The sequence below is a fragment of the Argiope bruennichi genome, chromosome 2 (assembly GCF_947563725.1).
Source record: "Argiope bruennichi chromosome 2, qqArgBrue1.1, whole genome shotgun sequence".
Classification (NCBI taxonomy): domain Eukaryota; kingdom Metazoa; phylum Arthropoda; class Arachnida; order Araneae; family Araneidae; genus Argiope; species Argiope bruennichi.
The window spans coordinates 71,326,768-71,448,663 of record NC_079152.1 but is presented as its reverse complement, the minus strand read 5'-3'; the positions used below and the strand labels follow the sequence as shown (position 1 = coordinate 71,448,663).

General features: G+C 28.8%; 1 protein-coding gene across 1 annotated transcript; it reads left to right on the top strand.

Annotated features, from left to right (window-relative positions):
• The first annotated feature begins 1,767 nt into the window (after positions 1–1,767).
• Positions 1,768–65,910, top strand: LOC129962216 (serine/arginine repetitive matrix protein 5-like). Its single transcript, XM_056075957.1, has 24 exons — positions 1,768–1,913; positions 3,520–3,651; positions 5,242–5,312; positions 6,590–6,703; positions 6,806–6,878; positions 10,703–10,776; positions 10,920–11,033; positions 11,994–12,374; positions 31,424–31,457; positions 32,326–32,457; positions 35,071–35,141; positions 37,139–37,252; positions 37,344–37,413; positions 43,361–43,434; positions 43,766–43,879; positions 45,632–46,022; positions 49,937–49,990; positions 52,269–52,400; positions 52,884–52,954; positions 57,855–57,968; positions 58,061–58,130; positions 62,323–62,396; positions 64,892–65,005; positions 65,433–65,910. Exons 2-24 carry the CDS (start codon positions 3,529–3,531, stop codon positions 65,827–65,829), a joined length of 2,976 nt encoding a protein of 991 aa, XP_055931932.1. The 5' UTR covers positions 1,768–1,913; positions 3,520–3,528; the 3' UTR covers positions 65,830–65,910.
• The last annotated feature ends 55,986 nt before the right edge of the window (positions 65,911–121,896 follow it).

Below are 121,896 nucleotides of genomic sequence, written 5' to 3'. Positions count from 1 at the left end.
TTTTCGTTATCTTGTTGGATTTGTTCGTCTGTTCTTTCTGCTCTTCTATTTCGCATGTTTGACGCATTATTCGTTCGACGGCTCAAATGTGCCCCCTTGCGTCTTGTTGACATAGTTCATAGCGATACACACACAAACAGACAAAATTTTTGTGCTTACTGATTAAAAACGGTACACCGATATTTGTTATTTTAATATTTTACCAACCTTTTTACAATCATAAAACACGTATATATATCTTATAAATTAAAATAAGTCGTACAAAATTTTGCACGCACTGCATTGTGATACAAAACAAATGCAGAAATGACGCGACGCTTCTCGTAAATGACTGAATTAAAATAAATCAAACAAAATTTTGCATGCACTGCGTTGTGACACAAAACAAATGCAGAAATGACGCGACGCTTCTCGTGAATGACTGAATGCATGTGTGGATGAAAGTTCGATGAGGCGGACGTAGAGCCATCTGCCATACAACACATAAATCATTTCATTCTGTTTGAAATACCAACGACGGGTTAATTATTTGGATACAGTTCATACAAAAATACTAAAATCGCGATTAAAAATAGGAGGGGGGGGGGTAGGAGGGTGAAAATTTGGGATTATAGGTATTTTTTTGATGCCAAATAAATAAAAAATACAAAAAAATTTTTGTCTAAAAATAGAAATAAAAATTTTGGATATGGACACCCTAATTACCTAGTGTGATGAATAGCATATAAGCCAGTAACAGCGCTTCTATCCGAACAACTGTTTTGGTATAATCGGTTAGTTACTGGACTGCTAACCACAAGGTCCCAGGTTCTATCCTTCGTCCATCACCTACCGCTTCATTGGTGACCTCGGACAATGAACCTTCAACCTTCATACAGCTGTTGTGGCGTCATCTACCCACAACCAAAGCCGTCAGACTCACTTGACGCAGCAATCAAAGTCGTGAGACTCACGTGACGCAGCAACCCAAACCCGACAGATTCACTTGGCGCATCAGCACCCACACACGCTCGCCATAACGCTTGGCGCTATTCAAACTGGGTACAGGCCCATTAAGACAACAGCTACTAATAATAACTCAATACATCACCACTCAACAACCATATCGTTCGTCTCACCTTCGACTCACTGGAGGGAGAGTAATGTGGTGAATAGTATATAAGCCAGTAACAGCGCTTCTACCCGAAGAGCTGTTTCGGTATAATCGATTAGTTACTGGACTGCTAACCACAAGGTCCCAGGTTCTATCGCTAAACTAGCGTTATGAAATATACTTTACGACCTATTCTCATACCTACTAAATTTTGGTCTCGAGAAAAAAATTTTTAGAATTCGATTGATTTTGAGATGGTCAAAAACCATAGTTTTCCTAAATGTTGGTGTTCTAAATATTCTTACATGGTAACTTGAAATTTGCGATAGCAGATATCAGTTTTTTAAAAATATGATCATTGACGTCTGTTTAATTTTTAAAATTTAATTTTGTATAAAATCTGCAATATTGCTTTGATTTATTAATTTTAAAACATAATTTTTTTTGCAATGAATTTAAATATAATAATAAAAATTTTATTTTACAAATACAAATACACTCTCGTTCTTCTAAATTGTCTTTCAGACCTTGTAAAATGTCTGGAAATAGTATTTCAAAAATATCTTTATTAAATTAATTATTATTTTTTCTTACTTAAAAAAAAATTGTGAAACTGCAACCTTAGTGCTTCAGAATTGTATCAAAGCATGACGTCATATTGAATTTTCGTTTTGTTGTTTCTTTTTCCGTTGAGTCCGTTAAAGCGCTTTGTGGCCCCGTAGAAATATACTGCAGAGTTTCCGTTGAATCGATTGTGTTTCGGTTTAGTTTACTTGCTGCTCTCGTGAAAAAGTGTGAACAGAAGAGTTTTACTAATAAGGTAATGTGAATATCATAAATTTTTGATACTGGTTTTAGTTTATGCATTTGTTTTTATTTCTGATTGTAAATTTCATTGTAAATCGTTCACTCTCTTAAGAAGGAAAATCGCTAATATATTAGTGATCCATTTATTGATTGGTTTGCTTTTTTGGCTTCGATATTTTAGTTATTCGTATGTCATTAAAAGCGGTGTGAATTGTGTTTGCAATTGTTCTGTTAAATCTGTAAGTGATAATTTTTTGGCCAAATATAAGTAATATTATGAAATACTAAGTTGCACCAGATCGGTTAATATAAACTAAAATGATCGACAAATGCCATATATTTTGAAATTATATTATTATGTGAAAATTTTATGCATAGCTGAATGGAATGTTCGTTAAATAAATTAGAATTTTAATTGTTAATAAATAATCTGCTATAATGTTTCTTATCAATGCAAGTTACATTTATTTTATATTAATAATTTTCAACTTCATACTTTTAACACTTCGTGAATATCCAGACTTCAGCTACCTTTAAGTCATATTTGTATAACTGAAGCGATGTTGATTTCACTTGCCGCTTTAATTGTACCAATTTGGATTAATGAAAAAATTATTAAAACATGTTTCGAAAAGATGCAGCGATTTTTTTTTTTTTAATTTATATTGTCCATACTACTTCCATAAAGTTACTTCTTCGAATCTTTCATCTGTAAGTTTCTTAAAGGAAATTGAACCATCTAATTTGGTAATTAGTTTTTATAAAAATGAGCTAAGCTGGCTTTTTGCAGAAAAAAAAATTCTGCAAGGATCGTGCTGTTTGAATAATTATTCTCCATATGGTGCAGAGATTTATACTATTGGAATATCAATTTTCTTTGCATGATGTTTGAATCTAATAATGGGAAAAACCATTCTTATAAACTAAATATATATATATATATGCATATTATTAGCTTTTACTGTATGTGTTTATTGTATAGTCAGGAAATATATTTTGGGAAACAAGGGAGATTCTTATAAATCTTGAACCTGAATTTAATTTCGGGTACCAACGTATGTTCTTCAATTTATAAATGTGTTCTGTAGAGTTTATTTTTGATGCAATTTCCTGACGTCTGAGAAATTTTAAACTTAATTTTACCGTTTAACAATTAAAAACTGGTATTTTATTCATTATCATTGATTTTGAGAAGATTCTTATTTACTAAAATATGACAAATATAGAAAAGCATAACTTTTATGAATTTGTGACAAATTTTTTTTAACCATATGCTGTTTATTGTACTCCATTTAAAGCATTGTAAGCAGATTAAGAAATGGCTCATTTTATCTATTAATAAATGCAATGTAAGTTGAAAGATTATAAAACTCACGACATAGGTTGAAAACATTTTCTTTAATTTTCACTACTTATTGACCTTAATTATGAATAATAATTTTTTAGGTTTGTGTGAAATTTTGTCCAACTGTATATTTTTGAAACTGCAAATTTAGAATCGGATATTTAAATTTAAAAAAAAAATCTCCCACATAACATTTTGAGAGTTGATTAATAAATATTAACTTGCAATATGATAATTGAACTATTTTAACTAAAACTAAAAATCTGCTTTACAGATTTCAGGCATGAGTACACGAATTTATATTGGAAGATTAAGTTATGATGTTAGAGAAAGAGATTTAGAAAAATTTTTTAAAGGTTATGGAAGGATAAGAGAAATTTTGATAAAGAATGGATTTGGTTTTGTGGTAAGTGATTGTTGCACAATTTTGCACATGCTTTTTGAAAATCATTCAGTTTTTATTAATTATCAAATTTACTATACTTCATAATTAAAAGAGCATTGGAACTTGCATTTGATTTAAATTTTATTTTCTCTGTAATATTATATAAAATAACTAATTTCTTAGTTCTGATTTTGTATAATCCCTTTTTCTATGACCTTTTGGGTTTTTTTTTTTATTATTATTAATTTATTGCTTTTATTAGTATTTGTTTTGGTTGTTTTTTGATGAAATCTGGAAATATTTAGTTACTGATTTTTTTAAAAATTATAGTTTAGTCAAAAATTATAAGTTAACAAAAAGCATTTGTGCAGTTATATAGTGAGTAATTATAATATGGAAATTTCTTTTAATAAATAGAATAGATAAAATGAGGCATTTTTTCTCCCTTGTTAATAAATTTCTTAATTGATAAATTTTGAAAATCCTGTGAATTTGATTCTATTTTTTATTCACTTTTGTATAAGATAAATGTGCATCAAATATGTAATGAATTTATTAAAATAGTATTTGTAAATATCCTTAATTGAAAATAAATGAGGAAACGTTTGAAAGCAGCACATTTAGAATTTAACACTGTTGGAAGATATTAAGGCAGAATTGATCTCTGATTTTCTTTCTTGCTGCTATTCCATTCGACAAAAGCTTATACATTCATAGCACAAGTTAATTTGTCTTAGATGCTATAAATGGAATAGTGCCAATATTCTAACTTGTCTGTGTTAACAGAATATTACCTATCTTTATCAATAAAGCTATGTTATGTAAATACTTGATCAGGAATACTTCGTGGGGTTTTTGCCAGTCTCTTGTTGAGACTAACAAAACATTTTAACATGCATAAGAATTTTTCTCTGTGTGTGGTCTTACAAATTACACATTTTATATTCGGTGAAATTACATATATTTTATAATCGTGGGTTTTAAGGTTTAACATAACTATATTTTATAACAGAATGTGGTCAGCAAACAAATTTTTCTTTGACAATAGCTTACAAATGCGATAACTAGTTAATAGTATCTGTAAGACTTAAGTTGAGTTTTAATGTTTGGTGAAATTTTACTAGAATAGTAAAAATATATCATACTCTTAAATTTTTCTAATAAATCAGAAATAGGGATGAAAAGCTTCTGAATAGTTAAAATGATAGTATTCTAAGAACAAAGTTGATTCCATCTATGAAAAATTAACTTCATATTAATTTTGGAAGAATGTTGAAATTTAATGAAAGAATTTGAACATGCACATCATCATTTCTTTTCTTTTAAAATTTGAATTTCATTTTTCAAGATGGATATTTTTGTGTGCATTTCAATTCTGTGTCTCAAAACAAATTTTCCGATTTATGAACTGGCAAAGACAAAATTATATTGCTTAAATTGTGTAGATTCTTTTTATTATTTCTCTTGTGAAGCTTCTTGGTATTTTTTTCATATTCAGGGCAGTATGTTTGATTCATTATTTGTTTCTAGTAATTTGATCATTCTTTTTACTAAGTTATAATTATGTAATTTTTGGGTTCTTGTAAATTTATTAATTTATTTTTTAAATAGGAATTTGATGATTACCGTGATGCTGATGATGCTGTCTATGCTTTAAACGGAAGAGAACTTTTAGGTGAAAGGCAAGTAATACTAATATAATACTTGAATAACAATGCATTTTTCTCTGGATTATTCATTTCAGCCATAATCAAACACTTATAATCTATTTTATGTTGTTATTTGTGTTCAATATATATATGAATTGGAGGGCTTGATACTGGCATGTAGATGTAAAATATTCCAACTTCATTATTTCTTAAAATTTAAACTTTTATATATATGTGAAAAGCTAATTCTTTAATAAATTCACATATTTTACTGTATTATTAAAATTTTGTCTGCTATTAATTGAACCATATATGCTCAAAACCATTAGGACTTCTATGTTATGCTTCATTTAGCAAATATTATATTAAATGAGGTTAAGAAGTGAAGTATGATTTTTAAATTAAGATAAGAGAAACAACATTTTATTTGATTTTTTTAACTTAATGCAAACTTTTTAAAACTATGAAATTTTGATACATTATTCTGATTATTCAAACTTTTGAAGGAAGGAAAAACTATGTGCACATAAAAATAAAATCCCCAACTAGTATATGTTGTAAAATTCCATACCTACTAGATTTTCTTCAAATTTTGTTCTGAAATATTACAAAATACAAGGAAAGTTTTAATGATGGTTTTGTGGTAATCAGTAATTTTTTTATTAATTAAAAATTATTTATGAATATGATAAAGATTATTCAGTGTTCCTATTCCTGTAGAAAGAGAACATTAGTAATGCTTAATAATATTCTTTCTCATATTTAATAATATTTCTATAAATTCGATATATTCCTTACTGATTGCCACATTTAGTGTTAAATTAAAATCTGTTATTCTCTGTAATTTATTAAATCTCAGATTAATTCCAAAACTAATATTTGTTAATAAGAAAATAAGCATAAAAGTATTTTCTTTGTGGATATATCAACTAATGTTTAGTAAAACTTTTATGAGATTTAGTGTTAAATGTGCCATGATGAGTTATTTGTCTTTTTGCTAAGTAATTCCAAAGTGTGGTGAGCTTAAATTTCTGTGTAATTAGTGAAGGTATTGGCTGCCCAGAATACCAGTATATTTATTGTCAGATTATTGAGAATATCAAGCACTAGGGGAGGTGGCTTTTTTCCTCCTTTTTCACTTTGAAAAAATACTGTCTTTTGAATTAGCTGTAGTAACAGTTAAAACTGAATTATTCATAAAGATACTAAATTAAATGATTAAATTTTGTATATAACATCGTGTGTGTATATAACTTTAATTTCGTTAAAAATTATTTTTCGTAATTTAAAATTTTTAAATTATTTTCTAGAGTAACTATTGAGCACGCTAGAGGATCCCCTAGAGGTAACGATATGTATCGAGACAGAAATAGAGGATATCGAGCGCCAATGCGCCGAGGACGTCAAGGTGGTGGCCGAGACAAGTAAATATTAATTTTTTTAAAGATCTTTATTATTCTTTTGTAGCATTGCATTTCAGTTATCTATTGGTGGATTTTTCTTTTGAATATTTTTCCCATTTACTGAAGGTACGGACCACCCACAAGAACCGAATACAGGCTCATTGTTGAAAATTTAAGTAGCCGAGTTAGCTGGCAGGTAAATCTTTTCTCTTGTACATTTATATATATATATTAAATGTTAACTTACCATTTTTCCTCCACATTAGGAAAAATTTCTTGTTTTGGCCTTTTTACCCCTTTTACATTATTGTGAAACGGATTCCCACTTATCTTAAGTGAAATTTAAAAATTGAGTTTGAAAGAAATAAATTTTTTTAAGTACTTTTATACTTATGTATCATTTGTGGCTTGTTTACTGTTCTTGATTTATTAGAAATTGCTTTAAATCTTTATTGTATCATTTTTCTTAAAATTAAGTCTTAAATTTGCTATAGAATACGACTTCTGATTCATTCGCTTTTAAAATGTCAATTTTTCACCACCTCTTACAATTGAGAATAAAATGAGGTAAAACTGATACATTTGGTTCATCTCATCTGATTGTTTGGTTGCTGTAATGAATTTTAAATTTCCATGGTTATAAATTTTTGGAAAACAAATAATGTTGAAAATTCTCTTATCAAATCATCAACTGAAAGATTTATTTTATAGAGCAGCTAATTTAATCCACCATTTATTAAATTCCCTGCAATTGTAATAAAATTTATATGTAGTATTTTAATTGAAAATATTTTTACCATTAAAAATAATTTCGGCGTATTGAAATATTATAATTTATTTGAAAGGATCTTGGGAAGTATAGGGCTGTACTCTATTATCAGGATCTTAAATCTGTCTATAGTTAGAATACCTGTTACTGAAACTCACTTGTAAAAATGATTAATTTTTCTTATGAAGATGGTTTGATTTCTTATTAAATTGTAGAAATATAATTTGTTAAAATGTGGGCAGTGAGTACCATCTTGAAGTATCAATATATGAAAGAGGACTTGGGATATTTGGTATGAAAGGGAAAAACTCTTTATTTCGATGGCAATGTGTCATAATTGAGACTTGTTATCCTTCATATATTTGGAATTTGTTATTATATGCTTAAAATATTCCCACGGTAGACTCATTGGCATAAGAAGCATAACTGTTACTTGAAAAGATTAATATTATTAATATTTAAAAAAATTGTGCTATAAGAAATAATTCATAATACAGTACACTCCCGATTATCCGCGGAATTGGGTGGCACAGCCACCGCGGATAACAAAAATCGCGGATAATCCGAAAAAGGCTAAAGACGGGTATAGCAAAAGAGAAAACAGTCATTCCAACTTTGAAAAGTCGTTTTATGTACAATAAAACATAAAATAAACAGCAGGAAATGTTTAACTAACGCTTAATATTTTAGTATATCACTCAAAACTAACCTAAAATGCATTTTGTTAATGAAAACAGAAAAGTGCTTTGTACTTACGAGAGGCGTCAAGGATGCACAGAAAAATGAATACACATGTACTATTTTAATACTGTAATGTATTATGTAATTGCAAAAGCATAACTGTAAAACTGCACCTTTTTAAAAAAATCAGTCAAAAAAAAAAAAAAAAAACCACTTTGTGCGGCAGGCGCGGATAACCAACTCGCGGATAATCGGGAGTCTACTGTATATTATTTGTTTCATTTGATCAGATCTCGTGAAAGCATCTTCCAAGTAACAAAAATTATCTCCAATTTATTCACTTTTTTTTTTTTTTTTTAATCACAGCCAGTTACTATATTTAATTTTAAAAAAATCAGTTTATACTCATGGTATTTTGAGGTTGACATTTTTCTTATTCAGAATTATTTGATTAGTCATGAGCAAATAAAAAGTATAAAATAATAAGCTCATATAAAAGTAAAAAATATTGTAATAGCTAATTCAGGTGTGGAGTTTCACCTTCTCTGTTTTAGTATGTTGGATCATGTGTTCATGTTATTTCCTTGGCCATTTTATTTAAGCAAAGTATAAAATGAATTTGAATGTGTTGCCATTATTATGGCTAATATATTTATATGGTTATGGAATTAATTTCTGAGTAGGGATCATTCTTTAAAGTTTAGATCTGTATATGAGTGGGGATCCTGTTGTCATTTAATTCTCTAAAATATTTGTTGCACAACTATGTCAATTCAGTTCTGCTCTGTTTTTGCAAAATAAAGGTTTATTATTAATAATTTATGTTTTTACATATTATAATTAGTTGGTTATTATTTTATAAAAAATGGGAATTTATATACTTTTGGTATTAATTTGAAAGTATAAATTACTGTCTTATTTTTAAATGCAGGCAGGGGGAAAAGTTTATCATCTCAATTAATTTTTATTCTCTAAAGTCATCCAGAATATTGAATGACATAATTGTGTTTTTTATTAAAAAGCTATATAGTTAATTGTACTTTCAACAAAACTTGTGTTTACAAATTTCAAAAAAATATTTTATTTAGTTTTATTTTTCTTTAACAGTGTGAATGATAGTGTTGTATATTTCCGAACTAGTGTGCAGCACAGCTGTCTAAAAATGATCCATTTCTTTCATTCATAAGTTACCATCAATCCAGCCCATGGTCCGCTAAAGGGTTGTGATGTACGCTAAAGGGGCAAGGCACAGGCAGGCGGTTAGAATGTCGGGCCTGCAAATCAACCAACCCTACCATCTTCGTTACAATGGGATCCTTGGCACAGATCCTAGGTGGGGCACATCCTTGTATTCCACCTGTTGGACCATGGCATTGTGATGGATCTCGGCTGCCATACTCCGAGACAGGACAAGCCAGAGGTTTATCACAATGGTTAAATGCAACTTACTCTGGTGAGCTTAGAGTGCAAGGGTCCAGACCCTATCCGTACTTGCTGCATGTACTGGGTGCCATCGCTCCCCCCAGAGAGGTTGGGCAAGCGCTTTGTGCGGTGGTGGTCCCCTATGGACGCAATGTCTACCTACTTTCTGTAGAAGTCTCTGTTGGGTCAACAGGTAAAGCATTGATTTTAGGTTTGTTTTAAGAAATAAATGTGTTAATTTTTAAAGAATTTAATATATTAATTTAAGCATTTTATTTTTCACATTTATTGACTTCATTAACTGAGGGAACAACTGGTAAAAGAAACTTTCAAACAGGATTTGAAGCAAAACAGGTACTATCATCGAATTTGGAGAAATGGAATTTCTGAAATAAGCAAGCAGAGTGGATCAAAGCCTCTGAAATGAAATTGGTATGAAAAATTTCCTTGTGATATGGTTTTCTGACATCTGCAGTGGAACGACATGAACATTGTGGCGGAAGTTTATTTGAAGAATTCCTTGAGTTGCCCAACAAAAGCAGTGGACAAATGTTGGTGTTTGGTTGTTTACAGTTTTTATATGAATAAAAAAAAAAATACAGGGAAAAAAATTTCAAAGTAAACGAGTGAAGCAATTTTCATTCTCTTCTTGTTCATTAATAAAAGATCTATTGAAAGAATAATCTTAATATTTTCTTTTGGATTGAAATGAACACATAATGTCATACTATTAAGAAGTCTGAAATTATCCTTTTCCTGTGGTTGTATGAAGAATCTGTGCTATCAGTCATTCACTTCTCCACTCTTATGAAGAATAGTTTGTATCTTCTGAAAATGTTTTTTTATACAAAGTAACTGAAGGAAGAAAACTCGAGGGAAATTTTTCCCATTGAAAATTATTGTGCCTGAGAGAAACCCCTTACTATTTCTGCAGTGCTGATCACAAGCATATTTCATTATTCGACTTAAATGCTATTTGATAGTTACTAACATGATGGCTATTTACTTTGATTTACTTATTTAATACATAAACACTAACTGAATTATTTGATATTTCTAATTTTGTTATTAACATTCAAATCCCTGGATTTGTTAGAAATAAATATTTGATCTTATTTTTGTTATAATGGATTTTAACATTATTGCAGGACCTAAAGGACTATATGCGGCAAGCTGGTGAAGTAACTTATGCTGATGCCCATAAACAAAGACGAAATGAAGGGTATGCATCCTTAATGATTTCATTATAATTCTTTCTAATTTTTTTAGTTCTTGTTCATGAATAATATTCATGAATCAAATTTTAATAGTGCATTTTTCTGTGACAAATGTGTTGGTAATAATAAAATGTTACATACTTTATAGAGTTGTGGAATTTGCAAGTTTTTCTGACATGAAGAATGCCATTGATAAATTGGATGATACAGATTTGAGCGGACGTAGAATCAAACTTGTTGAAGATAAATCCAGGCGCCGTCGGTAAGTTTTTAAGTTAAAATTATAATTTTTTAATAAAAAGTAAGTTAAAATTCTTTTGTTGTGAATGATTATCGTCTTCAGTAAACTGAAGTGGTGTATTCAAAAATATTATTTAAAAATTTCAAAAACCAAGAAAGTAACATTTTTATTTCTTAGGGATTTCTAGTATTTATCAAAATTAAAGGTGTAAAAATCAGGTTTATTATTAATTCAAATTGAAACGTATAATAAAGTTTTGCCTTTCTGAAATGTGTAAACCTGATTGCATATCAGTTTAAATTGGGGTCATTTTTTTATGTCGACAAAGATCTTATATTTAAGTTTTTGTATTCTAAATATGCCCATAAGAGAAATTTCTATCATATTGAAATTATTTTAAATTGATTAAAATTTTTAAAAAAAATATTTTTGTATATCTAGAAAATAATAACATTGGAAATCTTTAGATTTGAATTACCAAATTATATTCTTGAAAAAAAAAAATGTTGGAAAAAAATGACTAAAATAAAAAAATATTTCTCATGAGATAGAATATCAGTGTGTTTAAAAATACTATTAAGGTTTGGAAATAAGTAGGAAAAGTATATGGATTTTGATCATTTCAATAAGGGTTTAAATGTACAAAAATTTATTTATAAATTTTTTATACATAATTAAATCTTTACTTAATCTTTGCTGTCGTAAATTAATAACACTAAACCTAAATTTCTAGTTAACACAAATTAATATATATTAGCATTTTCAGGTTATCAAATATATCCCCAGTAAATCATGCTTTCTTTTAAATTGAATGCTCATGTGTGATAAATGAGTTGCCATTTGAATTTTTAATATCCTAACTTTTTAAAGTATAGTATTTTTTTTTAAATCAGTTAATTTTTAATGGATGAAAAAATATTTTTTATATGAGTTTGTATAGTTTATTACATAATGAATCTATGTGCAAATTTTATTTAATAGATCCCGTTCAAGGTCGAGATCCAAGAGTTCTCGTTCTCACAGCAGAAGTCGTAGTCACAGTCGAAGCAAATCCCGTTCCATGTCGAAATCCAGGTCTCGTTCCAAGTCACGATCAAGATCAAGATCTAAGACTCCGGCAAAAGCACGCTCCAGTCGCTCTCAGAGCCGTAAGCAGTCTCGTAGCCGCAGTCGAAGCAGAAGCATGAGTGATGACCGAAATGATCGTAAGAGTCGTAGCCGCTCTAAATCTCACAAGAGTAGATCTCGATCTCGTTCTCGCTCCCAGTCACGTTCACGATCTAGATCCAAATCATCAGAAAAGCGCATGGATTCTCCTGCTTTGAAAGATGATGATGTTAGCAATTCTGCTGATGATAAAAATTAATTTGATTTTTACATTTGAGGTTGTGGTATTTAGATATTGTAATTGTATTGTCATTTTCAATATTCTTAAAATGTATGGATATTCATAAAAATGTCCAAGTTAATAGTAGATTGAATTTCTTGAATATTTTGTTAATGTTTACCTGAAAAAATTTTCTACATTAAAAACCTTTGTTAAAACCCAGAGTTTTTCCTGAAAATTGATTTGACTAATTATTTTCTTTTTAAATTACAATATTCTTTTCTGTATGTAAATATTGATTTATTTATCTTTGTATTTAAATGTCACTGTCTTTGTTATTTTTGACTAACTTTTCATTGTTTTTACATGGCACTATGCTTTTGAAAGATATCAGAAATCATTTTGAATTAATGAACTCGTCAGTTAAGAATACATTGCATCCCCTGACTTCATATTTGTATGGGTTTATATTGTCAGTGTTAGTGCTTCTGCACAAAAATGATGCATCAAATTATCATTCATTTAAAATGGACAGGTCATCCATTTTAATGTAAATACCTGTTGCATTTGCTGTATGTGAACTTTGTCATCTTCAAATAATTTGATTGATTTGTATTTTATTGTACCTTTACTTGCAACAAGCCATACTTGCTGCAAGGCAAATGGAAAATAAAGTATCTCATAACCTTTTTTACTGTCTTTATCATTTAACTTTGTTTTCAGTAATATGTTTTGCAGTTTTAAACTGGACATTTCTGGAATACTCTTAATATTTATATTATATATTGAATTAATACTTAATTGAAACTGGCCAAATTAGTTAGTAAATTAATGCTAGGAAAACTTTAATTGGAACTTTCCAAGAGACACCTTTCAACCCTTTAACATAGACTGAAAAGTCATGTTTTTATCTTGGGAAGTGTTGACAATATATTCAGTGAGGAGTAATAAGTCAGAATCTTGGATAATTGTATTTTTTTCTGTTCATCCATAGTGCTATTGTATTAATAATTCCAATAATGTCTGTTGTTAATAATCTAATAATTTTAGTCAAAAAATGGGTTTTTCTTCAGAACAATATTTTGACAGAGTTCTTATTAATGTCATTATAAATGATATCTTAAAAGTCTGTTTCTCATGCTTAGGGAGGTGGGTAAAAGGCTGACAAAATTGTATGTGAGCATAAGCCTATGATCTGAAAGTTTTAAATTGGAAAACATTTATACCTGTGAGATAGCAGATACATCACAAGAACAAATTATTCCTGTGTTTGGAAATGAAATTTTTAACAAAATTAAAGACGATACAAAAGCAGCCATGTATTACAGTATTCAAATAGAATCTACTTCTGATATTTCCCATATAAAACAAACTTCAGTCTTTATTAGGCATGTAAATTTTGAAGAGAAAAGATGAAGTATAGATAAGTCATTTATAGGGTTTATTGATGTGACTGGAGGACTAGTAAACGCTTTAATGGAAATATTAAGTCGGCTTGATATAGATATTATGGATTGGACAACGATAGCAACGGAAATATAATTTACAATAATTGCTCTTGCCCTTATGCAATTTATGTGCTTAATCTATGACAATCTTTCAAGTTATTAATTTATGATGCTGCTTTCAGCAGTAAATTTTGTGTGGGGGGGGGAGATATTGCTTATTTTCTGCATCTACAAAAAGATGGGAAGTTCTACAAAGCATTTAAACATTACTTGCAAACAATTATGCAACACTCAATGGGAAGCCAAAATAGATACGATTAAAGAAGTGTCTATGCAGTTGGAACAAACTTGTAATGCCTTAGAAGAATTCATTGATGCAAATAATAATATAGTGGTATTTGAAGCTAAAAGTCTGTTGGATTCAATACAAGAAATGACATTTATTTTATGTTTAATAGTATGTTTACAATATTATCCAAAACTAGCACTGTCAATAAATTATTTCAAGTAAAAACCATTGTTCTCGACTGCTCTTTTAATTTAGTCAGTAATTTCAAAACAAATCCAAAATTTAACTCTTTTTAAGACGAAGCAAAAGCAATTGCACGCAATTTGAATCTTTCAGAACATTTTTCTCAAAAACAAATTCGAAAAAAAAAAATGTTTCTAATTTAAAAACGTTAATTTTCCTAAGGTAATTAATTGCATGGCATTAAATAAACATGCTGTTGTAATTTGTGTTCGTTCTTGTATATTTTTTGACTTTTCAAAAAATATGGGGCCTCAAATGGTACCGGGCCACTTTATAGAGAAGGCCGGCTATGCATAACGCATTCAATCCTTAAAAATGATTGGAACGAAAATTGTGGATCATAAAAATATTTGAAAAATAATACTAATTTTGCTGCAGTAGTATAAGTATTAATTCCTATTAATGTTAAAGCAATTTTTCTACCAAAAAAGAAACATATTTTTTTTTCCCCCTTTTAAGACAATGCATGGAGCCAGTGGAAATGTCTGATTAGAGATTTTACTCGAAAATATATAATTTGAAATAAGTACATATTTTGTTTAATACTAAAATAGCTTCCATGTCATTTCTAAATTGGCCATTAATGTAACTATACTAAATCAATACTTAATAAATTTTGCTATTATTTTTCAATTGTAAAAGGGGGGAGTTGTAACGCATGAAATTTTGCATTTATTGGTTTCTAAGATTTCATATTAAGCTTATGTAAATGTCACTCAAAGTAAACATCAGTAATGAAGAAATTCCTGTGAATTCAGAAATGCTCCTCCTGATTTCCCAATCTTTTTAATCTCCTGAAGAAATTTGACATTAAATTGAAGGATTGCATTTTATATGATTTTTCATTTTATCTACTGTTAATCTTCCAATGACTGTTGGATAAGAGGGGGGAAAAACAACTCCAGATTAGTTTCCCCCCCCCTCAACTTATTTTTCTCAGTAGCTAACAAAATCCGTGACATGTTCCTGGCTATGTTATTGATGATGAATTAATTCCATATAATTTGAAAGTAATTGGTAAGACTTTTTTCTGCAGTTCTGAGGCAAATATGATATAAACTTAAAAAAAGAATGATCAAAGGAGCCATTACTATGGATTCTCAGATTTACTGGTGAAATACACAAATCTGTAGAATTTCTTTGATATGTTTAGAGGCATACTGTAGTTATTCAGTGGAATGATAAAGGAAAGCTTATAGTTAAGTAGAGTTTACATTCACCTATCTTCAATCCATCCAGTAAGACCATACATTAGCAGAAACTGTACAGTAGCAAGTATTTGGCCTGTAAAAACAAGAACTTGCTATTGAACTCGTGCATAATTTTCCTTCAAATGCATGACTTACGGTAATCTTGTAACTAACTGAGTGTAAACCCACCTTTGTTTTAGAAGGGCTTCTCCTTAATGGAGGGAGAAATGACACATTTGTTGCTAGTATAGTAAATTGAAGAACTGCATTGGTAGGAGAAAACATTAGTCTCCTTGTCATTTTCACAGTATCAGCTTACAATTTACAAATATTTTTTACTTGAAACCAGAAAAGGGAAACTTATTGAATCCCTCTATAGCAGTTTACAACATGCTCAATGTATGCCTGATGTGAGGGGGGGGGGGTATGTGAACATGCACGATTCCACTTCAAAATTTCAAAATTTCGATCCTACTTCACTTTTTAGGCAGTTATTTCCTTGATAAAATTTAAATCTAAATGTGCATTTATTATGTCCCCGTATTTTTAAATTTCAAATTTAATATAGAATAACATAATTATTAGAAAATTGAGATGTTCTTCCATTTAAGCTCAGTATATAAAGATTCGCATCAATGGTTTATTTTTACCCACTTTCATGCGATTTTTTTTTTTTTTTTTTTTTTTTTTTTTTTGAAATACAGGCAAGAAATTTGACTTTTTGAACATCAGCTTACAAGTGGATATATGACACCCTTAGCCAGTTGATTTCCCTTTTAATCTTAGTGTCTTAGAGAAAGATTATTTGAAGCCCTGCTCCTTTGGTTTGACTTCTGCCCTTTCGACTTTATCCCTTAGTGTTGTATTTTACACTTTCAATTAATTACCCTTCTTGGCCTTGTGAATTACTTGCAATAAGATTATTGAATCTTTCAACTTAATAAATTTTTGTCTAAACAATGTTTTTAACCTATCAGGTAGAGTGTGTGGCCGAAATTTTCCAATTAGTGAGTTTTGCTAATTTGACTTTAAAATAACATATTAATGAAATTTATATTTAACTAGGTTGAAATTACTCATTAATTAAATTTATATATAACTAACAAAACCAATTTCGCCTTGATGAATCTCGGTAAAATCATAATTAAATTTCATTTTCCCTTTAGTCAGATTTTTGATCATTTGCCTTAAAGCAATAAATCTTGCATTTAACCCAATTCTTCAGTATATTTGTGGATAACTACAATAACTTGTAAAAAATATATAATAAATCAAAGGACTCTGGTTCAAAATTTTAAAAAGAGGAAATATTTTTTATTAAACATATGCCATTAGTAAACATTAGTTATAGAAGATCTTATTGGTGTGCCACCTGAGACTATTCTGGTATGCAGTGGATACACAAATACCAGTTCAGAAAAGAAGCAAGTTTCGTTCGAGTGAAAATAATTCGCAAATTCTCTTTCCGCAAGAGTGTTTCTTTTGCAAAAGATCTGATGGAACATGAGGTGCAGAACTCGGTAGTATCCAATATTGATGATAATAATTACCTTTTTTATTTTTAAAAGCATTAATACCTTAGTTAGTACATCACAAAGTATTTCTGTTTCTTAGCAGATTTCAGAAACCAAACTAAATAACGTTATGTACTGCTGTACATCATCAACTCAATGGGGTCAATTCACGGTCACGTGTCAAGTACCAAACAAACCGTTTTTGTTCAATTTTCAACCGTTCTGCGCATGTCGGGATGTCTGCCAATAACGTTGATGATTGAATAACGTTGAACCATTTTTTAGTAAATGTTACGCTATCCGATCAATTATTAGAAACTTCCAATTTTTAAAAAAAAATATTATTTTCTCCAAATTTTCGTAGTTATATAATTTTATTTCTTATATTAAAATTTTAATTTGCATTTTCAATGGAATTGTTGTTTTTGCATAATTAATTAACGTCGCTTTTTAATTCGTTTGGTGCTGCTTTATTCTTTCCTTTCCCATATCCTTTTTTATCAAAGGATACATGTTGACAAATGACTATGGCAGTATTTCTGAAAAATTACATATGTTCTTTTTTACATGTTATTGAATGTTGAATCGTATGAATATAGTTCTTTTTAAAAATAATTATTACTCTTAGATAAGTTAATATTTTAAAGCTTACTAGTAAAATTATTATATATTTTTTTTCTTATGTAATGATTTTTATTAATATTGAGACTTTGATGTTTTCAGTTTAATTAGTATATATTGAATAAATTATGTTTACATTTTCAAATTATGAAATATAAAAGGTATAGATACCTTTTTTTAAATCTATGCAACTTATGAATCAGTTATTTCATTTTAATTTGTAGAAATCATTGAAGGAAAACAAACAGAATTACACTTTCATATTTTTTATTTACACATTACAAAAAATATATATATATAGATAAAATATATATGATATTTGAAAAAATATGATCAAATGGATGTTTCAATATACTCACTTTTTCAAAAAAAAACTATTTACTATTTATCAACATTTATTTTTCTAGACACTTAGTAAAAATATAAAGAATGTTAATGTAAATGATGAAATCAATTTTATCCAGCAGAAACATCCTAAACAACAGTTTTTTTTATCACCAATAAAAACATAATGTTGAACAATATACTTTTAAAGCAGAACATTTATGAAATTTTTTTTAATGCTAAAGTTACATTGATAAAAATTACACTGAATGAATATCATAAAATAAAACAAAGAAAATTTGATAAACAAGAATAAGGTCATGATATATATATATATATATATATATATATATATATATATATATATATATATATATAGAGAGAGAGAGAGAGAGAGAGAGAGAGAAGTTAAATAGGATGTAAAGAGGAGTTGGAAGAAAAACTTTTATGCTTTTACAGAATTTTATAATTCAAATTTGATATGCTAAAAAAATAGAAAAAAAAAAAAGAAAAAAGAAGAAGAAAAGTGAAACATGCATGTAGCAATGAAGTTGGGAATAAAAATTATATAATAAATGCTGATATGGAAATTGATTTTCAATGAAAAGACCTTTATTTATTAAAACAGAAATCACTGAGGTGCACAGTGTTATAACAGAATATTATGATAATAGTCAATTTCAGTTTAAATACAATAAACTATTAACATTTCATTTTTAACAATAGAAAAGTTGTTTGACATAAATTCACTTTGAATCCATCACAAATCTGCAAATGTAATTAGAAAACTAGTGATATTCACTTCCACCTAAGTTTAGCATTATAGCAGTTGTTATTTTTGCAACAGGAGTTTGTTTACTTACATTAATTAAATTTAGATAAGATTTTTTTAAAAAATGTACAATGTAAAATTAATGTAAACATTTTAAAACCTTTTAAGCATATTCAAAATTATCAGAAATTTCATCAAATGTGAATAAAGTAAATTAGAAATGCACTCACGATTTTGTTTGATTGTTTTTGACGGCAAATCGTTTACCGATTTCTTTTACCGACGTTTTTCTAACAAATTACTGGAACAGCTATATTTAATAAACGGACACACACTGAATGAATTCTTCAAAATGATCGGAGCATATCACCGACTTCGAAGTCTTGAAAAAATCTATACCAAAGCTATCAACCCAAGTCAGAATTGTTGAAAGGAAAATAAGAAAACATTTTTATCATGACAGTCACTCTTGTGTTTCGCATTAAAGCATGCATCCATCAGCACACCAGTATTTCCTCTGTTAACACATAATAAGAGGAAAGAAAATGACTAAAAAATTATAACTTCAAATGTAAACAAAAAATCCGCTTCATACTTGGCGGAGAACGTTAATGGCAGACTGATCGACGAAAGCGGTGCGGATGAAACTTAAATGCCATGCGCAAGAGGTACATGACATGTGACTTTTACGTCACATGAATTGACCCCATAGTATCGTGTGACATCAAAACCAGATGCAAAAAAATGTATATCCACTGGATATACATTTTTTTTAATTTATTTTTTTACATTTTAGGTAATTTGGTTTCTTGCCGAATCAGTGAACAATAAAACTCCCTCTAGTGGATTGGTGAAGAAAATTTTCCAACTCATCAGGAAAGCAATTAATAAAAATTTAATGAATATATTTCATCGTTCTTGTTTTCAATTCTTGATTAATTACCTATAAAAATTTGGAAAAAGATAATGGAATTAGAAAGTCGAATCCAAAAATTTTTAGTTTCAATTTCTAAATCTTTCAGGAAAAGTTATTAATTTTTTAAAAATTCTTCAAAATGTAATCTCAAGTTTATATTAGTTATTCATATGTCCCCAGCATCATTGCATGTACACACAATCTTTAGAAACGATACTATGAGAAAATAACTGAAGAACGCTATTCAAATTAACACTAGGCAAAAACGGCAATTCTTCTATATTAAATTTGGGCTTCGATCAGTTTTGAGTAGCCTATGCGATGCCTTTGTGCAAAATTTTTGGCTGTAAATTCGATAGATTTGTCTGGACACTGCATACACACACAAACACTTGGTTTTACTGTTCAGTGCAGGATCCTGGAACTAACACTTTCTGTTGATTGTGCTTCGTTAAAGGAGGGTACGATGAAAGATCCGCTTTATTACACTTCCTACTTCCACGAATTATCTGAATTCACACCATTTCCCTCTCGACCCTTTGTTGATTAAATAAATATATGTGCAAAAGCAAGGAGTGTTTCTGAAAACAAACAGTATAAGTACAGAAAAAAAGTAATTAAGTATTTTATTGTTAATTTAACTGTAATAAATAATTATTTGTAGTAATTCATTTAGTATAATGTCAGATAGTAAAAATTATCAGACGTAAGTTAACTGCCTACTTTAGAAACCATTTTCTTGGTACAAGGTTATTTTTAACTTTTGTTTAGTATTTTCTATTGCTGCAAATTGCAATCCCATTATAGTTTTGTAATTTGTCGATGAAATTATTTTTTAACCTGTTTTTTCCTCCTAGTCCTTTGTTGATTTGTTGTTGTTGAATTTTCGAAAGGAAATTCACATGAAAACTACAATGTGAATAAATACTTGAAAAGGTGAAAATATTGTCATTTAATATTAAGGAACTATGAAAATAGGTACAAAAAATTATGGCTTGTACATTAGTAATATTATAAAAATATTATTTGTGAATTAAAACTAAGAAAAGTGGTAACAAATAAGTTAAAAACTGCTTTTAACTGAAACATAAAGTTAACTTAACAGCAGGCAGTAATTTTTTTAATTAATATCGGCTTCTAAATGATATTAAAATGAAAACGAAAATGGTTCCGGAAAGAAAAAAATTGAATTAAAAAGATTTTTGCACAAAAAAAAAAAAAAAAAAAGACTTGCATAATCGGGAAATGCAGTTTTTAACATAGGCAGTCACCTTAACGACATCAGTAATAGAAACTGTACTACATAATCTCAAATGAAGCATATCTCATCAATTTTCATTCATTCGGAAAACAAATTTTTACATAATTATTTAAACATAAAATAAAATAAAGGCTAAAACAAAGGTATATAATTATTAATCTATTTTTTAAACTTTATTTCCGGACGATATTTTAAAGCAAAGAGATGAAACATGCTAATGAAAGGGAGTCTGTATGAAATGAAATTAAACAAATTAACTGTTAAAGAATTTTTTAAAAAACAAATTTAGTTTGTTCATCAAAATATGAAAATTCAATCAATTTATTGCTATATTTTTTGTGAAGTAAATAAATATTTATTTAAAAGGAAGTTATTTCTCTATAAAAACTGGATTATTATCAATTTTTTTTTAATTAAAATTTATTTTGAGGGGAATTTTTTTGTGAAATTTCTATATGTAAATATTTTTGTAAGTGGCAGTTTAATATTTTTCAATATTGTTAACCGAAACAACTAAAAAACACTTATTTAAAAATAAGAACTATAGTGAACAATATGTAGAGGGTTGCATATGCTGCAAAATTCGTGTGAATCTTTGTAACATCTGATTGTCTAAAAAAATAAGATTTTTAATAATTTTAGTGCGCGTTAAAAGTAACATTAAAATATTTAGATAAAAATATTAAATTATAAAATGCAAAAATAGTTTTAATGAAAATTGCATAACGTAACTCAAGCTTTTAAGGAGATGGGGCATTTTTTAAATACTTTTGTGAATTATTCGCTTAGAGCAGTTAATTTTTTATGCATATATATATATATATATATAAAATTTTAGAAATTATATAAATCTTCTAATTAATCCTTGTATTCTTATGAAATATCATGTGACAAATCTAAATAAATACTCAAAAAAATATTTTACATATACATAGAAGAAAGAAAATCTATAATTCGTAAGCTATTAAAATCGCCCTTTCCTTTTCATAGCTTACGAGTAAACTAGCCACTTTCGGCGACCAGATGTTCTCTTATTTTGTATATACATATTTTTAAAAATGCAAAACCGTAGACTCATTGTTCCAATCACAACTAGATCACACATCTCGTCAAATGGATTAACCTCCAATCATACTAATTTCGACAATCTTTATTTCGTATGAAAGTTACGAAATCTAGCTAGATCATCAATGATCGCCCACCGTCCATTTTGAAGAGAAATTTTAAAAATAATACTTCACAGTACTTTCTTCGTGGGGAAAAGCATTGAAAGTTTTCCCCAATCACCTTTTAATAAAATATCTTAAGTATAGATGATGAATTTTTATTTCATTCATGGGTTTTGTTTTGTTTTTTCGTTACCCCTTAGACATGTCTTCAAGAGTTGTCTACCTCCACCGTTTCTAATTTCGAGAATAATCGCAAAATAAAACTAACAGTACTCTCAGTCTCAACAACTGAACCAATTTCGTCAGTTTTCGCCGTCTCTAACTAATTAGAATAATCTGTCTTTACTATACAATCATAATTTAAAATAATATTTTCTTTGGTTTTGATAAAACGTTTTCTGTCATATGTATATACATATTTATATTAATTGTAATTATTTAATAAAAAGTAACTAAAATAATTTTTTTTTTGTTGACCTAAGTAGGAATGGATTAAAATTTTTTTTATATCTTACTTTTTTTTTAATGTTTTCTATTTGCTTTGGGATAAAGAGGGTGCTCAATGGCGGAATGGATCTGAAAATAGTCTCTACTAGCCGCCTTTGGCAACCAACTGGTTAGCCAAGAGTAATGCTCTCTGAAATTTTCAATTAAATACTTATGTGCCTCGTTTTCTTAAATAGTTCTTCAGCAAAATATGTATAAGCTTCAAATTTCGATAACCACGTAACTCATATTATTATAGACTTAAGATATTTTGTTCATTGTACTACATATATCTCTAATTTGCAATCAGCTGCCGTGGAATCATGTAGAAAATATCACATTTCATAGTTATTCCATAACATTGCGCTTTCATTTAAATACGTTCTGAAAATACTTTCCTCGATTTGGTTTGCAATAAGACCATTTTAACAATACTAAACAGTATGTATGTCTATTGCTAAAGATTTAAAAACTAGCCGAACTGATTTATTGAATTAATAATTAAGATATTATAAACGATCATAGAAAACTTTGTCTTCAATTATTTTTTTAGAAAATATTATATTTCTTATTTCATTTCACGTGCTGAAAATTTCATTTTTATATATTTGATTTGCAGTAATAATTAATTTATTTTTTAAATCAGAGCTTATGTAAATGTGATAGCAACACGTTCATAAAAGCTAATTTTTTGCCATGTTCGTGCAGGTTAAAATTTATTTTTATTTTGTCTGAAATAAATTGTTGAAAAATATGCTTAAGGTATCCGAACACGTTAAAAAGGTCGATTTTTGCGAAAAATGACATTTTTGAAAAAAAACCAAATCAAGTTTACTTTTATCTATACATTAATTAGAAGTCAATATATTAATATTTTCGTAATGATCGGTAAACCGAAAGTGGACATTTAAATGACCGGAAAAGAACACCAACCATTCATTTTCTGTATACAATGTATTTCATTAACATATACATTGTTTGATCTCTTAAATGTTAAACGTAAAGTGAAAAAAGAAATATATTTTTTATCCTAAAGTGTAAAAATGAAATAAAGAAAATCAATATTCATTTCGAAGAGCAAGTGAGTCTACGATATTTTGTGTCAGTCCGTCTTTAGCCAACAGAAATAAGCTCGATGGCTCGCCTACGCGAGAACATGCCACGTATAATTGTCCGTGTGAAAAACATGGTGTGCCCAAATCTAAGCCGCAAACAGACATCATTTGGTTTTGCGACATTCTGAATGCCAATCTAATAGGAAATTGAACGCGTTTGAATTTAATTAGCACATATATGCGAATCATTGGAATTCGTGATAGCAAAAAATTTTCGGCCCTGAATTTGCCATTAAAAATGGGGGTTTCGATAACGTTTTTCATCAATTTTTTAATGACCAATCGCGTGCCATTGCATAGCCGTGGTGGGTTGAAATTCCGAAGTAAAATAACCGGAGATCCAACTTACAGTCTTAAAAAGTCTAGTGACATGCCTGGCAAATCCAGTGAGCTCAAAAACTCTGTTGGATAATTTACAGCTTCGTTAGCATTGCAAACTGTATCGATCGATTTGTATGATACCAAGTCGCCTGGCAACGACTTATGTATCTTCAAGTTTAAATCATCGACGTCCCTATTTTTTACTGCCAAACTGGCTCTTTCTGCCAGCCACGCATGATTTATATATTGTGTGCGTACATCGGGAAATATGCAGTCAATGAGAGCACTTTGCGAATCAACGATAGTGCAGAATTAATGGCAATGCATCCAGTATTTTCATAGACAGCAACTTTTCCATCGCCGATATCAAACAATTGGTCCGAGAATGTGTCAGAAGATAGATCTTGTAGCATTTGAACGCGCGTGTTAATTTTTAGCTGGACTTTTTCAACTTTACACCACAGTGGCGATGATTTCAAGCAAGCGTTGATCTCATCAACTTACGTTGAACGTGGAATGACGGAATAGGGAGACCCCAATTACCTAGCGTTATGAAATATACTTTACGACCTATTCTCATACCTACCAAATACACATAAAAAATTTCATAAAAATTGGTGAGCCGTTTTGAAGGAGTACGAACACAAACACCGTGACACGAGATTTTTATATATTAGATTTTGATATAAGTTTTGTTCGGGTAATAGTAATAGTTTTTGGTGTAGCCAATTTGAAGTTTTTAAAGAATTTGTTTAAATTTATGCTATTAAATGCCAATTTTCAAAAAGTTTTAATGTTTATTTCAAATATTGACCTCCTATTACTAATTTTGAATAGTCTTAAACCCAGAAATATGGTTAAATATGCCTACACTATGTTTTTCTAAAAAAGTGCCCCAAACGTGTTCGGATACCTTAAATTACATTAAAAAAATTCCTTAAAAATAAAAATTTAATTTATAGGTTAAAACATTGGTATCATTGGAAAGATTATCATTTGAACTTTAATATGACGTAAAAATTAATTTTATATTGTAATAATTTCGGAAGTTATACCGGGGAAACGCCAAAATGTAACGTAATTTTTAATTAATTAAAATTCTAATTTAAAATTCAAAATATATATATATATAATTCCGAGGTGCACATTCTCGACCTCCAAGATATGCATGTGCCAAATCTGGTAGCTGTAGGTCAAACGGTCTGGTCTGGAGAACGTCAACACATACACACACACATATATATACGCACATTGATCTTTATTATAAGTAAAAGATTATCAAAAGAATAGTGCTGAATAAAAAATATCCAGCACTATTCTTTTCATATCTTAACGATATTGGCCGATATTCAGAACATCGAACAACATCTACAGATGTCGTACAATATTTTGTGCTAAATAGAGATGGCTACCAGGTGACATCGGGGGCGGTGGGGGGGGCTGTCCTCGCCCACACACATACTCACACATATATATAATTAAAATTGATAAATTAACATAACGTATTCCCAGTTTAAAAAATATATTAGACATATCACTAATTACATTATATAAATATTATATGTATTTAAGGAATATTAAATACAAATGCATTGAATTTTAAATATTTAAGTGTATAGCTCACTATATTTCAGAACTATATTGTTATTTTCATAATTTTTTTAGCGAAAATTAAAAAGTAAACTATCTGCCAGTTTCAATATTGTTTTTTGGGATTTCTAGGCCCCAAATTCAAATTTATCGAAATGTAAGAAAAATTTCTCTCTTACCTTGTCGTTCCGGGATCTTCAAAATGAAATAGAATTGAGGTATTCCAAGGTGAATTAGATCACATAAACATCGAAATCATTAATCCAAGCGTTCTCATTTTTGTCATCTTTTTTATTTGCAGGACGAGGACACAGGCACAGATAATCATATAAAAATATTTACATATATTTCATTCTACGTGCACGAATTATTTACACAGCACAAAACCCTCTTTGGTTCCATCATACACACTTCATCCATCCAAACTTAAATCTAAATTCACATCTTTTACTCTCTGGGATCATAGGAAATTTTTTCCTGACGTCACCAGCGTGCATGCGCTAAAAGGTTACATGTAATCAGGGTTACGCCAGGAGTCCCAACATTGTTAAAGATAATTTCTTATTGTCGAAGATTAACAACCCAAAAGTACAGAAAACTATTTCATACAGAACACTACTTTAAAGATAAATCAACACGCATTTTAATTCCATAGATGAGAATCCTTCACAGAGCCGGCCTTCTCTGTGAAGGGGCCCTGGTGCAAGAAACCGATTAGGAGCCCTAAATGTTTTGCAAAGTGAAAAAAAAAATACAGATACTAATACATATTACTATTGCATGTTTATTTGATACGTGATTTTGCTAATTACTTCAGGAAAATCACAATTTTTTGCAATTTTTTTTCGATATACGTATAGTAAGTGCATTTAAGCTTTATACACACATGCGTGATGAAGACAATACTTTATTAATTTTAATTTGTTGAAAGAGCGCTCAGCATTTATTTTAATAATTGTTAATGTAAAGAAAAGTTTAGAAATAAATCATTATCGTTATTATTTAGTATACATATATTTCAATATATGTTGAGCGTTATTTACGTCCCTTTCATTCAAAATAAAATCCTGTAGCAAAACAATTATTTGAATTAGATTTTCATTTATATCGTTATTATAAAACATTACAAAGTTTTCGGAACATTTTTCTAATTCATGTTTTTTAAAGTTTTTATATCAGTGATTAATTTGAAATAATTTAAATGCATCTCTTATCTGTACAATAACAATATCAGTTGCACAGTTAAAAATAACATTTAAATTCTGTTTCGAAAGGTAATTTTTTTTTTTCTTTTTTTTTTTTTTCAAATTCGTTTTTCAGGAAAATGTTCTGAAAGACTAAATTACATGCTATTGTTTTTACTTCGTCTAAAAATGAGTTAAATTTTGTTCTTAAATTTTGGACTTCAGTTTTAATTTTATTAATTAAATTAAAAGTCAGAACAATTGTTTTTACTACAAATAGTTTAGTGATAGTTCTAATTCTGGACAATATTGTAAACCATACTATTAAACATAAAATAAACGTCACGTCTTGTATTGAATCCAATAGACATTAACTTCGGATAGAGCTGTATTATTGTTATTTGCATTAATAAATTCTTCTAGGGTATTACAAATTAGAGGATTAAAACCTATTTTCTAGGTTCAAACTGCATATATATCGCTATAACCGAATCTGTTTTTATTTCACAACGAGTGACGCATAATGGTTTAAGAATAATGTTTAAAAGCTTTTGTAGAATTTCCCATATTTTTATAGATGCAGAAAAAAAGTAATATAAACGTTGCAATATCCCAAAAAAATTATTATACATACTGCTGGAAACGGCATCATAAGTTGATAAATTAAAAGAATGTGATAGGCAAGGCATAAAATTTGCATGAGGGTTTAGAGCAATTATTCTAGATTGTACACCTTTATATTTCCCTTACATATTGCTATCGTTGTCATATGTCTGTCCACTACAATTCATAATATCTAAATCAAGCTGACTTGTTATTTCCAGTAGAGTTTTGCTAGTCCTTCTCCAGTCATGTCAGTTATTTCAATAAACCCTTAAATGACTCATTTATAGTTAATCTTTTCTCTTCAAAATTTACATACCTAATAAAGACTGAAGTTTCTTTTATATGGGAAATATCAGAAGTAGATTCCATTTGAATACTGAAATACGTGGCTGCTTTTGTATCGTCTTTAATTTTGTTAAAAATTTCATTTCCAAACACAGGAATAAATTGTTCTTGCGATGTATCTGCTAAATGATGCACAGTTCTATTTTTGGATTTTTTAATTCTGTTTATATGATCCATAAGCACAGAGTCGTATTTACTTAATAATTCGATTAAACAAAAAAATTCCATTATTAGGCATTTTTGTTATTTCATGGTTTCCTAGAAATGGAAGATTACTACATTCTAAAAATAGAATCACATATACAATTCTTTGAAATAGTAATTTAAGAGATTCCATTTCCTTATTTATATTAACTTGATTTGTTTTATCAATAGTAGAACATAAATTTAGTCATTTCAGTTACTCTTTCCAAGCAATAAATGAATTGACTAATAGAATGCTCATGATCTTGAACTACAATACAATTAAAGATTTTCTACAGTTATTATAGACACCTATAAATCATGTAGTTTTTTTTTTTTTTCATTTTATCTGGAAAATAATATGCAATTAAAACAAAATACCGCTTCTTGCATTTTTGAATAAATCAGTCAGTTGTGAAATTGCTTTTCACCAATCGGCACTTATTTTTTAAAAAAGTAGTTAAGTGGTGGAAAATGATTTACCTTCCGCATTTTTAGCAAAAACTCATTTGTGTTGTACAGGTCTGTTTTTAACACAAAACATTTTAAATTTATCAGTTATTATGCTTGGTCATAAACCTGAATCACTTATATGCTTGATCACATTTGTTATTGTCATTTCCGTTGTTATTTTCTGATTCAATAATAAGTGTATAAACAGAAGGTTCTTCAAAGCTTTTCAAAATTTCTACACTTTCATTGCAAGATTGTGTAGTTTGTGCGGAATTTTCTTCGTTGTTGAAGCTGCTATAATCGGAACTGCTGAAATCGGAGCAATTTCATTACCAGAATTACTTCGTAGACAATAAAACAAATATACTCATGACTTTTTCAAATTTTACTTTTCTTTTTTGTCTTTCCTGCTAATTTTCTTATTTGAAACCGAATCCTTTACACCCAGAGGAATACTTCCTTGACAGGGACATGATTAGATTTAACAATATAAAATATTTTATAGTATAAATTATCAAAGTAATATATGCAATTTAACCTTGTAGATGAGGTAAATGACCATATTTTATGTTTAAAATATGTTGCACACTTACACTAAACTGTAATATGTAACCTTCCTGTATTTCAAAACCCATCAATTGTTTCAATTAAATTTCTTCTTCTCTTCATTTCCTGCCTTTACAGTTCAGAACATTATTTCTTGATCATGTTGGGGGCCCCCCACTGCACCCCCTCCTCATACACATATGGCCGGCCCTGGATATTAATAATTCTTGTGCAATTATATTAATAATTATTTCTGCATGCAAAACGTCTAATAATTCTTTTTGCAATGCATAAAGTTTTAAATTCTCCTCAGATAATAAATTTCTGAATCTATTCTAATGATCTTCAGGTTTGAAAATGTCTGTACATCTGAGTCGCTTATGGAGTACAGATGACTTTGTAAAATTCATAAAGGTTTCATAAAGCCTGTTTGATGCAAAAATCGTTGATGTATACGCTTTACAAACTAAACGTATATATCAACGAAAAAGTTAATACTTTTTAATGTTATTGCAACTAAGATCCATTAAATTTTCAACAGTTTTGTTCTTAATTTTAAAAGTTTTTTTAAAGTGTTTTTGCATAATTTTTAACATTGTTTTATAATATAATGAAAATCAAGTCAATTTCATTGTTCCGTTAAATCAGCAATTCAAGATTGTTTTTCTGTTAAAAGCATGAGTCAAAATCTATTTTAACTCGATATAAAACTTCCTTTGTAAAAGAATTCTATCCATTTTCATTGTCTTACTAATTTTTCCTTTTTCGTATAAGCAATATAGAGAAAGTATAGTAATGGTCAAAAATTTCCAAATCGAGATTTTGACGAATCTTCAAGTTTTTGATCTTTCTAAGTTCGAAAAATACATTTTTGGAAATTGTCCGTCTGTCTGTGCCAAAGATAACTAAAAACGCTTTGAACAAGACGAATGAAATTTGGTATACCATCTTCACACAACATTTGTAGATTTCTGTCAGATTTTGAACAAACTCCGTTCAAAAGAAGTTTGTACGGCTGTACAAATGTAAGTTAGCACGATAACTACAAAGCGAAGTGAGCTGGATGAATAGAATTCGGTACAAAGAATTAACATCTATAGCAGGATTTGGTGTTTACAAGCACAGTTTTCGGCCAAATTTTTGTTTCAATCGGGTGGGAAAAAACGCATCTGACGGGATACATTGAATTAAGTGCAGTTATAACAACGTTCAATGAAGTAGTCTGCAAAGTTGTATTCGTATAGTGATTAACTGGTGCCATTCGGCAATTTCTAATAAGGACAATTTCTATGCCACTTACGTTCACATTTTACACACCTTATTAGTACAAAATGCCCAACTATATTGTCAAGATATCTCTATAGCAGTGGTCGGCATTCGAAATATCGGATAACATCGTTTAGATGTCGTATAATGTCTTCTGCTAATAGAGTATATAGATGTTTTTTGACATTTGATTGGAAGCCTTTTCACTTTAAGAGTATATGGAGAATAAGCGATTGACAAAAACGTACCTTTCACTCAAAAGCATCTAGACGATTTTTCTCTTTCCATGATACTTGCCTCATTTGCCCACTCTAGTTACGCTTACTTACTACAACCAATTCTTTTTATGTAAATGTCAATGCCCAATCTAATTTTTGCAGTTAGCTAAATCCTCTTTTATTTAAAAGATAAATAAATAAAAAATAAAAAGATCCATGGGTCTCGGCTAAGTTTGACACCGGGTTTCACCGAAGAGCCACTGTGTAAGCATATCTGCTGCACCAACACTTCCGACAGATAGATATCTATCGGAGGTAAGGAGGTAACGGTTCCACGTTAAATCTGTGAGAACCAAACCTCCTCCCGCTAATGAGGTGCGGATGTTTGCAAAGGGAGTGCCGTCTCAGATGCCGTTCTTGACAACGGCTCAAATATAAGTCCGATCTAAATTAGACCTAGTTTTGTAGCTTTATAAAAGCGATTTTAATATAAATAAGGGTTAAATACATTAAGCCAAATTCCAATTCAATAAAACCACGCATGCGCAAAAAATTGTACAGCAGAAAGTACTTGTCCCGTCGACTTTCTGGGCATTTCTTGTTTTAATGTAAAAAAACAAGAAATATGAAACCTTTGAAATTGCAAACACCATCGATAGACCTATATAGAACTAAAAATACACATTTGAAAAAATTTATAATAACAAATCATTGACAATTTGTTTTATGAAACATTTTTTTTTGTATACATTATAAGCCTTTTTAAAAATTAATAGTGTGGTTAAATGACAGTTATTTTGAACAACTGTTTGAAAATAAAGATATCAAATGTATTTATTATACGTTGTTAAGATAGACAATTATTGTGACGCTGTAAGCCGTGGCTTGGTAATAGCTTTGGTAGAACCGCAGAGAATCTTTGAGAACCTATGGCTAGAGCTGAAGTGAGCGCCATTTCAGTGTTCGTACGCTCCATATTGTTATCGTGTCTATTTGGTTTTGACGCATGAAGCTTGAAAAACAGTTGTAGCAGATCTTATATAATATCATCTCAAAAAGTATTTCATTATTTTATCTTCATATTTATTCTATTTTGTATCCTATGTGTATTATTCATGTTTTTGTTAATTTTTTTTAAATTCTTGATCGGTGTTAAAACACGTTTCCATTGTACTATATTCATTTGTAAACCTTTCATTGATCATTACGAATAATTGACTTTATTAAACAGAGATAATGTACGATATTATTAAAATGCTTGGACGCACATTTCATTACTATTTAACCAAAGAATAAAACGATTTTGTAGTTTTCAGAAAAGTTTAATTTTTATGGAAATTAAACTGTCTTTAGAAAGAAAGTTATTGTAAAATGTGGCCTTCATTACCCTTAAAAGCTATTAAAAAACTTTTAAGGATAATGCAGACAATATATTCTGGCCTTCTCTTTAAAGATTTCAATGGAACTGAAATATTATATATGGTGTTAGCACTTGTAAAAACGTAAGTAAAAGATAATCTTGATTCTAGAGTTGCATTTGTTATTTTGGAGATTTGAATATTGAAATGATGTTTTCCTTCTGTTTTGAAAATTGAATATAAATGAGATTCATTTGTCCAGATATATGTTGTCTTCTCAATACACAAGTATCAATATGGCAGTTGTATCCTCTTAACTAATGTAATGTAATTAGCATATGTATAGTTAATTTATCAGTTCCATTAATTACGGTTAATAATAATTCCTGTTATAATTCCAGTATTTATTTAAGTTAACATTAAATATTTTATTTATCAAATAAAATCCTTAATTCACAAAGCTTAAAGAATGGCTGTGAATTCATTAAATTTATGTTATATGTAAAATTCTCATTTCAAGAACTATTTAATACAAATTTAGTTATTTCATCTTTCTACTTATTTACAGACGGCAAGCATGAGTACTCGGATTTATATTGGAAGGTTAAGTTATGATGTTACAGAAAGAGATATAGAAAAGTTTTTTCAAAATTATGGTAAAATAAGAGAGATTTTGATAAAGAATGGCTTTGGCTTTGTGGTAAGTTTTGTATTACTTCTTAATGTTTTTAAAAATTATTCTTGGTTCTTTTTAAAATGCTTTTAACTTATTCTCTATTTCATATGCTACATATATTTTAAAATATTCAATTGTTTAAATCCTATTGTTCTGTTCACATTTACAATGCAAATACAAGTGTTGCATCAATGTGACCAGAAAAATATTACTGTTATAAATGCATATGAATGTAATAAATTTAATGTACTTGATATGATTGAAAATATATATATAATTTTCAATATATTTTGTTTATCATTATATGATGGGCAGATTCTGAATTTTGCACATGACACATTTATTTTGTAAATTAATTGTGGAAATTGGTAATATATCATTTTGTTTTTTATTCTATAATCTTTAAATTATTTTATGAGATTCTTTGTTTCTGGAGCAATGTTCCCTTAGCAGATTTTTAATTGCACAAATTTTCTAAGAATGGCTTTCTTTTGTTTGATTTCTTCTCAATCCATTTGATATTTATTGATGTCTGAATAATAAATGCATTGCAAAAAAAAAAAAAAAAAAACAGAAGAAATATTCCAAAACAAAAGCCTTTAGGCAAGCAAATTATTTTCCTTTTGCATGTACATATGTTCAAATTCTAATCAAGAGTATCCACATCTTCTTTATTCTTATTGTAATAATATCATTTCTAGACAATATTGGGACAAGTAGGACAAGTGCCTCTGATGTCATTACCAAGGGGTGCAAAATCGTGGAATATTTTAGTTGCATTTAAAAAAATATTTTTTTACTCGCCAAGACTAAAATAAAACTAAAAAGTGATGAACATGAAATAGAACCTAATATAAATAAGCATAAAAGTTCTTATTTCTATTCACTGAAAACTTCTATTAGTCAGCAAAAGAGACTAGTGTTTTGAAAGATCTAATAAATTGTTTAAAATTAATATAAAGTAAATTGAATCAAAGGAATGGAAATAAATTTTATTATAAATAAAAGGACCTAAGTGCAGAAATTTTATGTGGTAAATGCTTTGCTATGATAAAAAATAGCAGTGATATATATAATTAATAAAAGTTTGAAGTGGGTTTATTTTATTGTAAATTTTCCTGATAAAAATAATGAAAAACCCTTGACAGCTTTTTTTTACCCTAAATATAGTGTTGTACTTATATATGAATAATTTTCTTGATGGGTCGTTTTGTTTTACAAATTTGTTCACTTAAATATTCTAAACTGAAACTAAGTGCTTGATTTTTTTTTTTTTTAAATTCTTAAAGGATTAATTTAATTTCTGATAGAAAGAGAAAAGTATGTTACACAGCTTAATAAATAAGTTTTGTATTTAACAAAGTTTTTATAAAATAATTATAATCAACTATATATTAATTTTGATGTTTAGTTCATAGAACAGTTGATTTATTTGAAAGCCCTTTTGGCTGACTTACATAAACCATTTCCTTATGGGAGGCATCAAAGTTTTTCTAGAAAATGTACTTACGAGTTAGTATTTAGCCTCTGTGTGGAAGTTTATTAGATGTGACTGATTGACCTTTCAATTTTTTGGCCTATTTTAAACCTCTATGTGTAGTTAATAGTTCTTGTTAGCCATTTTAAAGAGGCATTCCTTGGTTATTAAAAATTACTCATTCAGGTCTTACTGAAATATTAAAATAATATTCCATCAGTCTGTCATTGCTTTTTTTCCCTTTCATTTTTTAGTAATTAATCAAAAAAAAAATATTTACATATATTTTCTTTTTTTAAAACAAAAATAAGCTATGAAACTTGATAAACAATTACTTTCTGTGGAATAATCTCAATTAAAAATTAAATTCAGTATCATATTTTATGTGCATTTTTTTACTTTCATTTATATGTTTCATACAACTTCTACTGAAAAAGGGAAAATATAACCGATTCTTATTTTTGCCAAGATTACTTATTTAATTCTAATTATTAATTTAATCTTCCCATAATGCAAGTTTAATTATTTCTATATTATGGGAAAGTTGAACTATAAAGAATATATGTAAAGATGGAGGTTTGCTTCTTTGAAGTACTGTTGGGTTGGACTTTAGATCAATGTCTAGTTTTTGGACAAGATGACCTCAATCATCTAAAAATTCACTAGAAGTCTGCCATCTTGTATAGTTAAAGAAAAAATAATGAAGAGTTTTAGTTGCAGTAAAGGTAGATTTTACCACATTTGGTGAAAATTAATCCTCAAAAGTTTTACTAGCAAACAATCATTATTCTCAAGTCAAGCTGTAAAAGTAGAATTTGACACATTTGGTAAAAATTAATCCCCAAAAGATTTGACTGGCAAACAGACATTATTCTCAACTAAAGCTGTAAGGGTTAATACAGGAATTTCAAATAATGCTTAGTTAAGCATGCATAATTTTATTCAAATATATAGAAGATATGAAAAATGCTGATTTTTTCCTTTTCTAAAATATATAGTGAAAAGTTCACTCTTCCCTTCTTATTCAATGGGGTATATTAGATGAATATTTATTTTAAGAGTTCAAATTTTAGTCTTTAATCAAGTAGTGTTCTATAGTTTTTAAAAGAATTTTATGAAAATTTGCAGATTTTATAAAAGATGAATTTCTTTAAAATTAGGAATTTGATGACTATCGAGATGCTGATGATGCTGTCTACGAGTTAAATGGAAAACAACTTCTTGGTGAAAGGTAAATATGAATATAACATCTATACCACTATGCATGCAATTAAAAATTTTTTATCAATTTTAAACATTGGAAAAATTTATAAAAAGTAAAATTTCGTAAATAAAATTTCATAATTTCACAAAGTGATATTTTTTAAAGACATAATAAACTGTTTTTTAATTTATTTATTGGGAATCAATATCTCAAACATGAATGTGCATATTTTTGAAATTGAGGAGGTGGAACATCTAACAGTTTGTTTTTCTATTAACCATTGATGCTGGTAACAAAATATAAATACATGTTATGAATTATAAATCATAACATTTAACATGTGAAAACAATAAAAATGAAATTGAATTAAAAAAATTAAATGCTTAAGCTGCTTTAAATTACTTTCTACTGGAAATTTTAGTGTACCTTGTCTCTTTTTTTTTTTTTTAAATTAAACCTAAAACTTTTTTAAAATGCACTTTTTTTTTTTTTTTTGGAATAAAGAAATTAAACATTTTGTGGTATTCATATTAATTTTTTTAATTTAAAATGAAGTTGACTCTTAATAGTATTGGGTAATTATTTTTGTTAAAAACTATTAAGTGATGTGAGGGGACAAAATGGCTAGAGAGAAGCACTTAAATTGTTAGAGATGCATTTTTATTTTTGTCTTGTAACAATAAGTTGACTTTTCTTAGTTAAAATGTAAAAGTTTCAATTTCTCACATCTTAAGAGATGTGGTGAAATATTTTTTTGTAATAACTTTAGTGTAGAGCATATATTTTTCTTTATTGTAAAGTTTGTTTTATAAATTGCATTTACTTTCTCTGGTAAGTTGCACATGTTTAAAAATGTTAAAATTATTGCATCTAAAATGTTACATTTTTCTGTTTTGTATGAAAGAAATTCCAGGGGGGGGGACTAATTATGCATTATGCTATGTTGACATTTGCATTATAAAATAACATACATTGGATGTCATTTAATGTGATTGCAATTAATGCATTTATTTTATGTTATAAAAAATCTTTGGTCTTGAACCAAGATAAGCATATGTATATGAAAATATTCATTACATGTGATCACATTATCATTTAATGTTATCAATTTTGAAGAATTAATTAGTCATTCATCATCAACTAGTGTTAATATGGATGCTCATAGATATTACTTGCTCTGCCTTTAAGGGGCCATCTGTGAATCTTTTTCTAATGGGAGGGATTCATATTCTTTAGTCTGCATTGTAGCAATTTGGATTGATTTAATTGATGTTTAATTGATTAAAATGTATTGAACAGTCATTAACTATTGTTATATGTGATTCAATTATGAAAGCAAAATGAATAAAATAAGGAAAAAAGAGAAAAAAAAAACTGATTTAAGTGTAAAAGGCAAAATTGAAATTTGTAATAAGTATGATAAAAAAAATTAGTAAATGTAATGCTATGTTGCAGCTGAAAATTTTACATCCTTTTAAAATTAAATTGTGTAACATTTTGCAAACATTAATTTTGAAACAAAAAGTTATTAATTTTTTTAATTTATTCTATTTATATGATATTTAAACAAATTAAATTTTGAAAATAAAGACAGTGATTTTTTGTTAATAAGCCTAAGCAATGAACATTTGTGGTTCTGGCAGCTATGAATGTGTTGAAGAAAACTCTCCAATGTATACTGAAATGATTCAAATATTTCATATTTTTGAAACTCAGCATGCACTGTTTAATAATAAATTTTATAATACCAAGGCATGTATGAACAATATATATTTGAATTGTTAACAATATTAGTGTAAATTGTTATATTGTTTAAAGTGATTACATTAAATATCAGCTACTGTATAACATTCCATATTAATAAGACAGCTATTCAAAAAAAATAATTTCAAATTAATTTTACTAACTTTTATTTAAAACCAGAGCATTCATTTGAATCGCAATCCGCATATCTGTACATGGTTATAATATTTATTTTATACAGTTATTGAGTTACTGTATGTGGTTTAAAAATTTATTTTTAGGGTCACTATTGAGCATGCTAGAGGATCTCCAAGAGGTAATGATATGTATCGAGATAGAAATAGAGGATATCGTGCACCAATGCGCAGAGGACGCCAAGGAGGTGGTCGAGACAAGTAAATATTAATTTTAAAAAATTCTTTATTATTTTAATTACATCATATCTTTTGGAATTTGTCTTTTGAATATTTTCCCCAATTACTGAAGGTACGGGCCACCTACAAGAACTGAATACCGAATCATAGTGGAGAATTTGAGCAGCAGAGTTAGCTGGCAAGTATGTAGTTTTCTATTTTTCAAATATAATACTTTCAATAAGTTTTGTTTTAAGATTGATTTTTGTTTTTCAACATTCTTACATGGAGTTCCCACCATTGAAGGAAGTCTTATCTATGATTAGTAGATGGCAATGACTTCATTTACATGTGCTTGGTGTTGCTTGTTTATTAGTATATTTTTCATGAAATTACTAAGGTTGTGTCTTCCAACAAATGCATATAAATTTGAACTGTTCAAGTCGTATATTTGTGCTTGGTATAAAAAGGATGAAAATAAATTTTAATAAAATTTTATCTACCAAATTTGTTGACATTAGGAATATAAGCCTCCTGGTTCTTAGGGGCTCTTTTTTTCTTCTAGAAGATATTGATTTTTTCCAATGTAATTGAAAAATTGTTAGAACATCAGTTTCTGCTTCTACAAAATTATCAACAGGGTGGGTAGCATCATTTGAAGTCCAGGAAAACTGAGTATTTTTGGTGGTCCTTATATAAAGACTTTAAAAGTACTGTTTTTTGTCTAGGTGCTTATAGTTTTCTTCTGATTGGGGGGGGGGGTCACCAAGTTAGATCTGTCCATTTAAAGGTTGTATTTTCTTGCAGTATCATATCTTCCTCTGTTTAATGAATTTAATGCATATGGTTAATGAGGATTCATTAAATTCAGGTTTATGAAAAAGGATTTTATATCAGTTGTGGGGAAATACTGATAAATGGGGAAAATAAATACTTATCAGTTACTTCATTCTTCTTTTACCCCCTTTTGCTTGTTTAGATAAGGGGGGGGGGACCTTTTCATTTTAGAAAGAATTTTATATATTCATGTTAGGTTTTAACTGTAACGTCAGGACATCTGTTTTTTACACATGGTAAATTGTCTGTGCAACATATTTCAACATCATTTTGTGATTTTCATTAGTAATTATCTGTTTTTGTTTGACTCATTGCAGGCTTCTATAGGTGAATATACTGAATGATTCAAGGCTTTAAAAAAAAAAAAAAAAAGTTAATGAAACTCAAAAGTTACTTGTAAATAATTCATTACTCTTCCCAAAACATACCAAAAATATTAATACCAATAAAATTCCTTTTTTACTTTTTCATATATGAATTATTCAGAGAAAGAATTGTAATTGCCAAAATATTTAAACTCAAGATTTTGCCATGTCTCCATGAATCTAACCTCTGAATAACACATTTTTGGTTTTATGTCTCGGAATATAATAACTTGAAAAACTTTGAGTTGGAATTTCTTAATATTAAATTTGTTGATTTCATCCCAATTTTGAAGGAAATCCATTGCCGTGGATTTTTGTTTGTCTGAGTTCAAGTACACAGATTCATTGGAAAATGTTTTCGCATTGATTAAAATACTGAAGCTGGAAATTTGAATGAAAAATATCATGTTTCACAACATGTAGTCTATGACCACGTAAAGCAGCTTGACAGAATTTATCCCTGAGAATGTTATAAATATCAGCCAATTCAGAATATCATCTACTTTTGGGGGAAACAAATGTTAAAAGAAATAGCTGTCAGCAACAAAAAGATTAGACAGATTTCTTGATCTCTTTATGGAAAAAGAAATTGCTGAAATTGAATATAAAACTATTACACTTACTTGCTCGACAAGCCAGAATATTTTCACTTCTAACAAAATTAGTTAGCTGGGAAAAGTTACTAGTGAAAATATTGAAGGTGTTTGAAAAAATCTCTGAAGAGAAACAATCTTTTATTTACATATTTAATAAGATTTGGATGATTTTTATATTCTAAATTTATTTTCTTATGTCCTTATCTGGTTTTTGAAGAATTGGAATGTTGGTGAAGTAGCAATATAACCTCTATATATATATATATATATATATATATATATATATATATATACATACATACATACTAACTGCAGTGCAATTAAATAATTTAAATTATGCAAAGAAAGTCTTTTAATAGGATTTTTCAAATGAAACTATAAAAAAAAGAACATTTTAAGTAACTCAGTTTCAATGTTGTTGAAAAATATTCCGCTATTCCTGGTAGTGTTTTATGTTTATGTATGCGTAAGATTTGACAGTTAGTACCCAACTTAATTCATTTCATCGGACTTAGTTCTATAATATAATATTAGTTTAAGATTGGTTCTTATTTTTCTTCTGAAGGCACTTAAAAAGTATTTATAAAGTGTTTATTTTTTAGGATCAAATTAGTCTATGTACCCTGTATCAGTGACTACTGTCATGTATTTAGATCTTGAAATATTTTCTCTTTTAGTCTATAGTTATCAAATCAATAGTCATTTTTTGTGGAATTTTATTTCATATGATTTTATGTATGAATTTTTTTCACTAGATTGTTTTAAATTCCATGATGAAAATAGGTTTTAGCTTAATTATCGTTTAGAAATAAAGTTATTTTTTTATTAAATTTGTATCGTTAATACTTAAGAATCCTGGTCCCCATTAATTGTTTGATTAAAATTTGAGATTTATATTATTTTCCATTTAGATATTTCATTGACTTAGGAATCATTTTTTTAAAAAACAAGGATAATAGATTTATGTAGTAACTGTGCAAGAACAACATAAAAAATATCTTCTGTTATGTTGGAAATCAGAAGATCATATTTTTTGAGACTAAGCATTTTGCTAGTAAGATTTTTAATTTGAATACTGTTGAAGTTTTGAATGGAAACACGGTTAAACCTTTGAGTGGGAATATGAATTTTTTCCTCCCCTTCTTGAAAAGTATATATTTGAAATTCTGTCCCCTGAAAACAAAGTTTTATATACAATGATTTCATGTCTCCTTGCACCTCAAAACATTTGAGTATTTAGTAAAACTCTTTCATGTTTTGTATAATTGTTTATTTCTTGTTTACATCAGGGGAATGAAATTAATTCAACCCTGCTTTTTCCCTCCTCGAAATGAAAATATAAGTATCTGATTGTTATGAATTTTTTTTTTTCAATCTTTACTCAAATCTGACATTTTTTTTGTAATATTTTGATGAATGCTGTCCTCTTTGTTGCAAGTTTCATAATAAAGCTGACCACTCAATTTCTATCAATAAAATCTGACTTCCCTCTCAATTTTCTTTAAAGGGAAAGAAACTGGAATTTATTGTCAGTCTATGTATTTACAATTACTCAGTTTTGAAAAAGAAACTTGACATGAAATCCCACAGTAGACACTGAATTCAGCTAAAGGCATCAATAAACGCTCTCTCTCTTCCTCTATTATCACTGTTCCATGTTGTAGATTATCTAAAAAGGAAAAGTTACACAGACTTTTCTTGGAATATATTCAGTAAATCAAATGTGTTATATACAATGCAGTTGCTCTGGAAAATGAGGGGCAATTTTTCAAAAGTAGTAAGAAATTTTAAATTAAAAGCAGCACTCTGATATTCATTGAAAATGCATTACAAGAGAAAAGTTAAGGGGAGGGGGGACTATTAATGTGCATGAGATCTGAAATTGCATAAAACAAAATTATTTTCTGCAATAATAAATTGTGACTTATTAAAAAAAAAAGTAACTACTTTTTAAGAATAATATTTTTTATTTTACTTTGCTGTGAAATATATAAATCTTCATTGTACAAGTAGTCATTTTAAAATATTAATTAATGGCAGTTTATATGTAGAATCCATTTAAAATAACTTTTTCATAAATCTAACCTAAATTAATAATAGAATTGAAATAATGTTAGTATCAAATAAATAATGGGTATTTTTATTCCAGCTTTTCCAACAATATTTGTAAAGAATTTGCAATTTTGATGACAGCATTTGTTTTGAATATATTTGTTAAAGATCATCTTGTATTAAACTTCAAAAAATCAAATTCTTATGCTACAAAAGTTAAAGAATTGTATCATCAGAATAGGCATGAATTTATAATTATTTTAAAGGCATTTAATTAATTTCCAATGAACTAATTTTTTTAAATAAATGAAATACTGAAAAACCCTATTGAAATAATTTTAGTGGTAAAATGGCAATAGCAAATTCTTATAAATATCTTTCAAAAAATGTGGCAAATGTTATTCTACTGCCCCTCAAATGCATTTCTAATTTTCATCAATTGCACAACTATGTCATTTAATTTATTTTCTTGCTAGTACCTATGTAATCTTTTTTCAATAAGTGCATGATTGTTTTTATACCACCATCTCATTTGCTAAATATTTGTGGTTGCTTTATTTTAGTATAAAATGGGAAATCAAATTTTCATGAAGAGAAATTTTAGTAATTCAAATGGAATTTTTGAAATTTGCTATTTTTCAAATTCCTAATTTTTGTTAATAAAAATAATTTTTTTTTTTCAAATGTTAAATGACATAATTGTGTCTATAATTTTCTTTCAAAATTAAAATTAAAAAATTCTTGCCATAATAACTTGTTATTATTCAGTTTTATTTCTCTTTAACAGTGTGCATGGTAGTATTATGTGATTCCAAATTAGTGTTCAGCTCAGATGTCTAAAAATGATCCATTTCTTTCATTCATAAGTTACCAACCATCCAGCCCCTGATCCGCAAAAGGGTTGTGATGTACGCAAAAGGGGCGAGGCGCATGCAGGTGGGTAGAGTGTTGGGCCTGCAAATCGATCGACCCTACCATCTTCGTAACAGTGGGACCACTCATTTGTGGCACGTCCTATCACTCTTTCCATTGGACCGTGACATTGTGATGGATCTCTGCTGCCATACTTTGGAAACAGGACAAGCCAGAGGTTTATCACAATGATGACTCAATCACTTTTTCTGATGAGACTTGAGTGCAAAGGTCCAGACCTTATCCGTACTCTACGCATACTGGGTTACCATGGCTGTCCTAGAAAGATTGGGCAAGCTCATTGTTCGATGGTGGTCCCCTGTGGACGTATTATCTACCCACTTTCTCTAGAAGTCTATTTGATCTTTCAGGTAAAGCATTAATTTTAGGTTTATTTTAAACCATATATAAGTTAATTTTTTAAAAATATATTTTAGTATTTTAATATTTTACTATCATTTACTTCGTTAATGCTGGAAACAATGAAGCAGTCAAGAAGAACTTCTTTTAAAGATGTCCAGTTAATTTTGAAGTGGAATCTTCTGCCCAGTCATGAAATATTGTAACATCTAAAAGAAGTTTAGTGTATTTGAAATGAAACTCAAGATTCAGAAGCATTACTGAAGCATCATTGGAGGAATTGATGGGCTGAATGGAAACTTCCAGTGTAAATTACCATCAAGTTCATAATAATATGTCTGATTTTTACTATTTGAAAAATTACTGGAAATATGCAAACAGAAGTATCTTAAATCTGACATTAAAGGAACATTGAATTGTGGATTGTTGTAGATTTTAGTAAAAGAAGGTATAGTGGAAGAAAAATTTTATGATGAGAGAGTTGGGTATATTTGAAGTGCTTTTTTATGATTCATATTTTCTTACAGAAAATAATGTTGATATTTTTTTTCCATGGCTGAAGGAAAATATAAAGTTTGATAATTAATAATAATTTTCAAAAAAAACAGAAATATTGTAAAATTTGGAATTTTTTATGTTGGATGTCAAGAACTTTTGCTGGAAGTAATTTTGTTAATTATTCTGCTTTAAAAAGAATGTGCAAGATTCACGCCCGATATTTTTTGTATTCAGTATTAGATGTGATTTTTTCTGAAGATTTTTGCCACTCCTCTGAGAAAAAAATACTAAGATGCAACAGAAAATTCTAATAACTTATTTAGTACTGTTATGCCTAGCATTCTGTATAATTTCAATGTCTGCCTATGCATCAGTACATTTGTCTTAAATTTCTGCTTATTCACAGGATATATTGATAAATAATAACAAATCGTAGTGAATCTGATAAAAAAAAATTTATTACTTAATCATGTTAAAAAAATTAATAAAACAAAATACTTACCAATATTAATAATATTTGTGCATTTTAGGACCTAAAAGACTATATGCGACAGGCTGGTGAAGTAACTTATGCTGATGCTCATAAGCAAAGACGGAATGAAGGGTATTTACTGTTAAATTCTTTGCTTTTTTTTTTAAATCACTTTAAATTAAAAAATTGCATTTATCCTGCTAATCTACTATTTAAATGAATCTATACTTTGTAATCAAGTATTCATGATTTTGCTATTTTTTTATTTTTTTTATTTTAGTCAGGTCAAACATACTTTTTTATTAGAAATGATAGATAGAACTTAAAATTTTCATGATTTTTTTTTTTTTTTTTTTTTTTAAGTTTGATGATCAGTATTGTAATGTTTGCTATTAAAATTAATTATTTGTTGATGGCTAATTTATTTTGGAATAATTATAAAGCAAAATACAATATTTTATAGAGTTGTGGAATTTGCAAGTTACTCTGATATGAAAAATGCCATTGATAAATTGGATGATACAGATTTGAGTGGAAGGAGAATTAGACTTGTTGAGGACAAGTCAAGGCGACAACAGTAAATGTTTTTTATTTATTCAAATAAAATGTTATTTTCAAATAGTATATTTAAAATCTATTCTAGAGTGAATGCATTGTCTTTGGAATTTTGGCTATGCAATTCACATATAGTAAATAGCTGTCACTATTTTTATATTTAGATGAGGAAACATTTTGTTTTTTGAGAGAGAGGGAAGAGGCTGCTATGACATTTCATTAATCTATTGCAATATTTGTTTTATTTTTGACTAAATTTGAATAACATTTTCTTTCATAATGATTTCTTGTACAACTTTTAGATAATCCCTGAAGAATTAAATTAGAATTTTAAAAAAGTTTTTAGTATTGTGTAATCAGTTTAAAAAAAGATGGTTACTCTGTATTAAAAAGATTTTATTGGATGCTTTTGTTTTTTTAAAAAAAGGAAGTTATTCGTTATGAAAACTAAATGTTGATTTATTCTAAATATTCCCCTCTGGAATTAAAACATTTGTTCTGTTTTCATGTATGTTTTTTAAGATAGTGGTGTGTTTTCTTAAATGGAAACTTACACAAATAGTTAAATTTTATCCCCCCCCCCTCCTCCTTGCACTGCTGCTTAAAAAAAAAACATTATTATTATTTTGACTATACAAATGAGATAAAAGGGTTAAAAGTGCAATTAAAACTGAAGAATAATATACAAATTATTTTGAAATTAATATGATTTAAACATTACAGTTAAATTCATGAAGAACAATATATGTGTAGAGCTCTTGTGTATAAAATGTATCGTGAGAATATTTGAAAATGTTTGGGAAACAAAATTTAGAAAATCATTCTTAAGTTTTCTGCTAAACTTTTACAGAAAATAATTTTCTCCATTCTAAATTTTAATAAAGCCCAAATGAAAGAAATCAAATAGCTGCTAGTATAGAACTTTTAATGTGTTAAAGAAATACAAATTGAGATTGATTTCTATTTATATCGTACTTAAAAAAATAAAAAATATATACAAATCTCTTAATCCATCATAAAAGAATATATATATATATATATATATATTAATGTAAAGAACATATATATGATCTATTATTACTTTACTTTATTGCTCTTAAGCATTATATAGATATTCTGAATATTGAAATAAATTCTTTTTTAATGCATATAAAATCATTCAAAAAACTTAATATCTATAGTAATACACAGAATTATTTCATTTATATTTTTGTCTATCAAAATTTGTAATTAATAACAGGTAATAATATGCCTAGCAACCTGTGACAAAATATAAAGATATGCAATTTTACAAAAGCTCAAAGATGAATTAAAATGAATGTATTATTAATTTTTCTATGTCGTAAAAGTACACTTCATTATAACTTTAATAAGAATTACTTATATAAAAAGGGATACATTTGAGAAAATTTGAAATGTTATAAATTCACTTTTATTATCCTGAAAGCATTTTTTGAAGTTGATTTATGCTTTAAAAAAAAGTACCGACAGAGCTGCTTTCCATAATTTAAAAATAAAGGAATGCATTTATAATTGTGTGTGATAAAAATATCCAATTGATTTTTGGTTATTGTATTTATGCCACCATAGAGCTACATAATTTTTTGTGGCTTATTATCCATTTAATTTCTTCACTCTGAAAATTTTTTTTGACCCTGAATTTATAAATTTTACATCTAACTTTCATCCTTGATAGAAAAAATAAGCATAGGTGGAAGTTGTGTTCTTTTATACCTACTTCCTTATACATTAAATTAATTTAAATTTTATTTAGTAGATCAAATTCCAGATCAAGATCCAGGAGTTCTCAGTCTCGTAGCAGAAGCAGATCTCGTTCCAGGTCTCGCTCTCGGTCCCGTTCAGATTCCAGATCAAGATCTAAATCTCCATTGGAAGCAAGATCTGGACGCTTTCGCAGTCGCAAGGAATTTCGCAGCCGCAGTAGAAGCATGAGTGTGGATAGAAATGATCGTAAAAGCCGCAGTAGAAGCATGAGTGTGGATAGAAATGATCGTAAAAGCCGCAGTCATTCTAAATCTCGCAAAAGCAGATCTCGTTCTCCTTCCCATTCACGCTCAAGGTCTAGATCCAGATCATTTGAAAAACGAATGGGTTCACCTTTGCAAAAAAATGACGATGTTAGCAATTCTGCTGATGATAAAAATTAATATTTCTTGTTTGGTTGAGGGTGAAGTATATAGGTGTTGTTTCATTTTCATTGTTTCTTCTGTATGGAATGAATTTCAGTTATGAAAAGAGATGTTTTTGCTCATGGTAGTCTAAATTTGTATTCATTTACAAATAATGGAAAACTGATATTACTTAAGATTTAATTTTATAGTTAAACTTTAATATTTCAATAACATTATTCATTAATGCTTCATGAAACTTTCATTAACATCTCTTTCATTGTTGCTTTCCTTTAATTTCTGTTACTTGATGTAAATAATGATTTGTGTTTGAATTTGAACATCGAATATTGCCATTATTTGTCATATATTTTGATATTTGTGTATACAAAGTTAAAATGATCCTGGAATTTTGTTTTAATGAACATACCTAAGTGGAATATTTCATATCTGATTTTTTTTTTTACCATTTTATATCATAAAATTTTTCATTACTTAAAATACATCTGCACCAATTAATCGTTTGTAATCTACTTGAAAGTGTAAATACATTGAAGTGAAAAGCAACATGTAAACTTTGTCATATTCAAAGAATTTGATTTGTTTTGTATTTTATTGTACCTTTACTTACATCAACAACTGTGCAACAAAGCACATTGAAAATAAAATGTTTCATCATACATTGTGTTTGTTTTTCTTTTTTTATACTGATCACAACATATTTCTATATATAATCAAAAAATATTATATGAGCCAATTTAAATTGGTAGGATCTAAATTTGGATTGACTAAGTATAATTTTACTTTTCTAATTCATAAAATATCTAGATATGACACACTTCTGCAAAAAAAAATCCATACTTCAATGTTTTTGAAATTGAATTTTATTATTTTTTAGATTAGTTTTTTCTAAATCTTGTCATGTCAATGTAAAACAAGTTCATCTTCAGGCTGTTTTTGCAATCAACTGATGCCTTTGTGTTATAGTACAGTAACATTATTTTCATTTCAGAATGATTTTAAAAAATATTTTTAACATTTGAGATATCCAATTTTAATAAAGATTTCCAAAATTTACTGTACGGTAGCATGCAAAATGATTCTTATAAGAATCGCAGGGAGAAAAGAAAAGAAAATCCTTGCTTAATTTGCATGAATGAAAAATAAATTTACATTTTGCTATTGAAATACCATCTGTAGTTTTATGATTTGCTCATCGGAAGGTTATTTGCATAATTAAAAAAGAAAAACAACCTTTTAGTTGAACGGAAAGACACTAAATAGTTAAAGGTAATTGTATAGTGATATTTCATACTTTGTTTACAATCCATTCGAATTTAGGTTTTTCATTATAATTTAAAATTACTTTCAAGTTTTAAGGAAAAAATTTTTTATATAAATGAATTTTATATTTCCCATTTTTTTTTTTTGCTGTTATTTTTTTTATTAAAATTTCTCTGAAATAAATTCCGTTTGTACCTGTTGAAGATCGGCACAAAGTGATAACTTGGTAGTTCCTGTTACAAATTTTTATTATTTTTATAAAATTATATTTTTAAAAAATGTGGTGAGTATTTAATTATATTTCTTTTCTCTATGGGATGCCAATCTTGCATATTTGTCTGTTTTATGTTGGTAGGATATTATTTCCCAATTCTTTTTCAATGGGTGCTTTTAATAAATATATGTATATGATAGAAAATGATGAACAGCTAGTGGAGAATTTATAGTTATAAAACTAGATGATGCACCAAAGCTTTTATTAATTTTTGAAATTTAGTTGATCTATTACATTTGTAATATATATGATATCACAGAAGTTTCAGGTTCTCTTTCTCCTCATGTAGCAAATATATATTGTCTAACAATTATGCGAGTAATTTTTCTTTTGTTGTATCACCACGTCATTTCTGTGATGGTAGATATATAGGTAACTGTTTAGCACCCTTAAGCTAGCTTATTTTATTTTTTTAATCGAAATCCTTTTAAATGGGTAATTGAGATTTTGGTGGAAGTTTGGAAAGGGGAGTGTCAGATCAGGTGTTGTCCCTGTTGTTGTAAATGTAACTAAACTAAATTAACTAATCGGTATTTTAAAGATTAGTTTCTTATACATGTTACTCTCTACTAAGTTGATCTGGTATTGTGAGAGATGCACATGGTTGCTTGATGCTAAAATCTAGCTAAGTTTTTCAATGACTGCCCTCCCCTTTAATTTAAGAAGTGGAAAACGGTTTTATTTTAAGTATTTAGCAGAAACATGGTGAGAATCAGATAGCACGGTAGTTATCAGATAGTGAACACTTTTGAGTAATTTAAATGTCCGACTTGAAAGTCACCATCAACTAACAAGAACTGTAGTGCATCAAACTACACTGCTTACTTATTAATAGTGCAAAGAATCCTACACAAATTGAAAAGTGTAACAGTTCTTGCAAGAAATTCTTTTCATATGATATGAATGAACTTTGTATCTTTACTCAACATGTTGTCTTTATAAGTAAGATTTACAAGTTTTTTTTTTTTTAAACCTCTTTTAATACAAGATTCAAGTTGAGTTACTGAAATTCAAATTAATATTTTTATCTGGGACAAAGTGGATGCATCCAGTATTTTTCTCTCTTTTGTGTTGTATTGATTATCTTTGACTAAAATTGTTTCATTAAGGCCCTTTCCACGTTTTAATTTTTTTCCTTAACTAATGTAAATATAAACACATAAATTACCTCTAATCCTTTGCATTTTCCTCTTGGAATATTAAATGCTTTTTGTGTTGCTATTCATCTTTGATTTAATTTTCCGTGTAGAATTCCCCCCTCCTCATAATAGGCCTTTATTATTTTAAATAGTTTTCTTTTTTTCCCCTCATTTCAAAAGTAATTTTAAATTAAAAGTTAACTTTAAAAGTTGGTCAAGACTATTGTTAGTAAGATGCTTGGAAAGCTGTATTTCTTTTAAAAGAACTTCCTATCTTGAGAAACAAGCGATTCGGCTGTTTTATATTCATTGATCGTGTTTATAGGATTTCAAGGCCTAATTTTACTTCCGCAATTTTTAGTTAAAAGGCTTGTAAGCTTTGTCTTGGGCTTGGTAACCATGTAATTGAATTAAAGTGATCATACTTTCATGCTAACCATGCACGTTTTTTTTTTTTTTTTTTTTTTTTGATCATCCGGACTTGAAAACAGTATCTTTTATAGCTCTTATAATAAACCAATAATTCACATTAGAAATAAGGAAAATGTAACTAGATCAAATTACAAAAAGTGCTCCTGACAAATTCTAACTATAATATTGCAGTACTGTATGCTATCAATTCCCATTATAGTCTTGCCCATGAGTAATGATGAAAATTCACTTGTATGAAAAAAATTGCAGCTTCTGAATGGATTTCTACTAAGATTTTATAAATATGCAAAAATATTGCTGATAAATACTCTGTTTCCTTTATATATTTGTTATGATACCCTTGCAAAGAATTTTTTTTTTTTTTTTTTTTTTGCAAAATTTTTTTATTATTTCCAAGAACTATTTCCTTTACTTCTGCCAGCAAGTATTCCGGAACGTTTCAAGTTTCTCTATAGTAATTTTTAATGAATGCTAGCAATTTGGGAAGAATTTTAAAATTCAGAAATTTTGTCGCATTTAGAGTTAGTGATAATTTCAGTTAATTGTAAACAGAAAGTCAATCACAATATCATCGATAAATGACGTGAAATTTGCTTTGCTCACTTTAAAACTATATAGAGAGCATTTTAAAATGAAATATATGAGTTCTTGACAATAATAATCAAGTTTAAATTTGTTCGTTTTGATTGTAGAGCCAGAAAATTTTTAATATGGATTCAAAAATGAAGTGCAGTTTTTCTTCATCTCAACTCTATTAAAAAATGACGTTGCATTTTATCTTTTTAATTTACCGCCTCTGAAACGTGCTTGAAGCCCCGTAGAACTACGGAGTTAGGCCTAAGCAGAAGTGTCCGGTATTTGTAGCTACAAATGAAGTGAGAAAATAAAGATTTATTAATTGAAATTTACGTTTAACGTTATATTTAAAAGGTAATTTCGTTAAGTACACACAATTCTGTTTGTCATGTTTCTGAATCATATGCATTTTGTATTTGTATAAAATGGTCTTCTATTTATAACACTATTTATGCGGAATGGGAAATGTTGGTATTAAAGATCTATTTCTGTAAAAAGATATACTATAATAATAAATTTTGTTTATCAATAATTTCTTACATGTACTTAAAAATGCTGCGAAAAGTATTATTAGTTGTCTATTATAATTTCATGAAGGTATAGTTTAAACTGCTGATCAGACGAGTAATGAAGAGTATTTAACCAAAATATATCGTTATAATTGAAAGCAGCTATTCTATTGTTTGTTATGAACGAAATTTTTTGATAATCTTTTAATGAAGCAAACTTCGTGATAATTTTATTGGAATTATCTCTGTTTTACAGTTTGTCTCTTAAGTTTTTACTGCCTTATTTGTAGTTTTGTTCCTGTTCTTCCATGAGTTGGTATTAAAAAATCGAGAAAGGTCGGCAAAGCTCGATGATTGAATATTTCAGTAATTCAATACTTTTGATAAGTATTGTATTGTCCTAGAACAATTCTGAAATAGCTGTCAACAGAGAAAAATCTGTTATGATTCGTTTACTTTAATAGTTTTGATTTTTAATCTGCCCAGAAAGTGTGAAATTTCTACAATATATACAAAATAGAAATATGCGATTTGAAAATATGGTAGTGATAATATTTAAAACCTTTTCTTGAGGATTTTGTAATAATTAAACCAGTCTTGAAAAAAAAAAATAGATAAAAATAAAAGTTTTTGAAAATATAAGGAGAATAATTCAATTACAAGTAGGAGATTGATGTATTAAGCTAAGAAACTTAACATTTCAAATGGCATTATTTAATTGTACTTAAATTGCTACAGAAAATTCTTGTAGCTTCTTTATGACACAATATATTGTGTCATTTTATATGATTTTAACCAGAAATAACTTCAGTCTAGGGCTTGTGTGAATTATTCTATAAAAGTTATATTAGCTATTGTAGTATTCAGTTACTTTTGGAATTTCTTTTCTTTTAATCTTCTTTGTTTTATTATATTTTTTTAAACAGAAGATCATAAAAGATTTTCTGTGAAAGTATGGGTTTTACACTGAAGCTTTTCATTGAATGTTCCATTTTAACAGCATTATTGATAAATGAATTTGTAGAATTTATAGCTACTGCTTGTTTAAGATGATGCATCTCAACATATGATTCAGTGATTTACCATGCTTTTATCATTTCCGTTATTTCACTGGGAAGTTGCTGTTCTTCTGGAGCTATTATTTCTTCCTCCCCTGATGCAAAATCCTCTAAAATTTTTTACTAAAACACAGAATGAAGCTTCATAAGCTTTTTGATACTTCTGTCTATGTTCTACTAATTCATCAATATTTTTTCTATCCACTTCTAGCTTCTCAGTGTGGGACAGAAACATAATCTCGTAGATTAAGGCTTCACAAGTACTCATTCAAACCCTCTGGGTTCCATTTACTCTACTATCTAGTCAAAGATACAAGAATTTACTTCTAACAAGCTCTCATCATTGACAGATATCTGATTAACAGTCGGAACTCTTTAAATTTGACATCGTGATGTCATTTGTTCCAAGAAAAATTTCTTGTTAAGATTTTTTTTTGCATTTTGTTTTACTCTTTTATGTGAATCACTTATTTTGGGAGGTGCTCAGTATGCAAGATATGACTGCAGTTTGAATTCTATTGTGACAAATTTTTTTCTGAAAATTATTTTAAATTACCCATATTCTGGAAAAATTTAGGTTGATGATCTTAAAATGACATTGTTTCGAGTTTTAAAAATAGCGTAAAAGTAATTTTTGTGCCATGATGTTTTTGATAATTATCATAGGAAAATGTTAAAATTTCCCTTTATCTTTGATTAATTAAAATTCCAAGGTGCTCATTTCCACTTATAAGGTCATGTCTAAGATGAATTTAATTGCTAAGTCAAACAGTATATTCTGTAGAGAACCAAAACACGCAGACATTTTCCTTTGTTGTTTGTTGAGGTAAATTTATATTGTTAATTTTCTAATTTACTAGATTTGCTTTAATTTTTTAAAATTTCGTTTCAAATAATGGACTGAAATTGCAAATTTATTCAATTGATTAGTTTGTACTGTTGAGGTAAGTATGTTTAACATTAAAGAAATTTTTACTCATTTGTTTGCTTCTGTTATTTTTTAATTCCAGATTTCAAACATGAGTACTCGAATTTACATTGGAAGATTAAGCTATGATGTAAGAGAAAGAGACATCGAAAAATTTTTTGAAGGTTATGGAAGGATAAGAGAAATTTTGATAAAGAATGGCTTTGGTTTTGTGGTAAGTAATTTTTAACAATATAATAACAAATGATAATATTAAATAAAAAATATGTTGCTGCATTTTTTTTTGTTTTATATATAATTTTTAGTATATCGGCTCATTTCTGATGTAAAGGAAATTCTGAAATACAGAAATAAAGCTTATTTTGTCCCAGAATGAATACTAATTATAAAGATTGAATAAAATGCAATTAAAATGTTTTTTAGGTATAAAATAAACTGTATAAGACTACAAAATACATAATTTTTAAATATGAACAAAAAAAAATAGTTTTATGTTCTTATACATGCCCATAATGCCCCCCCCCTTTTCATCATGTACTTTTTGAAATACTTGAAAATATTTTGTCTGTTAATAAATTAACTTGATGTAGTGTAATGCCTTTGAAATGAAATCCTTGTTGATGTGTTAGTTTATTACTATATTTCTAATTGTGTACTTTAAAAGTAATAACTAACTTCCTTAATTTTTTATATTTAGGAATTTGATGATTACCGTGACGCTGATGATGCAGTTTATGCATTGAATGGCAGACAACTTTTGGGAGAAAGGTAAGTGATGCCAATTATTAAGAGAAAAATTTATTTAAATATATATATATTTTCTTTTATAATATTGTGAGCTGTCAATTTAAATAATCTTGAAATAAGACATATTTAAGTGGATAAAATTTAACTAATTAGTAACGAAAGTTGGTAGGAAGGATATGTTGAAACTGCCCTCAATGTTGAAGCTGTGGCAAGAATTTCGTCCCTGGTTAGGAACTATTACATTCATTAGATTTTTGAAGGTGGAAAACCTTTTTTTTTACCTCCAACTCATAAATTAAAGTGGTATAATTTTCAAAAACAAGGGAGTGTAACAAAAAATTATTTTAAGGATGCAGACAAATTGAACAGGGTGTGTACCATCATGGAAAGTGCTTAATTTTTTTGAGAAGGGCAAAGAAAGCTTTTTCTTTTGCTTTCTCATGTATTGAATATAGTAATTTGAATGCATGATCGTAAAGATTTATTTACCGGATGCTTCAAGAAGAAAACTAACAAAAGGGAAAAATTCAGAGAAGAAATCCAGGGTTTGAATTTACATTAAAATAATAAATACTTAAAGGGTCCCCCCCCCCTGCTCTTTTTTGAACAATGTGCATTGCTGTTTATTGAAACACTGGAATATTGTCCAAAAAATATGAAATACATAACTATATTTATTGTGTTTTGAAAAACATTCCAACTTCAATTTTTAGCATTTTAGTTGAAGAATTTGTATGGTAAGTATATATTTGAGCTTTTTTATGTTGTTAAAGTAGACTATGCAGATTGGTCTGACAAATTGAAACTAATGCTGGGTTTACATTCGGCCAGTAGGCAGAGCATGTGCAGAAAGGGGTCGATTTAGGTTAGCCACAATTTCATAAGATGGATTCGTGCATTCCATGCTTAACTATAAATTACCGTTTTAATGTCCCTGAATTTTTCACTGTGTATCGTATTAAAATGATGGATAATTATACAAAGAAATATGGTAAAATAAAAAAGGTCAACATACCAAAATTTAGGAAATTATAAGGAAAAAATTGCAAATAAAATGGGGGAAAAACTTGCAACCTCGCATCGGAAAGAACAAAGAGTAAAAAAAATGGGGAATTAATCTATGATAAGTAATAAATTTTTTCAGTAAAAAACAAACAAACTTACCAAATTCTACAAACACATACACAGTAAGGAAAAATTACAATAAATCAGCATAATTACTTGCTATCGACTGAACAGCATTTTTTGGCCTTTCTATGCATGCATTGCCTATTGGCTGTCTTATAATTGGCTGAATGTAAACCTGGCATAAGAATACAGCAGGATGAATTGGTGCATCAAAGAAAAATATTTAACAGAAACTGCTTTTAAAAACACAGTGAAGCCTCTTACATACTTATCAACAGCTATGAAATATCTATAGTTACTACGGAAATTTGATGAAAACTATGGAGTTACAGATATATAGTAAAAACTCCAGGAAATGTTGAAAATACTCTTCCCAAATCCTTGCTCACAGCAATGTCGGTGATCAGTAAAAACTATTCGAAATGCATTAGATTTTAGCATGGGTAAAAAGAAGAAGAAGAAGAGAAGGGGGGGGGGGATCTTGTTTAATGCAAATATAAAAACACTGCAGTCGTCTCTCATTACAAAAATGAATATGGGAATTTGTTATGATGTTAAACTGAACAATGATGACTTTAATACATACAAGTGCTTACTGTCTAATTTAAAAAATAGAAAATGTTTGACAAATAGTGTTAATTTATTTGATTAAAAAATTCGTACTATATGATTTTTGTTTTAAGGAAGTATTTATTTAGTCAATAATAAATGTCTATTAAATAATTTTGAGTTATGTTTTTATTAAAATTCTTTTGAAATACATATTTTTCAATAATTTGTGGATATTCATTACATATATTTGTAATAAGTACTATTGATGACTGGATAACCAGTGTTGATGCGTATGCTCCTTATAGTATGTTACACATTCTGTCATTCTCATTAATATATTGTTTGGTCAATCCTGTGAATAACCTATTAAAGAGATTTTACTGTACTACATTGAATTGTAATTCATTGCAGTATGTAATTTATTTGATCGCATAATATCTAGTATGATGAGATTTTAATTTGAAGCCATAAATTTTCAGTGATCACATTTTCTTTCTCGGTGTTTTTTAAATCTCCTCACCCATTTGAAAATTATTTTTTGTTGGATCAGTCTTGCCAAATTTTAGTTTTTACTGGGAAAAAAGCTGTATTTGTACTTAAAATAAAATGAAAAGTTTTTCAAAAATTCTTTTTTTTTTTCAAGGTTTAATTTCTATCAATTTTTAATTATTTTTTTCTTGTTTTTTTCCTTTTTATAACTCTTACAGTATTTTTTCCCAATGAAATCTCTTTTTATATAGAAAGATTTGTTATGATAGACAGAGCAACTGATTTAAGAGTATGAAATTTGGAGAATTATTTTTTGAGTATTAAAGGCTTTCTCAGAATGGGTTTTCAAAATTTTAATCTGAAGTTTAATTAACAAATACCAAATTTTAATGTGTTTTTAAAAGCGTATTACTGCAAAAATATTATTATAACATCATAAATATTTTTTAAAAAGTCTTTTCAGTGATAAAAATTTTGCTTGAATGAATGTATTTTTGAACGTAATTTATAAGGATGATTTTTACTATAAGGAAATTCAAAACAATCATTTCACCATCGTAGCATTGAGTCATGTTATTTTGCTGCTGTTAAAGTTATAGTAAAAGGGTGTGGGGAATGCTTTTTTTAACTTAATGAATTTGTTTTCATTATATATGAAAACTAGAACTTTTTAAAGCATTTTCATGTCTATGTAAAATATATAATTACGTTTTCTTGTAATTTTTCTTAAAGTAACAATTTTTGCTTATAGATTGAAAAGTAGTTTTTTATTAAATATTTGGAATGTTACACATTGAAAAAAAGGCCTTTACTAAAGTTCAGTAATAAAAAGTGACAAGGCATTTTGTTTTAATAGTCTGACCATTTCCGAATGTTGCTATTCTTTTCTATTGATAGAAATGAATAAAAAACTCATTTAGAACATGCCATTGTTTCATGGTAGATTTACCAATCTTATGATGATAGCCATTCCAGAATGGTTAGTTTTACAAGACTTCAAATTAAACTGCTAAATATAATGAGTTAGTGCAGGAGGAAATTTACTCTTTATATCCCACCAATGTCGTATCGTATTTGTTGCATGTATAAAAATTTAATACAATTTTTTTTTATCATGCTGTATTTTTACATTACTATTGACATTTAAAAAAAAAGATGCATCCATTGAAATAAACTGGTAATTTGTTAATTTTAAGAAATGTTGAAAAGATCACATATCTTCAATGCTGACCTTATAAAATTTGGCTTAATTTTTTGGTATTGATAATTTGATCATTACATTCTATCAAAACCAAAAGGATATTTGTTTTATAATGGGAGATGATGTGCAAATATAAAAATAAATATTCAAATTTAAAGAATATACATTTAAAAAATCAATAAAAACTACACATTATTATAAAACAGAAAAATCCTGTACTAGGAAGTACACATTTTATATATTCATACAGGTACAAAGGTGCTTAAAAGTTCTTAATTTTTGCTGCAGTTTCTCTCTTTGCATCCTTTTGAAATTCATATAAAGATACTTTGGAAACTCATTATGTACTTATACTTTTTTAAATATTAAGCACTTTAGATAATACTTGACTTGCCAATTTTTTTTAAACAGTAGATATAGTCGTGTTCCCTCCCCCTCCCGTCAAAATAATGGAAACTTCACAAATAAATGCAAGAAACTATTAATAAGGCATAGAGTCATTTTTGGCATGCAATACAACTTGGATTTTCCTAGAAATTGAATCATTCAAGTGCTGCATTGTGTTTAGCGTAATAATATACTTTTCTTCATCGATATATTGTGAAAATTCTAGGTGTAGGATATCTATTCTGGATTGAACACTCTAAAATATAGCATAATGATTCCATTAGATTTAGGTGGAGGAACTATGCGAGTCAAGGTAGATTTTCATTTTGTCAAGCCATGGTCAAGACAAGATGCATGAATAAAAGCATTAGCATGCAGGAAAATTCCATCTTCTCCAGGAATCAAAGTTTACATCATAGGACTTGTAGGATACACATAGGATGGACTTGTTTAGCTACAATATCTTTATACCTCTCCCCTGTGATCCTTCTTTTCAGGGTTACAGTTGGGCCAGCAGAAAATGGCACAGCTGTCCATGCCATGACACATCCACCTTCATATCTGCTAATTTCGCGATAACAGTCAAGATCATATGCTTGTGCAGGTGTCTTCCAAAGGTGTACCTGTTCTGTAATGGTGAAAAGTATCAAAGATATTTTATCTAACAATGTAACTGTCTTCCTTCTATCAATCAACCAGGTTTTTGTGATTATGGTACCACTTGTCACAAATGTTTGGCATTAACATTTGTGACAAGTGGCTCAAGAATTGTTCCTTTGCTATTTATTAACATGCCTCTTTACTAATTATTGACACTGGAGAATCCAAATGCTGATTGAGCATTGTGTTCATTTGAGTTGACATTGTTTTCTTCTTTTGACGTTGCAGCCTGCTTCATTACTCATTGGTTTCATGTATTCAGACTTCCATTCACTTTTTACTTTGCTGAACTTGTCTTGCTCCATTGTATGTACACTATCATGACTTTAAGCACCATACCTCCAGTACCACCTAAAATCTTAGGTCACAGTCATTCCACCTAGTCTGGCTACTACAAGTGTAAATGTTTGATAAGATTATGTGGCTTAGATGAGAATTTGAAAAATATAATATTATATTTAATATTTGTGATGATTCATTTCATAATGTCAAATTGTTATTTAGGGTTACTATCGAGCATGCTAGAGGATCTCCCAGAGGTAATGACATGTATCGAGATAGAAATAGGGGATATCGAGCCCCAATGCGTAGAGGACGTCAAGGTGGTGGACGTGACAAGTAAATATTTATTGGTTTTTACTTTAAAAATTTTTTTTCTGTGTCCCTTTTTAAAAGAATTTGTCTTTTGAATAATTTTTCATTTACTGAAGGTACGGTCCACCCACAAGAACAGAGTACAGGCTCATTGTGGAGAATTTAAGTAGTCGAGTGAGCTGGCAGGTATGTTTTTTTTTATGTATATTTAATATATACAAAATATATATATAATTTTATATGTATATTTAATATATGCGACATTATTTTACCTAAAGTAATTCAACAAACTCTTTACGCTTTGCATCTTTTTCATTTAATACTGTTCATTAGGGTTCCCACATGCATAAAAAAGTTTGAAAGATGTTGATAAAATCTTAGTTAAATATATATGTTAAATTTGCATTCCCCCCCCCCCCCCCCATCAAGCTTTTAATATTTTCTCTTTTAGAATTATTATCAGAAATGTTGTGGAGCTCACAGTTATTTTTCTTGCATTTAACGTGAATGTTTTTAATGATCAAAACTGCTCTGGATATTGTCTTAAAGTTAGCTGGCAATGAAACAGGAAAATCTTCTTTTTCTTTCCTTTTTACATGTAGGAATTACAATGAGAAATAAGAGATTGAAATTTCTCTCATAGTAATTTTAACCGTTCTTAGATTTACACTATGAGGACAAGGGAAATTCTATCAAGACATTTTTAACAGTCCATTATTAAGTAAAAAGGTTTTTTCTATTATCTACCTACCATAAGAAAAAAGGATGTGTATGTGTGATTTGTTTATTGTAATTAGTTCCCCTCTCCTTGTTGTATTGAAGAATAATGAATTTAAATGACTTTCGGGCTATGATTTTTTAAAATTATTTTGTTTAGATATAAAATTTAACATGACTTAGGGTTTTTTTTTTTTTTTTTTTTTGATGTGTTTTCTGATATTCTGTATTTGTAAAGAGAACACATTAGTTTTCCGATGTTGAGTGGGGAGAAAAAAAGAAATGTTGATGCTTATAACTGTTAAACAGCCTTTTTATTATTAAAAACTATAATAAAAATAAAATTATTTTCTTGATTTATTCTTAAAATTTTTTAGAAGCTTTTATAGAATCAGTGTTTCCAACAAAAATTGTCAAATGTTGAATTATATTAATTGCAAAATGAATAATTTGATTGATTTTAGTAGTCATATATATCTATATATTAATTTACAATTCTGTTAAAAAATATGGGGCATTTTGCAATGGTATCTTGAGAAGCATTAGTAATGCCTAGTTTGTCGCAAGAAAATTAGTATACATGTTGATTACCAGAAATTATTTCAGTTACCAAATCTTTTTTACTTGTTTATTTTCATGTACTGAAATAAATAAGAAATTTTCCCTATTGTGTAATAACATAGGTTTTAATTTTTAAAAAATATAAATCGCATATTATTAATTAGCGCAATACATAAAGTTTGGTGTGGAGTCAAATACTTGATTCTTTCAGAATAGTGCTTCAAAATTCATTTATTTTAATAGTGAAGGTATTTTATTATTTTAAGCAGTGAAAGTATATAGTTTTCGTCTATCTTCTGCTTCTTCAGGAATTCATGACGGTAATGAAAATGCATTTACAAATAGCATGCAAAGATTGATTGGAGAATAACTACTTCATAAGAAATTCATGACAGTAAAGATAATGCATTTACAAATAACGTTCTAAGATTGATATTAGAATGCTCATAAAATTTGCTGTTTTCGCAAAAAATAATTGTGTGCCAAGACTGAAAGACATTTTCTGATTATTTTAGAAGACAACAGGATTTTTCACTTGTTATGATCAATGGAATTGAACAATGATTAATCATCATGAGACAGTTCTTTTTTAAACATCCTTGGTATTGCAGTTTTGTTTGCCCTGTATTTATTTTTCATGAAATTGTAGGTCTTAAAACAATTCAGTAATGCTTAAAAGGATTAAATTTTTTAATCTTCAATATGCAAATTAATGCTCAGTTAAATAAATATTTGCTACTTCTAAAATTGATTGGCTTTTGTCATTTTAACCAAATGATCATAATGATTAATAATCTTCTTCAAACATATATATACACTTTCTGCATTGTTTGCATCTCGTTGATGTATTTGAAAAAATGTCTTTAACATTTGAGAAATGTTGTCCAAAATTATTAAATTACTTGAAAGAAAAATTAAATAATTATTGATTGTGAATGAGATTTTTAAGTTAGTCTATTATTGATTTTACAATTATATGAGAAATTGGAGAAAAATCTTCTGAAGTTCTGATATGTATGAAATTTTTGTGGGAACCCTGTATTTATTTCTGTCATTTCAATTTCTCTAGCATTTTTCCCACAACTATGTCATTTAATAATATGGCTTGATTAAAACAATTTTTGGGTGATACTTTTCTTTTTTTAAATGGCAGTGTTTTTTCATGTTTTTATATCCTTTTATTTAAATTCCCATATTTATAATTAAAGTAACTCCTTTCAGAAATGGGGTTGTATAAGAATAAGTTTTCATAACAAGATTGTTGACCAATTGAATTTTCGACTTTTTTCACTATATTTTTTAAGAATCCCTTTTTATTGAATTTATCTAACCAGTTATATAAATGCTGTTCAACATAGAAAATCATTTGTATGCAGAAAAACCTTAACAGCAGGTTTTACAATCCTTTTGAACACCTCTCTTTAATCAATCTTAGAAGATGCTAGCAAACATTTCTCTTTACTATCCTTTGAACCAATTTTCTTTAATCAATCTTAGATGATGCTGATAAACATTTCTCTGAACAAAAATCAAAATATTAAATGGCATAATTGTATCAGAAAATAGATTAATAATGTAATTTACAACAACTAAATATACAAAGTTCATCCTGTAAAAGTTTGTTATTTTTCAATTTTCTTTTTTTTTAATAGTATCAATGATAGTGTTGTGTGATTCTGAACTAATGTTCAGCACAGCTGTCTAAAAATGATCCATTTCTTTCATTCATAAGTTACCATCCATCCAGCCCATGGTCCGCAAAAGGGTTGTGATGTACACTAAAGGGTCGAGGCACAGGCAGGCGGGTAGAGTGTCGGGCCTGCATATCAACCAACCCTACCATCTTCGTTACAATGGGCCCCTCGTATGTGGCACGTCCTAACGTTCCATCCATTGGACCATGGTATTGTGATGGATCTCGGCTGCCAAATTCTGAGACAGGACGAGTCAGAGGTTTATCACAATGGTTAAACACAACATGCTCTGGTGAGCCTAGAGTGCAAGGGTCCAGGCCCTTTCCGTGCTTGCTGCAAGTTCTGAGTGCCATCGCTCTCCCAGAGAGGTTGGGCAAGCGCTTTGTATGATGATGGTCCCCTATGGACGCAATGTCTACCCACTTTCTGTAGAAGTCTCTGTTGGTTTATCCAGGTAAAGCATTGATTTTAGGTTTGTTTTAAGAATTAAATGTGCTAATATTTTTTAAGAGATTTTAGTTTATAACTTTAAGCATTTTATTATTTTTGTCCTCAACTTCATTATCTGAAGAATCAAAATACGAGAGAAACTTTCCTGAGATTATGGAGTGGATATTTGCTCTCTGATCATCTTAAAAATAACTGGCTTATACTGAATTAAATGAGATGTCAAATAAGAAGGCATTGTGAAATGGTAATCAAAATACAATACTGGAATTGTAACATATGGCAAGCAAGCACTTTTCTGAGTAATCTTGAGGCTGTATGTTTGAAGTTCCTGTCAAGAATCTGTATGCATACTAGCAGAAAGAATATTAAAGCAAATGGAAGAGAAATAAGGATACTTTGAATGCTTCTGAATTTGCTAAAGAAGATATGATATGGGATTCTAGAATAGATTAGAAGGAAAAGAGCAAAGGAAGGAATGAAATACATCAAGCAAGGTGTCTTTAAGAAGGCAATTTTTCTGAAAGTCTGACATGGCCAATTTATTTTTCTAATTCAAAATGAAGACACAAGAATATCCAGAAGAGGAATAATTTCCAAGTGGAAACCAAACGAAACTTCATGAAAAATATACCAAGAACTTGTATTGTGAAGTAGCTTCATTGGAAGTAGGTGAAGAGTTCTGACCAAGACTTTCATCAAATTTTCATATTTAAAATAAGTATTCTGACATTTTTTTACCAAAGAAATAATACCTACACAAAAACTTTTCAAATTTGATGCTAGTCATTACATATGTCATATTAGTTAGTATGTTTTTTCTTGCTTGCTTAGAAGTTTAAATGAATTCCGCTATTGTAAATATTTATATTTTTATGCTTAGTTAATGTGTATATTTCTGTATTTGCTGTTCAAAAATACTTTTTTTTGTATTAAGTAGATTTTTGGATATATTTCAGGATTTAAAAGACTATATGAGACAAGCTGGTGAAGTAACTTATGCTGATGCTCATAAGCAGAGACGAAATGAAGGGTATGTATGGTTTGATTTTGAAAGTACTTTTCCTTGTAGTATTGTGTAATGTGATAAAAATGTTACATTAGAATTTTGTTGAATTCCCAAGATTTATTTTCTATATATCTTTTAATTAGAAAAGATTTATGAATTTTTAAATAATTAATTAAATTGTATATATATCTCCAGAATAGATTAATTTTATGCTTTTTATAAGGAATATATAATATAAAAATTAATATTAACTTTATATGCAATTTTTGGGATATTAATCTTTTAATTGTTGTACTCGTACATCATATTGGCACTGGGTTATTACTTCTCAAAGTTGTAATCAATGTAATAATTAAATCATTGAAAAGACACTATAATTTTCTACGAAAACACATAATCCATGAACATTGCAAATTTGATACAAGTCCGTAATATGGAACTTTCATTATTAATATAGTAACATAGCACATTCTGGAAACAAAGTGCCATCTAATTAGATGATGAAGAAAGCAGTGCAACTGGGAGTTAAACAATTTTTAAAAAAATGATCTAGTTAAAATAAAATAATCGACTTCTCTGTGTTATTACATTAATTTCCAAGATGTCGTTTTCCTAATTTCAAGCATTAACTTTTTTTAAAATATGCCTCTGTGCTCTCTCAGGGTTGCTACAGCACCAAGAAAATACAGGGAATTTAAAAGTCATCTTAAAAAACAGGGCATTTTAAGTTTCTTAATTTTTTTTTTTTTTTTTTCCTCCCCATAAAAATTGCAATCTCTGAACATTGCAAGAATGAAAGATCATAGCCATAGACCTGGATTGCAGCTAATGAAGATGGGGGGTGGGGGTTTTGCTATGAGCTGCATGAGAAAATAGAATAAATTTCTTTGATAGGAATAGCAACATTTGATTTGCTGAAGCATTATGGTGATATTTAGTCACCCACCAATGAGTTTATTGAATGGTTTGTTTATGATTTGAGAAATCCTGAGCGTATTCAAAGTAGATAAGAGAAATTTTTAAAAAATGAGCTGTTCAAATTCTGTATTTAACATGAATTGAATGGATTGAAATATGAATCCCGACTTTCCTGAATGAGTTAAAAAAAATTCTGCTAAGTCCCATTGTAAGAAGACAATAAACTTAACTTAAAATTTGAAGTTAAAAAATAACCCGATTATGAACTTTTTAGTTCAAGAACAATAATTTGTAGCTGAACTTTTAAGGGCATTAAAACTTGTTGCAATACATTCATCCTTTAATACATTCAATGATGGAAATATTTTCACATATGTTCACTGTTAGTGAAATAGTTTAGAATATATAGTTTAGGTTGTACAAAAATGTTGTGCATTATTTGTTATGGATTTGCTCCATTTTTTTCAACAATCTCTTAAAAAAAATCTTTTAAAAAATTTGTAATATGCTGTGATGAAGCTTTGAACTGCATTTTACAAAAATACTAAATGGGTCTTACTGTAAGATATTGATGTAAATCAACCAATAGTCTTTAGAAGGTATTGGAATTCAATGTTTTTGAGGCATATCACTGCTCAATAATTGTTGTAGAATTTTAGAGAGGTTACATCCAGTTCAGTACAGTTACTTTACGAAAGTATGAATGGACTAAATGTCAATTTTGAAATATTAAAATAGGTCAAAGAACAACTTGTGTTCAAAAATGATAGTAAAATTTTAGATCTAGGTTCTTTGGACTATGCATAATCCATTGATCATTTCAGTATGAACATATTTGATCTGGAATTCGACTGAGTGGAAAGCAGATGTTATTTTAAGAGCAATATTTAAAGATAATCCAGCTGATTTCCTGGAAGTTATTGAATTTTCATTGTTTTTTTTTTCTTTTAATTAGATTCAAATTTATTTTTAGTCAGCAGAGTGGTATATTTTGAGATTGTCAAAAATGTTATTATAGCCTAAATGATTTGGTACTTATTTAGATATTAGTATTTTACTATATTTAATAGTAGAAAATTATAAATTAGTTCAAGAGTATAAATCTTTTTCTTTGTGTTATAACTCAAAGTTTTTTGAAATTTCTTTTAAGTGGAAGCTGAGGGAGAATCTTGGGTAGAAAAGGTTTTATAAGTGCTTATGAAATAATAATCGTATATTAAAATTTACTTTATGTAAAAATAGAACTTTGTTAATAAGTTTAATTGGCTTTTTAAGGGATTTCCCAAGATTTGTCATTTATCCCTAAAAGAATATAAATGCAGGGTAGTAATACCATTTGCAAATATATAGAAATGGTTGTTTGATTAATTAATTACAATAATAACTTCATTTTTGCAGTAATTATAAGCAGTGTCTTGATGAAAGATAAATAGTTTAAAATTAATACAGGATAGAAAACAAATTGTTTTTATGTATAATTTGTTTTGAAAAGATATTTGCTGTGTTACTTAAAGGAGTCCTTATAAATCTTAATGGCATTATTTCTCTTGCTTGGTGTAATCTTTTATTAATACTGTTTTGTAATTATTTAATTTACATAGAGTTGTAGAATTTGCAAGCTTTTCTGACATGAAAAATGCCATTGATAAATTGGATGATACTGATTTAAGTGGTCGCCGAATCAAGCTGGTGGAAGACAAGTCTAGACGTCGCCGGTAATTTTTTTTTTTCTTCAGTTCCGAACATAATCTTGAATTACTTAAGATACTTCTAAAACTTTCTTTTGATATTAATTAGGATCAATTACAGTTAAATGTAATATTTAATCTTTCTATTGTTTAATTAAAAAGAAATTCTACTGCTGAAGTTAATAATATACCTAGCTCATCTTTTGGTGTATAATATGAACCCTTAACTTAAAGTGTTTTCTATAAGGTTAAGTTTATAAACAGTAATTTCTTTTTAAATTGATTTGTCTTTGTATATGTTTTATGCTGTGTTATTATGATGATTATAAACTAATTAAGAAATACTTCAAATAACTGTTGTAATAAGAAAAAGTTATATTGTCAGCAGGTTTAAAAAAAAAAAACTTTTAAAATTCCAAATTAAAGCAGATGCAATTTTTTTTTCCTTTAAAAGATCACATTCTAGGTCAAGATCAAGGTCTAAGAGCTCTCGGTCTCATAGCCGAAGCCGTAGCCACAGCCGAAGCAAGTCTCGTTCCATGTCTAAATCCAGGTCTCGCTCGAAGTCGCGCTCTAACTCCAGGTCAAGATCAAAATCCCCAGTAAAAGAACGATCCAGTCGCTCTCATAGTCGCAAGCAGTCTCGCAGCCGCAGCAGAAGCAAGAGCATGAGTGTGGATAGAGATGATCGCAAAAGTCGTAGTCGCTCCAAATCTGAAAAGAGTAGATCTCGATCCCGTTCTCATTCCCAGTCACGTTCGCGATCTCGGTCCAAGTCATTTGAAAAGCGCATGGATTCCCCTGTGCAGAAAGAAAATGATGTAAGCAATTCTGCTGATGATAAAAATTAATATTCTTTTCACAATAAAAGGGTGTGGTATTTAGGTGGTATTCTTACCTTTCTTTTTTCTTTCTCTTACATGTAGACATAGTTATGCAATAAGAAACTGACTGAAATTTACATTTTGATTTTTTTTTTTTTTTTTTTTGAAAATATTATAAAGGAAAATACAGTATTGAATTTTAAAGATAATATTGGGCATATTTCAGGAGTGTAAAACTGTATGTAATTAGTAATTTGTTCCTAATTGCATAACTATATCACATTTGAAAAAAGTTTAATAGATAATAAAAAAATGCTTGGTTTTCTTATTGAAGCTTCTAAAAGCTCTTTTTTTTTTCCTATTGATGTAAATAATGAATTATTTCTACTAGAATTTCAGAAATTCTAGTATTTTGTTTTAATAAGTTCATCAGGATGGAATACCTCATATCTGAATTTTTATGACCTCTATTTTTGCTCTGGGTCTTAACTTTGTAATTTAATTACAAAGCAATTATTCAATTTGGATCACTCATTTGGAAGTGTAAATATATTGTTGAAAATAAATGCAGCAGTACAACATCATAATAATATGATGAATATTGCCATCCTTTAAATATTTTTGTTTGTATTTTATTGTACCTTTATTTTCTCAACTGTGCTATTAAGCAAGTTGAAAATAAAATATTCCATTACATTTGATGTTATGTTTCTTTTGTTTACAAATACTTCTAAAAGATTTTAATATGTATTGTGGCATTTTATTCATTTTGTATCACTAATATAGGAAAATTACATCTATCTACATATGTAAAACAGTAAGAGAGAGTGGCATAGGAATCTCTTATTACAGATTATTAAATTCCAGTAGTAAAATGTACAAAAATCACTATAGGAACATTTCAGGCTGTTTGGCTGAACTTATTCAATACATTAGTAATTAATGGAGTTGCAAAATATCAAATGCTCAGAAGAGAGTTTGCCATGTCATCTTTTTTCCAACTGACTGGAGTTTTGAAGTTGTAAAAGAAATTTAGGAGTTCAGATCACTATAACTTTTATAAGGAAACTGATGACCATATCTTCCAAAACTGTTTTCACAGAAATGTCTATTACATTGTTTTAAAATTTAACAAATAAATTATATCAATCTCATTTATTACTATGGTGAATTGAAGTTAGTTTTGCAAGTAGCATAGCCGGTAAAATTTAATTTTTCCAGTGATCCTTTTAACAAGATAATTAGTCCAACTTTGTTTTATTCACCTATAATTATGCTATTTGAGAAAATACTAAAGTTAAATGTATGTGTATATGTTGGCACTTTAGAGGCAAGATCATTTTTTGACTTGCAGTTACCAAATTTGGAAAGGGAATAGTTCTTAGAACAATTAATTAAAATGTTAATTATATATTAAAATTTCTTATATCTGAATTTTGTTTTTTCCTTCAAAAACTTCTGACAATGTTATTGCACTATTTCAAGATTTGAAAAATTGTCTTTTTAATGAATTTTGGCAAATTTTTTTATTTGCCTAATTCAAGCAATAGATTGTTTTGTTGTCCTTAAATTCAAGCCGTTTTTGTTATTTTAGCCAAATATTTAACTGCATGATTTCATCCATTGTTAAAAGCTAAAAGGAGAAGGATTCTGTGTAATTTACAGGATGAATAAAAAAGTAAAGATATAATATCATGGAATTCAGAACATAGTGTTATTAAAAGTGTAAAGTCCAGTTCATCTATGTTTTTATGGAATTAGTTTCCATTAGAAAGATTCATATATAAAGTAAATATAACTGAAATAAAAACTAAAACATGATTTTAATGTCTGACTGTGTACCTGAAGATATATCTAAATATTTTAAATAACATCAAATATAACCAATGCCACCAACAGTGATTAGTAATCCCTATAATATCTTAACCTTCAATAAGGCAATTATTTAAGCATGGTGGGCTAAGTTAAGCAGTTAGATCAGGCTGCTAATTATCTGGGAGTCCCCCCCCCTTTATAATAGTGCATGCATTTAGGTAACAAAGAACTGCATAAAACTCATAAGAAAGGAAATTTAACACAAAATTGCTGTAGGTAGTAGTATTATTAGATATGTTTTCAATATTGGAAAGTATTGACAATCACTAATAAATGAGTCCATTATATTTCTCATACTTCTGAAAAGTTATGTTAATTGTAATTTTTTAAAAAGTATTAATAATTCAACCTTTTGAATATAGACAATTATATAAACAGACTTAAGTGTTACAATATTGACTTACAATGCCATAATAGAGAAAATCTAATGAAGTGGGCCAAGAGTTAATTATTTTGACTGACCAGAAAAAGAATTTTTATTCAAAGACAGTGTGAAAGAAAAAATTGATTTGTTAAAAGTCCTACATTTAATGTTGTGCCAAGCAATGAATTTATTCCATGTCTTCACTTATATCAAATTTGCTAAAATATTTCTTTAATGCAAAACACTTGTTTAGATTTACTATATCTGCTCCCAAACTACACGTTTATATAGTTTGTATTTAATATTTTAGATCCAACAGGTTGGTAGGAAGTGGTCCAAAATGCTTTCTCTTTTCTAAACATGAGAATAGTCAACATTTCTGCTTATAAAAATTCCTGAAAATTATTTACAAAAACCAAGAGAAGTGGATTCCTTAGAACTTATAATAAAAATATTCTTATTACCAGCATAAAAGAGTGAAACTTGGGTTAAATCTGTGAATGCTTTGCAATTCACAAACAATAGTTGCGAATTTGGCATGAATCTAGCATTTTTATTAAATCTATCTTACGAATATATATTTTGGACGCCTTTTTTTCCGACCTGTTGGAACCAAAATTTTTCCTTGGGTCTACAGTTGTAGAAGATCACATACTGAATTTGAATGATTTAAGTCATGCGTTTATGATGCATTGCGTTTACATGCGTGTGAAAGTACAAACGGTCTATCTACCCTGTGATAAATTTTGTCCAAAATCAGATCAGAATCTACATTTTAAACGCTAAACTCGTATGCTAAATCTTATCCATCTAGCTCTTTTGTAGTTCATTCTACATATACTGAGATAACCAGATGCGAGCCAGCCTTCCTCTGAATGGATTGCGTTTAAAATTTGATAAAAATTTACAAAAGTGAATTCACCTGTCTATGCCAAAACGTTTTTGAGTTATGTTCATAGAGTGATAGATGCTTGAATCTGTGGTGAAAGCTTATAAGCCAGTTAACAACTACGCTACACGAGTAATTGCTTTTGCATTGTGGTCATGTTACTGCGCTGCGAATCACAATGTCCCAGGTTCTATCCTTGCCCATACCAATTCGCCACAATTCCAAAAATGTGTTTTTCGAAATTGGGGGAGGGGATCCGAAGTGTGGAGATTTGTCAGAATCTCGATTTCGAATTGTTTGAATTACAATTTTTTTTTTTGTATGTAATTTGTCTACGAAAAAAATAAAGGAAAAAAAAAATGACAATGAATTAAGCATTATTGTAAGAATGTTTTTTCTGGGGGTCTTCAAATAGTATGAACATCGCTATCGTTGGGAAACATCTATGTTATGAAATTATAAGTTGAAAAAGACCATTAATTTGAAAATGATATTTTAATAGATTGAAGCTGATGACAACTATATAATACTTGGATATAATCTTTTTACTTACATTTAAATATCCTTGTGAAGGAGTAGGATGATTCTTACTGTAAAAAATGTTAAAAAAGTTTTTCAGTTTCGATAATGAGGAAGAATATAAGTTGAAGTGCTTAAAAATAAAGCATTTCATAATAGAACGCAAGTCTCGGTTGAATTTGAACAGGGAGTTTCAAATTGTAACATTGTGTCAAGTTGCAGTTTAATTTCCTGTGATTTCAATAATTTTTTCGGTGCAATAACCTGTTTCTGAACCGGGGCTGTTTTATCAAATAAGCGAAGTAAGTAACTGTGTATAACCTCAAGACTTTTTCCTTATATTCAAGATGATTTAATTTATTGCTTTCATTTCATTTACAAAGTCTGAATTGACTACTGAATATTCGAACTTATTTAAATCAAATTACGTTCCAATTTCAAAACATTCTCAGGTGTTTTTTTTTTGGTTTCAAATTTGTTTGAAGATTAGTGTACTATACAGGTATATTTTTTCTTTATTATTATCTGACCGATTCACAAGTTGACAACTTTGGCAAATTTTGAATTAAAGTATTTAGATTGCATTACAAAAAGACTGTAATTTTCCAAAAAAACATTTTGTTTAAAAATAAATTTACCATTACTGTATTCATATGGTAATGGTATTGTAATATATTTTTTCTTAATCGCTATTGTGCTCATAGAAAGAATCATCGAATTCGCAGATTCAGTCAACCCTTCCACACATCGGCAACTTTAAACTTCAATCGCCCCCCCCCCCTAATCTCCTGGAAATGGAACCGTTTTTATTATCTAAACTTATAATAAAGCTCACTGTGTGTGTGTGTTGGCGCTCTACAGGTCAGACCGTTTGTCCTACAGTTATCAAATTTGGCATACGTATACCTTGGAGGTCGGGAATGTGCACCACGGCGATTATTAAGCGAAATTTCGGTGTTTTTTCTGCGAGTTCGCAAATTGTACAGACCAAGTCTGTACAATTTGCGAACTTGCGTTTTTTCTCAATAACTTCCTTAAATATCATCGCACAAAAATTATTTTTATTATCATTTAAAAGATCAAAAAATTATCTTTTAAATGATACTAATGTTTTAACCAAAAAATTAAATTTCTATTTTGAATGAATTTTTAAAAAATAATTTAATCATAGTTTCCAACAATTTATATCGTACAAAATAAAAATAAAATTTAATTTGCACAAGCACATGATGCTTCAATGGGGGGAAAATTAGATTTCATCAATGTGTTGCCATCAAATTTACAAGAGCTCAAATTAAAAATAAATAAATCAACTGTTATTACAAATTAAACATATAAAGATGTAATTTTCAGCACGTGTTTCTATGCAATGAAATAAATATGAAATAGAATATTTTATATAAAGTAAATGTTAAGAAAACTTTCCATTATCTTTTAAAATTTCGATATTATTAATTTAATAAAACAGCTTTATTCAAGGTAAAAATTGTTTAATATATATCCTTTCAAGTCAGGACCCATTACAAACCTTTCATAACAGAAATATATGTATTAAAATTGTCTAAATGAAATAAATAATCATATTATATGTAACTTGAGTCTAAAAATGCTCTAATAAATTACGAATGTTTAACTTTTATCTAGATCCTCTGCCCTGTGAATCATATTTAACAAATATTCTTGAGATACTAATATTTTATATTAAATTTGTTGCATTTCAATCAACTAAATCAGTCTTTAAAACTGATTGATTTATGAATATTTGAATATCTCTATTCAATAAAAACGGGTGATATTAGACCACTTCATCGATCATCTCAAAGATGATATCCCAATCAGCGCAAAGGATTTCTCAAGACTGATTGGTCTAAGATTATGAAAATGTTGATAGTTCTAAACTATTCAATTCAAAACTTCATAAATCGATCCTATTTGATAGCAGAAGGCAGCAACATTCATTTACTTTTTTGAAGGTTGCAGTATCAAGAATATTTCGTAGAATATGATTCCTTAGGACCAAAGGATTGTATAAAATTTAGACTCCATAATTTTTTGAAGTATATTTATAGACCAAAACAAAACAAAATATTGTTATTCGCATCATTTAAATCCTTTTGAAATTAAAACTAAAATCTGAATTTTATGATTTAAATTTTTGATGAATAATTCTTAAGATTTTGCATAAATTATGAAAATTATTCTATAGTGTACATAAGACTCAAATGCTAAACGACTCTATTTTCAATCCTCATATTTAAAAAAAAAAAATTCTTGGTTTCAGTAAAAAAATGTTTTAATATTAATTACAATCATTTATAGTTTGAATTTAAAATTTTACGGGAGCTGACAGAAAATTAGAGAGATACATAGTACATTATGGCTTAAGGCCTTCTTAATAGTATGACTGAATTATAGGGCTATCAAAATTTGAAGCTTAAAAATATTTGATGAAGTAGCTATTAAATACAAGTCATTTAAAATATTTAACTGAAAATTGAAACAGTATCAAGATCGGCGAACCGCCTGGTCGCCAAATGCGTCTAGTTATTATTATAAAGAGAGCAGCTGTTTAATATTTTGTTATTTTAAGTAGGCTTTGTAAATTTGTTTAAAATCTATGAAGAAAGTATTTTGTTTCCAAAACTGAGAATGGCACTAAATATTAAGGGACTTGCAAAGCTTAATTAGGTTCATTTAAGACTTCATTTTCGACTTTAAGAACTGGTTATTTATTTTTAATGCATTTTATGTCCCTGAAAGTTGTTGGCCAATTTATTCAATTATTTTTTACAAGTAAATTAATCTTTCCAAAAATTTTTATTTCACTTAACTCATAAAACTGAAAGTATATAATCTGATTTTACTCATTTCCTAATATGGCAACAGTTTAAAATGCTGTATATTTGTGTGTTGTCTATGGTCATACACTAGCTGAATATTTTCGGAAAATTGTCGTTAATCGATTCAATTATAATTCCATACGAATAACAACTTTGAGAAAAACTTATTACGAGATTTCTTAATAAGAATGAATTACAAATTAAACATTTGAAAATAGAAAATAAAACATTTACATTTTAAAATAAAACTTTGGTCTTTTAATAAGTTGATAAAAGTTTGTTAAAAATAATATTTAAAATATTAACAAAATAGAAAATATTTAAAATAAAAACATATCTATTGATCCATTGGGAAAAGTGTTTAGTTAAATGTATTCCTGTTTAATGATCTGTGGGCTTTATTACAGTATAATATATATTAATTAACGCGGATAGGGGCTTTGTTTTATCCTTAACAACAGAGAAATTGAAGCTCATAACATGTTTCTTTTGTGCAATTAGAAGAAACTAAAGCCTGTGATTTTTTCAAAACTGTTCAACCTGCAGTAGTTCATTGTGCACGCTAGCAGTTGATGTCAAGAACAGTGGTGAACTCATTTTAATTTGCTGTCCAGATGGCACAGCCACTTGCGCCCGATGTGTACCGTGAGGGATGAGGGAGTTACGGCTGCGACTGAAAGGTATTGTCACAGCAGATTCCCTTTTTTTGCTGAGGCAGCCGAGAATAGAATTACATTTATAAAAAAGCTCCCCCTCTTATTAATTTTGTTTTACTTCTTTTATTATTAAGCTCCCGGATCGAATGTACGGCGCACGTGCGCAGTTAATCTGTTGGATGGTGGATGGATACGATTGACCGCGTATCGGCGATGTTCGGTTGCCTTAGATTCATTTGTGATTGTTGCTTTTAGTAACTTGTCATAAGGATTTTAAGCTGTACAATCATTTCGTACAATAAACAATTAGCTGTACAATCAACAATAAGCTGTACAATCATTTCGTACAATCATTCGTATTAAAATACATATTTATAAGCATTATCTTCAGAGAGTTTTAGTTTTTCAAAATATTCTCAAACTCCAGTCACCAATCTGCTTTTTTTTTTTCCTGCTGATTTTGAGATCAATATACAAGATACCCACTCTAACCATGGTCCAATAACTAATTTCTAAATCTTTAATAGTTAGGAAAATGCTTTAAATGGCATAGGTTTATATTTTATGTTGCTTCAACTAATAAATGTAGATTTCGTAATTCTTTCAGCAGTACATCTTTATATCGCCTCCTGGTCATATTAGTCATATTTAATAATATAATTTAAGCATACTAAACTTTTAAGCAATAAATTCTAGCTTATCTAAACTAACCGAGTTATGAAGCTTTAAATAACACAATTTTTGATGATTTTAGATAATTTTAATAGTTTCTTCGAGTAGTATCAATCAGTCAACTGATAGGTATTGCTGAAGACCACCTTTTATTATCTCCGTTTGCATGTGGTTACTGTTTATTTCAGAATCCAGAGACAAGCATTTTTCGATTATTGTACTTATCTAAGGAGGGTACACAGAAAGAGGAGAGGTTATTATGCTTTCTAATTTAGCGATTAAATTGTGTTCACCCTACTGCTGAGTGTAAGTATCTATTCCTTTCATTTTCCTCTCACCATTTTGTTTGATGAAATAATCGCTTCCTGACGCATGCGCAAAAACGCGAAATGTGTCCGAATCTGAGAATGAGCAGTAGCCTGTGGTAAAAAATCCGACAAAAAAAAAAAAAAAATCTATTCTTTAAATATTATCTGCAACTGGTGGCGGTAATGCTGCTTAAATCTAATACGATTAGTAATTGGTCCATGATGAATGTTGTGGTTTGTTATTAATAGTTGTACATAATTAGGAATTTTAAAAATTAATTTACGGAATATTTCTTAAAATTTTTTTTCTCGCAATATTTATTGGGCTGCAAAAATATTCATTACAGGTTAGATGTAGTTCTAGATCATAAATTATTCGTAATTATAAAGTTCTTTTCTTTTCTTTTTTTTCATATGATTTATTTTATTCCGAGAGGATGTCATTACGATTGTATTTGATTGGAAACAGTATAAAGTTGGCTTTCTTTTGATGAATTAATAATTAATCCTTACATAATAGCTTTATACAGTCCTAAAATAACAGTATTATACAGAGGGCTTCTCCATTAAATATGTAGAGATTATTTAACTGCTTGAAAAAAATTATGTTTGTTTTTAACCCCTTGATCGAATTATCACTTCTCAAACTTATAAGATGAAATTAAATAATTCAAAGGCGCTATAAATCAATACAAAAATTACATTCCACAAGTATCTAAAGTTTTTTGTGACCTATTAAATGTATCAATAAGACAGCATATTCCTGAAACCAAAAGTGTTTTCTACTTGGATAATAAAAAACATCTAAAGAATTAGGTTAATCTTATTTGCTTATTTTTTTACTCTGGGAATTCAATGATTAACAGAAATATGGATTTTTTTAAAAAGAAATGTGGAAAGAATACAGAATATGAATCAATCAATGAAACAATCATATGGTGGATACACACATTCGATAGCTATGATACACAACGGAAGGCGAAAAGCAACTTTCAATTAATGTAGCATTCAGCTGGAATTTTCGTAACACCTATTACACATTCGGTAAACGGATTCTGTGTGTGTGTTGTTTTACCTTCTCTGTAGGGGAAAATAGTGCATGGCAAACAAATTGGTATCGCTCAAAAGCAAATATTTTGAATTTAGTTATTCAGTTTATGCTATAATATGCTAAGCAATCGAGGAAATTTTTTAAAGTTTGATTAGTTTTCAACTAAATATTTCATTAAAATTTTGTAAAATTCTGTTTTAGTGAGTACCTAATATCGAAGAAGTAATTATGTGCCACATTTGGTTGCTCTTGGTCACGCAGTCAGTCCTGTAAAGCATTGAAACATTTTTTTCTTTTTCTTTTCCCCTTTCCTTGCTGCGTGTCGTTTATATCGTAATACATAGTTTATAGCTCGCGTAGCAGATTAGAAGCATTATCATATTAAATGCTGAAGGGGTTTAAAATAGGCAAAATAAATAAATAGGTTAATTTAGATTTGATAAATCTCAATTGCTTCTCTTGATTTAATCAATCTATTCATCGTATCTAGATGGTTTGATTACATCTTTATTGATTATTCGAATAATTATTTTGTTTCTGTAATCTTTCTATTAGTGAAATAATAATAAGTAAATACATACTAAAAGAAGGAGGGGATTTTATTGAATGGTGTTTTTTTTTCGCCTACTCAGTTATTGAAAAATGCAACAATCAAAAGGTATCTCGAGACGAGGTTGAAAATCCTGTGCTAAAATAACGAGTTCAATTATCAGAACGTTGTACAGCGTTTTTTCTAAAGCGCAAGGCTCGTTACATGAAGAGCTGGACTTGGGAAACGTGGGTCCAAACTAAAATAATTTCCATCAACAGTTCAGATTTTTTTTCAAGAAAATTAAGATTTAAAATTAAAATAAAAAGCTCGAAGAACTGACACTTTATGCTTTCTCATATTCTAATACAGTATGGCGTATTTTTGGTTTCATAGTGAAGGTGTAGTAGTAGTAGAAGAAGAAGAAAGTTAAGCTTATAGTGAAAAAATCGAATATGCCAGTAGCGTAAGCGAGACGCAGGAACATGGGGGATAAATGTCTCGGGCATCTGACTTTAAGGATGCCATGAAGATTGGTGCCCCTTATTGTGAGTATTTAAAATCAGAAATCGACGAGTAAGACCGTTGGTGGTGGGTGGGAGAAGAACATTTGTGTCTTAAGACACAAATGTTAATTATCCTCGCTAAACCAATTAAAAAAAACATGTTGGACGTTTCCCTTTTTTATCATTAAAGCTTAATTTTTGTCAGATCTACAATTCTGGTGACAATATTGTTCAAATAATTTCATTTATTTAACTAGTTTGGGTTTTAAGTTATAACGCTTATATCTCTATGAATAGGCAGTCAGCGTATTATCCATACTTTCATTAATTTGACTTTAAATTTTCTACAATTCGGTACACGTGTTTTTTTTGTTGTTGATAAAAATATAAGTTTAATTGTTATTACTCTTTGAGTTTTTTACTTGTTTGCTGTGTACAGACAGAAATATAGGACTTTTCGTACGGGGATCCTGTTCAGTATTTAACAGAAATTCACAATTCTAGTATTGTGATTACATATCCAATTTAATTCATCTGGTTCATTGAGATTTTGAGTTATGGCATTCACAGACAGATTGGTACTTCATTATCTACTCAGATTCAAGGAAGTCTGAAAGCAGTACATTCATAAAAATCTCGAAGTCAATTTTTTTTTACAATATTTTTTCTTTGTAATTCAGGTTTCTTTCAACTGAAGTTTTTAAAGTGAATTTTGCATCCTCAGGTAATAATGCGCAGGGCACGTACTCTGCCTATCCTAATTTATATATGCCACTCAGCAGACCCGAAAGAAGATAGCATTATGATGGAAGGGCGACTTTGAAAAAATATCTTTTCGAACTTTTAATTTTTCGCCATTTTTAAACTGAAATCTACTAATAACAAGTAATTTCAGTTACTATTGAAATAATTATTTGCTTGAACTATATAAGTTTAAATTAAACTATGCAAAAAAAAAAGAACATTGAAAAAAGACATATTTAATAAAATATTTATATTTTAGATGATAAATTTGATAGCTGCTTCTATATTTTTATAAAACTATATTTTGAAATATATTATATTTTATTAAATTATTATATAAACTATATTTTTCTGTACCTTGATTTTTCTATGCAGTGATATTTGGTAATTCGAACAATTTTAATACGAATTCACTCGGCAATTAGCATTTTTTTGATCATTTAAATTTTTCTTTAAAAATATAGCCTAATATTCGATTTTATTTTGGCTAATTCGAAGTCTAAAGTTAAAATTGTAAAAACCGTTTTCTATTTCTGATTTGCTATTGTTGTTTAATACGTTTTTGCTTAGTGTCTAGTAAAGGTTAGCCCCAGTGAGGGTCTACTTTTACCTCCCAACTTTTAACGCCATTTTTTTTCATTGACTTGCTTCCATGTATGAACAGTTTTTAAATACTTCCTCTATCCAAAAATACGGTATACATTTTAAAAACGCATTGAAAATTACTGAAGCAGACGAACAACTTGATAGAGCAGATGTGACAATTTTTGAAAAGTTACAGATTTTGTTTGGCGTATATTCTTTTTTTGATCACATAAAATTCTTTTATTCCAATAAATATAATATTGTATTTTGTGTATAATAAAGTAACACCCATTATGGTAAGAAAATGGAGGTTTTTTGATATAATTAGTATTGGATTGCAAAGAATACCAAATGAAAGCAATTAGTTTACAGTGAACCCAATAATACATTGCAAAGGTTACTACTGTTTAAAGATGAAAATCTGCATTTTGGCGCTCCAAAATAATATAATATTTGGTGCTCCATATAATCTTTGAGAATTTACGGAGAATATTCCCTCTAATCGTGAGAAATAAGTATATGTATGTATAACAGGATAATGATAAACCTCTGGATAATGATGCAGATCTTGTTGCTGAAATCTCTAGAAATGGTTATTCTCTTCAGTTTACATCATAATTATTAAATAGTTTTGATTTAAATGTCCTGTATCTAGGATTCTTTAATTCTATATAATGTTTGCAACAAACGTTGTCTGATACTACTGATGAGCTAAATGGATGCGTTCAAAGCTCATACTGAATTAGACTAACACACGTTTGATATTGTTTTTTTTTTATAACATTATAAACGTAAATGAAATCAGTTACACTGTTTTAAAGAGTGGAATTCTCATAAAATTCCTCATATTAATATGGCAAAGCCTTTTCGCAAGGAACGGTTATTAGCAAATATAAGTATTTACTGGATGTCCTGGAAGAGACTAGATTTCACTTCAAATAAAATAATTTTGCATTTGAATTTTATGAATATGTAATATCGTTAAACATGATCTACTTAACTGAAACTGCAATTTTTTCAAATCGTATTATATATTTAGACTAAAATCATTTTATAATATATATATAGTATTTTTAGGAATAATTAGGATTAATTATTAATAATAATATATCGTATTTTTAGGAAGGAATAACAAACAGTAGAAAAACTGAAATAGTAATAAAATATGTATTTGTCGGTCATCTTCAAAAATAATTCCTTTTAGTATCTCGTTATATATAAGAAATTAAGCTTAAAAGTAATTTTGTGTAAATAATTAACAAATTGGATATCTTTTTAAATTATAATTTATATATTCTAATAAAAATTTGGCATGGGGAAAGTTTGTTTACTGATTAGGGAGTCAATAAACTAAAGTGCACAGAGATTGGATTCACTGATCTGCAATCAAATTTGAAAACTTAAAAAGAAATCCCCAAAATGATGTTATGAACGCTAAAGACATTTGTTTATCATTTGAGAAATTCTGAATACACAGCCTTTTAAATCAAATGAAACTGCAAAATTAAATTATCTTGAAAATATGACAGAAAATAAGTATGGAATACCCAACCCTCTCCAAAAGTTGAGGGGCCGCCAGGGACCTACCCAGTTTCCCTGTTTGATATTCCAGCTCTGTTGGTGTCGTCAGTGATGCAGGGATATTTTTTGAAGGACTTTAATTTATTTGAAAATTTTACTGCTGCGACATTAATTCAATCAAAACAGTAATAAAGAAAATTTATTAAAATGTTCTAGACACGAATTGTATTGTTTAGTTTGAAGTTTTATTGTACAATTATTGCATTTTACCGTGCTGTGCAATGTATATTATGATTAAATTTATTATTTTTAAAATAATTAAAAAAATTTTAAATAAGAATCATTACTTTATTTAATAAAATGTAAACTTTGATAATGTGTTATTTATTATAAAACTTAAAATTTAAGATGAAACCTTACCGTGCTTACTTTTGACTTTCTCGTATATGTTGTACACGAGTTTAGTTTAGTTTAGTTATATTAACGTCCCGTTTGAAGCAACACTAGGGCTATTTTGGAACGGACCTCGTAATTTTGAACCACGGTCAGATGACGAGGACGACACCTGAGCTGGCACCCCCCTCTCCACAACACACCAGCGGGTGTAGTACACGAGAAAGGACAATAATCGTCAAAAAATTCGAACTCGAGATTTTTGTGAATCTTTATGTGTTAGACTTTCCAGAGTTCGAAAAACATATTTTTGAAAAATTTTCATCTATGTGCCTGTGACAAAGATAACTCAAATCGCTTTGAGATAGACGGTTAAAATTTGGTATACGGTCTTTACACTAAATTTTTAGACTTATATCGAATTTTGTACAAAATCTCTTCAGAGGAAGTTCGTCTGTTCAGTTGCTTGAATATAAGTTTAACACGATAATTACAAAACGAAGAGAGCTAGATAGGTAAGATTCGCTACACACATTTAATGTCTATAAGGTAGACGTCTGCCCGGTTGCTTGAATATAAGTTTAACACGATAATTACAAAACGAAGAGAGCTAGATAGGTAAGATTCGCTACACACATTTAATGTCTATAAGGTAGACGTCTGCCCAGTTGCTTGAATATAAGTTTACACGATACTTACAAAACGAATAGAGCTAGATAGGTAAGATTCGCTACACACATTTAATGTCTATAAGGTAGACGTCTATCAAATCTTGATCCAAATCCAGTGACTGGTTGATTGTCTGTCGGTCTTTACTTTCAGAAACATAAAAGCGTGATTAATTAAAATACGCAATGATCTAAATATATCAAATTGATATAGGATTTTGTGACTACAAGTGCAGTTTAGTGTCTAATCTTCCTTCCAATCAGTTGAGAAAAACGTAATATCCAAAAATACTATTTTTGGATATTATTAAAGGTATGCCAGGGAGTAATCACCAAAAAAACTCGCCAAGCATGATAGGATAGATTCAGTAAAAATACTAAATCCATACCAAAAGTTAATATTTCGTAACTGTTCCCAATGCCAGGGAAGGCGCTCTATGGCACGACAAACTTACTAGAGTATCCGAGAAAGTTTTGGAGAAACCACTGCCTCTGGTGAAAATTGCTTTTTTTTTCTAATGCTGCATTCATATTCATTCATCAGATCTATCTCCCCCACCCCGAATATTAGGATAAATCAAATTTTTACATAATTCTCTCAGCTTTGAATTAACTAAGCTCCACTGTGTCATCAAGTGCATATTTATTACTTCGAAAATAAGAAAATGTTATTTAAGACTTCTATTATCATATAAATTTCATCCCCTTTATTATCTGCACTTGAGTCACTAACAATTTACATCCTACTGTTATTACGATTTCGTGGATCAGTCATATTAAAACTGACCACCCCCCTCCCTTTATACCACACTTAAAAATATAAAATGATCATGTTTTCAAGATTCGTATACTTCATTCTTCCACTTCTTTCAAAGAACATTTTTTTTTTTTTTAAAAAACCAGAAGAGTTTATTGAACTTGATGTATTCATTGTAATATCATCTCTTCGTTTCGTATCGCTATTTTTAGAAGGCTGTTTTTTCTTTATATTTTTATGAATGAAGAAATACTAAATTAAATTAACTTCGAAGATATCATTCGGTCAGCGAATTTGATAAAGAAAAAATTGCTGCAGTGCCCGCGTACGTCATAAAACTGGGATTCTTCGCTTTTCATTCTCCTCTGGCATCATAAAACGCCGCGACACAATGGACGGTGTCCCTACTGTGTTGCGACATTTACCATCGCCGCTGCAAGTCCTGAATTATCTTCCAAGGATGTGGAAGTAATAGAATAATTTCGAGTGGATATGAATTCCTACCTTAAATGTGTTCTTTTCTTTATTCACTCCCCCCCCCTCCAACAGTGATTCGGAATTTTTCTAGTCAGATGCTATTTTTAGAAAGTTTTTCAAAATAGATTTTAGTGGCAATGGGAATGTAATGAGGACTACATGGCAACTTCTAATATTTAAGACTTACATTATGTCGGAAATTACTGTCAAATATTTTCGCTTAAAAGAAATGACACGAAATAATTGTAGACGGCCCGAAGAATCTCGGAACATAATATTTTTTTACTTACACGACGCACCTATAAAGATATATCTTTTGCCAAGTATATTTGCAGAAATCCAGAAAAGACGGTATAAATATATATATTTATTTAGCATCAAAATCCGCATTCTATCTTTTTACATAATATATTGGATGTCCACTCTAATCGTAGCTCAGCAGCTGACTTCTAATCCAGAGGAATATAAATTTCAACTGGACAAATATTTTGTTTTATTTGAATCCATTTGCTATATGCTATAGGAATCGAGGACTATAAAAATTTCTACTTCGTAATTTTTTTCAGAAGTAGATTTATTGATGAAAAGAATAGAAGATATAATTATTTACGTCAATAAAATTATTTTTCCTATTGAAACCGGATTTATTTTTAATGATTTAGCCACTGAGCTACAATTAAAGTGGGTAGGTACCCAATATAATATAAAAGGGAAAAACCGTCTTGGTTTTTATATATCATGACAGACTACTGCAATTGATGTTAACTTTCAAATAATTATTTATGGTACCTAGTTTAAGCCATCTATACTAATTATCTAAACATCATTACATTTACTGTAGAAGTTAAAAACCCGTAGAATAATTTTTATTGTTTTTCACAGGTACTCGAAGATTTATCTTCATTATATCACAAAACTGTATTTTTGTACTTAGCATCAGTTGCCTGAGCAACGACTATTTAGCATTTTACCAAACCCCATTCTACGCTATTATTTTTCTCTTATTAAATTCGCAATGCGTATTGAAAGAGTTGAAAGCTTTTCTAAAAACTCTCTTATTACAATATATTCTTCAAAGTTCTCTCTCTCTCAAAAAAAAATATTTTATCCAAAATTTTAGGTGCCCCTTATGTCTTCCGACAAAACAGCTGAGCGAACAAGATTTTTCTCTCTTATTATCTTACACCCGTTATCGTTCAGCAAAGCTGGGTTAAAAAAATTGGTTGAAAAAGCTAGCAAATTACCCATCTGATAAACCTTTTTTCGACTACCGAAAAGTGCTTAGGGTGTGGGTGCGTTAACCCGTCGGGTCAAGTACTGTAAAAGTACCAACAGATGCTTTCGTTTTTCAAGTATCCATAGGGGTGGGGAGATAGTATGCAGATGGGTAGATGCAGCAGTTAAACTACGCCACGTGTCGCATATTTGGTACAATAATCGTACTACAAAAGATGCAATCGTTCGGCCAATTTGAAGCTCTTTTGCTAATGTAGGAAGTATGAAAATTACTAAGTGCTCCTATACTTTTTAGGTGCTGATAAAAGTGACTATCTGATGGAGTAAAATGTGGGCTGAATTCTATATTTTTGTAAACTCAGCTTTGATGCATATTTAAGGAATATTTTTAGCATATGTGCAACGGAGACAATAGATGAATATATCGCCATATGTTAGAATGAAGATTTTAAAATCACAATGCTTATTGAAAGAGTAGATTTGCTGAAAAATGTAACTGATTATCTTCTCTTTAAGTAATGGCCACATTTCGTGTTGCTGAATATGTTTACTATTGCATTTTACAAGGTTTATTTTTATGTTATTTTTATCAATTCTTGCTTAGTGAAAGTTGATAAAATAGGATTCAATAAAATAAATTTGTGAACTATTTCTGTGGGAGTGTTCTATCTAATTTATAAACTAAACAATTAAAAAAAATTAGTTAATTGCATTGAAAGTAGCAATTGAAACTTATTAGTATATCCATTGCTTATGATTGATTTGCGTCTTTAAAAAATTAATTGTTCAAGAACAATTGCTGTACATCAGTTTTAACCAACTATTAGTATTTTTTCCGACTGGCTCACTTTCAAATATCATAGCTACCACACTACAACTTTTAAGAAATTGCAATGAATTTCTAATATGGACTCGTCATTCAGATGCGCGCCACCGGTGATGTTATCCAAATTGCTTCATTCGGTACATAATTTGTATTTTTTCCTAATGTTAAATATTTAAAAATAATCCGATTAGAAATTGTATTTTGTACATCAATACTATGAATAATAACATCTAAAATAATTATTAAATAATTTACCTATTTTCGGATTTGAATCCTTTTTAAACATTTTTATTTAATTTGATCTGCTTCAGATTTGATGCAAGATGTAATCGAATTTTCATTCAGTTTCTTAAGATGATAGAAATTTGAAACTTTTTACACTTTTATGCTCTCGATAACATTTCTATTTTTCAGGACTTAATTAACTGTTAATAAATTATTTTTATCATTCCACTCACGTGACACGACATACCGATGAATTAAAAAACTGATTTCAAGATTCCGAAATAGTTATAACAATGAGTTACTTAAAGATTAAAGTAAAAATTAACTTTAACCGAAATAAGAATTCTCCTTTTCGTTATACTTATAAAAGTGTCAATTTTTTCTTCTACGTGGTTTCTGTGATTGCCTAGATTTTTTTTCTAACACTTTATTGAATGCGAAGAATCTATCCAGTTGATTTAAAAAGAAAGCATAGTAATTTTCAAAAAGTCCAGATTCGAGATTTTGACGAATCTCCATTTTTCAGACCTTCCTGAATCTGAAAAACATACTTTTGGAATCATGACTGCCTGCCAAGACAATAACTTAAAAATAACTTGAGCTAGATGAATGAAATTTAGTATGCAGTCTTTGCACCAAAGTTCTGGCATCCAAGTACATGTGAATACAATAACTAGAAGAGGTAAAGAGCTAGATTGATAAAATTTGGCACCATATGTAACATTTAAATTATAGAACTTTATAAAATTTGGAACCAAATCCTAAAAGGAATTGATTGTCTGTCGATTTGCACATGTAAACGTGGTATTTTAAAATAGCAATGACTTAAATGTGATCAGGTATGTGGTTACAATTGTAGTACTGTGTCAAATCAAATTTTCAATAAGTCAAAAAAAAAAAAAAAAGAGGGGGGGGGGCATCCAAAATTTCCATTCAATTTTTTTTGTTTTTGTGTATTAACCGTTTGCTATTATCGCCAACAAATAAATCGTCAACGATTACCAGCTAATAGACTTTTTTTTAAAACTACCAATCGTCAATGACATGCGGTTTGTTAACATACGAGTAACATTTTTTTAAAATTATACTTCGAAGCATACGACACTCATGTGCGAAACTTTAAAAATCTGAGCACTCATGCTTTGCAGACTTCAAAGTCGTGTCCAAGATCCTCAATTTTATGCGGAGGTGGAGGAGGAAAATATCTGCGAGCGACTTTTGAGGAGACCCCTCTGCTGGTTTGATGAGATTGTGACGTGCGAATGTGAGTGACGGAAGAGGATCTGAATGGACCCAATCTATCCAGCTGATCGGGAGCATACCCTGATGCGCACTCATGTGGGCTCATTTCACATGACTGGACATCAGTGTTGAGCACACTGAAGGCGGTTCCCCAGAATCGAAGACTCATTTGTCTTGAAGTAATGTGGGGCAGATGTTGTGTTCATTTAATTACTGCATTTAGTAAATTTTGCTGCCTTGGGGCTGCGCAAATATTTACACTGAGATTAGATCAAACAATCGTATTATCTGATTTGTTTGAGCTATGTTGAGGAAGTAAAAAAAAGGCATAAAATTGAAACAAAGTTATGAGAAAAGTAATATTTATAAGTAAAGCATGAAATAATAATAAAAAAAAACTATGCATTTATATTTTCTCAAGAAAAATTGTCTGAAATTTGAAGGCTTTAATATTTTCAATATAAATTACCATTTAAAAGCAACATACATAAAATAAATTTAATACGGGGAACTTTTAAAAAAAATGAACTTATTTTTTTAAAAAAAATGAGGGTATTTATACCTATTAAATAGTATATACTTCAAAAAGTGGCATGATATTTTAATATTTAAATGAAATTGTATCGAATCCATGGTAAAAAAAAAAGTTTAATTTAATTAAAAGTTCTTTTGGAGTCGGTAAATTTTCATGTTTTAGACAAAATCACAAAAGTAAATTAATTTTTTAACCTCCTCCTCTTCAAGATGTCTTTTTAAATAAAGTTAAAGTAATCTATTCAGTAAAACTGACAACAATATCTTGTAACAACTCTTAATATTATTTTTTGGGCAGTAAATTAAAAAAATAATTCAAATGAAAAATGCAATTCAGTTTTCAATGTTCTTAGAAAGGGATTCTCAGAGCTTTCAATATTCAATATATTAATTACTTTATTTTTTTGAAGATTTTTTCGAAACGGAATAAATTGGAATAGTAATAACTGGAAAATAAATTAAAAATATCATTCAATACGATAATTTTCTAAATATTAATAAAATGTTATCATGAAGACAACTCTTTTAGTAATTTACGAAACGAATGTAACGAACCGGGGGGGGGAACCTCACCGTACAGCATTTTTGTCATTTTTAAATTTTAATGAAAGATCTTATTGAGGAAGGCTCTTAATTTATGAAATCATTATAAAAGTTTCTGTTTTTTAATAGAGTCCGTTTATATTAATATGATAATATTATCTGCTCGTTAAATTTTGGAATCTATAACGCAATTTGCAGGGGGAAGGGGTAAGAACACGTTACAATATGACGTTTGATAGCATGCACTTAGGCGTTAGTTAACCCTTTCTAGGGCCGTGGGAAGTATGCTTCCCACCAAATTTATCAATCTTTGTATGAATTTATGTAGGTTGGCATAAGTTCTGACAAATTTTTTTAAAAAGACAGAAACTTAGATGCTTCAGTTCTTTATCTCGCACAAAATGATGTGTCTTGATTTGTTACTTAATTATTAATTAACTAAATTAATTAATTAATCAAATTAAATTTATCTAATAAGCTAAATGAATCCCTTTTTTTTTAATTCTAATTTCAAGCCTAAAAATATTTTAACATAATATGACTAGAAAAAAAATGGCCCTTTAAAGGGTTAATATGAGCTGAACAATTACATGAGTGATGTCACTCGATTCGATAGCATTAAATGACATTCGGTCGTAACGAATGCTTTTGTTGAATTTGCCCGCGTTCATTAATTTCACTGCAACAACTTATATAAACAAGAACTTTCCATTTATTTCTACTGTTAATAATGGGCAGTGTGTGCATGTGATTTAGATTTATAAAATTCCGTTAAAGGAAATTTTGGAGTATTGGGTTGTACACCTTGGAGCAGTTATTTTGAAATTTTGATTTAAAATGTAACGAGATTTCGGAATTTTCCCGCTGAAAATAATTTTTACACTGTTTTAAAATGTTAAAAAAGTCTTTTTGAAAACAATTTGTTTTGCAATATATTTTTTCTATATTTTAATATTTTAAAATTTTTGTACACACTTTTCAACAATACTTCCACTGTTGAATGAAATTAAAATTATTTTCATTGTTACATCAAACATTTAACAGCCTGATTTTCATCCATTTCTGAAAGCTAAAGAAGAAAGATTCTGTTTTAAATCAAATCAGTTTACATGAAAAACCAGACAATGAAGTTACAATATAATGAAAGAGAACGTGCAGTTCCATCATACACTACAACGTTAAGGTTTTAATGGCATTATAATGGCATGGAATGTGATTCCATATAAAAGTTCACATACAAAATAATCAGAATAAGTGTAAATTATTGAAATAACGCAACTTTTATATTTAACGCAATATGACATTTAAAAATACTTCATTCGTGTGTAAGAGATTTAATTGAAGCAATTGGCTGTCAAAACCGATTGTCGTTAATAAATCATGCTTATTTTTCTTTGGAATTTAATTCTAGGAGAAGTGTTAATACAAACACTTAAGATTCAATTCATTTTCAATTTACAGAAAAATAACCTCGCTACGCCATCTGTCGATATCAGTTTCGACAGACACCTACTAAATAATAGTCCGGGAGTATTTTCAATCAAAGCTTGGCTGAAACGTCGCCAATCTACCTCGATGGGTCCCTTGGCACGCCGCTATTCTCCACGGAATCTTTATCTCGGTGATCCAAACGGTATTCGGCGGGCAATAAGCGAGTCCAGCATGCAAATCGACTTTTTGCATGCTGGGCTCTCTGATAAAGAGTGGATTATGTAATGAGAGCAGAAGATTCATTGGTCCAAAATGTCTAGGTGAAGGTCGCTACCTGTATACCCGGAACGTCATCTTAATAAACACTTGTTGGGTGGGGGTGTACAAGGTCAGTCAGAAGATGCGGGTTTCTGTGCTTTGATGGAAAGGGAAGAATGTGACGGTAGGGGCTGGGGCAGAAGTTAATGAAAAACATTGTCACCTGGCTGAGCAGTGTGTTTTGTAAACAGGTGTTGTCAATGTGTCGTGTGGAATGGATAGATCTCAGTTAATTCTTTGTTGGAGTTGAGCAATTTTACATATAAATTTGGTGGGCGTTTCTAATATTTTTGTAGGAAAATAATAATTATATCATAAAATGTAGTTCTAATTAATTTCAACTCCGTTTGTCGTCAATAAAGCAAAGATTTATTTGAAATAATGTAATGTTGAAAAAAAGTTAAATGTTTTAACCTTTTGGGTAGATTTGACGCATCAGAACGTTCTGTATTTGAAAAAAATTTATGTTTCCAATTTTTTTTTTTTTTTTTTTTTTTTTTTTTTGTTGTTGTTGTTATTATTCTAATTGGCTAAAGTTATCTCAATATCATTTAGCAATATATATTCTGAATAATAAGAAATAAATGAATTTTTACTTAAAAACTACTGACTTCATATGTTCCAAAAATTAAATGCGATTCAAATAGAAAAACAGTTTCAAATAAATGTACATTCAAAGGGTCAAACTTTAGAACAAGAAAAATATATTTCATAAATTGTGCTTTTTTTTTTTGCATAATCTCTATAATCTATTGAAAAAGATAAAATTTCTGATTTTTATTTTCGAAAAAAAAAAAAAAAATGCATAAATATGAAATTTCTGTGCTCTTTTCAACAAATTTTGAAATATATAGTTTTTGCCCATCCAAACTGTGCGATTTTGAAATCCCTACTTTTATATATTCCATCCAACCCATGCAATTGAAGGACGCATTTGGTTATAGCCATTATTTACATGCTATTAATGATTATTTTCATCACAATTGTTTACAAAATTTGAATATTGCTTCGATAAAAATAAAACTGTTTATTTATATATTATAAAAACCAGTCGTACATCACTAAGAAACATGGAATGTATCCCAAAAGTGAATTTAAAAAATTTTACTTCCGCCATTTTGTAATATAATGGGTGTTCATATTAATAGGTATCCAATAGCTGGCATTTAACGTTAGAGACCTCCATTCAAAAAAATGCTTCAAATGAGGGATTGAATTATATTTTGCTTCTATCAATAAATGCACTATAGAAAAAAATTGGGACTTGCATATTTTTATATAGATTCCCGGTCCTATTTATCAAATTTAGTGAAATATTCAGACTAATATTTTAATTAAAAAATTTCTACTCTTCTTCGACTGAAAGTTTGGCTCTTGGAAACCGATACGAACCTTTGGCATTTGTTTAAAATCTTCAAAGTTTTTCAATGATATAAACTTTACAACAATTCTGTATATTATTTTTACATTATTTGTTTCTTTAATATCATTTGTTTAGCAATAAATGCTGAAATGTGTAATAGCAATAAAATCATTATCTACGGTTGCTCGAAAATGTAATATTTCATTGTTTTTGTCTACCGATTCAAAGGAATTCGAAAACAATAACTTAAATAAGGTAGATGGAACAATAGAGGCAGATGAAAATGAATCTACCTGTGCATTCCATTTGTCGAGAATTTTTTGATATTTTAATTATTCCGCCTATTGAATCGATAAGATGAAAAATGAATATAATAATTAAAATTTCACTCAAACTCGAATTAAAGATAGCTAGAAAAAGTATGTTAAATAATTATATCAAAGCGAAAACTGTTACAACTGGTTATGAGATTTAAAAAGAAAATACCTCACCTTGGCTCGGAAGAACGAATGCAAATGATTATGATAAACAAGACATCTTTCTTTTCATCGTCACTTAATTTTTCATTTCTATTTTCTTACCATTGAGATTATTTGATAAATTTGGCATCGATTTTTTTTCTTTTCTTGAGGGTAACAAATTTTTGGTTTCATATTTCTTGAAAATTCAATTAGACATCTGAATTCTGTACATTTTGCACCTAGCAATTGCTGGGTATAATGAACTTTCCTAAAAAGCTCTTTTTTTGATGTAGTAATTATGGAAGAAGATCATAATTTATTTCTCTTATTATAACCAGTGAGAGAGGTCTGTCCCAAATTTTCTCCATATTCTCTAATAACCTTATGCTAGAGAACGCCTTACATGGCATTGGCGTACAATAGATACAAAATACTCACCTTTGGCATGAATTTAGCATTTTTACTGAATCTATCGTGCCATCCTTGGCGAGTTATTTGGCGATTAATCCCTGGCATGCGTTAATAGTATCCGAAAAAAGAGTTTGAGTTTTAGACATGTCTTTCCTCACCGGTTGAAGCAAGTATTTGACACAAAGCTGCTCTTGTAGTCACAAAACCACACCAAATTTAATGTATTTAAATCAATGCGTGTTTGTACAATCGCGTTTACATGTTTCTGAAAATGCAGACTGACAGACAGTCAACCCGTAGCTGGGCTTGGCTGAAAATTTGTGTCTACATTATAGATTTTAAATCTATGTACCAAAGCTTATCTATCTAGCTTTCTCCGTTTTGTAGTTATCGTGTTAACTTATATTCGGATAGACGGACTTTTCTGAACAGATTTTATACAAAATTTGATAGAATTGACACCGGCAAATTTGGAGTAAGGACCGTACACCAAATTTCATCCGTCTAGCTCAAAGCATTTTTTTAATTATTTTCCTCACAGACAGACAGACAGATAGATAGACAGACATTTTTCCAAAGATGTGTTTTTCGAATTTAGGAAGGTCTAAAAAGGAGATTTATCAAAATTTCGAAATCGATTTTTTTTTTTGACGATTACTACGTTTAAGTGAAAGTAAAAATTTATTACAAAAGAACTATAGACTATAATATTATAAAATTCTTACTTTGGAATAGCGACGTTCTTAATTTTTTTATTCCAACAGATAACGCAATTAATAAAAAAAAATTAGTGATTTCACATTCGATTGCAATCAAAATGAAATCAACCAATGAAGAAAATTCAATGTTTTTTTTGTTTTTTTTTGATTCCATGAATTCAAAAGATTCAGTGTCAATTTTGGGGTTACATAAAGGGCAAAGTTTTTGCAACTCCAGTTGAAGACATGGTACTTCAAAATTAGAATCGCAGACCTGCGTGTAATGTGACAGCTGTAACTTTCGACAATTCTTGGAAAGAATTGAAATACCGCTTTGATATTCTTCGAGCAAAAGTACTAACACTGACATTTATAAAGTTTTTAATAAAATCACTTATATCAGTAAACTTCTTCACAATATATTGAAACAATCATAAGTTCAGATTATAATAAATTTTTCTATTAAAGACATGCTGTATTAAATTTATTCTTTTTCTTTTATTTCAAGCTTTACTTTTACTTACTTTTCTTTTACTTTTTATTATTAAAAACAAATATCCGTGTGTCTGTCGGAGGCATTTTATAGAACATTCTGTTGAATGCAGAACTCCCAAATTTAGTACAAATTTACAAAAAGTATAAATTCAGTGCAAATTTACAAAAAATATAAAATTAAGTACATATTTACAAAAAGTATAAATTTAGTACAAATTTACAAAAAGTATAAATTTAGTACAAATTTACAAAAAGTATAAATTTAGTACAAATTTACAAAAAGTACAAACTTTAAATTATGGTAATGTATATCTTTAAAGTTTCATTGGAAATGTGATTATATCAACCTTTTTTTTTTTCAATAATTATAACAGAACATTATATAAAATTATTTTTACATCACTCTGTATTTCAAAAATTTTTTTCAATTCTATTAATTTTGTTGTCATGTAATTTTTTTAATTCTTTAATATTGGCAATTTTTAAAAACTATTTTTATGTATAGTTTTTATTAATGATTTGAAAATTTTTACAATAAAATTCATTTTTTAGTCATATTTTTCTTGTATAAAAGAATGGGGTGGATTAAATAGACATTATATCTTGTTCATTTAAGACTTTGTCTTTTATCAATAGCAGTCAACCATAATTTTCAATGCGACATATTTGGTTTAGTGATGAAGTGAAATGCTACATTCAAAAGACAAGTTTATAAACGAGAAAGCCTTTTCCTTTTTTAGGAGAGAAAAAGAAACTCACATTTTTTTTTTTTGTGTGTGTGTGTGTGTGTGTGTGTGTGTAAATATAATTTTGAAGATGCATGGCCGGAAAGAAGACACCTTTGAAAATTTTAACTTCGATTATTTCATCCCGGGAGGCATTATTTGTACAAACAAACGATCATAAAAAATGCGTCAGTCTGTATCGCGATACAAGACCAAAAAAAAAAACCAATATTGTTTCTTTCAGTAATTTTACAAAGAGTTTTTGAAAGGGGTTTCTTTGCCGCGTGTCGATTTAGGAAAGGAAATCTTAGGTATCTTCAAAAGAATATTGTAAGAATTAGGGATTTTTACGCTTTTACTAGGAGCTTGACAAAATGTAGAGCGAGTGTAAGTAAAAAGTGAGAATTGGATCAGGAAATAAGAGACCATTTTAGAATGAAGTTAATATAGGCTAAATTAAGAAAAAAATTAGGAAATTCATTGGGATTTAAATTAATTTAAAATATCACTACAAACGTCATTATAAAATGCACACACATATTATATACATATAGGCATTAAATTTTGCACATATTGATTAAAAGTGCAATAAAACAGAAGAGTATGAGACAACTAAAAAGTATCCTTGAAACTTTCTCGTATACTCTGCAATTGAAGGCTTTGATATCCTTTCATCTGCATAATTGTGGACCTTAGGTAAAGTTGCAAATACCTTGCATGGCATTAGTGAACAATAGTTACGAAATATAGATCTTTGGCTTGAATTAAGTATTTTTACTGAATCTATCGTGATAATATATGTTTTTGGTTTGTTTTTATCTGCCGATTGAAACCAAAATTCGACGGAAAAAAGTTGTAGTTGTAGTCACATGATAACATACCGAATTTCATTGATTTAGGTCATTACGTTTACATGCATGGAAGAATACAGACCGAAAGATAGTCAACTGTTTGACTAATTTGGTTCAATATTTGAAAATTGCCTATGTTTTAGATGCTAAATTTGTGTACCAAATTTCATTTACATAGTTCTTTGTAGTTAATGAATTCACTTGTGCTCGAACAGCCAGATAAATAGACTTCCTGAGAATGGATTTCGTTCAAAATTTGACAGAAATCTACATATTTGGTTGTAATTCCACACACCAAATTTCAGCAGTCCAGCTCAAAACATTTTTGAGATAGACAAACATAATGCGAAAAATATGTTTTTCAAGATCAGCGAGGTTCGAAATGTGGTGTTTCATGAAAATCTCGAATTCAAATTTTTCGAAGATTACAATACTGAGAGGATGAAAATTCAGAGGAGGAAGTCAAAAATTGAAGAGATGGATTGCATAATCGCAGAGATTTACTAGTATATTGCGTTACTAAAAGTTAAAAAAAAAAAAAAAACTTTTATTCCACATTTAATTTTAACTGTTTCAAGCTTATAGATGAAATCGATTTTTCATCTATTTCCTGATGTGCCAAATTTTTAGATTATAACCATTTGCGTATTAATTTTGATCATACACTATCTTAATATTTTCAGAAATGACTGAATTGAGGATTAAATTGAATTTTAATTTAATACCCGTGACGACAACGGTAATAAGTTTTTAAAAAAATCGATTACATCTGTTAAATCTTTCATTAGAAAATTTAACAAAAATTTTTGTACTCAAAATCATTGGCAGTACCAAAAAAATACATTACAACGAATAATAATAAAAAATGGCAATAAAATAAATTAAGCAACACAAACGTTACTAAATAAATACATTATAAATTAATGACTCAAAATTTATTATTTATAAACTTTTTATCAAATATACAAGCTATTAAATTTAATTTTTCATACAGTTATTTACTTATTCATACCATATTTTATTATTTGTATCTGGAATTTACGTAAACTTTTGTTTGAATAAAGGTAAAAACGAATTTTTGAGAACACTTTGGAAACGAAATGTATATATATTTAATCTCTTTAAATCCCGAAGATGACAAATGTGAAGAATAGAGTAAAAAAATATGAAATCCATGTTTTCTTTACAAAACTATTTCATTTTAATAAATTCATATAACACATACTCGAGTTCTTTGAAATTGTCATCTGTTATTCACTGAAATTATCATTATTACTGATTGTTTCGAATTTCAACAACAGATGGCGCGCACTGACCACATAAATTGCCATATTGAGAAACCAATCGGAAATCCCGTTTTTGATAAAATCTGCCAATATGCATGGTTCAATTCATTTATAATCGGAAAAGTAATGAATTTCTTTTGTAATAATTAACTTAAATGATTCTCTAAATATTTAATTTTATTATTAGTGCTTTATTTAAAATGTATTTCAAATATTTTTGAGTAAATTTTCAGTTGTATTTTTAACTAGAAGGAATAAACTTTAAAGTAAGATATAAGGAGATAAGTTTTTTTTAACAATTGATTTTAATAAAATTTAATGATTGAAAACATTTAAATCAATAATTATTAAGTATATAACAATGATTTATTATTATAGAATACGAAAAAAAGAAACAAAAATCTTTGTTATTATTATTTTTATCTTTCCATTCTACCGAAGTAAATTTTAATAGTCCAAAGAGCCATGTAAAAATAAATCTTTAATTCTTTTCTTTTGTAATAGTCTTTATATTGTAATCTTTTATATTGTAATAGGTTTAGCAAGGATACGAATTTTTTGACAGGTGAAGACATGCTGTAAAGAGTTTTTAATTCATATTAAAAAATGAAAAAGCAATTTGACAAAGCATGCAGATGGCATTTAGGTATCAGATGTTCTGTTTTTAATCGCTTAGACAGGTGACGACACTTTTTTTTCTTTTAAGTAAGAATTATAACTCCAGCAATACTGCAACCGTTTCGAAATCTTGGAAAAAAAAAAAGAATTAAAGCAGGTGTTAGCGGCGACGGGTGTTTTTAAATTATTTATCCATTAGAGTCGTAGGAAACAAATGATACTGCTGCGTCTTTACAACAAGTTGTTAAATGTGAAATGATAAATTAAAAACACTTTTATTTCATATGCTGCCTCGAGTTTTTTTTTTTTTTTTTTCTTACTTCTTCACATTTCAACAGCGAAAATTTTTTTTACGGGAAATTTAAAAATAAACAGGTAGTCTTCTAAATTCCGGGGCACGAAGCATCATCTTTATGTAAACCATTTAAGCATTAAATAAATTTTTCTCCCTTAATTTTCAACAATGGAAGAAAAACATGCGATTAAATATTTGACGAAACAATGAAAACGGTTTGAGTTTCAATTCAAAAAGGGAATGTATTGTTGAAAATTATCCAAAAAAATATTTTTTTTTCAAAATTGCCAAGATTTTAAAAAAAATCGCACTACAATTAAATTGGTACCATGGAAAATAGTGTCTTTTAAATTTTAAAATGGTGCAAAAATTAGTTTTGTGTAACTATATTTTCTGGAGATATCGGGGAAATGTCAAAGTTTCACTTTATTATTAATCAAATTTCAAAGTAAAATTTCAAAAATTTATCTTCGAGAAACACATTCCCGCCTTTTTAAGTATATGTCAAATTTGGTTACTCTGTCTAATGTCCTGTCACTTAGAATACCAAACACACCATATTCATCTCCATTATAAGTAAAGATATGTTATATAATTCAACAGAAGAAAGATTATTATTATTATAAGAGTACTTCACTTTTTTCTTCTAAGCATCAAATCAACAAACATTCTTAGCACTGTTACCCTGAAGCATATTTCTTTAATTGATATTCAAGCATTTTTAATGATCACAATAGCTTTGTAACAGAATCTGAGCCTCATGATCAGAATGTCACACATTCGAGACCCGATTTTCTAGAATGTCCACGTGTATATGGATTTGGAATGTTGATGCATTAAGAATCAAATATCTTTCTGCTAATGTAGCATTTAAAAAAAATTATTCAATTCCACTTTAATTTTTGGAATTTGCGCTTGTGATATACCTTACAGCTTGTATGGTGTGGAAGATTGGAGAAAGTACGTCATTATCAGTGTACAATTCTTCTGAAAATTGTAAAGTCGACCATCAAACAACCCTGTACGTTGGCCTGAAAACAGACGCTATTGTAACGAAATTAAATACACATATTTCAATAATCCAGTATCTTAAGTAACACAGTGCTGAGAAATGATAATAATATGAGTAATCTAAATTTTTTAAATTAAAATCTTTGAAGCAAAGCAGAGGAATTTAACTCAAAGATAATTTTTATATATATATATATATATATAGGTGATAGTAAAATTTCAAGTTTGAAATTTAATTTCTCTGATCATTAGATGCATTTATGCTCTAACTAAATGCATTATGCATTTATGCTTTTTATTGAAATAATTGAATAAAAAAAATTATACGTTTTTGTACAACTTGATTTATTTCATATTTAAAAAAAATAGAATTTTTTAATCGATTTTTCACTAATTTCTTGATGCATTAAAGTTTCAAAATTCATCACATTTATCCTATTATTACCACTCATGCTATTAATTCAATTTTGATTCCGTATGGATAGTATCGCTTGATAGTGAATTTTTGAAAAAAAATTGATTCGTCATTTTCTTATATTTACAATAAGGAATTTTCAAATTAAAGACTTAAGAGATAAATAATAATAAAAATATTTTATATTTTTAGTTTATTGATAAAAAGTTTAAAACCAGTTTTCATTGAATTTATTAAAAGAAATATCCCAAAAATAATGCAAGAAAGTGACAATGCATATATAGTGATAATCCATATATTTGATAATCCATATTTAGTGAAAGAATCTGGAATCTAAAAATGTAAATTAATGAATTGTTTAGCACTGACTGAATTGGACCCGGTTATGTAAGGCGCTAATCACCATTTAAAAAATTTCTGATTCATTATTATAAATATATTTGTGTGCAATTCTTATCTAGCCAATTCCTTTTATAACAGTGATGTGTATGGCACATAAATCGCATTGCTGAATTTTTAGTGTTTGAAACTGTAAATAAACAAAACTACAGAATAATTGAAGACACAAAAATCATTTGGAAACGTTTCAATAACTCAAGCATCCTTCACTGTTATTTTAATCCATATTACATAATATGGATTATTTTAATCCATATAATATTTACATAAATGTTTCAGATAGGATGTATCATGCAATTAAAAAAATTTCCTAAGTCAAGGGATTAAGCACTAAATTGATGAAAACATTTAATCTAAAATACAAAAAGAATTATCACTTGAAAGTTCGATTTAAAAAGATCAATTTTAAAATATTTGACTTTCATTTCTTATGCAAAGCAAGAGAAAAATACTTTAAAAAAATAATTTTGTTTTAATTATGGTTTACTGCTAATAAATATATTTTTTTTTTCGCCAATCGGCAACATAAAGCTTTAGTAAAGAAAAACAAAATTTCATAAAATTTCTTAATATTAAACACAGATTAATTAATTAATTATGATAAAGATTTTTCACAAATTATTTTTTCCAAACAATTCATTTGTAATACAGATTCAAAAAAAAAAAAAAATCAATCTGAATACAAAAAAAAAAAAAAAAACTTTGATTATTGAGGAATATAAATGCAGATTAGTTAAGAAATTATATGAAAATTTTTGAAACAACTATTATTTCTATTAAACATCGCATTTTCACAATTCGTTATGGTATAGCAATTTGGTAACTTGTATCTTATTTCTTTCTATGCAAGAAGAGGTGTTTATATATATATATCCTTTGCGTTCATTCTTTGATCAGTTATTAGTTAAGTTTTCTATTCGCTTTTGGTTACAACACTTTTTAGAGTCATTTTGAAAAATATTAGCGAAAAAAAATTGCAGAAAATATTATAAAAAAGAATTTTATATCAAAATACACATTAACTTGAAACAAGTTAATTAAATTTTTACATCTCTTTCTCTCTATAAATAAACTTTATGTATCAGATATAAGATGTAAAATATAATTTAATTCAAATATTTTTAATCAATCCAAATTATTTTTTACAATCTGAAATCAAAATTGCTTATCGTTCTCGGGGCTTTACAAGACTTTGTATCTAATGTTATAATTTGTCAGCGCACACAATATTCTGCAAACAGCAAATATTTTGAAGTCAAATGGTCAAAAACAGTGATAAATATAATTTTAAATAACTTACTTTTCAAATAGCAGATTTTAATTCAACACTGCAGAACAAAGCAGTTGAAAGAAAGAACTTTGTTTTGGGGCATATAGCGACGATCCATAATATCCGAGAGTCTTGTAAAATAAAATATTGTATTCTTAAACGTACACAAACAGCACAACAGAAAGGAAGTCACAAGTGAAAAACTTATTTTTATTTTCGGCACTCGAGTTGCCAAATATATGTCGTAGATTGACTGAATAATATTTTCAGTATATATTTTACTGACAACAACAACCATTAAAGCTCCAGTTTTATTTTTTATAATATTTCAGGAGATAAATTTGGGTGTGATAATCAAAAACAAAACCTGGTTGAAGGTTAAGTGTCAATATGTTTTTAGCAGAAGTACATAATTGTCCCTATTATCAACTGCAGAGAAAAGTAGTTATAAACACACACACACAAAAAAGGCTTTATAGATGCTTCTATTTAACTCGAGACTAATTTCTGAAAACTTAACTATTAGTAAACTTGAAACCCGAATATCGTTTAGAACTGAAATAATGAGATATTTTATTAATGGAATATTCCATAATTTTACTTCATAAATACTACCGAATCTTTGGTCTTAACAATGGAAAAGAAACTTAGAGATCGTGACTCTTTATGACGAAAATACACGATGGTACATCACTTATTGGATTTCCCACCAAAAAGATCCCAGAACTGTTTTGTTCGCCTCTTGTTTTTTTGTTGAAAAAGTGACTGTCTTCCATTAAATGGACACTCACAAAAAAGGATGTTTTATTACATTTTCATACAGATTCATTTCATGCTATGTGAACAATCACCGAGTGAAAAACAACAGACGATGATTGTTCACATCAGCGAAATGTCCGGATACCTTCACTGTTCGGACAAAGAAGATATTTTTCTAATAAGGTCTGGGAAGGGATTAAAAAAAAAAAAGAAAAAAAAAAAGAGCAGATTATGCAAATTGCCGCATCCGGTAATTTTCGGTAGCTGAAACTCTTCTTCCGGAAAGTTGTACTCATCTCCCACCATTGCAATTCCTTTTTCATTTTTTTTTTTTTAATTTTTCCACATATTTTGGTGCATTACATCTCTGGCGAACAAACAAGACAAATAAATATAAATGTGGTCTGTTGAAAATAAAATGGACAAGGGTGGATCAAGAAGTGAAATGAAGATGATGATGAGTGCGAAGTGGCATTGTTGTTGGCTGAGGTCAGCTTTCGGTACAGTCACGATTCTGCGTGAAGCATTTTTGTGTGTCGTTTACATTCGAATCCTGCGCGAGAATAATTCGTGATCCTCACGCCATTAAATTCAACCCTTCTTTGGTGTTTCCTTCCAAATTCTTTTTTTCCGGCTCAATTCCATTTTCTGTCTGATCTGTTTTGTAAAGGAAGACGGGCATTTCCCCGTTGCCATTCCGAGAGGACAAAGAGTAATACGGGAGTTAATATGGGGTTGGGAATACAAGGAAGTAAGTACTGCATAGATGAGGAGTGAAGTGGATGCATTAAGCTACCTTTCTGTTAGAGCCAGGGACTTCCAGTACTGGTAGTGTTGAGGCTGAATTCCTCATTAGCGTCAGCGTAACGACTTGTTTCCACGTCCAAAGATATGATAAGGTTTTAACGGGTGCAACTGTTCAATAGCTACGGTTACAATTGAGATGTCGTGTTGTAGTTACGATAAATTGGTGGAGTAAAGGAAGTGGGGAGTGTGATCTGATTTCTTGTTTCATTTTGAATAGTTGAAAAAAGAAACTAGTGGTTTATGCTGAAATAAATTCGTTTCATAATAATCTGACGGTACAACAAAATTGAACTTGCTTCTAAGTATTTTAGATTTGAGGACAATAGGTGCTTTGCCGTCTTTCAAAATAACATCCAGGGTCTTAATCCTTTGTCGACTGGGAACATACAAATTCATTCTTTTCTAATTATTGAGCATCAAAATTTTATTTCAAGAATTTGTTTTAGCAGTTTAAATAAGATGTATATGTTCTTTTTTTGGAGTTTGCATCTAATTTGTAATCTCCAGACCATATAATGATTCAAATTTTGAATCTTAAATTTTATTTAAATCTTTTTATAAATGATTATTAATCGAATTTAGATATAAGTGCTTCATATGCAAAATATGTGAAAAGATAAGTTTTAAAAGGAAATTGTGACAAAGTTTGTAAATTCTTACTGTTTAAACGACAAGTTCGTTATTTTCATTTTTCTAGAGCTTTTACAAAGTCACATTCAAATAAAGATAATCTAGATATAGTGCAATCTTGATTTGAAATTGGGATATCCGGATATACCAACTATTGTACAACTGATTTGTTTTCACCGGATTATTTGTTATCACATATGAGTCATTTAAGTGTTTAAGATATATATTAATAGGAAATACAGGGTGTTCATTAATTATTGTCGGGTTTTCCGTACCTCATAACTTTCGAATAAAAAATATTACGCAAAAACCGATTACGTATTCGTAAATTACAACTCAAAGAATTTTATTAATGATATTAAAGTGTAAAGCTTGCCCAATTTGCACTTTGTAGGCATTCAGTTGAAGGCGATTATGTATTCGTAAATTACAACTCAAAGAATTATGAATACGTAAATTACAACTCAAAGAATTATGTATTCGTAAAGTACAACTTAAAGAATCGACTTCAGCTGAATACCTACAAAGTGCAAATTGTGCAAGCTTTACACTTTAATATCTTTAATAAAATTCTTTGAGTTGCAATTTACGAATACGTAATCGGTTTTTGCGTAATATTTTTTATTCGAAAGTTATGAGGTACGGAAAACCCGACAATAATTAATGAACACCCTGTATATGCTAAGTGTCAGAAAAAACAACTGTTTTATGTTTAGTATATGAAATTTTTTAAAAAAATTTTGAATTCATCAAAATGGACAAGGATGAATCAAGAAAATGGTGACCTCGATATTTTGATGAATCTCCGCATTTTAGACCTCAGATTCTGAAAAGACAATTTTTGTAATTGCCTCAGCCGGCGTCCTGGCATAGGGGTACACATCTTCCCCGTGATATGGGCGGCCCGGGTTCGAATCCCGGTTCGCGCATGGTTGTTCTTCATCTGTGTTCTATCTGTGAGGTGTGTGAATGTTCCCCCCTGTAAAAAGGGGTTGTGCAAGCGAATGTGTGAGTTTCATCTTCATATGAGCTAGAAGTCAGACTTCTGCCCTCGGGTGCTCAGGGGTCTTTACCCTGGTCAAGTGTCTATACTATAGATGTTAAATCTGAGTATCGAATTTTATCTATTTAGTTCTCTTCGTTTTGCAATTATCGTGTTAACTTACATTCGAACAACCGGACAGACGGACTTCCTCTGATCAGATTTTACACAAAATTTCATAGAATTCTATAATTTTGGTATAAATACCATATACTGAATGTTAACCGTGTAAAAGCTTTGTCGAGATATCTTTATCACAGACAGATGGATATTTTCTAAAAATGTGTTTTTCGAATACATGGATGTCTAAAACGCGGAGATTCGTAAAAATCTCTAGTTCGAATTTTTTGACAGTAACTATACTTTCTCTATATGAGCAAGTTATCTCAAATAACGAATATACAAGAAACTAAAAAAAGCAAGAAAGAAAATAATGAGGGTAAATTTAGTTTACGAGAATTGGGTAGAAGGCATGACAATGAACTTCTATCTTTTTAAAACAAAAACATTGTGTGGATATAAACTTGTATTATGTATCCATAATACAGCTTTCCATGTTTAATATTTGACAGGTGCAATTATTTTAACTGGTAGAGATAACTTGCTACATTCTAACGTCATTATTTGGAGAATCGAAGGCATATAATCAAAACTTCATACATCAAAATAAACGTGCAATTTGGACAGTCTTTAAAATATCTTAACTAATCCGTCATGATCATCTGAATATTTTATTTGAAAGGATATATTACCAATAACAATTAAATTTTCAGAGAATTTTTTTCTATAAATTCGTTTTCCTTATTATAATATAATTCTATTGATATTAACAGATGCAAACAATTTTTTTAACGAAACATTTTTTTAGAAAAGTACTTAAAGATATAAATATCGATTTAGGCCATTCTTGTTTATTGATTTTATCGAATAGGATTTGGAAGTTTTATATCAGCTTTTACATCATCCTAAATCGAATTGAAAAGTGAATTTGAATTAAAAGAAAATTTTGTTTTAAATGTGAGAGAAGTTCTGCATTTTAAGTGATAAATGAGGGCAAACTCAAAATTTGTATAGCATGTTTGTAAATTTTTGTTTTAGCATAGTAATATATAATGCATTGGACCATAAACGGCTCGTTTATATAAAGAAAAAAAAATCCATTACATTGTTTGTAACAGGAATGGACAATATAGCAGGGATTTTTACATTGTTTTCAGAAATCTTTTTTTGTTTAAATAATGGGATATTTTCGGTCAAATCCGAGTATCAACAAATCCCTTTAAAAATTGTAGACACAGAATTCAAACAATAGGCTCATTTTAATAAACGTCATGAAAAACTTGTTATAAATTTCTACTAAATTAAAAATCTTACTTTATAGTCGTATATTTTTGAGAACTAAATAAAATGGTTGAGTGATCTTCGATTGGATTGCTATTCATTTCGTAATAATATAGTGGGCAAAAAAAAAAAAAAAAAAGATTACCACATTTAATACTCTCTACAATTTAGGTTAATCACTTTAATATTTTTTACTTTATAAATAAGTTACGAAAAGTTTAATTAAACACAAATATTATGAATAAAAGCACTCTTTGCCTTGTCGTTAATCTCTCACAAAAACAATTCGATTTTTTTTTTTTTTTTTTTTACTTTCTCTTATACATAATATAAAGAACAGAATCGTCGAAAAATTCGGACTCGAGATTTTGACGAATCTCCACATTTTAGACTTTCCTCAGTTCGAAAAACATATTTTTGGAAAATGTCTGCCTGTCTGTTGGTGACAAAGATAACTCAAAAAAGTTTTGATCTAGGCTGATAAAATTTGGTATACATTTTTTTTTAATTATAAATCTGTAGATTTCTGTCACATTTTGTGCAAAATCCTCTCAGAGAAAGTCTGTCCGGCCGGTTGTTCGAATATAATTTAATATGATAACTACAAAACGAAAACAGCTAGATAGATAAAATTCAATACACGGAATTAATATCTATAGTCTAGACACTTTTCAAATTTTGAGCCAAATCCAAGAAAGGATTGATTTGGGATTGAAAGGTCTGTGCTTACAGAAACATGTAAAAGTGATACTCAAAGGCCCAATGACTTAAATATATCAAATTTGGTATGGAATTTTGTGACTACAAATGTCGTTCTGTGTCAAATTTTTGTTTTTATCGGTTTGGAAAAGCGTGTCTAAAACACAAATTCGATTTTCGGATACTATTAACCGAATACCAGGGATTAATCGCCAAATAACTCGCCAAGGATGATACAATAGATTCAGTGAAAATGCTATACTCATGCCAAAGGTTAATATTTTGTAACTATTGTACATCAATGCCATGCAAGGCTTTCTTTAGGGTAACACTTTTATCGGAAAGTATGCAAGAAAGTTTTGGGAAGACCACACCGCTGGTTTCCTACATGGATTTTACAAATTGTGAATATAAGATGGCACCAAGTGCGGAACTCTTTCATGCATTTTATCTTTTTTAATGAGTCAGATTTTTTTATTATATAAATCTTTTAATCTAACATAAGCCTAAAAATTTTAATTAGTCAGATTTGCAAATTTTAGACTTCAGTTCATTTTATAATAATAATAAAAAAAAAATTATAGGCTAGAATTGCCAGAAAGAAAACTTCGAATCGATGTTATGTTTTTGCTCTAAATATTTTGAATCTATATTTATATCTGTGTGACTTCTGTTGTCATTATAATATTTTTAATTTTATCAAAAAAGTTTAAGAAAATAAAAAACAAACCTGTTAAGAATAAAAAACAAAATTCAATCGTTATTTTCTGTAAAAAATACACATTATATCCGAAAGCGTAGTGACTCATAATCTCATGACGACATAGTCACATGACATGTGATACAACATGGAGCTCTTTATTGCTTTACGCTGTGTTGTGACATCACATTTATTTTCTTCTTACAAGATGGCTTTCAAAATTATATTGGCGAGGTGCACTTTATTCGTGCAGATGTCATGTGAATGTGATTTGAACGCGCTGAACATGTTATCATGCATTTTTATTTATTTTCATGCTTATAATGATGAATATTATAATTCGATATTACCCTCATTTTCTACAGTGCTAGAATTTCGAAATTTTATGTATTTATGTGTTCTCGATGACAATATTTTACTTTGAAACTTTCAGAAAATTAATTATTAGTTAAATACTTAACTTAAATAAGCTTTGATTTCGTCTGACTGACGCCACTTGAGTATGAATTTAAGAAAAAAAAATTGATACCAAAATTTCATTATATTTATGATAATGAACTACAAAATTTTAGACTAAAAAGTAGAAAATAATGAAAAGAAAATTGTGCTTTTCATCTCACAAATGGAAATGCGTTTCAAAATTATTTTAATTAAATTGATTCATTTTTAAGTTGCCTAAAAGCAAGATTCAAACTGCTCATTCCATGATTATTTTAAGTTCTGAAGGAATGGAAATCTTGCAGAAAACAAATGAATAAACGAAAACTTTCGAACGATGCAAAATTGAGATAAAACGATTTCCGACGTGAATTGATGATCTAAATAAGACATTTTTCTTTTATATTGATAAACTGCCATTCATTGCAAAATTAAAGAAGCAATTAACACATTACATCTACCATTTTGGTGAAATAATGAAGCTAGAATTAGTTATAATAGTAAAACTAGTAATAACATGTCATTGGGAACTTTTATTAGATTATAATTTTACGAGTTAATGAAAGTTATTAAGAGATAAGGAATGATGGTGTAATGATGAGTTGTTGTTGCGGACAAAAATTCAAAACGCATAAACTGTTGCGAAGAGCGGGAATTAATAAACTCAGTATGTTGTGAAATTGAATGGCTTCAAAAAAAGGTGTCAAGTCGATGAAAATTAGCACTCTGGTGTAAAAATAAAACAGAAAATTAAACAAAATTATCGATATTATCTTGAAGGAATATTGAGAGAAAAAAATATGAACAAGCTATCAAATATATCTACTATAACAGATATGAAAAAAAAAAAAGCTATTGGAAAGATAAATATTTCTCATCTATAAACTACTAATTATTATTTATATAAATTCCTGATATAATATGTAATGTGACATAAACTTATTGGTTATATGTTATGATAAATATTTAAATAATAAACCCAATAAAATTTAAAGAAAGTTGTATTTTTTTGCATTTAGCGAAACTTTCTAATAGATTTTAGTGAACACAAGTGAATTCATTGAAATCTTTAAGAAGATTTCAGGTATTCAAAATAATTATTTTTAATGAGAATCATTTCATGCTCATATCAAAAACACTGCGCCAAAAAAATAATCAAAAGCATGCTTATATTTAAATACATATGATGATAAGGAACTAAACAAACAAATTTTATGCGATTTAGATTATAAAATAATTAAATTAAACCACCCGAAAAACTAAAATGGCTGCTTCCATATAAAACTATTTTTTTTCCCTTCTTTAAACTATACCTTCAGACTCACTTGGCGCGTTGGACACGAATGTTATCGATAACCCAGCCAAATTTCTGGCGCATTAAGTGATATACCCGAGGTCTGTCACATAAAGCACATACCACGAAAATGAAATGAGGCAGTTTCAACTAGACAACGACTGCACAACATATCCAATGTTTTAGTCATCGTATAATTGAATTGCAATGCCAATATCATCTCTCTTATAGTCTACAAGTAGAATTAAAGGAAGGGGGATGCATACGAGCCCTGTTGGGGGGGGTATGACTCGTACGCTGTGGAATGTAATATGAGAGGGGGGAGGGATGTTTCAAGTTCTAAAGCACCGAACGCAGTGGCAATTATTGTTGGATCCATTGTCACGATATTGCGACGGTAGTTGCATAGCAACACGGATGCGTAGCAATGCGTGTGATATCATGCATGTTGAGCTGAACTCTCTGGAAGGCCTTGCATGTAACAAGGTGAAAGCCCACAGAAATTGAAGCCGGCAGGCAAGATAGGCCACCTATCACCCTAAGGCCTCTGTAGATTCATTGTACAATGCTGTCTGGTCATCAATACTTCCTGTTAAACTGAAATTATCTTTGCTCTTTTTCGTTTGAAAGGAAAAATGGATTTTATGGAATTTTTTTCTTTGGTTTTGCAACTAATGTTCTGAATTTTCATTTTTTTAATGACATAAAAAAGAATTAACGAAACATTTAAATAAAAAATGCGAACACTTTATACCCCCCCTCAAAAAAATCGAAAATTTTTTATAGATGTTAAGGCATTCTCTGTAATTGTTTTTGCTTTTTACTTCTGCCCTGATATTAATGAAATTACAATTTTTGATTTAACCACTTAATTATTTTAATTTTGACCGAAAATTTTATAAACTCATTGCCAGTTTAGTTATGTTAACGTGCATTTTCGATGTTACACGACATATATTTTGGGCGATCAAAGTAATTTTGAAACTTCGTTAACACAATAAGGAAGAATTTGATAAATTTCCCGATTATAATACCCACCGTAAGGATGATTCCATTTTGTTAGTCTTCTTTTACTTATATCAGGTTCTCTTTTAATTTTTAATATTTTTTAAAATATTGACCGTGATGAATTTAAGCCAATGTAGTCGACGGATTTTTGAAGGAATTTCTTTTGAAATCTGTAACCGATCTGCCTGAAATTGAGATCTAATCACTAACAAATGCAACTATAAAAAAATATTAGTAAGCAACTGAAACATTTAAGATTATTAAAAGAGCAACAAAGAATCAAATATAAACGAGTTTATACAGATAAAAAAAACCCAAAGGAAACTATCTAGAAAAAAATTCATCACAAACAATATCTTTGATTTCTAAAAGCTACTGTAGATATCACGTAAAACCTTTTATTTTTGAGAATAAGTTACGGTTTTGAAGTACATTTGTGATTCTTTTTATGAAGCAGATACAAAACATTTCAAAATCATAAAAAAATTTAAATTTATCTGCCATAAAAATATAATAAATTGACAAAGCAAAAAAAAAAAAAAAAGAAAGAAAGAAAGAAAGAAAATAATGGAAAAAAAAGGTAACAAAATAAAAATATATACCATTACATTCATATAAATCACTCTTTTAAATAGATAAATGATAAATTTATTATAAAGCATAAAAGAACGCGGTAGATAACGAAGTAAGAATAACCTTTCTTTCTTTTTTTTTTTTTCTGAAAGAAATCTAACAAAAGATTTTACACACAAATGCTTTTTTCAGCGTTCATAATACTTTGTGTTAATAGAAGCTTACGGCAATTGAGTAACCAAAAGCGGTGAACATAGTCGTTAAGATTAGAGAAAAATGTACGAGGGAAAATTTTGCACTCTGATATTTCGTGTTCTTTATCAGGATTCTAGAATAATTTTAATTCTAAAAATAAAAAAATAATAAAAAAAACACTAACAGCTAATATTGTATTTTATAGACCAGATCTATCAATCGATATTTGGATTCTAGAATAATTTTAATTCTGAATGTAAAAAAAAGAAAGAAAACTAAGAGCTAATATTGTATTTTATAGATCAGATCTATCAGACGATATTTGGATTCTAGAATAATTTTTATTCTGAATGTTAAAAAAAAAAAAAAAAAAAAAAAACTAAGAACTAATATTGTATTTTATAGACCAGATCTATCAGACGATATTTACGTTTGGTTCTGAATTCTGTACTAAAATTTGTATTAAAAATATCTTTGTGCAAATAATATTTGTATTAAAAAACTTTTCGACTATCATTTTCCTTCTTATTTTAATAGCATTTGAATAAAAATATATAGAAGTGGTATCCCTGAAAATTGTAAACCTTGGGAAAACCCGTGAATTCCAAGAATGCGTAGAATTTTATTTTCAGTGTCTGATACATGAGAGCCACGTGCTTCGGTCTCTACAAAAGAAAACCGGTATTTATGTATTTTTAATTGCATGTCACTAGTGAACTGTATTTACGAAAAAGCCTTAGTAGAAGATCTTTGCGATTAATTGCTGGGATGCTGATTGATATAAAAGAACCTGAAAATCGATTATGTACCTTAAACACCTCTTTTCTGACCAATCGAAACCAGAATTTGAAACAGAACTACAAATGTAATCACAGGATGACATACTAAATTTCATTTATTTAAGTCATTGAGTTATCATGTTTATATGTATACGACAGATTAACAAATGGTCAATGCTTTAAGAAATATAATCAGAAATTACTTCATAATATATATATATATATATATATATATATATATATATACTTTAAATGCTGAAACAGTGGGCAAAATTATATTTTTTTAAATCATTGCGTTTTTGAATAAATGTATTTACTTGCATATGAAAGTACCAACCGACAGACGGTCAATTCTTTAATAGATTTATTCAAAATTAGATAAAGATATGCACTTTTGATGGTAAATCTGTGAATTAAATTCTATTGATCTTTTTTCGCTTTTTATTTATCACGTAATTTGTATTCGACAACAGAACAGACAGATTTCCTTTGAAGGAATTTCATTCAAAATTTGATAGAAATTTATAAATTGGTGTAAAATCTATATACTAAATTTCTTCCTTCCAGCTCAAAGCGTTTCTCAATTATCGTGTTCACAGATAAACTGACATAATTCTACACATATGTTTTTAGGATTCAAGGTGTTCTAAAACGTGGAGATTCGTCGAAATCTCAAATCCAAATTTTTGAAGATTACAATATTTTTTTTTTTTGTATTCTTTTGTACGAAGCAACAGAAAAAAAAAAAAAAAACCTATTTCATTTATTTTTCTCTTTTAATCTGTAATATCATTTTTTTTATCAAGCCAGGAAGCGTCAATAAAGTAATTTATGTTTAATCAAATTAAAAACTGTTGTAATTAGGGGTTGCAATACCGGACCAAAATTTCAATACCGGTATTCGGTATTTTTTAGATCTTAATACCGGGATACCGGTTTTAACGGTATTAGAAATTTTAGAAAAAGAAAGAAAACACAGGTGTTTCCTTGTTTCATTTGCCAGTTTTATTAGAGTGTAAATATCATAAAAAAATAGTTTGTAATTTATAAATTATAACAGTATATAAAGAGTCACAAAAAAAGTAAGGGAACATCTTATTTATTTAAATCACAAAAAAGTGTAAATATCACTACTCAATCTGTGGTACTATTACTAATTTTTGAAAAGTGATCTTTAAAAACATAATGCATCAATTGTACTATCATTTAGCCTGAAAAGTAATTTTGTGCAAAAATTACCAGCTGTTCAAAACGCTCTTTCGGCGTCTACGCTAGTTGGTGGTACTGTTAGCAATACGCGATGTACTTTTTCCAAGTATTTACCTCTAAATCCCTCATATTCAATGGATTTTTCGTCGGATGGTTTTGGATATAGCTGATCTCTGTATTGTATTTTAGTTCCTTGACATTTTTTTTATTTATCGCTAATTCTAATTTTTATTCAAGAGACAATTCCTTTTCACTATCGACATTAGTACCATCATAATCTTCGATAACTGAACCGAATTCTTCTGAATGTGGATAGGTTTGTGGGTAAAAAAAAATTAAGAAAATTTACCATAAACTAAATCAGAATTGAATTGGTTATTTTCTTTTCTACTTTTTCATTTTCATTTTTAAAATCATTATTATTATGTAAATACCATAAGACATTTTCTATTTCGGTATGCCTTTCTTCTATGCGATTTTTCAATGTAATATATAATTCTTCAGATAGTGATGTGTGCTGTTCTTTTAGTGACTGCAACATGAAATTTATTGTTGCATTAGCTGTTAATAAATTAGAATCTCTCCAACATAATGCCTCAATAGTCAGTTTTATTGGAAGTAGAACTGATACAGTTCTGGACATTAAGTCGAATTCACTATCTGAAAAATTAATTTATAGGTTTAAGTCGATTATTGCTATTTGGATTGGATTTCTCAGTTTCAAAAATCGTTCCATCATTAGGAGTAAACTGTTCCAACGTGTTTTAGAATCTAATATTAACATATATTCTGTTTTATTTTCAGTTAGTATATATTTTAGTAATATGTCATTTTTTATAGGGGAACGTTTAAATATACCTTAACAATTTTTCGAACTTTTTAAATTTTAGGAAGCAATTCTTGATGTGTTAATATTTCATCCTCATTAGCAATATCTTTTTCACCAATTACATTGTCATTATCTTCATTGTCAGTATCACTCATACTCTTACTCTTTTCAAAGTTTGAATCTGAAGTTTCTATATCCACAGTATTTGGATTCTTCTGTTCTTTATTTTTTTAGTATAATACTTCTATTACTCCTTACTGAATTCCATGAGCATAGCACAATTGCTGATTTGCACCAATCAGCTTTCCAACTTTATTCATAACTGTTGCTCCATCATTCGTTATGGATACAATATCTTCTTTCAGGGATAATCCATGTTTTGCTAAGTTATATTTAAGCCATTAATTAGCTAATTTATTTCGCTCGTTAGGGGGACATAAAAACAAAAACGTATACTATTTTGCTATGTTGGCGATCCCTGAACATATAATAGAGACAATTTTAAAAATTTCTATTAAATACCGAAAAACCGGTATTTAAACTTGTGAATACCGGTATTACAAAATTGTACAAATGGCTCAAAATACCGGTATTCGGTATCCCGGTATACCGGTATTGCAATCCCTAGTTGTAATGATGCGCCTCTTTCGTTCTTGCGATTTTTGCTCAACTGTATCGATAAATCCGATTATACATAAAGAATTTGCAAAAATTTCTTTAGATAGGGCAAAACTATTTTCTAACAAAAAATATTTATTTAGAAATGAATCAATATAGTATAAAATCGGATATTCATTTTTAAAATAACATAAATTATTCAACATTTTTTTTATTTTCTTATCGATTTTCCAATTAGTATTTTATCATCAATCCTGCAGAAAAAAAAAATGCAATCAATCTTTAAAAAAACAACAACCCACAATCAATCTTTAAGAAAATTTCTTAATGTATTTGCCACATTCAAATTGCTAAATTACATCGATTAATTAATGATAAGAAAGAGAAAGTTCTTATTTAAAGACAGTCAGGAATTAAGGATTAAGTAGTGTTTTTTTTTTTAAATAATTGCTTTTCATACAAATTATTTTAGATGAAATAGAATTATAATGAGAGAAAAAAGTGACGATATGATATCAACAAAGTAAATATTTTAGATAGGAATAGTAGATTCTTCGTATGATAATGATCAAATCAGCAGCATTCAAATAACTGTTTCCTATAATCATATATAATTTTACAAACGTTTTATTTAAAGTTGTGAATTTTAATAAAATGCATATTTGAGATATTAAAACATATTACTGCATTTCTGACTGCTTGTGATAATACTATATTTAATATGTTGATTTATTTTATAATTCTCCACATATAACGAATCATTTTTTTCGTCGTACATTTTATCCCCAGAATACTTTTCTTATCATATCCTAGTATCATTTAGAACACTCTTGCACTGAATATAAAACGATAATTTCGCTGGATACAGGTTGCCATGCTATTTTCCTTCTGCTGCAACATATGATGTAACAATTTCGTTGAAAAATACGCCTTAATCAAGCAGTTTATATGGAGATGATAATCATTTTTGAAATTTTGAAATAATCAGTGAATATGGCTTAAGTTATTGCAAAATTTCTACAGCTTAAGTATCCTATCCTTCGTTGACGAGCAGTATTTAAAAACAATGGCATTTGTTTTGGAAATCATTCTTTTAGAGAGGAGAGAGAGTTAATGAAAGATATAGAGAAGTTCAAATGTTTTGGTATAAGAGAAAATGTTGATTTTTTTTCCCCATGCAAAAATATATTCTTTAAAAATTTAATGATAACATGCTATACAGAATATATATTAATATACAGAATAAGCAATCAATCTGCATTTGTTTCGTTCGACTGCGAAATTATACACAAAATGAGAATATTCCGTACATAATACAGATATATGAGTATTAGCGTATACCAAATGGTTGAATTTCAAAAGTTATTGTTCTAATTTTCTTTTACATCTTCTCCCCTTTCTCATTAGTTTTGGTGAACGGAGAAGATATCAAACAATTTAATACACATTACAAAAACGAGCCAAACCGTGTGAAAAGAAAAGGATTTGTGTAAATTTTAACAGTAAAAACAAAGAAGTGAGTAACCAGCATTTGTTTTAAAGCCTATTAGAATGTTTTCAAATATTAGTAAGTGTTACTGTGTTTTTTCGCTAAATATTACTACCTATTTGTAATGTTACTTCTCAGAGTGGTAAATCTCTTAGTTTGAAGATAGCTCTGAGGGATGTTGAATGACCCCTGACCTTGGCAACTATTTATCGACAAAATAGGAGATTCCAGAAACTGCAAGAATCATGCCGATACTTCCATTAAGACTGAGTTATGTTGTTTATTTTAGTACCTTCTGTATCCTGACATAGAAATATAAGAAATCACCAGAGCGGAAAAATGAATCAGTAGTGAGTTCAGTTGAGAGTAGTAAACAAGCCGACAGGCGCGAACAGTTGAGCTATCCCGCGGGTTCTCTCTGAGCGTTTTATGCAGTTACGATTGTTTACTTCAAATTTGCTGCTTGTGTGCAGCTGTGTTATTTTAGATGCTTTTTTGGTGCATTCTATAGCTGTGTTTTGTTATTTTGTATTCCGTTTTCCGCGTATTATAATATCGTTATTTTTATTGACTTTGTTGGGCTTTTTACCGTACAGTCCAGAAACGGATTTTGGAAAATGTCTGTAATAATATTAATGAAAACATACTATAAAATTCCTGTTGTTCTAGCAAAGAATTCATTTTTGCTTAAGTGAGGACCTAGTCGATAATATGCAATCATCTAGTTAATTTGCAGATTAATGAAATAATAGAATAAGTAATTATCTATAATTTATTGAATTGGCTTAATTATCTGTAGATTACCAAGATAATTTGTCAGTTATGTCAGTCAGTTTGTCAGATTTCTACTTCTTCACTGTGATATAACAATTGATAACTGACCGAAAAAGTAAAAAAAAGAACTATACCGTTTTTGAAATGGTAGCAACGGGAGCAGCAGTAATGTGTTTTTTTCCCCCTCTTAACCTGCACCATTACCAGTTTAAATTTCGTACTTTAGAATTTATAAAGGAAGTCGGATAGCTTTGATTGCAATTATAATCTTATAAAATATGATTACGATTGTGATGTTATTTAAGTTTCTCAGGGACAATACACATGTTGCTCCATTAAACCACTAACGTTTCTTATCTCCGATACGAACATGTAGATTTCCTGGAGGAGAGATGTAGATTCTCTGAGGGCTACTCGAAGTGATCGCCATGAAGGCAAAACTTTAGTGCGTTCATACCACTTATTAAAGTTAAATATGATGAAAGCGTGGACAATTAGTAATATTATTTATCTTTATTTAGCTACTGCTGATGAGTGGGGGAGTAACAATTATATTTTGCAACGGACGCCACTTACCATACTGCGCCACTGCACTAATATGGGAAAGAGGAGTTTATTACGATTGAGAAAAAAAAAACAAGAACAGATAATGACATAACAAGATAAAATAATAAAATACAAAGATATCATCAAATTAAAGATGTCACAGATTGTATGTCTCATTGATGAATGTTGAAGAGACGGAAAGCTGTTGGTTTTGCTCAAAACGTTCGCTTGATAAGATAATTATAAAATTCCTCCATATGTAAGTTAAAAATTAGGAATCTTTTTCACTCTTCTTTGAAGAGTTTGTTTTTTAAAATTCAAATGTGACATTTCCAGTCAATTAATCACATTTTCTGAAGTTTTGCTTTAAAAAAAATAGCAATGTTTTGTGTAGCTAGCATCCATCTTTGTATGGATGGTTGTTGAATTTTAGTAATCTCCAATCGACTAGTTTTGAATCCTTATCTAATGATAAATGATTTAAAAAGTAATATAAAAATAAAATAATTTATTTTTGAAAACGGATATAAAAAAATGTTCTTATCTCCACGAACATGTCTTGCAGATCATGTCTACAACCATTCAGATAGACCAATCAATCACTTACGATAAAATTATATAATCTAAAATATGTATATTCGTTTCACATTTTGTTTTTACATAACGTCATTTTCCCTCGTTTTAGATTCATAATGGATTCCACAATTAAACCAGAGCGGCGATCTTGATTTGCATCACACGTGAATAAATTATATATTTTGGGAATTAACCAGAGAGTGTATTGCTCTTGACGCAGATGAATACAATATACGCACTAATGAAATTTTTCCTCAAACATTTTTATGCACTTACAGTGAATTCCTATATTTTTATTTTTGTAATTTCGTCATTGTTATTATTCAATTGAAATACTTCCAAGTGAATAAAAATAACATTTTTACCAATCTTAGCAACATTTCCTAACTTACATTAAAAGTCGAAATTTCTAGTTGATGATTGCTTTCAAAATCTTTAGAAGAGGAAATGGATGCTGGGCATCACGATTCTGGGATCGTTTTCCTTAAATTTCTCAATAAGTTTCGGAAACACATATATACTGAAATTCCTGCGCTTGAGAATAAAACAATCTACCTAGGGTATTTTACGTAAGAAATAAGTTCTTCCGGATGTCTTTCTATTGCATTCCTTTTACGGTTCATGGCATTTTGGAACTATAATTTTCTAATTATTGATTGAAAAGTTCTAGTAAAAATAAACTGGTAAGTTTCCCTTTTTAAAAACTGATTATTTCTATTGACCAAGCAACCATGTCAGGTTTGACCGTAACTAAAATGATTTTTTTTTAAGGATGGCAACTTTGTGTTGTTGTGCAAAGAATGTTTTGAAACATTGCACGGGTATTTGTTTTCGACATACTGGAATAGGACAGAAACGTTTTGGTTTTATTCATTTTCTTCTATTATATCTTAGACGTTTAGATGAGAATTAAAGAAATTGATTACTACCCTAAGAATTATTAAGATTTTAGTTTGGAGTTAAAAGTAATCGGAGCAAATGAAAAATTTTGGGTAGGAACAGAAAGTTTTGAAATTTAAATCAACAGCAAATGAAGCTAGGTGGAGGTGGCTAGGATGATTTTTAGTTCTAACAAATATGAAATTTCAAATTTTTCCAATTATTTAGATTTTGAGTAATCTTAATTGAGCATTCACTGTGCAGAAGAGAAATGATTGCATTTTGATAAATTAATAATCTATGTGACTGACTTATTAGAAATAAATAGGCTAATATTATTATGACTGCGATGGAAAAAAAGAAAAACATCATAAGAAAAAAATATTTACATTCTATGGTATTCCTTCCATTCTATGTTACAAGCTTTGAGGCGAATTGAACGAGTACTAACTACAATCAGATGTAGGCACGCTTTTATATTAAGACAAATTGTAAACTACAGAAGAGATTAGAACCTAAAATACTCGAGCTCCAGATGAATTCAAACTCTGGCAAATAGTCTGCAAATGTCTTTTCATATGAGGTTGGGAATTTATGAGCTAATCAATGCTCAACATAATTAATTTGAAACTATGGATATATATTGCTCGTTCAGATATCCGGATGTTATTTTCATATATATATATATATATATATATATATATATATATATATATATATATATATATATATATATATATATATATATATATATATATATATATAATGGCAAAATAGAAAAAAATTTTAAAATTCTATAAACTTCGATTTATTTCATCCGGGAGGCATCATTTGTACAAAATGGTTAGCGATGCGTCAGTCTACATTGCGATACAAGAGCAGAACAGCAAAAGAGACCGAATTTTTCCTTTCAATGGTTTTTACAATGAGATTTTGATGGGAATTTCTTTGACACCTCTGTATGTATTTTTATCCTTAATTTATGTATCCTTAAAGGAATGTGGTAAGCATTAAAGATTTTTATCTCTTCACTCGGAGTGAGAAAAGGCTGAGACTTGCAGTTTCATAAAGCGTGTATAGCAATAATTAAATTAAAAAAAAATGGAATTGGATCAGGAAATAAGAGACCATTTTAGAATGAAGTTAATATGGGCTAAATTAAGATAAAAATTAGGAAATTTATTAGAATTTAAATTAAATTAAGGTGTACGTACACACTAGAAGATTTTTTTCTTAATTATAACTTTAAAAATCCAGTTTTTTCACAGTAGGTCATTAATATATGTTTAAACTCATTTCAGTGAGAAAAAACCATATTACCATATTAGTCCATATTATATAATTATTAATTAATTAAATAATATTTAATGAGCTAATTAGCATATTTTTTGAAACATGATATTTTAAATTCTAATTTGTACAGACACACAATTCTAGTTGGAAATTATGTCTAATATTAATCTTCATGTTGTCTGCCTCAATCAAGTTATAAAAATATATAGTTTTTTTTAACAATTTTTTCATCAACGATGAATAGAAAAAGTGAGATTTTTTCTGTCATTTTAACTTTTAAATAGCTATTAAAAATTATTTTTATAAATATAACTTTGATTAAGGCACAAAACATCCGCTATTTCATACAGATTATTTTGATATATAAATAATTCTATTTGGTTCATTTCTTGTTGAGTTATGATTGTTTGAATGAAGCAACATAGTGAAAAAATATCATTCTTCATAAAATGAGTTTTAAAAACACCGTAACTAGAGTTTTTAATGAAAGCACCTCAAGAAAAATAATTATAACTCTAGAAATATTTCGAATATTGACAACATCTTGGTATCGTTTGAAAGCTAAGGATCAGAGAACATTATTAAGCAATAAAAAAATATTCGATATTTTGAACGATTTTCGAAGTTTCAAGTGTGTACATACACCTTAAGAGATATCATTACATTATGTATATGTATATAACCAAGAAAAAAAAGTACAAGAACGTCAGATAAAGATGGCATGCATTCAGGATATTGGAAAATGAATGTTATAAAGAGCACCTGGCTAAAAAGATGACATTTCTTACTCTACTTTATATGCGCTAATTAAATCAACATTTCGACATTTGTGACAATAATTAGCCTCTATTGCATTTCTCCTCTACTGAAAGTTTGTCATTAAAATGCATCACGACTGAGATTGGATTATTATACGACGAGTGATGAAATAATGTTTATATTAGGGTTTATTCACCTACTTTTTCCTCTGTTTTATTTTTGAAACTTCTTATGCATTATTCATTTCCCCATGTTTTTAAGTACAGACTACCGAGATTTAGAATTCTTATGATCGCTAAATTCTTTTTGAGGTCTCTAAAAAAAGTCTACTTTTTATTTTAATCACATATAGTATATCTATTGTCGATATGCTATTTCTGTTAACTAATACTAATCCACTACGTATAAAATATAAATGAACAAGATTATAATAATGTTTATATGTAGGTTTGCATTGCACCTTATAAATTACATCATTCGGCAACAAAATAAACAAACTAAAACTTTCTACAAGGCAAACCGTTAGTCCTAAAGTAACCGAATTTGGAAGTTCTTATTTCGTAGATAGTAAGTGCTCACTAAGAAAGAGTAGTCCAAAGTTTTATTGCATATTTAATTAAATATTAATCACAATATTAACATTTTTTTAATATCCTCAGGGCACATTATAGCACAAAAACCATTTTTATACTACTTTTAAATACAGAAGTAAGCTTTTCGATGATATTAATTTTACCGCCATACAATTTTCTTATAATTTTACTAATTTTTTAAAAATAACTTCAGTATATTTTACAACAACATTTTTTATTGTTTGTTTTAGTTATTGTGTTTATATAAAAACCCTTTGCTTTTTTATAATATTACCATTGCTTTTTAATTTTGGTCATACATTTAAAAAATGAAATAAAGTCACTCAAAGGAAGCATTAAATATTATTAAATAATAGTTTTATTTTAGAATCGTGGATTCTAATCTTCTTTATATTTCGTTTCCGACTTTTAACAAAGCATATTCAGATCACATTAAAACGCACTCTTCGTTTCAAATGAAAATTAAACGAAAAACGAAGTGACTCAAAATTAAACGAAAAATGAAGGGACCCTTTCTAAATGATGTCCCAAAATTAGCGCAAGATTTGAATTTGCCACCATTTGTGCACTAAAGTGTTGGCAACCTTGTAAAAAAACCATTTGACAGCTGATTGTTAAGCGTCAGTAAAAATGGAGAGTTACACGAAAGAACAACGTGTTTTCATAGTTGAACAATATTTCAAAAGTAATGGAAGAGTGGTGGACATAGTTCGAAAATTTGAGAATTGGCCCCCTAGATTGTGTGATTTAACACCATTGGATTTATTTTTATGGGGTTATTTGAAGTCAAAGGTCTATGCTAACAAGCCCACAAGCACGCGCGCGTTGATGGAGTAAATTCAACGCTGCATCAACAAAATTCAGTCATATTTATGCAAAATAATCATGGCAAAAGAATGTGTATGCCAGCAACTACGGCAAAAGAGTGCGTATGTGCCAGCAAAGGCGTGGAGACCATTTGCCTTATGTGTTATTCCATATATAATCTTATTCTGTGTATACGATTGAATAAATATATAACAATTTAAAGAAAAAAATACTATGTTTTTAATTCAAATCTTGCGTTAACACGTTGTTCCATTTTTACTAACTCTAAGCTATCAGCTGTCAAATGGTTTTTTAATAGGTTTACCAACACTTTACTGCAGGAACGGTGGCAAATTCAAATCTTGCGTTAATTTTGGAACACCCTTTAGTATTAACTGGTATTGATGTGCTTGGCTGTGGTGATTAAAAGAAAACCGTTTCAAGGCCATTGGCGTACTGTGCTTGAAAATTCTATACATTATTTCTGTTATTAGCATACATTTTTATTTTCTCGTATACGAAATGTAGAGAAAATTTTGTAATCGTCAAAACGTTTGAATTGGAGATTTTGACGAATTTCCGCGTTTCAGATCTGAATCCGAAAAATGCATTTTTTGCATTATGTTTGTCTATGAAAGCAATAACTTAAACACTTTTTCAGCTAGACAGATAAAATTCGTCATAGAACTTTGTAGATTTCGGTCAAATATTAAATGAAATCCATTCAGAAAAAGTCTATCTATCTATCTGGCTATCCGATAACTACAAAACAAAGAGAATTACAGAAATTTATAGTCTAAAGTGTAGTTATGCATCAAATTTGGAGACAAATCCGCCAAGAAGTTAATCGTCTGTTGGTTTGTACTTTTACAAACATCTAAACGCGATAACAATGATATAAAATGATATGAAATTTGGTGTGTGATTTTGTGACTGGAATTGTAATTCTGTATTTGGAATAAAGCAGTTGCGGAAAAAAAAGCATCTGAAACACACAAATTCGAATGGTCGGATTATTAACTGTATGTCAGGGATTACGCAATAGATTCAATAAAAGAAACCTAGTTTCACATCAAAGATTTGTATCACGTTAATACCATTCCTCAAAGACGTTTGTATCATGCAAAGAATTCAGGCTTTAACTAAGATCCGCTATTTTATGCTAGAGTGGGGAAGAGGAAAACAGAGAGTATACCAGAGAGTTTTGGGCAGACCACTTCCGCTGGTTCCCAAATGATACAAAGTTCACAATAATGGATAAACCATCAGTCGATAGAATCTTTTATTGATTTCTGACACAGAATTCACAATTTCCAACACAGCGCATTGTCTGTTTTGAGAAAGATTGAAAATAGAGATGCTGAATACGCGAAAGTTTTGCGTCGGGGTACTGGTATTTATTAACGGACTTTCCGATATATATATATATATATATATATATATATATATATATATATATATATATATATATATATATATATATATATATATATATATATATATACTAATTTTTCACATTAAGATTTCAAAACATTTCATTCAATTTGTTTAGTTGGAATTTGAATCTATCGTTACCCAGAACGAACTTTTATTTGCTTATTAGAGCGAAATTAGCATATGTTGGGCTAAATTAGCGATATAAAATATGTCGAGTGGGCCCAGGACCGAAAGGAATACAGAATTTTTGGTTTCAAACATCAAAAGAACAGAGATTTCTGCTGTAACAACACAGGTGAAGCCTTGTTACAACTTCAGATAACACACCCAAATGAAGATAAGTATTCAAATTAATGCATCAAACTGCAACCAGAGCATTCCATAAAACGTTCTTATCCTGTCCATTACTCCATAAGTAGCAATACGAATCCAAATCATGACTGTCAAATTCTCTTTTATCTCTGTCCTTACGTTTCTTCCCAAGTTTTTATTCGATGCCTTCATTCCGTCGCTTCCCACCGATAAGGTGGTTGTTGGGGCCTTGCCGAATGTGACATCGCCCGAGCATCATTGTTACACCTCACGCAATCGTTTGGAAAAAGTTACCCTTTGGCACAATGGCCGGCGGCGGCTCTGCCAGTCGGGGCGAACTTTCTCACAACTGATCAGAATGATAAAATTTGGCGAGCTGGCCACGTGCAAAGGGATCAAAATGAAGGAACTGGCCGGTTCTTTGGAGGAAAGGTGGCGGCGGTGGTGTTTTTGTTTCTGTTTGGGGAACTTCAGAATGGATGACCCTGAATTGGAAGTGTTAGAGTGATTTGTTTGCCGAAACTTCTTAAGAAAATAACTTTGTAAGAAATAGTCTGATCTTGTTGGTTAACTTGTTGGTCTGATCTTGTTGGTTAACTATTCATTAACTAGCCGCCGTGTTTTAGATCTGCCATGGTATGCGAAGGAATTAATCAGCTATTCGTTTCAAGCTTTCAAACTCTGGCAGCAGAATTATTCTTCTTTAGCCTTTCTTATACATGTACATCATGCACATTTTATGTTTATCTTTGTAGTAGGGGACAGTAGCTCTTCATGATTAGACCGAAAATGTAATATTGATCTACAATTTTGTCATAAGATTCATAAATCTCGTTTGTAATTTTTTTGGGTCATCGTGTTACAAGTACACACATAGACAGATTACAAATAGTCATTTCCATGATACATTTGATTCAAAATTTGGCAACAAATATTTTTTTCATGATTAAACCGTGGACCGAATTTCTTCTGGCTAATTCATTTGCTTTTTGTGTTATTGCGTTCATATACACATGGTTGAACAAACATTGCTAGAAATTTAAGATTTTAGCAGAAATAAAAAATTTAGTTCAAACTTACCAATTTGAAGTTAAAATATTATTCAATAGATTCCATTTTCCTAGTTTGTTGCGCTTTTGGGACAAGCTTAGATCATTCCAAACACAGTCTTTAATCTAAAGGTAAATTAAAAATAAAGAGATTGATTTAAATCTTTCGTTCAAATCTTTTTGGAAATTACAATACATTTTAGTATAATTTATATGCAAGAAGGTAAAAACTAGCTAAATTTTATTAGTTTATATAAAGTTATACCGATGTTGAATACATTATTTTTATGGGTGGTAAGACATAACATGTATTGCATGTAAAATTACATATTGCCCCATTCTCGTAATAATCATATGAAAAATATTACATAATACATATTATTTCTTCAGATATTTAGTAACGAAATAATGACAAAACATTTTGGATCTTTCCAGAAATTTATTTATTTTAATAAATGAATATACCTATAAGCTTCCGTAATTAACACTCACACAAAGTGTGTGTAGTAGCCGGAATTATTGTTAGTGTCAGCTCCTGCAGCAGGTGTGTGATGCTACCGCCTATTAGTATTTTTATATTCGCATATGTTGAATTATTTCGTGAATTTACATAAAGTTTTTAAAAATTAATTCTTCAAAAAGATTGCAGGCC

Bases quoted from the DNA above. Each gene is read 5' to 3' on its own strand.
- LOC129962216 (XM_056075957.1), top strand. From the start codon at position 3,529: ATGAGTACACGAATTTATATTGGAAGATTAAGTTATGATGTTAGAGAA. The intron at 32,458-35,070 runs GTAAGTTTTGTA...CTTTAAAATTAG, and splicing joins AGAATGGCTTTGGCTTTGTG to GAATTTGATGACTATCGAGA. The intron at 62,397-64,891 runs GTATGTATGGTT...TAATTTACATAG, and splicing joins AAGCAGAGACGAAATGAAGG to AGTTGTAGAATTTGCAAGCT.